This window comes from Podarcis muralis, chromosome 8 (genome assembly GCF_964188315.1).
Source record: "Podarcis muralis chromosome 8, rPodMur119.hap1.1, whole genome shotgun sequence".
Lineage (NCBI taxonomy): Eukaryota > Metazoa > Chordata > Lepidosauria > Squamata > Lacertidae > Podarcis > Podarcis muralis.
The window spans coordinates 37191763-37335941 of NC_135662.1; the positions used below are offsets into that span (position 1 = coordinate 37191763).

At 41.5% G+C, this 144179-nt stretch overlaps 1 protein-coding gene across 4 annotated transcripts; it reads right to left on the minus strand.

Annotated features, from left to right (window-relative positions):
- Nucleotides 1-17873: 17873 nt before the first annotated feature.
- On the minus strand, nucleotides 17874-98464 carry FAM110B (family with sequence similarity 110 member B). 4 transcript variants are annotated; one of them, XM_077932987.1, is made up of 3 exons: nucleotides 97897-98464; nucleotides 72349-72520; nucleotides 17874-21039 (listed from the first exon to the last, which is right to left on the minus strand). In XM_077932987.1, the coding sequence occupies exon 3, from the start codon at nucleotides 20700-20702 to the stop codon at nucleotides 19590-19592; it is 1113 nt and encodes a 370-aa protein (XP_077789113.1). In that variant the 5' UTR covers nucleotides 20703-21039; nucleotides 72349-72520; nucleotides 97897-98464; the 3' UTR covers nucleotides 17874-19589. The 4 variants fall into 4 exon arrangements, 2 of the variants coding, with proteins under 2 accessions (XP_077789113.1, XP_028592727.2); XM_028736894.2 differs by lacking the exon at nucleotides 72349-72520; XR_013393926.1 differs by lacking the exons at nucleotides 72349-72520; nucleotides 97897-98464 and adding an exon at nucleotides 56535-72342 and having other exon boundaries at nucleotides 20701-21039.
- Between the last annotated feature and the right edge of the window lie 45715 nt (nucleotides 98465-144179).

A 144179-nucleotide genomic window follows, 5' to 3' on the forward strand; every position in this document is an offset into this window, starting at 1 on the left:
TCCTGGTCTGACACTAATGAAGCTCTGCTAATGTGAACAGCTGAGAGTGGGGAAAGGCATGAAACCCGACAACTTAACTGTGCTCTAAGGCAGTAATGTGAACACACCCTTACTGTGGCATCTAAACCTGGGCTCGTGGCATAGCTCTTCCACATTTTTTCTCTCTGAGTCAACACTGGTACCATTGGGCAGCATTCAACTAAGTTCTACTCATAGAATCATAGAATCATAGAATCATAGAGTTGGAAGAGACCACAGGGGCCATCGAGTCCAACCCCCTGCCAAGCAGGAAACACCATCAGAGCACTCCTGACATATGGTTGTCAAGCCTCTGCTTAAAGACCTCATAGCAGGGCTATTTAAATTAAGGAACTTAACTATTTAGTATAATTAATTTCACTGTGCAAAACTTGGCTAACTACTGTCCTTTATATGCTAGCCATCTTGTGCTTCCAGACAATTTGGTATCTTAGCTGGTTGCCATAAAGGAGTTTGGTGACCATGCAGAGCAGGATGACGGTCTAGATGAGCCTCTGATATGATCAAACAGGGCTCTTCTTGTGCAGTTTACGGCAGGTCAGCACAGGCTTGAGACTGATCTAACAGTGTAGACCAAACCACATCCTATTAGTTCTAAACATCCCCACTCCAATCCCTTGTGACTGGATACATTATTCTTCTATACCAACTTGCTCCCTCTCTCCTCTTTTCCAAACTTCCCACCCTTCTGCATACACTAAAGGAATAAAAGCCGTGGACAATTTGCCATCTCTTAAGAACTAATGCAAATAAAAAGGAGAGAAACCCAACTCCAGGATGTTGCTCTTACCATTCTTGACACAAGAACCCATTCAGAGTTTCCTTGCACTGGCTGGACCATACTTTCCTTGTGGATATACTACTGCAGTTGTGACTGAGAATCTTTTAACACAGTTCTTTCCCATGAAGTCAGTGCACACTCACTCACTCAGTATAAACAGTCCCTCTTGGCAGTATTGTACTCTGGTCTGTGTTTGTGTAACCCTCATCAAGCTTGCTCCCTGCCTCTCCGTTCCCTAAGGGGGTAAGAATTCAGAGTGAATCAATCTCTCTTTTATCTCCATACATTTCTAGAAAGATCAAAGCTTCATTATCAGTAGAATATAAATGCCACAACAATATAAATCCGGCGCATCAAGATGGAACATGTCATCTTCTCACCATTAAAAAAGTGTTCTTTCTTTCTTTTCTTTTCTTTTTTTAAAAAAGAAGGATGCAGCATTTTGGTAACATTTGAGAGCATGCCTTAAAAATGATCCCACATTTTTCAATCTACCTTCTGCTTCAGTGGCAACACAAACAACTGCCCATTTGGCTTTACCAGTTTTAAAAGTAAGCTTATCCCTCAATCTTCTTCTATTCTTAACCTTCAAACGTTGAAGTTATCTCCCCTGCCACTGCTCCCAATCCATTTCCAGGGGAAAACACGAGGGGTGGGTGTGGCAGCCAAGCCTCTTTCAACATCTTCATAAATTATTATAGTACCAGAGTGGGGTTCAGGGGCCATGGTGAAAATGCAGAGGATGTGGGCCTGTCCGTAAAAAATAAGAAGATAAGATCTGGGTTTTTTTAAAAAAAGGTTAGTCTGTGGGAGCGAGAAAGCAATGTGGTTTTAATTTAAGTCTGGGAATCAGATTTAACTGTGGAGATGACAGCGCTTGAAGCTCTGCAGTCTTTGCAGGAGACCCAAACAGCTGGTTATCTGAGTGCAAGGAGCCAGCACTCAGCTGGCGCATGTTGCTTTCATTCATTTGAAGCCAATGCAGTTAAGCAAATTCAAAAAAGGGGAAAGAGATAGAGAGAAAGAAACCCCGAGTACCTGGCCCAGTATCTTTTCCTGATTCTGGCCCCCTCATCTTGGGACCAGACCAACATTGAGCTTGAATCTATTGCTTCCTTAAGTTTTCCATCTTTAAATGGATTGCATGTCATGTCCCATATGTTGATACCAAAGCTGAGTCCAGGGGACAGCAAGGGGGGGTGGGGGGGTGGGAGAGAAAAACCTGACAGACTCCTCTTTGGAGACAGGAAATTTTAATCATATCTCTAATACCTGGCAAACTCTTTTGGCGTCTGCAATTATCCTCCAAGTCTGCAGTCCATTTGGGAAAGGTTAACTAGATGGGACTTTTACTAGAGACAATTAAGAGACAATTTCAGACACTTCTGCTTGCTGGAGATATCTTATATAGCCTGAGAATAATAATGAATTTAAAACAATGACTTCTGTTTTTAATAAAAGCAAACGTTAGAGGGGGGGGAAGTATACTTCCACTGGGTGGTATTCAACTAAGTTTTATTCAGAGCAGACCTCCTGAAATGAATGGACCTAACTTAGTCATGTAAAACTTAGCTGAATACCATCCCATTATTTTATTAAAATTAATTTATTATTTTAAAAAAGCAAACTTTAAGAAAATTACTTTCTCGGTGTCATTATTTTGGGCAGGATTCAGCTAACTAGTCCTGTCAGCAGAAGCCTATGCAAGGACTTCCACGAGTGCAAGAGGGTTTCTCCTCCCACCATGCACTCTGAAAGTGACTTGGGTAGGTCAGGAGAACCACAAAACAGTGTGTGGGAGAAAAAAGGGGCAGATGTTTCTGCCCAACAAGCTGAAAAGCTTGAGCTGCTAGGATGGTTGCCATAGCATCATGCTGCACTTCTCCCTTTATTTTGTACCCCAATCTTCTTCTAGCACATTCAATGCAAGTTGTCCTATTTAGTCTTACAGCAATGATTCTGTGGCAAAATTAGGTTGACTAATAGGGCCAGCAATAGTTAAGTCATGCCAGTTTTCTTTTTCTTACCTTTTCTTTGGTCAGTCTCTTCTCAGGGAGCCAAACCTCTCTGTTCCCTGTTTGTGAACTACTGAATAATAATAATATAATAATAATAATATTTTTTATTTACACCCCGCCCTCCCCAGCCAAGGCCGGGCTCAGAGCAGCTTACAAGCAATAATAAAAACAAGTTGAATGATTACAACTTAAAAACAAAATTAAAATACAACATTAAAATACTGAAACATTAAAATATTAAAATGTAGTCTCATCGCAGGAGGAGGAAGAAAAGAAAAAAGAAAGGGAGGGAGGGTATCAAATTGGCTCCAAGCCAAAGGCCAGGCGGAACAACTCTGTCTTACAGGCCCTGCGGAAAGAAATCAGATCCTGCAGGGCCCTGGTCTCATGAGGCAGAGCGTTCCACCAGGCCGGAGCCAGAGTTGAAAAGACCCTGGCTCTGGTTGAAGCTAATCTAACTTCCTTAGTGCCCGGGACCACTAGGGTGTTGCTATTTATGGACCTTGAGGCTCTCCGTGGGGCATAACGGGAGAGGCGGTCCCGTAGGTACGAGGGTCCTAGGCCATGAAGGGCTTTAAAGGTCAAAAGCAGCACCTTAAATCTGACCCTGTACTCCACCGGGAGCCAGTGCAGCTTGAAAAGCACTGGGTGAATATGCTCCCATGGCAGAGACCCCGTGAGGAGCCTCGCTGCAGCATTCTGCACCAGCTGGTGTTTCTGGGACAGCTTCAAGGGCAGCCCCGTGTAGAGCGAATTACAGTAGTCAAGCCTGGAGATGACCGTCGCATGGATCACTGTGGCCAGGTCGGGGCGGGAAAGGTAAGGGACCAACTGCTTGATGCGTTGAAGGTGGAAAAATGTCGCCTTGGCTGTTGCTGTAACTTGCGCCTCCATGGATGAATACATAGCGACATTCCAGCTACACTCAAACCATGAACCAGAGATACCCAGAAACTCTGTATTTACTGCAGTTCCTTTCCTACAATGAGAAAGAAAGTGTCTATACATTTTGTTTTGAAATTAGAAGCATTTGTCAGGCCTTATTTCGAAAGGAAAAGAACGTCATTTGTAATGCCCCTGATGCCAGATTTGAGAAACTGAGTTGCTGTTATACTTAACAAACAACTTTTTTTTTTTGTTTACTAACCAACATGTCTATATAAAAAGCTAAAAATAAAAACCTAGGAATGAAAACATCTTGTCCAGACTATATATTTTGTAACACCCTGGGGCGTGGATTCCTTACTGTGCTGTGGCCCTCATAATGAGAAGATAAGTTTTATTATTTATAGCACAGCCAAAATTTTATTCTGCATCTGCTCTGATAAGATTTTTGGAAGCAAAACAAAGAGCTCGGAGTGTCCTATTTTATTTCTGATTTTTAAAAAAGTTTTCCCCCCTCCCAGCAAGAGTTCCCTATTTTCTCCTTGAGCAACCAATTCCTTTCTTTCTCACTGGTGAAAGATAACTGCAAGTCCCATGATTAATGGCTCATGCCCAACCTTTATCTTTTGAAAAACGTTTTTGGTCTGTGTAAGGGAGTGCTAACTGTTATATAGGGATTGTCATACTAAGCAGCTGGAGTAAACCCCTGGCATTTAAAAGAGGCCTGGACTCCTTTGACTCTTCCTTTTCATTCCTGTTGGCAGCGCCAGAAAAAGATGCAGGAAAAAGATCTGTGCATAAGAAAGATGCTGTTGCACCTTGCATTGCAAATCCTGCATTGAGCGGGAGGGCGGGGTGGATTAGATGCTTTCCAAGACACTTTTCAACTCAGCAACTCTATGATTTTAACCTATAAACAGTTGAAAAAGACAGAGCAAGATGAGTTATTTGAGGTAAGGAGTCTGAGACCTGGTTCACACACAGTGTTAAGCCATGCTTTTTTTAGGTCATGGTGCATTTAACCAATTTCAGGTTAACCCCAAGATGTCCCCTGCAGCTGATCAAACAAACTATGGTTTGTTTCTCCAAAGCTTGTTTCATTTTCCAGCTGCTCTTGCCTCAGGCCTTTGTAGCTTGCTGAGAACCTAGGGTGTTGGGTTCATATGGAACACCAAGTAGTAGTTAAAACAAACTGAAGTTCTTAAGCCAACAACAAACCATGGCTTCAGATAATGGTTTATTGGCAGAAAGAAAACAATAGTTAAGGTGCAGGGCTGTGTTCACATATTGTCAGTTTGCATTTCTTAGTGCATAAAGTATTTATATAATGTGTAGATCTTTCCTATTCTAATTAATTCAAGAGGGTTCTGGAAGCTTCTGGAAGCTTCTCTGTGTGAAAGAAACAAGCAGAAGGTTCATGATGTTTTGGTTATTCCTTCAGAGAAGCTGAGTACAATTGGCTTAAATTGGTTCTGTTATCTTTTCTGTCAAGGTCATGCTGACTACAAAAGTAAGGCTGGAAGGTTTCGCTTTCTCTTTCTATCTCTCTTCCTTCTGGTGTGGTGTTCTGTACATAGCATGCTTAGTGTTAAGATTGCAAGTCTAAGTTAAGTCTGCCGCAACTGGATTTCTTATGGACAGTGCCAATCCTGAATGTATTGGATTTGTAACCATTATGCTCATTTGCCTTCAGTAGCAGTAAAGCTCTGCTGGATGAAATACAATTGCCTCTGGTCTATTTTTTTAGAATCCTGCAATGTGTTTAAGTTTTTACTCTGCTAACTATACATTAGAATCTACTCTGGATCAATACTGAGTAGCATTCCATGACACATATAATGCTTGACCATGGTTTCATAAACCATAGTCTCATGACTCATGGTTTGGCATTATGTGTGAGCCAAATCTGACTGTGTGGGCCACAGCCAAGAAGGCTGTGTCCCATGTATCCACCATCTACATTACATCATAAGCTACTGTTGAAATCCGTTGGTGGTATAGCACGTGGGAAAGTTATTCAAGAAATGCCCCTGAAGATACAATATCTATAACATGCCAAGTGTTGGTAGTTAAACCTACTACTGCAGAAGAACAGTGGTACCTCGGGTTAAGAACTTAATTCGTTCTGGACATCCGTTCTTAACCTGAAACTGTTCTTAACCTGAGGTACCACTTTAGCAAATGGGGCCTCCCGCCACTGCCGTGCCGCCGCCGTGCGCTTTCTGTTCTCATTCTGAAGCAAAGTTCTTAACTCGAGGTACTATTTCTGGGTTAGCGGAGTCTGTAACCTGAAGTGTCTGTAACCCGAGGTACCACTGTACACTCCAAGTCCAGTCTTACGAGACCAAAGCAGAGTTGCTATTAATAGACAGGGAATATATTATAACATTGATTACTGCCTGGCTGTTTGCTTCCTGTTCACACTGGCTGCAAACTCTGAATAATGAGGAAACTCATTAAATGTGATTTATATCAACCCATGTAATGTTAGGTGCACCATGGCTTGAAACAACTTAATTTGTTTGTAATAAGGATTGTCTGAAAGACTAGCAATTACTGTGCTGGAACACTTATTGGGAAGAGAGCATCATAAATACAGAAGCAAAAGACTGTGCTAAAGTTTACATGGTACATTAAAAGAAGCCCCAGTGCGGTGTTGCAAACTGGCAACAATTTATCCCATGTCTAATGATGTACAGTACTGCTAGTAACACACAATAAACTTTTAGAGTGATCCTTGTAGTCTCACACAAAGCAGGCCTCTATTGTTCACTAGTTTGCACCCCTCAGATACCAAAAACAGTTATGAAAGTCTCCATTAAAGTCAGTCCTGCATGAAGACTTTCTTAAGCAACTGTATACAGTAGCAAACTTGCGCAAAGCACATATTTGGAAATCTCCCATGCAACCATTTAAAAACTGCATTGAATTGATAAAATATGGGAGACTTCGTTTACATTTGCATACATTTACATTTGCTTACTAAGGTGCATTGTATTTTGATCTCAGCACATTACTTAGTCAAATATATGCCAATATAAGTATTATTTGAAGGTTAATACTGTGGAGTTTTATTTCTGCTATGGGCTTTTGCAGGAGTTGCATTTGCCCTCTTAAGAATATTGCTGCTAGGGAATTTGGCTCCTCTCATTATTTAATTTTCCCAGTCTTTAAGGTCATTTCATCATATTTCCACATCCATTTGTGATTCTGTTAAAAAATGTTAGACGTCCACATAAAATTGCATCTGCATGTTAGTACAAATTTCTCCCTTTATACACATATTTGCAAAGGACTTTACCCTAATATACTGCAGTTGTATGTTATTTGCACTAATATATGCTTTTTTATGCACACTTAAAAATGGAAGCAATCTTCCCTTGCTATTAGGCATCAACTTCTACAGAGGCAAAGGATACAACAGAATGGGGGAAAGGAGATGGGCTGAGAAGCTGGATGTATTAAAAACAAGCACCGGGACCCTTCACAATGGCAAGAATTGATGGTGACACAAAATTCATATACTAAAGTGTCTAGAGAACAGCATTACAAAATTTGGGAAAGTGTGATTTTTGAAAGATGGTTAAGTTTCAGTTCATGTATTGCTTCACAAAGCATGAATTAGGTGGGTTTACCTTTCAATATGAGCTGAATTGAATATAGTGGAACTATATTGCAATATAATTCAAGTTTAATGCTCTTTTTCATATTATTTGCATATGGTTCCCCCCCCCCCCCCCGGAAGCAAATAATATGGGAATGAGTGCAAAACTTTCACTATATTCCACTGTGTTTCCAGAAGTAGCTTTTAAGTCACATGAAAACACAAATATAATTCAGAATTTAAGTTAAGGGAAAGTCGTGAAAACAGAATTGCCATGTGAATACAGCCCAAGTGGGGAAGAGCAAAGTTAAAGGAACAGAGAAGAAATGATTTCAAAAAAAGAAACGAGGATTGTACAGGAGAGGATAACCTGATCAGCAAGCAAATTAAAATAGTGGAGCACTCAAATGCTTTCTTGAAAGAGTATTGTTGATCAACATGGCAGAAAGGAGTGGATTTATCATCAGCACCATTCGCTTGCTGGATCCCAAATGTCTTCCCATTCAAATACTAGCTAGGCATGGCTTCTTAATCTAAGTGGTATGACAAGCTCACAGCCCAGCAGAATAAGTAACCTGACAAATGAGCTTCTGCAACTCAATGAATGAAGCTCTTGCAGAAGATCTGAGTGACTGAGTTAGGATATAAGGATTCAGGCAATCCCAAAGGTACCTAAGTTGTTCTAAGCTTTGCAAATTAATACAAGGACCTTAAACCTGGCTCAGTAGTACATGGGCAGCCAGTGCAGCTGTTTTAACAATGGTGCCATGTGTTCCTGGCCAGATGCCCCCATCAGCAGTCTGGCTGTTGCATTCTGCACCAGCTGGAGCTTCTGAACCAGACCCAAGAGCAGCCCCACATAGGGTGCATTGTACAATTCCCTCTTCATGAAAGGATTATGTGCACATTCTCTAAGAGGCCTGGTGAATGTGCACAATGGCCAGTTATTATGCACATTAACCACTCAAACTACACCCCCCTAAACATATGTTCAAGCTCTCCTCGGTTCTCAAGGGGGAGGGGAAAGCCCTGTTATCTGCCCTCAGCCTTAAATTATGCTCTTACCTGCTTAAGGGGGCAATCTACCCTGGGCAATGGAGAATAGTAAATCACCTTTGTGAGCAGAGAAATTTTCTGACTTACTGGGAACACTTAACATTAGAATATCTAAAGGCCCTAATGTTCTCATTTTATGAAGTTATACTCTACCCGTTTCTGCATATAATAAGCTTGTCATAAATAGTCTCTTTTATAGAAGATGAAAAAAAAAAAGACTACAAGGATCTGGAATATGTTCCTGTAAAAGTCTTAGGCATACAGTTTTCTCAACGTTTGGTCTCCCAAATTGAAGCCTGCAGAGTTTAATGAAGCTGATCCCATTTCATCTGGCCGTGATGGGAACAGGATGCTGGACTAGATGGGCTATTGGCCTGATCCAGCAGGCTCTTCTTATGGCTGAGATGATCACTGTGAAATACTCTGTACTTTTTCTATGAAACAAAAAACCCCAAACCACTAGAGCAATAAAATATTAAAACTTTTGAGATGTGGTGGGGGACCAAATACATTACAGAATAAGTCTCACTCATTAATGGACGTTTTCATGACTAAGTACTGATATATTATATTAGTTCTTCTGGAAACCACTGTAGGCAGAGATCAGTAAGGTGGTTGTCTTGCAGAAATTCAGTTAATTTAGTCAATTAAGGGCTTAGCTGCAAGTCAGACAAACACAACCATTTTATGATTAAGGTGTTCTGTGCCAACCACCTCCAATACCTCCCCGAATTGTAGGCCATCACCCTTTCTATCTTGTCATGAAGACTTATGTTCCACAGAGGATGTGTTGTTCATTAAGCAGGTTTGGTCAGTACTGAACATCATAATGTTCTATTTCCAGAAACACAACAAAAAATAGGGAGACACAGCTCTGTCAGTTTCTACATGTTTATTCTAGATATGGAACATAGGAGATAAATAGAAATGTGTTTTAGGAAAATCCATGACTCTACTTATCAGAGTTGATTGGAGCTTTCTTCTTTGCCTTGCACAGCCATTGCTATTTCCTCTTCAGATTTTTTTTTTTTTGGTATAAACCTTAGCTTCCCATTAGAAGCTGTTATTTGGAAATGATATTCTTTTAGTCTAGGTTAATATACCTTTAGTGCTTTTGACAAACCTCTGCCAAGGTTTGGTGCTTTGATCACAGACATGCTTCTAAGCTATTCCACTAGATCTGATGGAGGAATGGATTTAACCCCCTCTCCCCCAGCAAACTGGGTTCCTTTAAAAAAGAAAAAGAAATGCAAGTAGGAGTTGTGGCTTGCAGTTTCTATGGATTATTTTTATGGATTATCTGGTATTTTCAAAACAGAAAATCAATCACAGACCAGCCCAATAGCAGGATGACTTTATGCCATGAGTTTTTATTAGCAATGCAAAAATTGTATGGCCTTCATTCACCTCACTTGTTTTTGCATCCCAGGATCTGAGATGTGCCTCCCAGACTTTCTCACAATGTGACAGAGGATGCAATATGGCACCTTTCAAGTTCATACACTGTTCACTAGTGTGCCTAATAATACTGCATCCTAAGCCACAACTGTTTCTTGCGCCAGCCTGGGAGCTGGCATGGCAAATATACAAAGCATTTCTCTTCCTCCTCTCCCAGTTCTTCCTCCCTGGCTCTATAATGCAATGCAATGGTGACTCGGCTGCTTTATGTCCTGCTGCTGCCTAAGCAAGTTTACGATTGCAGCTCTAATGTTTCTGCTTTGCTTTATCACAGTTTCAACTTTGGAAGGTTCTCTTTAAAACAAATTTGACTTTTAAAAACAAATTTTCCAAAAGTACCAACTACTTACTATACAATGAGAGGACCTCATTGAACCTCATCAGTCCTCTATAACTCACAGGTGATATCTGTTAACCTAGAATGATCTGGTGAAACAAGTATCTGTGCCTTGTGTATGGCAAAGCCTTTGGTGTTTCATGTTTCCTCATATAGCATATAACAGCCAATCTGGGAAAAAGACCCTTCCAAGTGCCAGGAAATCGGAAAGAGGTTTGGTCAGAATCATAGAGTTGGAAGGGACACCTGAGGGTCACCGAGTCTAACCCCTGGCAGTACAGGAATCTCAACTAAAGGATCCATGACCGATGGCCATCCAATCTCTGCTTAAAAACCTTCAACCACTGTTCCACTGCCGAAGCCCATTCTCAGCATACAGCAGAGGATCTACCTGAGCAAGAATGCTCTAACTAAGGCTGATCTTAGCTGACATCAAAAACAAAGCACCAGATTTTGCCAAAAGTGCATTTTATAATGAAAATTAGAGAGAGTTATTCCAATCTCTTCCCAACACATGAAGGTTATAAACTCATCAGGCTTGCCTGTATAACTCCACTCTGCTTGTATATCACTGCAAGCCAGGAATCTTACAATTTAGATAACAGTGCTTTTTTGTTTTTTTTTTTTTATTTACTTGCTTGCCATATTCTTCAGAATATGCACATGTTAACATACAGGATACAGACAATTCATCTGAATTGCCATTTAGTGTTTAACAGCTGGAGAAAGTGCAAAAAACGAGAACCTTGGGAAACCTAGGAGTGTTATGACTGCTTTCTTTCTTCACAAATGCTTTATACAACAGACACATCAGCAGATGGAAGTCCAAATCCATAAGCTCACAGGAAGGGTTTTCAGGAGAAGTTCATTTTGTGCCAGATAATGGTAAGCTGATCTGCTTGCCGATATGCATAACATGGATAGAGCAAATTAAGCATTTATTGAGATTTAATACTATAATTTTCATGCAGTGAGGCACATTAGCAAAGCACACATTCCCAAGTCATTTGCAGGTCAGAGTTAATGGAGAAGATGTGTGGAAATTGGTCTACACTGAAACACTGCAGATAAAGCAGTGTTATATCCCATAATTTAAAATGGGGGGGGGGGGGAAGGAAAACTCTCTTTTGTACTCTGGAATATTATCTGCAGATGCGAGAGAGAGAGAGAGAGTGGGGGGGGGGGAAACCCTAGCACTATTCAATCGCCTCACAAAAGCAAGATTATAAAATAATAATATGCTTGAAAAGCAGGTCACACATTTTAGCACACTTTTAAAAGCACCAAGCTATTCTCTTCTAACCTATATTTATATAAGCAATTCCTTCCCCCAGCCCGATTTTCCTCCTGTCATGATTCGGAATTACCCAAAATGCCCTCATACAATCTTTTCTGCTCTCATGCCAAAATTTTGTTCATTTTAAGATGCTAGTTATCCTGTTAGCATAAAGCCACTGGGAAGTATCAGGAACTGTCGTTTTTTTCTGCTTCTGAATCTTTTGGAAGCTGTTAACACTTTCTTAATGACTTTACCTGCTCACCGCTGACAGAGTAGATGTGTCAACAGTCAAAACTGGTCTTTCACACACTAGAGGCAATCGGCCATTACTATCTCAATAACAGACCAGAAAATGTACCCACAAGAAGAGTGCCAGCTTCTAATCAGGCTAAATCATTTTTTAAGGCAGCTGAATCCATTTTGTTTTGGTTCACTAGCAGTGCTATCCTAGATATGTATTCTCAAATGTTAGCTTAATGGGTCTTACTCCCAGGTGTGGAACAGGGGTGTGGAACCTGTGCCCCCCCCAAGTTATTGACTACAACTCCCATAATCCCTAATCATTGGCTATTCTGATGAGAATTGTAGTCTAACAGCATCCAGAGAACTACAAGTTATCCACCCTTGGTGTAGTGTAATAACAGCCCTGTAACTCTTCTTATACACCATGGGTAGGCAAACTAAGGCCTGGGGGCCGGATCCAGCCCAATTGCCTCCTAAATCCGGCCCGCGGACGGTCTGGGAATCAGCATGTTTTACATGAGTAGAATGTGTGCTTTTATTTAAAATGCATCTCTGGGTTATTTGTGGGGCATAGGAATTCGTTCACCCCCCCAAAAAAATATACAGTTTGGCCCCCCACAAGGTCTGAGGGACAGTGGACTGGCCCCCTGCTGAAAGTTTGCTGAACCCTGTTATACACCCTGAAAATGGAAGTGCTCAGTTTCAATTCTGTACCTCCTACCTGAGAGGAGGGATTAAGAAGCCTCGTTTTCCAATGTGTTCTGTATTTCTTGCATGCAGCAGTGTTAGTGTTCTGCTGCAGTTCGTCTTCTTCCAAAAATCACATTATTCATCTCACTATCTGTTGAGCTGAAATTGCGTAACTTACACTATTAATTGCATAAATTACATTGCCATTACGTTGTTCCACCACAACCCCACTAATGCAAAGCAAACACAGTTCAAGGGTGTGTGTGTGTGTGTAATCAACTATGTATCATTTGAAATCAACAGCAAATACCGAACATAATTTACTGGATTGTTTTCTGTTTGGACACTGGATGAATAAGTGAACACTGGTAATTTCCACTGTTGTTCCTGTTTTCACTGGAATTCTCCAACATCTCTAACTGAAACTAAGTCGCACTAATATTGATTGGAATCACTCATGTGTAAATGGTTAAGCCACCTTCTCCCCCATGGTCCTGGTATATCTTTCATTTTATTTTTAAGTAGCATTGGTGTTGTTTCATGTGTTTGTGTGTAATGTGTGCTTGGCCTCTTATTTTCCCTCCCTGCTTCATTCTATTTCTTGGCCCGTTTGTGAGATGACCTTCCCTCCCATTGACCTTTCATATTAAATCAGCTCAACTGATTATAGAAGATGCCATGGTCAGGTATGAACTGCTCCTGAAAGGGCTTAAGAGAACTGTTGAGACACCTCTTTACTCACATTCTCTGAGGCGACTTAAGATCTGCAGGCCATGAGGGAAGGCAGAAGAGGGAGAAGCCCAACCAGTGATTGAGACTCTCTAGTTCACCATTTCATTCCTGAGAAGTTGGAATGTTCATGAAAACTCCAAGATGCCTCACTCTCAGTGAATTCATTTCCCCTGAGAAAACCCTCTAATAAACTGCAGTATAGGCTCCTGAGCTGTAATCGTCAAAGCCTCTGTCACCGATCAATTCCATTTATTGAGGCATCATCACCTTTTAATCTCTTTCATGTTGACGTTTATGCTACCTATGAACTTGAAAAAAATAGAAAGAAAATAAATAAGTTATTTTGTCTGAAGCCAAGAATTATAGCATTACATGCAGGCAAGGGAAAAGTCTGCTCCAGCTGCTGATATTTGGCACTTTCCGGGTGATAGACTTCTGCGGGGAGTTTATTCAACTCCCTTTCCCAGAGCTCCATTAAGCACTTTGTTTCTCACTGAATGAGCAGAGAGACTTGAATCAAATATGTGCAGCCTCCATGGATGGATGAAGCTGCAGCAGAAAAAAGAAAGAGAAAGTCAGCAATGCTGATTGGCTGCATTTTCTAAATGTGTCTTTTGACTGCTGAATTCCTGCCAAACACATTATTCCTTCTGTGTTTGCCCTTCAAAAGCCCTTGATCATCAGATGTTAGATTTCTTTTGCAAACAAACACAGCATTCTATAGCACAAGCCTGAAATGCATAATTTCTATCTGAAACTTTTCATCATCATTTGTCCCTATTTTCAAAATATGAAGTAGTAGCAGAACAGCTGCATTTTAACTTTCTCGTGACTCTCCCTTTTGGGCATATGCAGGAAGTTATTAATTCATTGTTCTACATTTTTGAAACAGAGTTGAGAATGACACATACATACCCTTGAAAGTACAATGCTTTATGACAAATCTGAATTCCTGCTAATGGGAGTACACAGGCATGCAACTCCTATTTGTATTAACAACGAAGAAGTAGCAAATGCTTGTACTATAGTTGCTAACATGAGTGTGCAGAGAAAAAGAATTCATTTCGGAACCTGCTTCAGTGCTTCCAATAGGGGACAGCTTTGCTTCAGATAATATTTGCTTTGCTTTGGAGGTAGGCCAAATACATCCAACAAAGTCCACAGGAGTTCAGCCTTGGCAGATACACAATCCAAGTACTGTAGCTAACTCCTTTGGAGAGTTACAATGCCTGCGGTGGGGGTAGAGACCAATACAGGAGCTACATGCTTTATTATAGCTAGGGTACATAAAGGACAGACCACTGCAGGAGCATTTGGCTTTCCAACTCTAAAAATATATTATGACCCATTTAAATTCAAACAACTGATCCATGTTATCGAGAATGAGTCTTCCCTGGGAACTTCTGCTTCATTCGCCATTGTTAAGGGCAGTCCTCTCTTAACCATGATAGAAATACCCAGTATTTTTTTAAGGGCAATGTGGAAATCCTCGGCTAAAATGCTAACATTACATATATTTGTCTTATTCTTGGATCACCCCTGTTTCACAGACACGGGGATATATACCGTATTTTTTGCTTCATAAGACACACCTTTTTCCTCTTAAAAACTAAGGTGAAATGTCTGTGTGTCTTATGGAGTGAATGTGTGGTCCCTGGGGCTGGGGGGGGGGACCCGGGCTTCCCCCGCCAGCCCTGGGAGCAGCAGGCAGGCTGTGCGCAGATGCCCCACGCTCCTGAGCAGCTCTGGGGTAGCCCGCGAAGCCTCCACAGGGCAGCGGGATGAAGACTCCCCACTGCCCTGCGGAGGCTTTACGGGCTACCCCAGAAGCCAGAACAGCTAGAGAGAGCGCTGTGCAGTGCTCCTTCTAGCTGTTCTAGCTTCTGCCTTAGCAGCAGGAAGCATCCGCAGGGCAGCGGGGAGCCTTCATCACGCTGCCCTGCGGAGGCTTCGTGCGGCTATCTCTGGCTTTTGCGGGAGGTGGGGAAAGGGACAGAACGAGGTTCTCTCACTTCCCCCACCTTCCACAAAAGCCCCCAACAGCCGCATGGAGTGTGTGTGTGGCTCTTGGGGGCTTCTCCCTCCTCGGGGAAAAGCCTGCAAGTGCCGCACACACGCTCCACGTGGCTTGTGAAAGGGAGTGCTGAGCAGAGCCTGGGATGCATACAGGCTCTGCTCAGCGCTCCCTTTAAATAATATTTTTTTTCCTGCATTCCCCCTCTAAAAACTAGGTGTGCCTTATGGGCAGGTGCGTCTTATGGAGCAAAGAATACAGTAAGCAATGCATTGGTTGTGGAAAATGCAGGCTGAACAGAATACCAGACTTCTTTGTTAAGGGTAGATGGCAAAGCAAAGCACAACTTGCTGAAAAGCTTCAAGGTATCAGTTTAACTGGCTGCTACACCATCAAATAAGTTCATTTGCATCTAAGCTTCTAAATATTCAGCAGGCAACGCTCTTACAGTTTGAAAAGGCACGTGTTACCTCAGTTCCTGAGCATGTAGTATCCACCATTTGCAATGTATTCATTTTCAGTCTTCTGATAACAATGAAGTTTTAAGAACTATCAGGAATGGATTCAGGAACCTTTATTCTGGAGCTTCACTTGTCATTCATGCAGACCAAAGTGCTCCGCAATGTCCACCTCAGCTTCTGTATGTGTGGTTTCCTTGAAACTCATGCATAGGTGCTATCTTACCCCCAACCATTTTTGCAACATCGATGGAACAATGTCTCTCACATGTGCTGGAGGAGATGCAAGGGAAGGGTGTGTGTGTGAATGATCTGCATGGGGTGGGCTGGTCAAGTGGTTAAGACATTCTGGGAACAGGGTTTAAGGAATATATCAGACATTGTATGTCTAAACATACTGCATTGCCCCAAGTTACCATTTTGCATCTATGTGTGTGCATATGAAGAGCATCAATAACAGCTTCTCCAGAAGGACCTCATCGTATTCTTCCTTATAGCAGCTAGAATGGAGGCAGATATAAGTGGAAATGCTTCTCTAGATATTCAGTTCAGAATTGGTCCAGAATTATGTTTTTGGGCAGTGCCTGAAAGATAACATGTCAAAGTAGACTGGCAAGTGATGCAGCTAAATAAGACTTCTTTGAAATGTGATTTCCCTTCATCACATCAACAAAGGGGTGTCAAGTACTCATCCCCTGCCTAATTCATCCTTTTTGAAAGATTCACTTATTTGACATTATGGTTATCATGTTGTAATCTAACTTATTAGTCCTTTGGGCTATGACTTCATTCATATTCGTTATATGCCCTTATTCACATTTGTGTTTTTCTGTGTGGCAATATATGCACTTGTACTCCAGTAAAATAAAATACAAATAATAATTCTAGCTTTAATAATTCTACCAATTTACCTAGGACAAAGAGTAACTAGCTAATTGTTGTGACTCTCCCTTAGATCCCTTTTTAAGAACTGGTATTGCATTGGCTGTTTTTCAGGATGGATCTTGGTGACAAGTTGCATATTTTTTTTTGTCAAAGGTATAACAGATTTATATCTGCATTATTTAAAAACTATTGAGCACATGCTACTGAGCCCCCGTGATCTGTTAAAATTCTGGTACTAATTGATAAAAGTTACCTTCTTCACCTCCTTTCATCTCCGCTCTTGTGGACACGTACTTATACCTGAACCACTTTTTTTCAGGAGTGGTCTCTAAAGAAGAGACAGTGTGTGAGGAGTTTTAATCCTTCCGCCCAGATGTGGCCCTCATGAAAATCACCCCCTCTTCTTTTAGCCTTAGAAGGCAAGTTTGCATCTCCAGGTGGGGCTGGGAGAGCCACTGCCAGTCAAAATAGACAATGCTGTGGTAGTTGAACCAACAGTCTGACTCTGGTATACACACCTCCCTACATTTGTAACACCTAGCCTTAAGGATATCTAATGGCTGCCTGTTTACTACTGGGCCCAATTTATGATACTGACTTTGGCCTATGGCATCTATATAGCCTAAGCCAAAGTATTTAAAACAATGCCTTCCCTATTACCTGGTATCCCGTGCCTTAAGATTTCCAAGAGAGGCCTTGTTCTTAGTTCTGTTGATATCTCGTGATGTAATGATGTGGATTAGGATCTTTGTTGTAGCATTCTGGTTTCTCTCCTCGAGATCCACCTGTCGCCTACACTGTTTTTAGGTGTCAGATTCAGATGCATTAATTTCTACAGGCCTATTATTATTATTATTATTAATTTTATTAATTTTATTCAAATTTGTATACTGCCCTTCATCTGAAGATCTCAGGATAGTTCGCAACACAAAAATACCAAATAAGAGTACAAAATACATAATTATACAAAAACAAAAGAATATGGTCTGGGCTGATGTAACAGATAGATTGCTGCTGGGTTGTTTGAATTTCTGATTTCTTGATATATTGGTTTGATATTTGCTTTATGACTTTTGTGTTGATTTGTGCATGTTAACACATTGTTATGAACTGTTATGGCCTTTGGCTAGCACAATAAACTTATTGAACTGATGAACAAACGTATTGTTATGCACTGCCCTGGGAACCTTGGGGTTGAAGGCTAAGACAAATTTTAACAAAAACAGCAACCCTGATTATGCCTAGTCTAGCAGTAAAATGGTTGAGGCAGGGGATGGGGACTGTTTCCATTATACATTTAACCAGGAGTTGCTTTCACACTCATTACATTCAATCTTTTTCCTGTGCCCACTTTAGCATAATGAGTACAAACAGAGAAGCTCATGACCAGTAGCTGCACCAAGAGCTATTTATTAGCATAACACTTTTTTTTAAAGATCTCGTAAGAACTGAAATATGTACAAAGTCTTACAGCATTTACACAAGAAAAAGTTTCCTATTAGCTGATGAAGTATCAGAGTGCTGCAAAGTACTTCAAAGCATGAATAATAATAATAATAATAATGATAATAATAATAATAATGAAGCAGACCACTGCACTTTCAACTCTCCGCTATGCACCACAACTGCCACTTTGACATGACAGTTAAACCATTGGGAAGACACAAGATTGTCAAAAGAAAAATGTGTAACAGATTGACGTGCAGCACTAAACATCGTACGGTGCGAGGAGGAAGAGAAGGGTACAAAAAAGAAGCTACATACTGTCATGTTTCTACAGTTTCCTAGAGCTGTAACAAACTTCCACAGCCTTAAGATATAACATATTTAAGACAACATAATCACAATTTCTCAGATATAGTTCAGCTATATTGAGTGTGTTTAAACTTCTGGGTAAGAGGCTCTTATTATACTGATATGGCTGTGTACTTCCATTTTCTGTTCATGAACTGCTCAAACAGGTCTACAAAAAAAGTAGTCAGCAGCAGGAGCTTGTAATCATGATGTGCTTTGTCTAGTTTAAAGGCATTCAAAGATCAGCAAACAGGATCTAACCATTCCTGTCAAAAGTTTAAGACAAGGAAGTTTCCTTTAAAATGCCACCCATCCTTTTCATTTTCCCAGCCTCTTTTCAAAATACCCCTTGATTGGTGAAACCAAACTATTACCGTTCTTGCTACATCAAAAAAATAGTTTGTAGCTTTCCAGACCACTGCTTGTAAAAAGGCTGTATATGGGGGCACCAGGCGTGTGGGTGGGTGTGGAGGGGGGATTCAGTTGGAAGATTACGACAGAAAACCTGTGTATCCTTTCTTTGAAAGGTAAACGACCTTTTTTAAAAAAAAGAAAGAAAGAAAAATAATTGCATTATACAATGTAGTTCATGGACAGGCCAGCCCCCGCCCTCCCCGCAAGCTCAGCCCTATACTACTGCCTTTTACTGCTGTTCACAGATGAAGACATCTGAAGGCAGCCCTGTATAGGGAAGTTTGTAATGTTTGACATTTTATTATATTTTTATATGTGCTGGAAGCTGCTCAGAGTAGCTGGGGAAACCCAGCCAGATGGGCAGGGTATAAATTATTATTATTATTATTATTATTATTATTATTATTATTATTATTATTACAGGTAATCTGACCCATTCATTCCACAGACTACTATGCCGTTCTAATGCACGGTGCTATAACAATCTTAGGTTGGCAATTTCTGTCCTGTGTCTTAACTATACCTGTGCTCAAGACACACACAAAAATGTACAAAACAAAACAAAACCCCAAAACAACCACAAGGGACCTACAGATCTAGAAAAAAGAAGCCATATAACCATTTAATGTAAACAATTTGTTCATAAACAAAGCCCTATTTAGATTCTGGTCTTAAACTTTTGGCAGATAATGTGTGTATGCTTAGCCAGGCTCTGTAGCTAGTTATTGTTCAAGTGGAAGCCAGGTCAGTTCACATGTTGACAGGCATGCAACTTGAAAACATTGCACAACAAGCAACACAAAAAGAGATCTGAGAAGTGTATTAAGACTTCAAGTAGACTTCACAACCCTTCACAATATTCACAAAGATACAGTCCCTCTTTGCCCCCCTGCGGATCCAACTCACACATGGGACACTTTCTGTGACTCTCTAGCTTGCTTGATGCTGTATAACCACTTGATGATTCTGGCATTTCTTTCGATTGCAGAAATGCCATATGGCACGCGGTCATTGGCACTATCATCGTTTCTAAGGTCACTGTTGCTGTCCTGAGACTGTTCACAGTCTGAACTGATCATACTTGCACTGCGAAAATTGAGAGAGATAATATCAGAGTTAGCCCTTGCAAAATTTTCCATCCCAAGATTTTCAAGTTCTTCAGGATCCAGTCCACAGTAGTTAAAGAATCTTTCAACATCTGCATCAACTCGAAAGTATCTGTCACTTAAGTCTGACTTTGATCGCTGTAGAGAAGGTCGTCTACTGACTCCACAGCTGGATTCTACTGTGTCCACCTCTGGCGATTTCAGCGTGGTGATGGCAGCAATTTTGGGTTTGGGAGGGAGAGGTGGAGCTGAACTACTGCACGGTATTGCTTTTAAGGTTTTGCCACTAGATACTTTCCTAATGTCTGATGAGCTATGGGAAACGTGCAAGAATGACTCTGGCGACTGTCCCAATAGCCTTCTACCCACATTGGAGTTGCTTTCTTGAGGACTGCTACGGCCTTGGGTGGGGTAAACCTTTAAGGATTCTGCAAACGAATGCCGGTTAAGGTCTCCTGAATCGGATTTGTGGGGAGGCCAGTTTCGTGAACTATGTTTGTGACCCGAACCTGAACTAGAGCCCTCTGAGCTATTGATTATGTTTTTCAAAATCTCTAGCTTCAGATTCTCCCTTTGGACACCACTCTCAGTCTTTGCATTGTTGCTAAACACTTTCAAGGTAGGGCTGCCCAAAGCCCGCTTGGCTGCAGGACACACTGGCGGCTTGGGAAGCACTGCTGGTTTCACAGGCTCTTGTTTGGCGTTGATGACCTCTTGGCTCTTAACGTATTTTGCCTTGTCAGCTTCCAGCCTCTCCACGGCACTAAGTCTTTTTGGGTTAGGCTCTGCTTGCCTGCGAAAATAGTCAGGTCCTTTGTTTAGAATCCGGAGTGGAACGGCTGAAGTGAAAGTGATGGCGGGGCTGACAGGTTTCACCATGCTACCTGTCTGTAGTGTTTCTGTAGGCATGTTTGGTGGTCTTTCCCCGGCAGCCGTTTTGAATTCCTTTCTGGGATCTTCTAAATGCACAGTGCAGAAACATGTATATTAAGCACAATGAATAGCAGATGAATCTAGGAATTGGGAGGTTAGCAGCAGCAGCAGCAGCAGCAGCGCTTCATTTCACAGCTCATTAAATAAGCACGGTGTTTCTTTCTTCCTTCTTCCCCCACCCTCGAAGGCAGCCTTTGTATAAGAAGACCACCAGAAACAAGCCTGTATTAATCCTGCTCTGCTGGCTTCTTTCTTCTCAATGAAGGACGTGGAAGTCTCTGCGGTTCCTTTGTGCTCCACTACAAGCAGTGATCTGAAACGCAAAATAACCAACCACATGTTAGTAACAGTGTATGATATCACAGCTATAGCAACAGAGATCTCTCTCCACACCCCTTCATTTGTTGGCTGAGCTACAGCTGTGGACTGTTCAAGCTAAAACATTCCATCCTACTTTCGACTAATGGCATGCGCCTTATTAATATGGGATTAACAAACTGGGATCGATGCACTTCTATGTAGGTATATTTATGCATCTTTTAAAGATGTTAGTTATTTGTAATCTAAGCCTGGGGTTCAAATGCTGTTGTTTTTTTAAAAAATAAGTTACAGCGACAAAGCTGCAGGCTTATACGGTAAATCATATTCTTGCTTGGACATTTTATGTGGTCTCTTGAATTTTCAAGGCTGTGCCTATATTTCTGCCTGTCATTTGAAACATGGTAAAGAGGCTGAATGAAAAGGACCAACCGGGAGGGAAAATTTAATAATCCCTCCTGCTATATCTATTGTCACAAAAGAAAACCAGAACTGCAGCTGTTGGCGTTTTGCCTAGATGATCTTAATTCATGTATTTTATACTGAACAGTTTATGCAGAGTTAAAAACAGCAATAGCTCCCTTCTCTCTTAATGTTTGTCTCTGCTGTGAATGTTTAAACGACAAGGAGTTTTGTGGCACCTTTAAAAGACTAACACATTTTGTTGTTGTTGCTGCAACAGACTATCATGGCTCCCCCTCTGGAATGTTTAAGACAAATGCTACAAATGTCTAAGACAAACATCTCCTTCTGATCTTAGGGTTACTTCATCATTGGCTCTGTACTCGCTATACCTTTAAAGCACATTCAGAGCACATTTTTCTTCTTAAAGAATTCTGGGTGCTGCAGTTTGTTCCGGAGTGATGGAATTGAAACCCTGTGAGGGGTAAACTAGAGTGCCCAGAATTCTTGAGGGAAGCAATGTGTTTCAAATGCTGTGTACAGAACCCTTTTGATCTCATATGATCACACGCCAAAATCAGTTACAAAAATAAATCAGTCTTGCAAACCTTACCTCTCAAAGGGGGACTCCTGTCTCCTCTACTTACTCTGCCTACTCAACGCCCCAGTCCTTCCACCCTATTGTTGTTACTCTTGCTCACTCACTACTTCTTTACCTAATACTCTTTCCCTTCAACTATGCTTATTGCCTTTCCTCTGCTGTAGTTACTACTGCTGATGTTATGGTATTTCTTCAAGTAGAAGCACCAGCAACAAAAGGGGAAGGAAACAGAATGTAGTGGCAGCACCTGGTGGGCAGAGAATGAATTAATGTATCTGCCATCAACACAGCTGCTACTTACTGGTGGTGAATGATGAATTGAATGGCTGACAATGCAGGGTGAAAACCATAACGACCTAATTGAATTGCAAGCAAATTAATATACCATCAAAGGGTACTTAGTGCCCACAAGCCATGAAGCACCATTCCTATACCTATACATGTGATTATCTAATGCTGGGGAGCAACAGACCAAGATATGACCATCATGCCTTGCACAAGAATCACACAATAGTATCTGACTGGTCACAGTCAGCAGGCAAAATAATGAGCTAGACAGAAAACTAGTTTAATCCAATATGGCAGCTTGTATGAAAACATCTCATTTTGAAGTGGACATAAATCAAATGACTAGAGGGTAGCTCTGCACCAGGGGTGTGAAAATGCTCCCCACGCCCTTGCACTGGGACTGAGTGGGGGATCCAAAAGCTTTTTTTTATATGTCTTCCTTTTAATAAGCAAATTATGTTACCAGCATGGGCATGAAATAAAAACACAATTTGGTAACATTTTATTAATGCACTCCAAACAGAACGTTATCTTCTTTCTTTTTCAGAGATGTTACATGGGTATAAAAATATTTATTATTATTTCTTGCTATGAAATTATGACACTAGTAATTCACATATATTATTAATTCTTAAGATCTCTTAATCTACTTATTAGTATCCAACTCAATAAAAGTTCTTTAAAGCTTCATAGAGCAGGAAAGGTTTGTCATACTTCCTCAGTAACTGCTGAAATAAACATAGCAATAAAGACAAAATTATACATCATTTAGTGATATTAAGAATACGGCATGAGTTCTTTAATAGGCATTACCAGGGAAACTATGGAACACTAAGGCTACAAAAAAGGCAGCAAATGATGCAACAAAGCTATATTGAATATCCAACCAGAAAGTATATGCAATACTGCAAAACCTAAGATGTTTAAAGAGTGTGGTAAGCAAGTGTTCCAGCCATACAAACACTGGCTGGTAATTAACCTCCATTGCCCCCTCCACTGATGCAAGGTATCCACTTGAGAAAGAGGGGAATTTTTCTCTCTCCCTATTTCTCTGTAGCACCCTGTCCTCCCTATACCGCCCTGTCATACACATATCCCCCAAAAGTCTGAGGTGGTGGTGGAAGGGAAAAGGAAGAACAGCATAGCAAGTAAACTGTTGTTGCATTTATTTACAGCGCAGACAATGCAGGACTATCCTGTGCCCTTTCTGTATCAGAAGTCTAAGCTCAATGTCAATGGATGCCATTTATCGATCAAAGCTCAAGCTCCGCTTTCACAATAGATGTTCCCCTCACAAAACCTGTTAGTTTCATATTTTAAGTTAGATTCCCCCCACCCTTGACTCAAGTTTGTTGTTGTTATTGTTCTTTATAGTTCCATATAATCAGCAGATACTAGTAATAAAATAAGTACTGAGGACTGTCCTGATTCCTGTTACTATATTCTTGACCTTTTTATTGCTTTTGTGACTCCATACTAAATCTGCAGTGAATCCTAAGTTTCTTGCACAAGGTGCTAATCAATTCCTGGAAGTTGCTGCAATTGACAATCACTGTTCTGATACACTGACACCATAAACATATCGGCTATGATATGGCATGCCTTGCATCTCTATATCTCTCTTTATATTGCAGAAGTGCAGTGTTATTTCAGTAAATGAGGATCTAAATTCAGTTTCTAAAATATAAATTCAGTAGCATGTAAAAACAACAACAACTGGGTTAAAACCTGGCACATGTGTAACTCATATGCTCTCAGATGCAAATTATTCTCTTTAAAAGGTTGCCAAACACAAAAGGCCTTGCATCGCCTTGCATCTGGATTATGAATAGACTTACTGGTTTCTCACTAGGTGGAAGTGTCCTTCAAAGGGGTGTTGTAAGTTTTTAAGCAACACTGTGTGCCAAATTTTATCCCTTAGCTATGTCTTGTGGAAAGGGAGATTTGTTTACAGTGGTACCTCAGGTTAAGTACTTAATTCGTTCCGGAGGTCTGTTCTTAACCTGAAACTGTTATTAACCTGAAGCACCACTTTAGCTAATGGGGCCTCCCGCTGCTGCCGCGCCGCCAGAGCACGATTTCTGTTCTCACCCTGAAGCAAAGTTCTTAACCTGAAGCACTATTTCTGGGTTAGCGGAGTCTGAAACCTGAAGCGTATGTAACCTGAAGCGTATGTAACCTAAGGTACCACTGTATTTCAAGGAGACACATGACTCAGAACTTAATTTTAGAAAGCAAACTTAAATCAGACAATTGTTGTGCTGCACACATGCTGGCCATAAAAAAAAGATCTCTTCAACGGCATGTAGATGTTGAATTGAATATCTCTAGAAAATAGAGCTAAAATATGCACTTCAAAATCTGACTTTATATAGTCTCTAATGTTAACAAATCAGTTAAGAGTTCAGAATACCCTGCTGAACCATCATCTTGTTTTCTGGATAGTGATTCATAAAACTTTATAGCACTATACCCTATTACCTTTTGACTGCTACTTAAAAACAGCCTTCTCTGCAATAACGGCACTGTAAAGGTTACTATTTATTGGCTTCCATCCTTCCCCTCTCTTATACATCATTAATAATGGAAACTCTTTGGAACTCTCTATTTAAGCAATCCCTTTGTGTTCTGCTATTAGCCTTTTATCTTAGGGCTACTATGCTAGCTTTCAAAGCACCCTGGAAAAAAACCACGATTACTCTTTGTGATGGGATGATGAGCTGCTTGTGCGTAAAATGCAAGTCCCTCAGAGTTTGATCAGGTTTTCAAACCTCTGCCTGTGACGGAGCCCCTCCAGCATGGCTGCGTCAATCGCTAGCAGAATCCGAAAGTGGTTGCTTTCGGAATCGTTTCCAACATAAAAGCTCCTTAACGGAAACACGTCTCCTGGACTCTCGGCGTGACAGTTTCCGGCGAGGAGTGGGTGTCCCTATAGGAGGTCCTGAGACCTCCCCACTGTTTTCGCTGGAAGCGTCTCTGAGCCATCCCTCCGACTCACTTTCCCTTGGAGTTCCTGATCTCCCCCTACTGGTTCCCTCTTCCGCTGCTACGTCTCTCTCAACCTCAGTGAGCCTTTGCACCTCCTGTCTTTCCGATGGCAGTTCCCTGACATCCACCTCCCCTCCAGGGCCCCCTTCACCCCCTCCCGTCTCCTCCCCTACGGGCTGTGAGGAGGTAAAACCCCTGAAAGAACCTTCCTCATCGTCCGAAGTTTCGAACACTTCCCTCCACTTGTTGCTGTCCCTGGTCTTTCGGTACTCCTCGTCATCGGAGTCCATTCCCTCTTCCAACTCCGACTCCGCGAATCCTTCCAGTTCCTCTTCCTCGTCGGTGGTGCCGAAATACTCCCTCCTAAACCTTGCTACCGGCTGTGGTTTCCTCGGGAATCTTTGGTGGGACGTTTCTGTTAAAACCTCGTCATTGACCTCCCCTGCAGTCACCCAGGTGTTTTCTGACTCCGGTTCCCCTTCCCACGCCACCAAATACTCCACCTGATTTCCCTTCCACCTAGAATCGAGGATTTCCGCTACATGATTGCTGCGTTCCCTTTCTTCCAAGGCTGGTCCCCTGGCGTGCTCCCCTTCACGTCCCCCCCTGTATGGTGACAGTAACGACCTGTGGAACACTGGGTGCAATTTCATGTGGTTGGGTAACCGGAGTTTGAAAGCCACTGGGTTGATCTGCTGAATGACCTCAAAGGGTCCCAATCTTTTGGGTCTTAATTTCTTACAACCCCCTTTGAACGGCAACCCTTGGGTTGACAGCCACACCTGATCCCCCACCCTTATGGTTTCACCTTCCCTTCTGTTCTTGTCTGCCTGCTTCTTATATTGTGCCTTGGCCCTTTCTAAGTTGAGCTGGAGCTGATGATGGATCGCTTCCATCTCTTCTACAAAATGTTCGGCCGCTGGAACGCTCCATCTCTCCCCTCCATCCCCTGGAAATGCCCTGGGGTGACACCCGTAATTAGCCAAAAAGGGGCTCATCCCTGTGGACACATTCTCCGCATTATTGTAGGCAAATTCTGCCAGCGCCAACTTTTCGACCCAATCGTTCTCTCTGTCATTGACATAACACCTCAGATATTGTTGGAGGATGCCATTTGCTCTTTCTGCCTGCCCGTTGGTTTCAGGGTGCCGGGCAGTCGAAAAATTGACTTCCACGTGCAGCAAGCTCATGAGCTTCCTCCAGAACCTGGAAGTAAATTGTTTGCCGCGGTCTGAGATCACCCTCAGGGGGGCTCCGTGCAACCTAAAGATGTGTTCTACAAACAACTTCGCTGTTTCTTCCGCTGTGACCGCATGTGAGCATGCTACAAAGTGGCACATCTTAGTTAACAGGTCTACTACTACCATGATGGCTGTTTTCCCCTTGGACTTCGGCAGATCTGTCATAAAATCTATTGATACCGCTTCCCAAGGCCGTTCTGGTGTGGGTAATGGTTCTAATAACCCTGCCAGCGCCCTTCTTTCCCCTTTGGCTCGCTGACATTGGTCACACCCTCTTACATACTCCTTTACATCTTCCCTCACCTTGGGCCACCAAAATTCCCTGGTAACCAACCACATGGTCTTGTGTTGCCCAAAATGTCCCGCCGTGGGGCTATCGTGCAACTGCTTGAGTACTCTCCCCCTCAATTCACCTTCTGGTATATACAGTGCCCCTTTGTAATACAGTGCCCCATTTCTTTCCTCAAAACCTCCGGGTTTCTCGCCCTCCCCCCGGAGACCTCTGAGCTTATCCTGGGCATATTCATCATTTTCCGTTTCCTCTACCAGTTCTCGTTGCCCCACCAGCGCCGCCCCACACACCCAGCGGTCTTCAGGGATGACATGTCTCTCTTCGATTGCCCCCTCCCCCTCCAAATACTCTGGTTTGCATGAGAGAGCGTCCGCCCTGACGTTTTCTGGGCCTGGCACATAACAAATTTCAAAGTGGAATTTGGAGAATTCCTGTGCCCATCTCACTTGTCGTTGGTTGAGCACTCGAGCTGTTCTCCAATACTCTAAATTCTTGTGGTCGGTGCACACTTGCACCTTGTGTTGTGCCCCAATTAATAAATGTCTCCACCTCCGGAACGCTTCGTGAATGGCGAGTAGTTCCCTGTCATACACCGTGTAGTTCCTCTCGGATTTATTCAGCTTCCTCGAGAAGAAGGCACACGGTCTCCACTCCGACATATTCCTCCCCGGTTGAAGAAGTACCGCCCCGATCGCCCGGTCGGACGCATCGGTTTCCACTCTCATGGGCTTTCGTAAGTCCACATGCAGAAGTTGTTCTTCCGAGGCGAAAGCCCTTTTCAGTTCTTCAAAAGCTCGCTCCGCCTCCGCCGTCCAAACAAATTTCTTCTTGCTGCTGAGGCAGTCGGTGATGGGCGCCGTCAAGTGTGCAAAGTTCTTGATGAACTTCCGATAAAAGTTCCCAAACCCCAGGAATCTTTGCACATCCTTCTTGGTCTTCGGTGTCTTCCATTCCAGTACCGCTTGGACCTTGCCTGGATCCATGGCCAATCCCTTGTCTGACAAGCGGTACCCCAGGAATTCCACCTCCTTGGTATGAAACTGGCACTTCTCCAGTTTCACCCACAGCTGGTTGGCTTGCAGTCTGCCCAACACTTCTCGAACGTCCCTCACATGCTGCTCCTCATTCTCCGAATACACCAACACGTCGTCTAAAAAGGCCACACAATTCTTGTAGAGCAAAGGTCCCAGGACGTGGTTCATAAAAGCTTGAAAGCACGCCGAGCCCGCTTGTAGACCGAAGGGCATAACGAGGTATTCAAAGGCTCCCAGAGGGGTGAACATGGTGGTCTTCCATTCATCCCCCTTCCTTATGCGTATCAGATTGTACGCCCCCCGCAGGTCCAGTTTTGTAAAAATCTTCCCCTTCCTCACCCTGGTCAAAATGTCATCAATTCGGGGCATAGGAAAGGCCAGGGGTTCCGACACTGCATTCAGGGCCCTAAAGTCCACTACAAGTCTCGGCTTATCTGTGTTTTTTTTTGTCCACAAAAAACACTGGGCTGCCCCCCACCGCTCTGGACTCTCTGATGAAACCTCGCTTCAGGTTTTTGTCAATGAACTCCCTCAACTCCTGCATCTCCCTGTCTGACATGGCGTACAGCTTGCCCACTGGGAGTTGGGCCCCAGGGAGTAGGTTGATTTGACAGTCAAAGGGTCTATGCGGCGGCAGTTTGTCTGCTTCCCTTTCGCTGAATACGTTGCTCAGATCTGCGTATTGCGGGGGCACCTTCCCTTTATCCATTACTTCCATCCCGGCTAGGGTGACTCTGGCTCCTCCCGGAACCTTCCCCTGCTTGCAGTGTTCTAGGCAATGCGCTGACCCAAAGGAGACCACCCTCTGATGCCAGCCCACTAGCGGATCGTGTAGCGCCAGCCAGCTCATCCCCAAAATGATGGGAGCTCCTCCCAAGGTGGCCACATTAAACGCTATCCGTTCGGTGTGCCTTGCCACCCTCATTATCATCGGGACAGTCTGTTGGCTAACTTCTCCTCCCAACAGCTCTCTGCCGTCAATCGTGGTCACCTGCAAGGGGTTACTTAAAGGGATGGTCTGTATCTGGTGCTCAGCTGCAAACTCCTTACTCATGAAATTACAGGAGCTGCCTGAATCCAAAAGCGCCTTGATCTGTAGTGGGTGTCCGTTTGGCAGCTCTAGCAACACCTCTATCACTAAAGCAGGTCTGGGAGGTTCTGGCGTGGGCACTTTCACTGCTCTTTGGCCTGGCTGCTGTGCCCCGACGGTGGCAGCCAGGCGTTGGCTTTTACTTGCTTCTTGCTTTCCTCCTCCTTTTCCCCAACAGCTCCTGCCATCCCTTGCCATTCCTTTCTTTGTGGGCAGACTCTGGCAAAGTGCCCTGGCTGTTGGCAGAGATAACATTTCTTGGCGCTCTTTCCCTCCTTCTTCCGCCCTTCACTGGGATTTGAAACTGCGCGCGCCCGCGCTGTTCCAACTTCCATCGGCTCTGCCGGCGGGAAAGGTGGCTCTGGAATGTCTGGAATGCGGAAATCCCTCCAACCTTCTCCTTTCCCTTCCCGCCTTTCCAAAGCCCTCGCTTCCTGGCGCGCTCCTATGGCCAGCGCGGATTTGGTCAGCTGATCCATAGACTCCGCCCTGGGCCCCCGGGAAAGTTCATCTTTAACGGCCGAAGAAAGCCCCTCTTCGAAAAGCATCTGGATGGGTTCCGCCGATAGGTCCCACCCCAATTTATGAATCAACATTGTAAACTCAGTCCAGTACTCACGGACAGATCGGCTCCCCTGTTTGCAAGCCATTAACTGCCTTCGCACCACTCCCTGCTCAATGTCGCTGGAAAACATCAGGTCCATGGCACGAAAAAACTTCCTCGTGTCCTTTAGGATCTCATTATTCACTGCCATCAGGGGTCTAACCCAGTCCTTCGCCCCCGATTTGAGATGGCCAATTACAAAAGCCACTCGCGATTCCTTGTCGGGGAAGTCATCAAACTGCAGGTTGAGAGTGTATTGCATCTCTGTTCTAAAGGCATGATAGTTTCTGGGATCCCCCCCGAATTTCTGCACCAATCCTGGCACCTTTCTGGCGAGCGGGGTGGTTTTCTCCTTTCCCTTCTCTGCATCCTGAGCCCTCCTCTCCTCAAGCCTCGCCGTTTGCATGGCAAGCTGGATTTCCAACGCCCTGTACCTTTCTTCCAGGCTTGGACCCCCTCCAGCTGCTCCTGCTCCTCCGGTTCCGGCTGGGTCGCTCATGATGCCTCTCCCTGCACAAGCTGGCTTTCGGTGACTTTCGGATTGCTGTGATGGGATGATGAGCTGCTTGTGCGTAAAATGCAAGTCCCTCAGAGTTTGATCAGGTTTTCAAACCTCTGCCTGTGACGGAGCCCCTCCAGCATGGCTGCGTCAATCGCTAGCAGAATCCGAAAGTGGTTGCTTTCGGAATCGTTTCCAACATAAAAGCTCCTTAACGGAAACACGTCTTCTGGACTCTCGACGTGACAGTTTCCGGCGAGGAGTGGGTGTCCCTATAGGAGGTCCTGAGACCTCCTCACTGTTTTCGCTGGAAGCGTCTCTGAGCCATCCCTCCGACTCACTTTCCCTTGGAGTTCCTGATCTCCCCCTACTGGTTCCCTCTTCCGCTGCTACGTCTCTCTCAACCTCAGTGAGCCTTTGCACCTCCTGTCTTTCCGATGGCAGTTCCCTGACACTCTTGTTGCAATCTAAGGCAGTGTGCACATTACTGGCTTAAAACACAGCTAGGTCATTCTTTTTCTCAATTCGGATCGAAGCAGGTTTGTGGGGGAAATGGATCAAAATGCAGTATTTCTTAAGAAATCACAGGATAGGTGTAGATTGTGGTTAACCTCTTGTGTACATGGCTTTCCAAACCACCCATGGGAGCACATTGGATAAAGAGCAAAACAGAGAGTGTCCACAGCCTATTTCGATATTACTAGCAAATACCTCAGGTTAAGTACTTAATTCGTTCCGGAGGTCCGTTCTTAACCTGAAACTGTTCTTAACCTGAAGCACCACTTTAGCTAATGGGGCCTCCTGCTGCTGCTGTTCTTATCCTGAAGCAAAGTTCTTAACCTGAAGCACTATTTCTGGGTTAGCGGAGTGTGTAACCTGAAGCGTATGTAACCCGAGGTACCACTGTATGAACAGAGCAAACAAAAACCTAGTGCTACATATAAAATGTGTGCTTAGAAACTAGCTTACTGTTTTCTTCCTTGCCCTTTTGCTCAGGCCTGACAAGGAGAAAATGGCAGATTTTGGATATTTTTAAAAGTCCATAAAACAAGCAGTCTTAGTACTGGATGTGAGAGAGAATCATTCTCTGCGCAACATACATTCAGAGCATATTTCTCCACTCACAAGAAGCCAGGGAACTGTAGTTTGTAAAAGGTGCTGGGAAATGTAGTTCGATGGTGGGGTAAAAGCTACAGTTCCCAGGATTCTTGGTCCGGGTGTGCCTTAAGAGAGCTTTAAATATATGTTGTGTATGCAGCCTCAAATAAAGAAAAGTTGGTGAGATTTAATGACTGTTCTGTGGTGAATACCAGAAATCTTAAGAGATGAGAGTTCAAGAACCATCATGCAGGATTTTTCTTGTCCAAGAAGAAAAGGGATTAGGCAAGCTGGCTACTAGGCATGATGGCTAAGCTCTACCTTCCAAGGTCACCAATATGCCTCTGAATCCCAGTGGCTGGGTTACATGAGTGCCGAGTATACTGATGAACTCATGTCCTGCTTCTGAGCTTCTCAAGTATCTGCCTGGCTATGAAGAACAAAATGTTGGATTAGATGAACCTTTGGTATATGATCCATCAAAGCAAAGACACACTTAAGTCTCTGATAGTCAGGTATTAGTTAAAGGAAGTTATTGCACTTCTTGTGCATCTTAGGGTTTTTATTTTGATTTTAATCTAGCCAGATGAAAGGCAAATTTTCCACTGCCTTAGGAGCTGTGAAACAGAAAAAAATGAAGCAGGTACAGAATGTTGTTTTCTATGGTACAGTTGCACTGGATGTAGGCAAAGGTGGTGGTGGAGAGGTTATCTCTCTGAAAATGAGGCTCCAGTGACCCTAGTTGAAAAGCAATTGGTTAAATAAGAAAGTAAGAAGAGCCGGCTGGATCAGGCCAATGGCCCATCTAGTTCAGCATCCTGTTCTCACAGTGGCCAACCAGATGCCTGTGGGAAACCTGCAAGGAAGACACAAATGCAACAAGACCCCATCACCTGTAATCCCCAGCACGCTGCCTCTGACAGAGGAGCTGCAACATAGCCATCGTGGCTACCCTGTGATCCTACAGGGTGCTGCTGGACTGATTTTGTATTTAACATCCAGTCTTATATCTAAGGTAGAATGCCGAGTAATATTAGTGTGAATTATACGTACAGCGGAAGCAAAGGTGGAAAACTGTGGGCACAGCTTTTTCCTCCTCTGTGTTGGGGAGCATGTCAGTGGGGAAGAATGGCTTCTATGCTAGCATTTGTGAAGTGTGATATGCTGGATGCCAGAAAAGTCAAAGTGAAAGTGTTCTGAGGAAATTGGTCATTTAACTCTTAAGAAGAAAACATCAGATATCTTCCCAAATAGACACCATGGCTCATGCAAAGGGGGTTGGGGATAGAGAGGTCTTTTAGAAGCAGATTAGGGCAGTGAGCCAGATTTCTTGCAAGCTGACTATGGACTCAGATAAAAGATAAAGGTAAAGGACCCCTGACAGTTAAGTCCAGTCGTGAACGACTCTGGGGTTGCGGCGCTCATCTCGTTTTACTGGCCGAGGGAGCCGACATTTGTCCGCAGACAGTTTTTCTGGGTCATCTGGCCAGCATGACTAAGCCACTTCTGGTGAAACCAGAGCAGTGCACGGAAACGCTGTTTACCTTCCCGCTGGAGCGGTACCTATTTATCTACTTGCACTTTAACGTACTTTCAAAGTGCTAGGTTGGCAGGAGCTGGGACTGAGCAATGGGAGCTCACCCCACTGCAGGGATTCGAACCGCCGACCTTCCGATCGGCATAGACCACAGCACCACCCACGTTCCTAATATAGACTCAGCTACACAGCTGCAAATAAAATGTTTTCGATGTGCAATATACAGTTGTGACACTAGATGGCGCCAGTGAGCTATGCTAAATTCAATGTACTTTTCAAAACATTTCTTCAAAAAGCATTTTCACAGAGTTTTTTTAATGTGTGTGTGGATTCCACCTATATGGCTTGGAATTCCAAGTGTTCTTGGAATATTGCAAAAATTTCATGGTCTTTGCAGAGTCTGGAATCAGCTACAGTGCTGAGATGAAGGACAACATCTAAGATAATAAGAGAAATTTAGATAATTTGGATCCAATATTGATCTTTTTAGCGCACTAGATCAAGCAGCTTCGGATATGGAGAAAAACATGCCAGAAAAAACACATTTGTGATCCATGGATATAAAAGTTTGAATAACAGAGGCAACTATGAAATAAAGGAAAACAAATGGGATAGAGGCGTTATGGATTAGTACAGCTTAGGCAGTGTGTGTTAAAGTACTGTGATTTACTTAGATGCATTGATTGATTGATTGATTGCAGGTAGAATCAATGGCATTTTAGGAGAAACCTGAAGATGAGTTTTAGAGTGAGAGTAGGGACTAAAATATAAAGGAAATCCAGTAACAGATTCAGGTACCAAGTTAGGAAGACTAAGCAGGCAAAACAGAGGTATTGAGCAAGATATCAGCATGCTTCAGGGAGCCCCATTTCAAAAGTTTAGGCAAGCCCCAATTGGTATGATGGCTGTGTTCCAGGTTATTGCACAAGTCGGTGGAGAGTGCATAAATCCATTACAACCCTACACCACTCCATCTTCTTCTGGGTCCAAAAATGGCGCATGGTTGCGCATTCTTTGAATGTGCACAAAGCACAGATTGCCTGTACAAACCACCATTTAGGAAAAAATTCAAAGGGAGCAGCTGTGCACCTACCAAACAGTTCAATGATGACCAAGCATTCTCAGTCACCACAATATGGTGAGTATAAATTGGGCATGAGAAAGCTGACTGTGGTGGAAGGGAGTGCCCTGAAAGAAGACATGGCTGGCTGGCACACTGAACAAGAGTACTGCACACAGCAAGATTTTGCTGCAGGTCCATGTTTAACATTTTATTGTCAAATTTGGTATCCCTCCATAACTTCCATCACCCAACTTAGCATAGATGTCTGCTACTGAATTTCAATAAAAGCAAACTTCCCATTCTCTTTCTATTAAGGACATACCTACAAAATTAACACAATACAACCAAGATATATATTCAGGATGTGTTGTTGTTGTTCTTCTTAAGAGCAGAGGCATCTCCAATTCTGTTCTTCCTCCAAATACATGCCCCTGCACTGCCTCTTCCCCATAAGAACCCTCTCTATTGCAGGGGTGGGAAAACTTTTTGGAGATGAGAGCCACATGACCCCTATAATATGTCCTCACTCGCTAGATCATCACCTTGTCGTGGTGAGTGGGCTTGCACGTTCCTATGACCCTTGTGAGCAAAGCCGTCAGGAATCTCGTACGCCCAGCAGGGTCACCCAAGGCGGTATGGTCAAAGGGAAGGAACTAGACAAAGAATGTTCCAAGAAGTCCTCTACGGCAGAACAGGCTGATGATAACAAGCGGTATGTTACAACAGCTGTGAAGGCAGATGAAGGCTGCAGCAGATAAGAATCTACTGGTCGTCGTGACTACTCATGCCATCGGAACAGAGCCTTACTGCGAAGACTGTGTGTTGGTCAGCGTGAACTGATCTACACACATAAAACAAATTCACACACAGGCGTCTTCCAAAAACCCCCTGTGTTTATGGAAGACAATCTTACTCGGCTACGAGTAATCGCCAAAGAAGAAGAAGATAATATGTCAGGGAGCACATTCCAGGAGTAGTGGGTGGGGCGAGACCCCCACACAGTCACACAACCTTCCCTCAATCTGTCTCATGAACATAGCTATTCCCTAAGGAAACAGCAATTCTCAGTAATTCCACTCATTTCACCCACCATTTTCTCTACAAACTTTATTCCCGCTTGTAAACAAACAAACAAACAAAAATGCTCACCAACGTTTATTTGTCTAACTGTGCAAAAAGAACTCAGTAATCACAGCAGGCTACAAATAAGGTGAATGCACAACAGAAAGCCGTGCCTTGCACCTATCTAAAGACTCAAACCTCCAAATGCAATTGCATCCAGGAAAACTGCATGTATGCAACTGCAAAATGCATGGACTACTTTTTACGTATTTGCAATGAACACAAGTCTGGAGAGACATTTTCTCTTCTGCTTTGATTTAAAGTGCTAACTTAAAAAAAGAAACCCACAGCAGGATATATCTGGTGCATGGATCTGTAAAGGTAAAGATAAAGGATCCCTGACAGATAAGTCCAGTTGCAGACAACTCTGGGGTTGCAGCGCTCATCTCGCTTTACAAGCCGAGGGATCTGTACTGCATTTCAAATAGGGACACTTTGAGTTGTGGGAATTCCCTTGATTAACTCTGCAAGGCAAAACAGTTTTTCAAAGTGTCCATGAGAAGAGAAAATCAAGTGTCTCAAGTAACAATAGGGAAGATATGTATCCAACTATTTTCACCACATTTGAAGTCCTGTAGCACAACTCCTGCGGAATAATATATTTTTGCAAAGCAAAGTAGTAACTTCTAAGCACTTATATATTTCAGCATTCAGTCAGTCTTTGAGAGCAAATCTGGCAGAACAGAAGCAAGGGAGTATCAAATTCACTTGCAAAACTCTGAATTTATCAAAATCCATCTGTAGTAGCTCAAGCAGTCATCTTTGGGTTTGTTTGTTTTTTAATTGGTTTCAATAAACTGCTTTCCATGGGGCAATTTGTTTCCTCCCTATGGAGACAAATTCAGTGTTTGGCATGACTCAGATCCAGGCACGTTCCAAGAAAACTGCTTTCATGCACGGCAGTGTTTACAATTTACAGGGAGTGATTCTGAATATAATACAACAGTGATTAAGTGTAAACTAATGTGTAGCTCTTAGTCAAATGCAGATGAAATGCAAATCCTTTCTGCTGAAGGTGAACAAAGAGTTCCACCCTCTCCAGCAATTCTAGCTCACAACGCATTAAGCCTCACATAATCATCAGCACATTAAGTTTTTTCACAGCTGCATGCACTTCACTGATGTCGGGGAATGGGTAGGCGTTTGTGCCTGGACAGGTGTGGGAAAGAGAGGTGGTGGCAAGAGGAGGGGTGCATGCTACCTGAAACAATGGGTTGCAATGGGGCGCTAAAGCCCAGCATAATTGATAAACATGGATATTTGCTTTTTAAAAAGAAAACAAAATGCTATGCACTGTTCAACAAATTTTATCACAGTTATCCTTAAGGAAACTCAAAGTCCAAACCTTGATTTCACTACTGTGAACTTCCAATAGATAAAGTAAAATGACCTCAAGTACAAGTTATCAAAATTTATATTTCGATGTAAACTGATGGAGCAAAGAATTACTCAAGACATCAGGAAAACAATTAAATTTGTAAACTGATATCTAAGTTACAATAATTATGTTTTAAGATGGTGGGTTACAGCATCAAATTCTTTGAAACATCCCCTCATTTTTATTTTTTGCCTTAGATATTCCAAGACAAATTTGCACAAAAATATTTACAAGGCCTATGCAATAAATATATATCAGTAATTGTATTCTGGGAAGAGTATGCTGGGTTTCTATATTTAGATGCTCCATCATGCTTTTATATGGAGAATAACACTCACAATAGCTTGTTCTCCTATCTGAGTAAATTTGGCACAGCACAGCTAGTGATACTAAATGCCCAATCCTCAGCTGAATTGCTCTTTCAAACTTTTATCTCATTCCTTGTGATTGAAAACACTGAGCAAGTAGCAAACTGCATAACCTCTGTCAAATGCAATCATAGTTTATAAGCTCAGTTTTAGAACTAGAGATGTATAGGATACAGAAGCATAGACCAATCAATCAAAATGTAATAGAGCCAATTAGAATACACAGTGCTAACTCACAATTGAATTCAACTGTCTTATCTATACAGCTTGTTTGATAATTGCTGGTATAACCCTTGATACTTCATTTTTTGCAATGAACTGATGCAGGCACTTCTACAGCAGTAGAACAGCCCTGGAACCCTGAGGTTGGGGGCAGAGATCCTTCCCCTGAATTATCTTGGACATCACACACAGAGGCAACCTATCTGCCAGAGATATCTACCAAAGTTGCAGAGAAACTACTCCAAGGCCAACACACTTATTTATTTAACTAGACTTGTACAGTTTATAGAGTACCACCATCTTGTTTTGCTGCTTATGGTAGCCACTCTGTGTTGGCACCCAAGGCAGTTTTATCAAGATATGAGCACTGGCACTTCATTTTTAACACACACAGCCCCCCCCCCCCCGGGTCCTCCCAAAGCACTGCAATTATATCTCAACTTTTCTCCAAGGAGCTCAATTTGATATACAGTACATTGTTTTGTCCTCCCCATTTTGTCTTCCATACAACCTTGTGAGGTAGGTTAGGCTGAGTGATGGTGACTGGCCCAAGGTCACCCAGTGAATCAAAGCTGAATGTTCTCTGAGACCTAGTCCAACAATGTAGCAGCACACTTTAGTAAAACAGATCTGTGAATCATTTCAGAGCCCCAATACAAATAATTCACAATACCAGAGAAACATATATATGACTACCCTAACTCATGCCATTTTGACTAGTGAGATGTCACCCATTTCAGTGACCCACCAAACAGTTTAGACAGAAGAGAGTGCAAAACTTGTCATTGTTCCTCACAAATCCAATCCATTAATACAATTCCTTACTTCCATTCAATTGCTTTCTTTCCAGTTGCCTGGCTGATGTGACAACATTCCTGTTCTTAAGACAAACAGACACTGTTCTTGTTATAAAATCTGTCCAACAATTGTGGGAATACCAATTATCTTGACACCCACCCTCTCTGTGTCCACTTGGCTTACAAACAAAAATGAATTTGAAACCCAGATCATCATCGATGTGCTTGTTGGTTCGATTTATTACAGAAACACTACAAGATCAAAGTAAGTGAGCAGGCTCTGATTAAACTCTTGCAACTAATAGAGATGGGGATAAAATTGGAAGAAAAAATAATAGTTAAGCACAGATGTGGAATACAGAAAGTTGTGTTAAATGATATTCTAGATGCTTAAATGACATATGTGTTAAATAATGGTAAATGATGTGAAGTGTTAGTAAGTTTTGATTAACTATGTGTAATTATTAGAAAATTGGGTAAAAGGATATGGAAATATAAGAGCATTTTGTTTATATAAAGAACAAGAAAAGGGGATGGAGGGAAGTCCAGAGATTCTTGGAATCTCGAAGAAAAGGTTTTGAAAAGATATTGCTACACATAGGGATTGGGTATGTGTGTAAAAATGTTCTTTTTTATTGGTGTTAATGTAGAATTAAATTGTGGAAAATAATAAAAAAATATTTAACAAAAGAAAGAAAGATCAATGTAACTGGAAGTAGCCAATACATTTTTTTAAATAAGGAAGTATGTAATGGTAGAAGGAGGGAGGATTTGTTTTTTTTTTTTAAGAAATAACAAAATTCAATATATATCATTTTTAAAAATCTGGACATTCTGATCAAACTTTAAACTATGCAAACCTTATTTGTAGAATATATGCTGAGCATGCACTAAAATGGACAATGGTTTTCAGACCAAACCTCTCTCTCATTCCATCTTCTCCCTCCAATAATACAGGCCTGAAAACATGACAAGAAAGCTTGGGAATATTGAATATGATATTGTTATAGCTCTCCAAGTGCAGATGTACCCATATGGATAATTTTATGGCTTATGGGTGGAAAGACTGAATATTCCAATAGTCCCAACACAGGCTAAAAGATATACACAGAGAGAAAGCTGTGTGCAATGGTGCTATCTTTGCAATCAAACCCAATTTTCTTCAAAAGGCAGATGAAAAGCTTTATGGCATAAGCAGCAGTAAAGAAAGTTAATGAAAAAATGTTTTAACATTAAAACTTTTTAGATGCAAGTGGAAAATATATGCATGAACCACAAATAATTCAAAGTTATTTTAAAAGGGGCAATGGTATAATTAAAAAATAACAAATACCTGTTAAATGTCAGAAGGTATTTAGGAAGGAACAAGGAAGATATATGGAGAGGAAATCTGTGATTCTCCAGATGTTGTTGGGCACCAATTACAACCAGCCCTAGCCAGCATGGTCAATGGTCAAGGATGATGGGAGTTGTAGTCCAGCAACATCTGGAGGACCACTGAATTCCTACCTATGCTCTAAAGTAGTAAGTTTGGAGAAGGAAAATGGAGTAAAGGCACCAGCCTGTACAGCTCATCTGTAAAACCTCTTAAAGGAAACAGTGATCCCCTCCAACAGTTAGGGTTAAACAGAGTGCTTCTGCAACCAGTCCATATATTTCATCTTCAAGAAACTTGCAGCAGAAAACAATCTGTCAGGAGCGGATTTCCGGAGTAGGTCAGCAATCAATCACATAACGTCAGTGCAGTTAACTTTTTATTCAAGGGGGAAATGTCGGCTCAGGAGGCCAGGCCTCCTGAGCACAGCAACTCATCCTGGTAGATCCTGCTCCTATGAGGCAGTTGTGGGGACTGAAGGACCCCGCCTCCCTACAGTTGTCCTAAGTCTTCCCTTGAGCCCTTCCCAAGCAATCAGAGACTCCATCACCGTGCCTGTCTTTTCTCCTCCATCTTCATATCTCCTCTGCGAGACCAGAGTGGGAGGGGAGCTGGTCACAGCAGGAGGGGAAGACACCCTGGCTTCATCACCAGTTTGACTCATATCCCTGCTTCTTGACCCCCCTCCTCTTTGGCCTCTGCTTCTGGACTGCTCTCTTCCTGCTCACCAAGCCCTGTTACCGCTTCAGCTTCCGACACCTCCTCCTCCCAGTCTTCTCCCTCTGACCACTCATCATCATCATCCCACCACCAATCCTCAGGCCCTGAGTCTTATTCCCTTGGGGGTTCCTCAGCTGGCACCTCCCATCACTCCTTGGCATCCCGCCAGTCTATGGCACAATTTGGAGGGGACAAGACTTATTGTACCTTCAGGGTTTTTGCTTAAAACTGAGAAACAGGCACAATACCACCTTTAACATTCTGCTTTATGTTAGTACATAGAAAGGGACACTTGAAAGTGAATCTTCTATGTATTTCTTCTGCATAGGATCTTTGGGGGACAGTCATCTGTAATGGGAAAGGGTTGGGAAGTTCAATCCTGCTGCTACTACTTGATATCTCAGCAGCTTTTGATACTATTGACAATGGTATTCTTCTAAACTGGCTGTGTAGGGTGGATATCAGAGGCACTGTACTATAGGGGTTCCATTCCTACCTACATCATCAAGTCCAAAGAGTAGCATTGGGGGAGTACTCTTAAGACTACCTGGCACCTGTGCTATGGGGCTCCCTGGGGCACTATTTTCTTTCCAATGCTATTTAACATCTATATGCTATGGCTTTGGCTAATTAAACAATCTATGGCCTTTTAAACAATGTGTGTGTGTGGTTATTGTTTTAGTTTGTTATGCATCTTTGTGTTTTTATATTTTATATTGTAATCCTTGTGATCCTTGGGTGAAGGTGCTGTAGATATTCAATAAATAAATACTATTAATAATAGCAGCAGTAATAATAATAATAATAATAATATATGAAGTTATTGGGAGTTTTGGAACATAGTGGCATCAGAATGCTGGTGACCTGCAGCTATACTTCTCCATTAACATCTGGATCAGGAGAGAGATAAATCAAAGAAAATAAACAAGACGAGAACAAATAAAAATAAATATCACCCCCTAATGTTCATCCTTGCACATCCTCGACTCTATTTATCTCTTTTGTTCAATTTCAATGGAAGCTTAGTCACTAGCTTCAATGCAGTGGAAATTAAACCCAGTTGAAGTACTTCAAATTCTATCATGCAGCCTCTTCCAAAACAAGTTGCTGTTTATATAGCACATTAAAATTAAAAACATTGTTGGGGGAAAAAATCTTGTTTCCAACAAAACATTAGTTCAGTAAATAAGGAACTTACTAAGCTCGTGCTTAAATTAAACCATTTCTATTTCTTCTTCTGCAGCACATTATTTTTGTGTTGCAGAAGTGTAAGTAGTATTTGTTCTTGGCACAGATAACCTAGGATGAAAATTACAAGTCAGTGTTGCAGTAATTTCAGTCCTACCAAAAAAGAAAAGAAAAAAAATACTCTAAGAGAGTAGAAATAAATCAACACATTTTTCAAGTGACTGAATAGTTATCAGACAAGAGACCAGTTATATTCTGTGATTACTCTTGAAGCACAGCATCATTAGCATTCCACAAGCTAAATATGAAAACTCTGAAAAAGTTTAAACTGATATTATGAGGCGCTATCTAACTCTCATTTATCATCACAAGGGCAGCACTAGCACACAACAGTACACATGCGTATCATGAAGGGGGTGGGATTGATATGCACTCTCTGGACTGTACGTTTGATGCAGCTGACGCCTGCTGTAGCTGCATCCTATATTCAGCAAAAAATTTGGTTGGCTTAATGAATCCCCTAATGCAGATTTTGCCATTTTTCTTATGGGCCAGCACGTCTACCTTCAAACAACTACCTAACAATACAATGTATCTCTTGGAATTTACACCTAAAAGATCAAGTAACACAGATTTGAAAGCAACACCGTTGCATATTATCTATGCATTATTATGTAGAAATAATTGCTTCAATATACAGTGGTGCCTCGCAAGACGAAATTAATTCGTTACGCGAGTTTTTTTGTATTGCGATTTTTTTCATCTTGCGAAGCACGGTGTCAGAAAAGTTTTGGAAAAGCTTCAAAAATCACCAAAGTCTTCAAAAACCTCAAAAAAGGCTACCACACTATGAGTTGCTCCTCGAAGTCAAGTCGCAACTGTATTAACGGTTTTAAGAAAAAGGAAACAAACTTCCAAGATGTTTCCGTCTTGCGAAGCAAGCCCATAGGGAAAATCGTCTTTCGAAGCAACTCAAAAAACCAAAAACCCTTTCATCTTGCGAGTTTTCCGTCTTGTGAGGCATTCGTCTTGCGAGGTACCACTGTACCAGCAAACTGTCATGCTAGACTACATTTTTAGTTCTCCTGGAAGGAGATATATGAATTCCAAAAAAAGTTCAGAAGAGCCAAGCCAAGTTACCAAAAAAAAAAAAAAAAAAAAAAAAAAAAAGCAGTCTGAGGTAATAAATCTGTGCCTTGATTTAGTTTTGAGGTGTGAACTTGTAAGAGGGAAGGAAAAGAATATTCCTCCTCCCGGAAAATTAGTAAGTTGGGGGCATGGGAGAAACTTGGCTAGAAAAATGACATTTGATTATGTATTCCTATACATAATTCATTCATGCAAACCATGGCAGTTTGCATTGATACCCAGACACAGGTATACCACCTTATCTGCTGTTTGGGACAATGAGGCTTGAGACTCCAGTCTAAAGAGCTCTTCAAATTCTTTTAGAATAAAACTTTTATGAAGTGCAGAGGGAAGAAGAGCACAGAACAAAGTTAGAATATCAGCTGCTATAAATCCCAAGTGTTGTTTATTCCTTTTGTATGCCATAGACATCATGCTTAAGATGGCCAGGGTTCTATCTTGGGGACACTACAGGGGGTCTACAGAGTTAACTGAATAGGCACATCAAGCAATTCATGTCAGCCATTGGCTATACAAATATTCACATGCATTTTTTTTTGCACAAAAGGTAGCATTTTCAATGGACAAAACTGCCCCCCACCTGTCTACTAATACCTTTCTCAGCTCTTCAAAGGCTTCTAAGTGCCTGATAAGAAACTGCATCCTTTTACAACAATAAGAACATTATCCTAATCACTTGGGCATCATGTAATAAGTGTGATGATGGCATTAAACATTTTAGCCCGAGTAATCTACAAAGTGATATCATGTGACCATTCAATGCAAGCGCCATTGTTTTTGGTGTCTTTGCACAGGCAAACATTTTCAAGCCAGTAACAGACTCCTTCCAAAATTTGCCCTATTCTGGCTGAACCTCACTTATTACAGAGACACAGAACACAAGACACACAGAAATAGTTAAATTTGGGGTGCATCAGTAGAATACCTCCTATGGCATACCATAGCACCACCACCAAACAATTCCTTCACTCCTGGCCTCAAAAGCTCTTGGTGATCATACATAAGTTTCTTTTGGCTAATTTATCTCTGTTTGGGATAGCATTGTTTCTAATAAGCCTTCAGAATCACAATATTTGTTTTAATGTGAGAAAGTGATATAATTGAAAATTTTGAACACAGCATATTGCATATATTGACTGTGCATACTACCTTCAGTGTTAAATAAACTTATGACCTGCAAACACTTTAGTGATTAGATTTTAAGTAAACATAGCATCTGGAGAAGAAAAGAGGTTAAAACAACTCTTTCATTTACACTTCACTTGTTTCAAGAAATGAAAAACTAAGATAGAAATAGCAACAATTCCCTCCTCAGAAAGTCTAATAAAATAGAATCAGCTTATGTAGGTGTTATGTACTGAAGTTCTCACCCTGGGCCAGCAGGGGGATACTGTAGATAGTTATGCAAATGAAGGATCGAAAGTGACGTTCAGTGATTGGATAGTTTGTATGCAAATGAAGGATCGAAAGTGACGTTCAGTGATTGGCTAGTTACAGAAAATGGTTACTGTTGCATTCTAGTGGAGCTCTATATAAGCAGGCTGACAGAGCTCCACAGTTCAGTTCTGTTCCAGCTTTCAAATAAAGAGCTGTTTGGAAGAATTGCTGTGTCGTCTGATATGTTCGCCCACAACTTAACAGTAGGTAAAATGAACAGTGTAGCAACACCTCTAGCAGATTCTTCAGTGGTGATTTGCTTTAGACAAATACCGGTACTTGTCAGCATTTCAAGAACCTGATGAATCTTGGTAGTTGGAAACCCCTTCCCCACCTCCCAAAATTCTAGGAGATCTGTTGATTCTTACCCAGTACCTAAAGGACAATAAAGTTCATGGAACCTATTAATATTTTTCAATATAAGGAAAATTATAAGAATGCTGAACAATATGACCAATTAGGCGTGGAGAACAGGAACACGACTGACCTGGTAAAAGTTTCCAGATGCACATTCCAGGTGCATTCAGACATGGAGATTATTGCTCTAGTTTTTCTGGTCATTATGCTGGTACTTCTGTCTTGATTTCTAATATTCATTTTACACTGCATTAGTTGTTGCATTATGGAATTGTGGCTTTTTGGTTGATATACTGCCATGTCATGCTAAATTTGATTCATGCCAGTGGACATTGTGTAGCACAACACTGGATGTCACTGGACATGTCATCACCCTTTATGTTCATGTGCGCTTCTGTTTCCTCATTATTCACCCATGAAAATGGTGGGAAAGAACTGCCCCACATTTTGTCATGTGAGCAGAGATGGTGTTATCCACGAAAACCACAAGAAAAATTCAGGTTTTCTAATGGGGCTGCAAAGGAGTTCATTTCTTGATGCAATTATCAAGGAAGCCTAGAAGCCTAGAATTGGAGAGTTGGAAGGGACCCCAAGGGTCATCTAGTACAACCTCCTGCAATGCAGGAATCTTGCCCAATGTGGGACTAAGCCCACAACCTTGAGATTAAGAGCCCCATGCTCTGCTGGCTGAGCTATCGCAGGTATGCCTAAGCTTCCAAGCTGATTGTGGTAAATATCCAGAAGTGGCTTTCATATGTGAAAGGTTACATAAAATGTGAAAAATATCAGCTACATAAATGTCAGGATAAAAGGACAAAATTGCTGTCTGACTGTGGCCTTAAAATACATCAGCTGTTGTGATTCGATTTTTTCAAAACCCACAACGGATTGGAGTTTTCTGACACCTCAATGTGGAAAACTGTTGGGATATTTCAAAAGGTACATCTCTTGTGATGTAGGAATATACAGTCATCATGGCAGATCTTGAAACGTTAGTTTAATGGAGAAGAGTTTCTTTTAAAATAAGGACAAATCCTGATGTTGCTATTATCACCATTGGTAGCAAAGTCATATCCGCATCAGCCTACTCTAACAATAAGTCTATTGTATATGCTATGGATATTGCAGCAGGCTGCAGAGTGGTCCATTCCTAAAATATGTTTTTTGAAACTGGAATATAGAGAACCAAAAAAAGAAAAAAAGAAAAAAGTGGATGGTTTCATACTAGGCAGCTACATGATGTTGCAAATAGAAGCATGATGTCAGAATCCCTGAGAAAACAACCTTGAATTATCAGATTTGATTTTTTTTTTTAAAAAGTGGATTTGTCCAAGACTTAAGCAACATGTGTAGGATTTGACCTACAGCATTGAAAAAACAACTATAAGTTAGGCAGTAGACAATAGTTGGAGAAATCAGCATTACAGAATATGAACCTGAGATTATGATCTGATAAGCCTGCTCAATGTCTCTTAATACACTTGATTACTCATTAGCTGGCCTTTAAATTCCCTACTGTCATCAAAAGTTGGTAAGCCCTGCTGTATTCATCCCACACACCAGCTCAAAAACTTGTAGGCTATGTGAAAGAAATATACTAAGAAGAGGTTTAGTCGTATAGGGCAAAGTACAGGTAACTCACAACTTACACACATTTAACTTGCATGGTTTCAGCTTTACATGCTTGTCGGCCAGCCAGCTTAAATCACACAAATTAAATGTGCACGAGGAGGAGAGGTTAAAAGCTCTTTCTGCCTTGGAAAACGCTTTTAAACTCTCCACCTTGCTTAGCAAGCTCTGGGAAGCCCTTGCAAGAACTTGGATGGCTTAAAAGCTCCCCACCTTGCTTGGTGGTGGTTGGGCGACGGCAAAAATGCCTCCTCAATGCACCAGCTTTGGAAAGGTAGGGATGCTCACATGGGGGTGGTTTCAGGGCTGCCTTGACAATACACAATATTGGCTTTACGTGAGTTACCTGTTAGTTGCAGTATATACTGGCTGCCAGGCAGAACCGTAACTAGGTGATCTTGCGCCCCTCGCAGAATTGTTCAGATTGCATCCCCTAGCCACTGACAAATTAGTTCTTCTTTCCACCTCTCCTCCAACCCCCCCCCCCCCATTCAATTCACCCTCTATTTAAAACATTTTATCATGATGCAATAATCAGTACAGTGGTACCTCGGGTTACAGACACTTCAGGTTACAGACGCTTCAGGTTCTGCTAACCCAGAAATAGTACCTCTGGTTAAGAACTTTGCTTTAGGATGATAACAGAAATCGCGGTGCGGCAGCAGCAGGAGGCCCCATTAGCTAAAGTGGTGCTTCAGGTTAAGAACAGTTTCAGGTTAAGAACAGACTTCCAGAACAAATTAAGTTCTTAACCTGAGGTACCACTGTATTTTTATTTATAGACATATTTATGGACATATTTTTAGCCCCCACCCCATGCCTGCACCCCTGACGGGGGCCCACCTCACCACCCCCTAGCTACAGCCCTGCTGCCAGGCTCCACTGCCTTACTTCTTCTACCATCATCAGTCTGCTTATTTGCAAGTCCAGCAAACTGAGCTCCCTGCCCAAGGTCTACTAATCATGTTAAACTTTAGAGCTCAATTCGAGCAACTCTGTCCTAGTGTAATCAAGTTGTCAACAACAAATTTCAGCTTCCCTTATTAGGCAAAACCATTGCTTGTGTTGCTACTCACCCTTTCCTCCCAAAATGCTTGCTGTGTGCAGGGAACTCCGGGAGGAAATGTGCTTGCCCTTAGAAGATATATTTTGCAGCAGGTGCAAGCAGGACTTTGCTGATGTTTTGTCTCCAGCAAAAATTCAAGAGCTTGGAGGATCCCCCAAAATTCACCCCCCCAAAAAGAAAATCCAAAAAGAACCATCCTGTAGCTACTCAAGCACACTTTTTAGCCATAAAGTTTTTATGGTGACTTTGATACTTTGATGTGTACATATTTCTGTAGTCAAACATTTAACAGTTATTTAAGACACTGGATCTATAATATCTTCTTTGTATACATGCATAGCAATAATGTTTGTAAAGAAGCCTGGAGGGTTTCCATGGTAACACATTTGTTAACAAAGAACAATTATTTCACACATTTGCAAAGGAAGCAAACCTAGCAACTTGTAGAAAAAATATATAATTTCTGTATCACTACGATAAAATCAGGTGGGTAACAGTTCTGCAAAAGCAACTGTCATAGGCAGCAGAAGTTCATTTGTGATTTTCACTTGGTTTGAAATTACTGCTATTTGCAGATAGCAAACATTATTTTGAGTGAAAGAGGCATTTTGAAAAAAAATGTTTTTGAATGAAACATTACTGTTGAAATCAGGAGAAAGAGGCACACAGAATGCCATCTTTAACTGAACCAAACTGTTACCACCTCATCTTCTCTTGTCTCAGTTCAATTTAAGCTTTTTCATTATCATCTAGTCTATGCTTGAACTCAGGCAGATCATTCAGGGAAGGCATCACAATAGCACAATGTTATGAAAAGGAGAAATGGGGCAGTGTGCCATCAGCAGACCAGTGAAATTTCACCCTATAAATGATTTGGCACAATGCGTCATGGATAATAACAACACATTTATGTTAATTTTTATTTGATTATTTTATTTGATAATTTTATTTGATAAATTGTTGATTTAACTGGATTAATATATTGCTTAAGCATCAAAAACTCTAAGTGGTTTATGTAAAATACACATGAAAATTACCGGTACAAATAACATCAGATGTTAAAAACATGTTCGCCCAATTTTTTTCATGCAGTTATTGTTGTGACGTGGGGTTTGTGATTTCAGCTCTCTTGACATAATATGCTGGAGTCAGTTCTCTAGTAACACTTCTTTATTAAAGCAAACAAGACTGAGACCTGAGGAGGGAAGAGCTACATTTATAGGGACAGGGAACTAGCTAGAAAGGATACATTTTGGAGTGAACAATATCAGGCAATCACAGTCCTGCCTTTTGGAGGAAACCAATAAGACAGAGGATCCAAATACAGCAGCTTAAATGAACCAATAGTAGCTGTACCCTCTGGAACCAAAAGGCAGTTACTTTACCCTAATGCAAATACAGACAATAATAATAATACAGATATAAAATCCTTTGACTCAATACACAACAGTTATCTCACGTCACAAACTTTGCCAGTGTGCAGACAGAACTAGAAGTTGGATGTCTTGTTATTCACTAAGTATAATATTTCTTATTAGAGTCAGGATTATGCTAGAATAATCCTATATTATTCTAGGATAATATAGAATAATATTATCCTATAGCTTTAATTAGACCACCTGATATAGCTATAGAAAAGGTTTCATTTCTGTCAAGACATATGAAAATGAGTTTTACAGGGCACCTATTTCATTAAAAAGAAAAGAAAAGAAAAAATCCAAATAGCTTGCATTGTTTTTGAAAGATAAAGGTCTTTAAAGGTCTTCCTTTTTAGAATCTGGCTATAGAAATACTACTTCCACAATCAATGAAAAATGCTGCTCCAGTCATCTCTTCCCAACAGAAATCTCTCTTTACAGCACATACCTTCAAAACAAACTTATTCATTGAAAGCCCAGAAGAAAAGAATGTAGGTTATATGCCTTGCTAAGTTACCCATGTCCTCATTATGTTCCTAATTAATGTTAGTAAACTATATCAAAACTATAGCACTTGGAAAACAGACCACTTTCACTTCTTTTCTTTTTACACATCTTCTAAACCTTTCACATTACCATGCCACTATACAACATTTTCCTGCTGTGATAAAAAGGGAGGGGGAAGAACCAGAAACAAAACCTTCAGGATTTCAAAGAAGAGCTTACAAGCAATTTGTTGCCTCTGTAGCTATGTACTATGCACCCAAGTTCAGTATCACCAACTGGCAAAGTCCCAATCAGAGATGCTAAGGAAAAGGAAACAGATTTGAAGCAGAAGGCTGGCACTGGCAGAGGAAAACAGCATGAAAGAGTGTCATGTTCTACTAAATCCGCTATTTCTGTGGATGATGCAGGGGGCTCCGGAATGACTTCCCATTCTCCAGTGGAGCAAGTAAAATCCCACCAGCACTGAACTTGCTTCAAAGAAGATCAGGGCTAGTAGGTCCAAAAAGAGCCAAAGAAAGAATCAGCTGTAGTCTATCCCAGTCCTCTTTACTGTCATTTCACCCCTTTTCCACTGTTTGAAGTAGTGTGCATGCACACAGAAAGGGGACTGAGGAGGTGGTGACATTGGAAAGGGATGCTGGTAGTTAAGACACTGGAGATGTCACTCTAGCCCACCCCACTCCCCAAAAGAAGCGGGGGGGGGGGGGGAGAACCCCACCCATGGACATATCTTTGATGTCAGAGAACTTGGGTTTATGGCAAGCGGACACAGTGTAAACAACTTTGCTTTCAGTGAGAATGACAATATATCAGAACCATTTTAAATGCAAACTTATGTCTTTGAAAGATAACATGTCCCTGCACTTTTATGAGATACTGTTGGCTAGTGTATCATATTTTCATATTGAGAGATAATGATACAAGCACCATTTCAACAACAAAAATTAACGGAGCTGTAACAGGCAGACCAAGATAGTTGGAAAGTAAGAGTTGAGTGCTGCATTTTCTCATATCTGCTGGATTAATAGCTTAATAGGGGGCTTGTCAATTGGTGAAACAGAGCAGAAATCAAGCAGTTTTAGCTATGGGTGAATGTTTTGTCTGCTAAAACAAAGTGTGAGCAAATTATTTCATATCATGCATTCCCTTAAAAATCCAACTTCTTCCTGAGTGAAACTAGCCAAGTGTGGAAGTTTTTACTGTAGCCTCTTTGCAACTGGTTTGATTGCCTGCCTTGAAATATTAAAGTTTTACAGCACATTTTCACTGCCTGTCAGGAGGACATTCTCTTGTCAAAGGCAATATTTATGTATCCAAGGAAAATCAGATTTCTCTGACAAAGTAGGAGTTATGAATTTTTTATGAGAGTGTATTATGAAGTTGAAGTGCAATTCTATCAGCTGGGAAAACTGATGTTTAACCAGGTAAAAGAAAAAAAAATAGTTCTTTATAACTCTTGGTCAAAATATTGTTTCACCTTGCTGTATTTACTTATTTAAAGCATACACACTGCCTTCCCAAGGTGGCTTGCCAAAACATTTTAACATATGTAAACATATATTTTATACCAAGCTACAAGAAGTACAATGTTAAAATTAAAAGCCAGCAGCAGTCAAAATTTCCAAAATTAGTTAAACAGTCTGGAAATAAAAAAAAGATATTCCAAAGTTTATTATTATTATTATTATTATTATTATTATTATTATTATTATTATTATTATTTATTATTATTATTTATACCCCGCTCATCTGGCTGGGCTTCTCCAGCCACTCTGGGCGGCTTCTAACAAAATATAAAAATACAGTAATGCATCAAACATTAAAAGCTTCCCTAAAGAGGGCTGCCTTCAGATGTCTTCTAAAAGTCTGGTAGTTGTTGTTCTCTTTGGCATCTGGTGGGAGGGAGTTCCACAGGGCGGGTGCCACTACCGAGAAGGCCCTCTGCCTGGTTCCTTGTAACTTGGCTTCTCACAGTGAGGGAGCTGCCAGAAGGCCCTCAGCGCTGGACCTCAGTGTCCGGGTAGAACAATGGGGGTGGAGACGCTCCTTCGGATATACTGGACCGAGGCCATTTAGGGCTTTAAAGGTCAGCACCAACACTTTGAATTGTGCTCGGAAACGTACTGGGAGCCAATGTAGGTCTTTCAAGGCTGGTGTTATGTGGTCTTGGCGGCTGTTCCCAAACACCAGTCTAGCTGCCGCATTCTGGATTAGTTGTAGTTTCCGGGTCACCTTCAAAAGTAGCCCCACATAGAGTGCATTGCAGTAGTCCAAGTGAGAGATAACCAGAGCATGCACCACTCTGGCGAGGCAGCCAGGATGGGCAAGGATCAAGGAGACAGGTGGTTGGTTTCACTTGTCCAAGCAGCCTGTCCACATCCTCAGAGGTAACAGATTGGAACACAACTTGACTAGACAGGACTGTAGTACTCTCCCGGCCCGGCCCTGCTCCCATGGTGAAGTCTATCTCTTCCCGAATCTGAGCGAATTTATCTGCAAAAAACTTTGCAAAATCATTGCAGAAGATCATGTGGCCTGTACTGGGCCCCGATACAGCAGGTTGTTCCGCTATATTGTGAACCACCTGAAAGAGTCTCCTGCTGCTGCTTTCCACAGATGCAATACAGGTGGGTGAAGAAGGTCTTCTTCGCCATTGCTATCGCTACTTGGTAGGCTTGACATTGAGCTCTAGCCCATGTCCGGTCAGATTCAGAATGAGTTATCCGCCACCGACGCTCTAGCCGTCTCAGTGATTGTTTCATTGCCCTCGGATCCAAGGAAAACCACGGGGCTGTCCAAGCTCCATGCAATCGGAGAGGGCACTTCAGAGCGAAACAGTCAATAGCCCTGGGTTAACTCCACATTCCAGCGGGCCACCAGGGAATCAGCTGAAAGGCCATCAACATGGGATAAAACATCCCCTACCACTCTCTGGAAACCATTTGGATCCATTAAGTGGTGGGGGCGGACCATCTGAATTGGTCCCACCTCCCTGCAGAGGGGAAGGGTTGCGGAGAAGTGCAGTTGCACCAGGAAGTGATCTGACCGTGGCACTTCTTTAGTTTTGCTTTTACTTAGTGTCAAATCACCAACATCCATAGAGGTGAACACCAGGTCTAAGGCATGTCTGCGGCTATGAGTTGGGCCAGACTTATTCAGGGACAGCCCCATGGAGGCCATGCTTTCCATGAAGTCCCGAGCAGCCCCTTGTAAGGTCGTGTCGGCGTGGGTGTTAAAATCCCCTAAGACAACCAAACTAGGTGTCTCCAGGAGAATAGCAACAGTGACGCCCTTGGGGAGGGATTCCCAAAAAAATGTGGGCCACTACTGAAAAGGCCCTGTCTCTGATGCTTGTCAGCCTAATGGCTCTTATTGCTGGGCCTAACAGGAGGTCCTCCATTTGTAATAACCATAGTTCCTTTTTTTCATTCCAGGAAAGGAGGCCGTCCCATATAGATTGCTGGCAATTGAAGATCTATTTGTACATTGATACAAATGACTGAGGAACATGAGTGGGGGTGGAAATGTTATCTGACTGCTGGATATAGAAAAAGCCCCCAGTACATAATTCACTATGTGTAACATCCTCATGCACAGAGTGGCCATGATTTCTGAACTTTTAAAATACTGTGATAAAGCAGAGAGTCTAGGAGCAAGAGTCCACGTAATCCATGAACACAGCTACATCTGACATTCTCCTAATATGTTATGTGGTTGTTTATTTTTGTAGTAGTGTTGGTTGGCCAGAATCCACAGTTCTTCCTTTTATAAAACCATATTGCTACATTCATCATGAAACTGTTTGTTCTAGTGTATACTGGTGTTTACTGGTATTCTTTTGTTTGGTATTTAACTATTCATCGGTTATCTCACAAGAAGTTTCCGAGGAAGCTGGTTAAGATAGAAATATGCAGTCCCTTAAGAGTGGTCCCAAACATCTGAGGGCAGATTGTTGGCACAATCCATTGGGAGAAAGCATCCCATGGGATCTACAATGAATGCAAACTGGTGGCAGTAGTGTTCTTCTCAACAACTGTTTCCACCCTTGGAAAAGTACTACTGTCACACAGAGGGAGCTTCTGGGAAAAAATGGAAGATGACACAGCATGATAAGAAAAAACAAACAAATCTTGTATCCCCTCTTTCTCTTAGCCCCCTCCCAGGAAATTTTATAGCATTCCCCAACCTGGTATCCTCTGGATGCTGTTAGATTATAGCTCCCACTGTCTCTGACCATTGGCTATATGGCTGTGGCTGATGGGAGTTAGGAGTCCAATAACATCTGGAGGGTAACATATTGGGAAAGGCAGTTTAAGCACATGGTCCTGTTATTCCCTTGCTTTTTTTTAGCCAGACCCTGGTTGAGAACTGTGATATATATAGCCTCTATGTTTTTGTCTGGGAATACTGAAGCAGTTCATCTTGGCAAGCTCTTCATAAAGTCTGACGAGCTGCACAATGGTAGTGCATAAACATTTTTTTAAACAACAGTATGGTACAAAAATGTGCTTTCCAACAGATATGCTGGAACATCCTGGTTTAATATGCAATTTAATGAAATACAGGTGAAACTCAAAAAATTAGAATATTGTGGAAAAGTTCATTTATTTCAGTAATTCAACTTAAAAGGTGAAACTAATATATGAGATAGACTCATGGCATGCAAAGCGAGATATGTCTCAGAGGTCCAATATTGCTCTATTTGCAGTCCTTGTTTTGCTGATTTCATTTAATATTCTAATTTTCTGAGATTGTTAATTTGGGGTTTTCATCAGCTGTACACCATAAACATCACAATTATAACAAATAAAGGCTTGACATATCTTGCTTTGCATGTCATGAGTCTATCTCATATATTAGTTTCACCTTTTAAGTTGAATTACTGAAATAAATGAACTTTTCCACAATATTCTAATTTTTTGAGTTTCACCTGTAATTAGCAAATTCGTTTTACAATAAAATTTAACTAATATATGTGTGTAAAATATTGAACCATGTTTCAGAAGGAAGTATACCTTTACAAAACATAATATAAACCAGCTTATTTGTCAGCAATATCTTAACGTGATGCAATATCACATTCGTTCTTATGTTTACAAGGTCTCTTAACATGAAAAGCAGGACAGATACCATATGCATTACTAGACTGCCTTTGACATTGCTTTTCCTCACTTGCATTAAAAATAAATAAATTATGTGCAAGCTGTTAGGAAACAAATCAGGCACAAATGTTTGGAAGTTGGTCAGAAAAACTCTGAAATGTGTATTTGTCAGATAAACACCAGGAAGAACTTTCTGACAAGAGCTGTACGACAGTGGAATGGATTCTCCAGGAGGGTGGTGGAATCTCCTTGTAGGTTTTTAAGCACAGGTTGGATGGCCATCTGTCCTGTAAGATTTAGTTGAGAACAATGCATAGCAGGGGTTGGATTAGACGACCCTCAGGGTACCTTCAAACTCTACAATTCTATTATCAAAACAAAATGAGGATGTATTGTAGGAACACCTTCTTCCTTCCATTGTTTAACACTGTTAGAAACCACCAAGCTTTCATGTCATCTTGCTTGCACAGTACTGATAAGGGACTAGATCAGGTTTTCGCCAACGTGATGTCTTCCAGATATTGTTGTATTACACAGCCCATCATTTTATGACCATTTCCCATACTGGCTGAAACCGATGGGAAGTGTAGTCCAATAATATCTTCTGGAGGGCACCAGGTTGGGAAAGGCTGACAGGGTTACTGTGTCAGAAACAGCTTTCAGTATGGAAGATACCACATGCATGAAATGGTTATTAAGAGATGCATATAAAACCTGCCACAAATTAAGGAGTTACATCCATGTTTTCAGAAAACTAGAGCTTGTCCTATATACCGGTAGTTGCTGGCACAGAAAAGACAGGTACTTCTCATTTTGAATTAAAACTGTCTAGAACTGTCACATGAGCTGCTGTCAACATCTGCAAGGCACTGGCAGCATCAAGTGCCATGCCATAAAAAGACTGCAACATTTTATTTTCCACCCACATAGATAATTATAAGAGGCAGTAGGTCTCTTTTGAAAAAGAAAACACAGGACAATTATAATTGGCAATATAGCACAGAGAGGGGCTAGCAGACAGTAACACACAGGTTGTATGTGCACACCCACTCTCTCTATTCATCATTGTCCTAGAGACTTAACTGTTGCTATGCAAAAAGGCTATTCTATAATTTCTGGGAATACAGAGTTCAGAAAACACTGGTACTGAAGTTTCTTTAAGGCAATAGACAAGTAAATTAAATAAAAATAAAAATCCACAGTTCCACCCCCACATTCATGTTCAAAGTTCTTTGCATATATTATCAATTTAATCCTGTAATATGATGAGTATTGTTAATATTTTAAAGCTGGGAGAGGAAGGTTGAGGTTGAGAGGGTTGCCAAAAGCCACCAACCAGTTCATAGCTGGGCTCAGATTCAAAAGTGTGATGAACCAAATTTGGGATGTCAGTCATAACCACTAGTTTAACTCTTGTTCTACAAATAGAACAAAACAAACTATCAACATTATGCACCATATTAAAACAATCTAGGCTGAAGGTTAAAATCAGTAAAATATTTAATGAACGACTACTTTCTTGTGTTTGCTTTCCATCCTCTCTGTGTTCAAATGTAAAACGCACAAAGCTGACAACAAATGACAAAAAAAATCTGCTTTTATGGGCAAAAGACCGATAGCTATGACTCACCTAGTTTTGCTTTGCAATGCAGTGCAAAACTTCACTGGGGGGGAGGGGGGAGGGAGCCAGAGATTAGTGGGAGAGATAAGAAGTGAAAGCAAAGTAGTGAAAGTCCATAGCTTGTGCTCACTTGAGGCAAATCTCCTGTTACCCAGACGCATGGTGGCGAAGTGCCAGCTGGACAACTGGTGACCTAATGCACATTCATGGGCTATCAGCAGTCAAAACAAACCAAGGGAACATCCTCAAAGAACCTCTCCTGCAGAAACCCACTGAAACCATCGTCATCATGTGCAAGGTCCCATGCATTTGAGTGGGATTTGAACACTGTAAATCTCACAGTGCACTCTGAGACTACATCGAGATAGAGCTCTCTTTGGCTGCTCTTTTAATAAACCTTCGCAATCAGCATAGTTTTGAATAAGTTTGGATTGGTCACCACACAAATCCCAAATGAAAAAACAGGACGATACAGGATGAATCAAATTTCGGAAATGGTTTTTTCCTGAACAGCTCCCCCGCCCCACCAAAAAAACAAAAAACCCACCCAAGCTTGTCAGATATATCACTGCAGCAATATATACCTCTTTCACTACATTCAGGGCAAGGTCCTTAAAAACACACACACACACACACACACACACACACACACACACAAAAACACACTTGATCTCACTGTTTGGCCTTTGGGAACAATGAGTGTGCAGAGATGGATTCACTGCACTATAGTGGATGTTTTCGAAAGGCTACTTAAAAAATTCAAAGGATCCAACAAAGAATTCACCCAAACAATGTAAGGTGACAGACTGACAATGGAGCATATTAATCTGAGTTCCTTTCCCTATGCATAAATCGGCAGGCAGTTATTGCACCGATCACATTAAAGCATACATCCTGACATTATTCCTTGTTATCTGTTCATTACTTAGAAATATCTCCGTCTCCATGAAAGGCAAAAGTCATATATGCTCTAATTCAAATATTCAGCCACCCCCTTCAAATAAACACCAACACTGCTCTTAGAAAAACAAAAAAGGTACATGCCACGCTCCAGATTTCATATGAGAGCTATTTCTTCATGCAGTACACATTATACTTCTCTGCTAAATTCTTAGTATAATGATGTGTTTTATAATGTGATGACCATCTCGCTGGAGTACACACAATATTAATGAAAGCAAGATCAAATTAAACAGATGACATGATTAACTGTATTCATTTCATGCATGGATGTGTTTTATGGGGGGGAGATAAAGACCTGAAAGTAATTACCATTAACTGAAACTCCTTCACTGACCTCTGCTTGCAGCCAGCAGTTGTTAAATGCTGATGGGTTTATAACAAAGAGCAATGCCTCTATCGTCTGTAGGCTTTTCTTTTATTCTACACAGAAGAGGCAGACTTCCTCCACCGTTGCATGAACACTGTACCTCTGTATCTATGTCTCTAATGCAGCATAAAGATTACTGTGGAAACCTATCAAATTGGCAAGCAGCAAACGCCAGCAGCCAATCGGAGAAAGGCGCATGCAGAATCTAGCACATGCTCTCTGAGACTTGGATACTGTCACTGCTGTTTAGCAGGCTGTTAATCTAATTATAGCAGTTTGCTAGCACAGTACTATGAAAAACGGCACATGATCAAGAAAATAACACCCCCCCAAGGGCAGGTATTCTAGGAATGTCTAATTGTATGTGTATGAGTGTGTGTGTACATGTGCTATTTCTTTAAATGCAAAAAATCAAATCCACACATTCAGCTTATTTCAATACTCCCTCATGAGATCTGAAACCACGAAGCAGCATTCATCAATTTCAAAGCCAGTTTCCTTCATAAGTTATGCTACAATATAGTGTTTCATTTTTTATATGCAAAATCGTTGCATTTGCATGAAATACGATCATCTTCCTTGACATATCACAGACTGGCAGTAGAGAAGGATGAGTAATTCCAATTCTGGTTTATTGTGCTAGTGTAATGAGGATGCATATAAACGTTTGGCACATGGCTTCTCAAAGCAAAGTTATAGTGGAGCTGCTGCAACTTGTAAAGAATATGCTTGAGTATTTTGCTGAATTGTGACTCTATATCTGTGTTTCCAAAAACAATTCAGGGGTCTACATACCCTCACTAGTTCCCCAGAAGCAAATGTTCCTCTCTATCAGTGAGCATCCCTACCCAGTACAAAGATTCCTTTCCATGCATAATCTGCACTTGGCAGGGACCTCTGGAAGAAAGAAGCATTCTGTGTTGGGCACAACAGACCAGCTCTGTCCTCTTCCAAGTTTTTTGTTGCATGCAAAGAACCTTATTTTGTGTGCAGTAGGTACGTACAGGATACTAGGATCGGCAGAGGATGCCCATTGATCATTTTCTTGATGGCATATTGAGAGGAACAAGTGTAAGATGTGCAACAATATCAAGTCTCAGCAGCCAGGAGAACCAGGAAAGTTGGCAGTGGATCTGTGCCACTGCTCCTCTTGTTCCTCCACACCAGGCCTGTTAACCACTTACATTCAGGTGGTGTCATGTAGTGAGAAAGGAGTGGGGTAGTTAGCCTGGCAGGCAGGTATGTGGCTGGGGTTTAGGTTACTTGATTTGGGGAGCATGACAAGTCACACCCCATTACAATAATGTGAAATGACATGAATTATCTGCCCCATCCTCTACAGTAATTGCATACGCCAAGCAACCTATAGAGTAAAGTGGGCAGTAGCTATGATGGCGAGCACAAATAATGACTAGCCAAGATAAAATTTATAGAATCCTGATTTAGGGTGGTCAAATAGCTAAAGCAGGGCAAAATAATAATGCTTATTTCAACGACCTACAATTAAGGGAAAGCCAGCAAAACAAATCAATGCTAGAGGCAGGGCTTGAAGCTAGCCTCACAGTTCTCATTTTCTTTTCCTCTCTTGACCCAATCTGGTTGGTAGTGAAAATTACCATCTGAATTATGAATACACTAATTCAACCCAGGAAGAAAAACTTTAAACTGTTTACAGCTATATATTATATATTGCGAAGTATTTTTAAACTTTGCTAAAAATGCATGTGCTGAAACTCTCTGAATGAAACATAGACATCAACCGTATCTGTCCCAATTTACTCCAGTAGTACTTAAGCACACTTAAAAAAACCAACAACAACCATATTGAACTTGTTAGGTCCATAACTGTATTTTATTTGACACCCACATTCTCTAATGATTCTCAAATTATGAAGATGCTAGCATAGAGCATCTATGCTATTTAGGCTAGTCCTTCCTTCTGTAAATGAAACACAAGCCCTTCCCAACAAATCTTTTTGTATACATAATCAGTGGAAACCACCAGTAATTGTTAGGGTGAAAGCAGACCTTTGTGGACTTTTGTTTTTACACAAAAACATTTCTGAATTCCTTGAATATGGCAATAAATGTGAAGTTAAATTACCGGTCGTTCACTGACAAGCCACTATTTGACAAACTCTAGTATCCTGCCATCAACATGTACATCCATCGTTGCACATTATATGAATTGAGGAAAGGCCCTTTATCCCGCTCTGAAGATTTAGCATAATGGCCCAGATTTATTTAATAAGTACAGTGGTACCTCGGGTTACATACACTTCAGGTTACATACGCTTCAGGTTACAGACTCTGCTAACCCAGAAATAGTGCTTCAGGTTAAGAACTTTGCTTCAGGATAAGAACAGAAATCGTGCTCTGGCAGCGCGGCGGCAGCAGGAGGCCCCATTAGCTAAAGTGGTGCTTCAGGTTAAGAACAGTTTCAGGTTAAGAACAGACCTCCTGAATGAATTAAGTACTTAACCCGAGGTACCACTGTAGCCATGAATTTAACATCCAGATGTTATGTGTGCTAAATTCATGTCAACCTGAAATTCATGTCAACCTATGGACACTTACTGTGGGAGTAAATTCCACTGAACTCAAATGAGTATACTTGTCAAAAGACATTTGTGGGACTGTACTGCATATTTTTTCTGATTTCTTATTATTAATAATGCAAGTTATGAGATACTTTCCTTCTGTATAGGATTATGACTTTTATCTTTCTGTTGCATCAGACATACCATGGCAGCATAAATTAAGCTTGCAATTCCTGTGCAATAACCAACATAATTAAAGCTTTTCCAACATTAATCCAAATTAGTTGATAAAAAGTGTTATTGATATATCTGCAAATTATTTTACTGAACTGGTGAAGAAGAAAATTTAACATGCAAGGCTTACATGCTGCTCAAACATTCAAATTCAATAAACAAATCTCCCAAACTGAGCATGCCTAGGAATTTAATTGGAATGTAAAAAGATGGAATGTCTCACTGCCCACGTTCACATTTTGCAGAAAACTTTAACAAGTTTAAAATGAAAGGAGAGCAAAAATGTGCATCTTGATTGCCTTGAGAAAATGCCAGTAATGAAAACACTGCCAACATATCTAGTCTCCATTCATAAATTTATTCCCCATTCTATAAATTAATGAAAACTCTTATTGTATTTTTCTAGAGTAAAAAATGGCTTGTAATACCTTAAAACTAAGGTGCTGCAAGCTTTTGTTGCTTTTTCTAGCACAGATTAATACAATTACTCTTCCAGAATTTAAGATTCCCAGACTGTTCCTACAAAGATTTACTCAGAGGTAAGAGCCAATAAGTTCAGCAAAGCTGACTCCCAACTAAGCATCCATAGGATTGCAGCCTAAGAGAGTTTCACTTCCTAAAAAAAAACTGAGAAGAGCATTTGCAGTCCCCTTCTATCTCTGAGGCAAGCAGGAAGCTGCATAAGAAACGTGGACAAGATATTAAGGGCTTGCTTGCAAACAAAAAATAAACAAGTGGGATTAACTGCTGAAGTTATATTATGTGCTGTGGTGGCGGCTGTTCATTGGGACTGCTAGGCTGGAAGGCAGGGAGGAAAGGAGCAGGCGGAGCCAGAGACAATGATATGCAGAGCCACCCACAATTGCTTGGAAGATTGCAGACTGACTGAAAATGACAGAGGTTGGTCATCCTCAGTAAGTGCCCCAGTTACCCAAGGAACCAGCCTCTCCTGCTTTATTTAGAATATCAGTGTTGCACAACTAGAACAGTAAGCATTAAGCTCTTCTGGATTTCAGAATGCTACTTTGCATTAAGAGAGAAGTACTACTTATGGATTTTATCCCTTATGTTAAATAGCACCCTGCACCCCTTTCTAAGATATCTAAACATATGCCACAAGGGCATTTTGGAATCTTGTTAGCGCTCTCTTCAGCAACTTTTGCAATTTCTACCTCAGGCAAATCTTTGGATTGCTATGCCATAGGAAGTCAAGCTAGGATGAGTATTCCTAGTGCAGAATGAGCTCTTGGTTCTGACACACCTACATCACAATAAACAGAAGGGTGAAAGCTTCCAGGAAGTAGAAGCAAGAGCAGCACTCCCATAAGCCTGTAGTGAAGGCAAGGGAACAGAATGCCATTTTCAAAAGCACAAATAATCTCCTTCCTTTCTCATTAGACACTCATATACACTGTTAGAATATACTTGTTAGAAGGCCATGGAATTCACTTGGTAGAATCTTTTGTGTATAAAAGGAAAAAAGTTGCATGTTTTGTCTCTTTTGCCACACACTACAAAGAAACACAACCTGGTAGAGCTACACAGACAAGGGTTCCCTTTGGGTCTCTCTGGGATTATGCCAATGGAACAAAACCAGCCTCCCCTGCCGCAGTAGTTGTGGCTAACAGTAATAGGCATGTGACAGATTTATTTCCCAGCTGCAGTCCACCGACTGAGTTAATCTCCCCATACCCAAACCCTTAATTCTACTTCATTTTACCTTTTTTCTTCATGTTTAACAAGTTTCCCTTTTTGAAAGTGTGTTGGACTATGAAAGACTTTTGGGGCAATGTTACGCTCATATGCATGCTGAATTTCACCGCAGAGTGGCAATTGTTCCAGACTATCATACAAGTTCCTGGGCAATATGGAGGATAGTCATATTCTGCTACCTGCAATAGTTTAAAACATGCTCCATCCATTCTTGCAAATCAGTACAATCACAGCATGGTACCTTTACATATGTGAGTTGTCTGAAACTATTTGGAGGAACATGCAGCAGGCTAGCAATCTGGAGCTACCTGAATACAAACTGGGACTGAGCAAACAAAATGTACTGGTTTAAGTATTTTATTATAAGCAGTAAACATCTCAGTTCATCCTATTTCCCTTAAATCCAATTAGCCCATTTAAACAATGTAACCTATTTAGTTCTTTTCAAACTCATGCACATAATAATAACATCACCATCATGATTGAAATGCACTCCATACAACTCTGGAAAGCAGCCCTTATGTGCCTTTCAGTCAAGTCTTCAATCATCTGGAAATCGAAGTAGCTGAAACCTGGAGCATTTTTCTTGCTATTTAAATTTATGATAAATACGGTCATATGCATGTTAAGGTATTTGCTCTCATACTTTAGAATGCCAGCCTAACAAAGATGCAAAATGGGAAGATAATTGGCCTTCTGATTTATTTCATAAGGAATAAAACCTTATTAGTTCAAGTTACATATTTATTAGAAAGTCACTATGAGAAATTCCAAGGAACCCTAGCTATGACTGTTTTCAAATATATAAATCGATCCATTTCCCAAAATGGAGTTGGTGGTAGTTTGTAACTGCCAACTGTACCTCTAGCAATGTAGATAGGTTTTATGGTTAAGTACATTTAATTTACATAGTCTTCAAGGCAGTCAGATGGAAAAAGAGCATTGATTTCTTGACTGAACCCTTTGCAGCCTGTGGCTACATTTCCCAATGAGCTGCTTTAAAAACAAAACAAAACAAAACAAAACAAACAAAAAACACCCCACTCATAAGTGCATTCACTCATAACTGCAACAAAGGCATAGTAATCTAGGTCACAAATACTAAGCTTGTTATTTTCACATCAGAAAAAATTCTGCAAATCTTTCAGCATTACATAAAATTGCCCATGATGCTGCTTCCTCCCCAAAACCAGCAAACTGCTGGGCATTTCTCTACTTTAAAACTGCATTGTTGTTTTTCTTTAAAAGAAGAGCGAGAAAGCAACAGAATACCAGGCCCTAAATGTAGATGGTGGTTGGTACTGAATTCAGATTTCATTTTTATAAAGTTTTTTCTCCTTTAATACCATATGTTTAAATCAGATTTTAAGCTTTTAAATTATGTGATCTGATTCTGAAGCAATTATATCCAGCTTGTTGTTCCAAACAGAATATTATGACTTGATGTGGCCAGTTCCTTGTTTATTATGTACCCAAATCCAGCTTTTAATGGGCTGGATCCAAAGAGCCCATTCTTCCATGAGAGGAAGACTCCTTCTTTTGGGAGGAACAGAACCTTCGGCTACAACCCAACATTTTATAAGTTTTAAATCGAAACAGAATATTGATTTTAACAGCAGTCCATGACATGGTATGTCAGTGTTTGTAAAAAGCAAAAAAAGAAGGAAAGGGTTCTGACCTCCCTTTGTCTCTCCAGCCTGGTCCTTGGACCCTTGTTGGCATAAAAGAGTCCACGAGAAAAGTCCTTGCAGAGTTTTATTCTTAAAAGTCTTTGTGCAAAAGCAACTGAACAACTATACACACCAACACTAACTAACTAACCAACCAACCAACCAACCCAAACACCAGCAACCAAACTAACATTTCTCACTTATATATACAACTTGGTGCAGACCGCTGAGTCATGCTGACCCAGCTTTATTCGCATTAAAGAAACAGCGGCCATTTTAGCCGTGACACCCCTTCTGTTTCTTAAATGCGAAAAACCCCAACAGAAACAATACATACATACATTATATACATAAACCCAGTTTTGTCATCAATTCATTATGACATGTTGCTGGCAAAGGCTTGGTAAACAAATCAGCAATATTATCTTGTGATTGACAATACTCCAGTTTGATTACCCCATTCTGTACACAATCTCTCACATTCGCATGACGGATAGCAATATGTTTTGATGCAGATTTCATTATTTCCGAGCCTGCTAATGCAATGCACGATTGGCTATCTTCATACACTTCGATAGGCAAATCAACTTTACGATCTAGATCTTTTAGTATCTGTATAAACCATATGATTTCATTGCATGCTAGCAACAGGCTCCCATATTCTGCCTCACAGGATGAGGTCGCAACAAATCCTTGTTTCTTTGACCTCCTTCCAATTATGGGATTGGCAAACATCATAACCATTCCACTTGTAGATTTTCTGGTAGCTACACAGCTTCCCCAGTCCGCATCAACAAATACTTCTAGTTTTTCATCTTGTGTACTAGATATCTTCAAACATACATTTAATGTCCCCTTTAGATATCTGATAAGCCTTTTCAAAGCACACCAATCAGCAGTACTGGGTTTAGATACACGTTGGCTCAGAACATTTGTAGCACATGCAATGTCTGGCCTTGACCACTGGCTTAAATACAACAATGATCCTATTTTTGAGTGATACAACTCAGGCTGATCAAATTCATCATCACACACTGTCTTTGGGAAATCTGGTGTCATGGGAGTCTGAACTGGCTTGCAGTTTTCCATGCCAAACTGCTCTATCAAATGAAGAATTTTCTCTTTCTGGCACAATAGGAAGCTTCCATCTGCTTCCTGCCTTACTTCTACTCCCAAGTAATTGCTTACAGGCCCTAAGGCTTTAAGCTTAAACCTCTTTTCCAGTTGACTTGTGAGCTTCTGGATCTCATCTGTGGAACTCCCTGCCACAAGCAAATCATCAACAAAGACTAAGAGCATTAGATATTTGTTGCCTGTCCCCTTGGTGTACAGGCATGGATCGGCCATACTCCTTTTAAAAATAAGTTTTACAAGGGCTTCATTTAAACACTGGTTCCAACACCTTCCACTTTGTTTGAGACCATAAACAGCCTTTTTCAAATGCCAGACTGCACCATTCTCCTCTTCAAACCCAGGGGGTTGTCTCATTAACACTTCATGGTCTAAATTTGCATGCAGATATGCAGCATTAACATCAAAATTGTGCACTGCTAGTTGTCTTACAGCAGCAATGGAAAGCATTAAACGAAAAGTTTCACTCTTTACAGTGGGAGAAAACACTTCATCATAACTCTCCCCTTTAATCTGAGTGAACCCTCTGGCTACTAATCTGGCTCGAAAACGTGGTTCCCCAGATGCAAGGGTTTTTCTTTTGTAAACCCACTTGCATGACACCACTCTGCCACCAGGTGGCGGTATTATAACCTCAAACACTTTGTTATGTTTAAAAGAGTCCATTTCTTCTTTCATAGCTTGTTCCCACAAAGCACGTTCTCCAGGGGGTAAGTCTAAGACTTCATTATAACTTTGTGGTTCCACACAACTCACATTGCATACTCTCACTCCTCCTAGGGTCAAACGCTGAGGAGGTACACCCTTGTTTGAATGCTGGGAGCGCCTAGGCACAACTACTTCTTCTTCCCCCCTTATCTCTGGCGCTTCTTCCTCTTTCTCTAGAGAAGTATTATCTTTTGCCACATCCTTTGGGGAAATCTGTGCCTCCTCCTCATCCTGCTCCTGCATTGCCAATGGGTGAGAAGAAGCCTCTTCTCTTACTTGCAGGGGCAGTAGGCAATCTGGGTTGGCATGGATCGCAGTCCATCTGTCCTGGTCAGCAAAGTCTGCACTTCGTGACAGAACCACGCGTCCTGGGCGTAAATTGAAACACCACCCTTTGCCATAGGACTGATATCCCACAAACCGCAGTTTCTGCGCTCTAGCGCCCCCTTTCTGGTGCTGAGCTTTGGGGATATTTACATGTGCCCAAGCACCCCAGTTATGGAGCATTGTCCACTCTGGTTCTTTCCCAAACAACACACGATAAGGAATATCTTTCATAGAGCTAGACCAGGTTCTATTAATCAAAAAGTTTGCTGTCAGAAAAGCCTCGCCCCACAGCCTATGGTTGTGACCCAATCCTGCATCCACTAGCAGGCAGTCCTTTACTGACTGTATTACAGCCCCACGTCTTTCACACAGACCATTTTCAGCAGGGCTATAAGGGTTAGTCAAGCGATGAGTGATCCCCTTACGTCGCAACCATGTCCCAAATTGTTTGTTCAGAAATTCTCCACCCCTATATGTTTGCAACTGTACAACAGGGCGAGCGAAGAGCTTTTCAGCTTGGGCAACCCATTCTCTGACTGTGGGGAAACACTCAGATTTCTGCTTTAACCAAAACAACCAACTAAAGCGTGATTTATCATCTATTACCAGAAAAGCATATCTGGCACCCCCTTCAGTCTTCTGTGGGAAAGGGCCTATCACGTCACAATGGACAAGTTCTAAAACCTCTTTAGATACTCTGTCGCTTTTAGAAGCCACAGGCTTCCTCTTAGATTTGGCCATTTTACATACATTGCAATCTAGGAAACAGTTACAGCTATTTACTTTTAGGTTCTTGCACACCTTTTGCATCTCTGAAAGCACACGGAAATTGGCATGACCCAGTTTTCTGTGCAGTTCATGTACACACCCCTTATGGCAAATTATCCTGAACCACCTGGGTTGCTTTAACAGGCTTGTCCTGCATTACATATAACCCATTTTCCAACTTTGCATGGCCACATACCTGAGTTCCATTCTTTATCAGACAGCCATCCGGTGTGAAGTTAACACTATACCCTGCATTAATCAAACAGCTTACTGTCGTAAACAATAGTCCAAACTGCTGACAAACAGAGTCTCTAGTAGAGTAGTGTTCTAGTACTGCAGGAAACATGTTCTCTGGCCATCAATCTTGCTTCTACGACCATCAGCAAGATAGATTGAGTCTTTTCCATCAGCTGGCTTCTCCAGGGTCTTAAAGTCCTCCCGACGGTTGCAGATAATCCTGCTGCTCCCAGAGTCCAGCAGCCATGTTCCTCGAGGTATCTTTCTCTCCTCCCGAGAAAATGCAGACACAAACTGAGCAGAACGCGTGTTCTTCTTCCCTGAAGAGAACCCCTTCTGCTTACGTTTCTGCGTCAATTGCTGTCTCTGCTCCACGTCGTCTCCTGGAAGTCTTGCCCTGCACTGATGTTGGAGATGCCCGGGTTGGTTGCATCTATAGCACCTCCTCACCGTCATGGCCAAGTCCAAACCTTGGCGTTGCTCCATTGGCAGATTCTGCTGCTGGCCCCCTCGGCTGTAACTCCTCCGTTCTTGGAGTTCAGCCTGTCTATCTGACCTTCTTTCTGCTTCTTCGGTCAATCTTCCAACCACATACTCAAGGGTCAGATCTCGGGGACGCATACTCTCCATGCTGTTAATTACGGGCAACCAGCTTTCAGGCAAACTTGAAAGGATAATGTATCTTTGGTCAGTCTCATGATAACGCTTACCTCTCTGCTGTAGTTGAAGAAACAGAGATTTCAGCATTTGAAGATGAGTTGCCAAACTCTCACCTTCCTTCATAACAGTCTGAACAGCCTTCTGGTCAGAGAAATGATAGTTCCAGCAGTTTCTTTGACATGCATTGCCCTTAATAAATTCCAGCACTCAAACGCTGTGCTGGCATTTGCTACATGCAATAACTGAGAGTTGCTCAAACACAGCATAATTTGGGCACGAGCCCTTTCATCTAGCCGTTTTTTCTCAGCAGAGTCAGTTCTCAAAACCTCAGTTTCAACACAGTCCCATAGTCCATCTCTCCTTAACAACTGTTGCATTTTAATTGACCAACTCAGCCAGTTGCTCTCTGAGAGAAGTTCAAAAGGGATGCCTCCCCCAATATTTACAACTTGGGAAGACTGGAAATCTGCCATCTCTGCTGGTGCTTGCTGAGCCCCTTCTGTGGGGTCTCCAGCAAGCTCTCCTGACTCTCTCTTTAGAGTCCAACTGGATGGTCCTGGCTGGCACTCACTGGCGTCTAGCGGCTGCCTCTGTTGACCCTCAAGTCCCGCCTGGCTCTGCAACTGGTGTAGCTGCTCTGTGAGTCGCCTACTGTGGTCCTCTAGCAGTTCAAACTGTTCAAGTAGCCAACGCTGAGTGCTTTCCTGATCCTCAGATCCTAGCTGCTCCAGCGTTGCTGCAGACAGTTACAGCTTGCCACCAACTGCTCCAACGCACAGCCACTGGCTCCATACACCACCAGGACTCACCAGCTCCCTGCTGAGATGCTGTCAGTCGTTTTGCACTCTGCACATGCTCAGAAACACTGGGCCCATAACCTGTCAGTGTTTGTAAAAAGCAAAAAAAGGAAAGGGTTCTGACCTCCCTTTGTCTCCTCAGCCTGGTCCTTGGACCCTTGTTGGCATAAAAGAGTCCACGAGAAAAGTCCTTGCAGAGTTTTATTCTTAAAAGTCTTTGTGCAAAAGCAACTGAACAACTATACACACCAACACTAACCAACCAACCAACCCAAACACCAGCAACCAAACTAACATTTCTCACTCTATATATACAACTTGGTGCAGGCTGCTGAGTCATGCTGACCCAGCTTTATTCGCATTAAAGAAACAGCGGCCATTTTAGCCGTGACATGGTATACTTCTATATTCCATTCAAATAGGGAAAAAGCAGGCTTGCCAAGTTGTGAGAAACATTGTTTTCAAAAGAAGATTTGCTTCAGGTTATTGTTGTACTTTTTGGTATACTAAAGCTGATGCACTCTCTTATGTCATGAATGCTTTCCCAGGCCTGTACAAATTCTGTTCCAGCTCTTCAGTTTTCTCAGGGATAGCTAACATGGTGCTCTCCAGATGTTACTGAACTCCAAATACCAACAAACCCATACTGGCTGGAGCTGATGGGAGTTGTAGTCCAACAATAGCTGACTAAACCTGTCTTAAGACAACATTTCTTGGATGGCTCTTTCTATGACTGGCTTTGGAGCATCTGTGAAATGAGGAGAGAAGGTGGCTGCTGCTGGGTATCCCTTTAAGTCTAGATGAAATTTGTATCTTATCTGTGGTGTAAACATCACCATTGTTGCTGTTAATAATAGCAACCATAACAATATATTTGATTTATTATATGTTCTTTACCCTAAGGTCCCAGGGTGGGTCACATCAATTTAAAACAAAAGAAAAATAGTTTCAAACAAATTATGGTCACAAAAATAGGACAAGCCCTAAAAGGACTCATTCCAAGTGTCAGAGGTCAGAGTAAAAAGGTATTTCTTCAGCATATGATGAAGGTGCCAAGTGCAACTCAGGGAAGACAATTCCCTCTTCCAAATCATCACCATCACCCTGAGCTTCTGAAGGCAATGGTACTATCAATTATATTTTAATAATTGAAAGATCGCAGTATTGCGACAAATATGATTTGAAAAATCCAGTTTCCAGCAGCATAAAATAGAACTTGCTGATGACATCAGCAAACATGTCCCTGATGTACTCAGTATGAAGAAGGCTGATCCCTACAATCAGTATGAAGAAATTGCTTTATCTGAGCCCTTGCTTACAGGCCAAGCAGCTACAAAGCTTATAAAACTAGAGAGAGAAGTGGTTCCATCTCTTGCAGTATACAAATGCTACCTTGTCCCACAACACATTTCCAGGTCCTTACAAACCACAAAACACACAAGGGCAAGTAAGAATAGCAATGGCTTTTAGAACATCACATCAACTTGCTGAATTTGCTATAGCAAAGTTTCAATAACTTCCTAATGGAAACAAAGCAGTCAATTAAAGCTTACACCATAATGTCTCAGAGCTAAAGTGCTGACTAAAAAACAAAAACCAAGAGTCATTACTTTGGGTTTGCCGTACAGAAGTTTATATTTGAACACAGCTGCATCTCAGTCAGCCAGTTCCCATGACAGCCCCTCCAAGCTGTATTGATTTCCAGAGGAAAAGGCACCATAAATCTACTTCAGCTGAATTGCATCATTTTCGAGGTTGGCTTTAGAAGGCAAATTAAATGTCTTCCGCTAGAAACAGCAAAACAGATACACAGAGCTCTGTTTTCATTTCTTTTGGAGTCTCCCCTTACAAAATACTATGTGGCAAACCCCTCATGTTTAATATCCGTAAAGACAGCAAATCCAGACTTGTGAGGAAACATCTCTTCTAGGTCTGTGATTTTTTTTGGAGGGGGGAGGAAAGGGGGGCAGGCAGATGTTTGTTTCAATACTAATGTTGATTTCTGAACGTTTTATTTAAATCATGGAGGGAATTGAAGCAAAAGCCAGCACTCACACTGGGGAATGAAACATCACAAACATCTAAGAAGCTCTGTGCCATAATAAAGAGTGAAGCACAGCTCTGAGCAGCAAGTGAGCAGAATATTACTTTGGGTAACGAGTGAGGTATCCTTGTTCAATTATTCATACAATCTGCAACAGTTAAACTTGCTTCAGTGAGGAGAAATAAAGTAGGACAAACATCACCTTGACAACTTTAAAGAGAACCTTCCATTTTCCTTGAACATATTGCAACGGTAGTATTTCAAATATTTCCTATTAGTACCTTCACTCCACCCACATTTTAGGGGAGGGAGAAGCAACACACCAATGTACTGCAAAGAAGAAGCGTGTCCAAGACAAGTGCTCCATCCTGTATCTCCTACTATCCCCCCCCCACATTTATATTGTTTTTCAGCCCTGCAAACCAATATATCTAGAAAAACAAAACCTAACTTCCAAAATGTGTTGACTAGCACTGAGATTTATGGGACGCGGGTGGCGCTGTGGGTTAAACCACAGAGCCTAGGACTTGCCAATCGGAAGGTCGGCGGTTCGAATCCCCGCGACGGGGTGAGCTCCCGTTGTTCGGTCCCAGCTCCTGTCAACCTAGCAGTTTGAAAGCACCTCACAGTGCAAGTAGATAAATAGGGACCGCTCTCCAGCGGGAAGGTAAACGGCGTTTCCGTGTGCTGCACTGGTTCGCCAGGAGCGGCTTAGTCACGCTGGCCACGTGACCTGGAAGCTGTCTGCGGACAAGCGCCGGCTCCCGGCCTCTTGAGTGAGATGAGTGCGCAACCCTAGAGTCGGTCACGACTGGACCTTGATGGTCAGGGGTACCTTTACCTTTAGCACTGAGATTTAGTTTTAATTTTTGCTACTTAATCAACAAAAAATAAAGCTAAATCTTCAATCATGTATTAAGAACCAAAGAGAAAAAGTATATATTCACTGCCTCCCTAAATACAATCATGGACACGGCTTGTCTCATCACTTCCTAGCAGGGAATTCCACAACATGGGTGCTGCTACAGAAAAGGCTCTGGCTCACATTGAGCTGCCATTAAATTTTCTACTTTCATAGCAGCCTAAAGCACCATCTTAAGTACATTGACTAAAGAGTTTAGTTCACTGAAATCAATGGAATTAATTTCTGAGTTGAGATGTAAATTGTGTTGGATATTAAATAATTTTAATTTTTCATAAGGAAAATGTACTTTCCATTTTCTACCAAGTTTGACAAAATCATTCCATTCTTATTTTATTTTAGGTTCTATTTAGATATCAGTACAATTAAAAAGAGAATCTAAGGTAACATTCCTCCAGCTTCCTGGTGCCAGAGGAAACTTACTTAGTGTAATCATGTATTGTGGACATTGTTTCTGCTATGCCCTTCCAGTGATGCAGTTATTAAAATAGCTCCACCAATCTGTTGATGGTTCACACCTTTTCTTGTGCCCTGTTCAAGAGTGTTTAGCAGAAACCAACAAAACCTCAATGCAAACTTCTAAAGACGGCTGGCAGGGTAAAAACTAAACAACACCGGGAAAAGATGATGAAGGGCTTCATCACACTTCCAAAGCTGCTGTTTATTCTTTTGATCAAGAGAAGTGTCTAATATTACTTGCATTTCTCAGTATAAGACATCTAGTCCTGATTACCTACTGCCTGAATGATAAACACCCCACAGTTTTAAGAACAGCTAAGCACAAAGCTGCCTTTCGCTATTCAAAGGATATTTTTAATTGATGACGCTTCTTTTGAAAGAGCTCCATTCAGAAGAGTGAAACTTATTTATTCAATTATTCATTTTCTAAGTGCTAAGTTGGCAACAGCCTTTTAAAATAGCCTGCATTTAACTTTGATGAACTGTGTTACTGTGGGTCACTCCAATTGTTCCTAGTGCCAGTCAAATAAATGTGTCAGGCTGCAAGCCAAAGTGTTACAAAATTGGCTTTGATACAAGCGCTTCCTCTCTGTATGTTGTTGGTAGACCAAGTCAGTCAGTGGACCAATATGTAGCTGAATGAACTGAACAGCTGTTTGAGACTCTTCTATCACCAAGAGCTCCCAGTTAGGTTCCACCAGAGTGAATGACTCCACGACAAAGGATGAGTTGAGCATTAGAAGCCGTGAAAGCAGACAGGTAGACAGGTTCCCATTCATGTTTCCACTTCCTCAAGACAAAGCAGAAATGATACACAAATGCATGGAGCAGTTGCTTTTACTGCCTATTTCACTACAGTGGTACCTTGCGTTACAAACACCTCGGGTTACAAACACTTCGGGTTACAGACTCCGCTAACCTGGAAGTAGTACCTCGGGTTAAGAACTTTACCACGGGATGAGAACTGAAATAGCGCCGGTGGCGCAGTGGCAGCGGGAGACCCCATTAGCTAAAGTGGTACCTCAGGTTAAGAACAGTTTCAGGTTAAGAACGGATCTCTGGAATGAATGACGGTAAGTTTGTAACCAGAAGTACCACTGTATTTCAGAGAACTATAAAGCCAGCTTGAAGCCTTTGGTTGTAATAAACTTTAAGGCAACGAGAATCAACTTTTGCAGTAGCTTTCTATTCTTGGGGACAATTAATAAGCTTCAGGAAACCCCAACGTGAAAACCACTACTTCAAGGGAATGATGAACTTCGCTCCCCCCATATAATTACTAAAGTCTGGGAGGAGGAGCAGAAAAGTAATTGCACAAAACCAATCCTGTTCCTTCCACCCTTCACCCTTCAACTGGTCCTATGAGCTGAATGCAGTTTAATCAGCCAAGATTCTCCACATATTTTGAAAGTCCTTCCAAGGTAAATAAACTCATACCATATTAGGATGAAAAATTAAGATAGCTGAAGCAAGCAAAGAGATGGTACACAGAAATTCCATACCAGGGGAAGAACTGAATGCTGCACTCTACCAATCATTTTGTCAGAATAAATGTATAAAAAGTATCTCACCAGCTAGTGTGTTTTCAGAATTTTTGTTATGCTCGTCTGGACCACAGATAGTTTTTTGATGTAAGGTGGTGTTTCAGATTTGAATTTTTTTTTTTTGTGGTGGTGGGGGTTGTTAGTAGCTCTCCAAGGCCAAAGTTCTCTACAAGCACTTTCAGGATATTTTTTGCAGCGCCTAGAGCAAGTAACAGAGGAAGATAGTCAGGTTGGTGGGTCCACAGTCTCGGAAGCCACATTTTTGTAAAGGCATAACATTTATCCAAGCACTTGTCAAAGTAGCTGTCAAAACAACTTGCATTGACAAGAAAATATATGTTAAACGCCCTACAAATTAATGAGTACAACTTGAGGTGTTAGGAAATTCTTTGGACTGATTTTCAATAGTAAATATTACCTCTGAGTGGAAGACTAAGGACAATGATGCTGATTATTTAATTTACCGTAGTTTCTAAGAATTCACAACTCACTATGAATAGGTTTTTTTTTTAAAGTGGGCTGAATAAACATATATTGATTCATTTTTATAGTATCATACAAATATCAGACACAAAGACCTAGTTTATCAGTGTAACTGGGTTATCATTTTCAAAAGAAGGAGGGATGGACGGGACTACAATGCAAAATAAATAAATAAATAAAAATCCAGAAGAGTGATACCTATTCAATAGGAAGAACAACCTACCCAGTATTATATCCCTTTAAGTCCAACTGATTAAATGGAAGTGTAAAGCAGATGCATCAACAACAGTCTTGTATACAAGCACATAATATTTAGCTAAAAATGCAATCAAGTTGTTTGTCTCAAGAACTACTAAAGTGTTACAGAATCTCTTTTCACAAGCAAGGGAACAAGTGCTGAATAAGCTATTGACAACTTCCTACAGCCTTGTGCCAAGAGAAAGGAGCTATTGATGGATATGTGCCTTTACCACAAAATGCAGAATGCAGCTGCTGCGTGAGGGAAGTTACTAAGATACATGAACCACAGCAATTTCAAGCTAGAATAGCTTTTTTCCAAAATTGTGGTTTGGTAATATTTGCAGTCAAAACTAAGCTCTCTTTTAAATAAACAGCTCTAGCCCTAAGGATTGCACCTCTACAGACTGTCAGAAAACCAAGTCACATTCACAGTGATAAGTGTTTACAGGCCATATTCTGTTCAGCTAAAACAGAATAAGCAACAGCATCTCACCACTTACATAAAGATAAATGGCATTAGAAACTTCTCTGCACACTTGAAAGAGAGCATGCACCTTACTTCAGTATTCACAGCCCACCTGCAAACATGCTTGGAAGAAGTGGATTATCTAAACCCATTTCAATCTGATTTCAGGCCCAGATATGGAACCAAAACTACTTTGGCCACTCTGGTTGATGACCATTGTCAGTAGAGAGGGCATAAATCAGAGTTTCTCAAACTTGGGTCTCCAGCTGTTTTTAGATGACAACTTTCATCATCCCTAGCCAGCAGGACCAGTGGTCACGGATGATTGGGACTGTAGCCCAAAAACAGCTTTTAAAATGCCCATTTTAAACAAAGTCATTCACAGAATATGGAGTTGCTTATAGTGAAGAATTTGAACTTTCCTTGTGAAGTAATTTCAAGAATCAATGTTTACTGGGTCATCTCTTAACCCAACCTATTCTTAACCTAATCTACTCTCAACATAGTTGTGGGGATTAAATGAGGAGGGGGAAGAACTATATATGCCACCCTGAGCTCCTTGGAGGAAAGGTACAATATAAATGTACAAGTGAAAGTAAGCAGAGTAATTCACTTGTCCTCTTACTCCCATATAACCTCTGAAGTTATTTGCAGAAAAAGTGTTTAAACTCGTAAGAGTTAGTGTTAACTGTGGTTCGCAAACCACTTTGAACTCTGTCTAAAGCTGAAGATGGTTAGCGTTATTCTCAATACTGGTATTTTAGAACTTCAGCAAACAAAATGACAAAATGTACTGCACTATGTACAGTGATGTGAGAACTGGCAGATCTGTCACATCCAGGGCACGTTGTGTGTCCCTTTGGGTTGCAGATTAGGCTCACTGCTCCCCCCCAAAAAGTGTGGGTAAGCCACATACTACCACAAACGAACACTCCCCAAACATACTATGTGTGTCACTATCCTGGGAATCTATGCAGCACAGGGCAGACTAAAGCCTGTTTGGCCATGCCAGGTAAACTGCAATCCTGGGCTCAGAATATACATGGACCTTTTCTATCTGAGATTATCAGGGCGTGATCTTCCACACATACAAACATACATATTTTTTCAGCAAGAATGTGTAAATCCATACTTTTAGGTTGAATTTTAGCAGTTCTTATTTTTATCTGTATGCCACCTTGAGTCCTGCCAGAGATAAATCAAATTGATACCACAGAACTCTGCAAGATCCTCTTTACATGCCTATTAAATGTAACAGTCTCTTCTTTTTAGCTTCTAACACAAAAACTCCGATTTATTCTGAGTAGGCTAATCTGCCCCATGTTTCAGTCTGGAAATTCAATAATCCACAACTGTTGAGCCTATTGCCCTAATCTTGTCATTTTAGGATATCAGTTCTGTTTATATTAGATACCGTTTGCTCATCTGACATCGCCTGACCTCTCTTTACTCTTGTTGATTACATTCCAGTGCCTGTGAAAGTATACAGTACTATGTTCTCAAAACAAGCCAAGGTTAGTTTGGGACAAATTTATGAAGCTGGTTGACTAACATTCCCTGAAGAGCCACTACATGTATTCAAATCTACGAAAGGATGTTTTAATCCATTGCTCAGTCTTAAAGATGATAAGCAATGCCAATTTTGATACTTAACAGGAACATACAGAAGCTGCTGATATAGCACTTTATAATCAGAATTAACATACTAATGAAAGAGAAAGAATTATGCCAATTTTTACCGACTAGACAGCTACAGGGTTCTGTAACTATTCAGTTGAAGCATGACAGTCTCTTCCAAGAGAGCACCTTCTGCTCTGCAACTGAACTAGGAAAGATAGTTCTATTCTTGGAACAAGAGAAGTGATTTGACAAAACAGAAAAGGTGTGGGAGATCCTGGCCTTGCATCTAATTGGAAACAGAAGATCTTTGCCAGTGGACATTATGACAAAGAGAATCAGTCTGTAAAAAGCATACTCTCAATTCAAGGAGACAAGCAGGCTGAGTCACTATTTTTAAACACACAGACACACACACACACAGACACACACACGCACTTTACAGGAATAACAGAAGCCCAAATGAGGTTGCAACAGGAAACCTTAAAAAGTTATCGCACTCCATATAATCTGAGAAGTGCATTTCTGTTTAAGGAACTAAATAGAATCAAACAAGTTCCACAGTGGCATTAAGACACCAAATAAACACTTTTGCCACTCCCACATCAAGCCACCTGCATAAAATCAATGCTAACATTCGGAAATGAAAAATGCAGAAGACAAACTATGCAACATGTTCTACAGTGACTCAAGTCGCCCATACTACATAAAATGAATTATGTATCACATCTGTTTATAGTTTGTCCATAACATGTGCCTTAATAGACCTCTTCAGCACAGTGCTGGGGAACCTGTGGGCCCCTAAACATTGCTGGACTACAACGAGGGCCAGGCTAAGCTATGTCAAACTTTAAAAGGCCCCACAGCATTAACAAAAATGTGTATCACTTTAACAGAAAGGACAAATAAAATTGAAATAATCATACATAGGCAAGGATTCAGCTAAAAAACAATCATTTAACCAAAGGACGCATCTTGCAATAAGCCTATTTGCATATGAAATATTTTAAAATTAAAATACCTTATGACATCTTATATAAAAACTTTTAATGTACACCAACACAAGAGTCATTAATCGTACAGTTTATTTCAAGTACAGTGGTACTTCGGGTTACATACGCTTCAGGTTACAGACACTTCAGGTTACAGACTCTGCTAACCCAGAAATAGTACCTCGGGTTAAGAACTTTGCTTCAGGATGAGAACAGAAATCGTGCTCCGGCGGCACGGCAGCAGTGGGAGGCCCCATTAGCCTAAAGTGCTACCTCAGATTAAGAACAGTTTCAGGTTAAGAACGGACCTCCAGAACGAATTAAATTCTTAACCCGAGGTACCACTGTACCTCGGTTTTCGAGCATCTCGGAAGCCGAACATTTTAGAACCTAAACGCCAAAAACCCAGAAGTAATTGCTTCCATTTTCAAACGTTCCTCAGAAGTCGAACGGCTTCTGCTGTGTTTTCTTCAACCCCCCTCTGTGCCTTGGTTGTCGAATGTTTTGGAAGTCGAACTGTCTTCCGGAACAGATTACATTCGACAACCGAGGTACCACTGTGTTTCTTTACCACTTAATATTCAACTGCTACTTATTTACGAGATCTGATTGCAAAGACAGAGCCTAAGGGCAGAGAATTTGCATAGGCGTGCAATACAAATATTTTTCTGATATCACACTGAATACATGTAGGGCAGGTATGGAGTCAGCACACACAATCTTGCTCCCCTCTCCCTACACACTTTCAAATAAATGTCTGAACATGAACCAACCTTACACTAATGAGAAATCTATGTTTATGTATGGTGCAGACCCTGGACAATATCCAACTGTTTCTGCTAGCACAATGATTTTTGCTTGTGTAGTGCAACTTCCCTTCTCCTCTCTGTATGCATGCCCTGCACTCTCCTCAAATCTGCTCTGGGGAGTCAGGGGAAAACCCAGAGCATGTTTCAGGAGTACACATGGGGGAAGTGGTGAAGTTCTGTTGTGCAAGTGAAAGTCCTTTGTCATTCAACATCTCATAGTTTCCATGAATCTATGTGCCTGCAATATTTTTCGTGTCTGCATGTATGAGCAGGATTGAATAGATGCTCACTAAAGCAAGCAAAATATATACTCAGAGTTAGAACAAGCATCTCCTAGAATATCCGATGCCCAATCCTTCCCCCCCACCCCAAAGTGGAAACCACAACACCATGGCCTCTCCATGCTGACTGCCATATCCTCATTCTGGAAGCCAAGAAGTTGTGACAAACCCCAAAACGAAAATGGGCTGCAGTACAGTGGGATTTAATTATTGGTACCTTGCCCTCTGCCTTCATTATTCAGCACTATTATTCCCCTAATGCAACAGAAATCCTGGTGGGCACCTAGCTTTTTGAGTTCACCTTTCTGTAGCTTTCTGCTGAAAAGAAATTCTGTGTCAAAATGTTCACTCAAGCATTTCCAAGGGACAAAGTGGGCTTTCAAGAGATGCAGAAAGAAAGAAAAAACAACCCTCTTGGAAAAGTTTATTTTTTAGTGCAAGTTGTAGTCCTCAATTACTGCTGCTTCAACACCATTTTAGGGCTCACTTGGAGAGGAAGGAATGTGTTCATGTTGATGAGGCTCAGTTTCATTGCATGGCAGCATGGTGTAGCAAGGCATTTGCCCTGAGAAAGCTCTAGTTTCACTTAGTTAAGAGTGACAAATTGCAGAACATGAATGGGGGAATGCACATTCCAATGCACATCCCATTTAAAGCAATATACTATGCATGGACAACCATACAGCCAAATAAATATGTCGATCCACCACCCCATACTGTATTACTGAATGAAAGCACATCCCTATCCATGTTATGTTGAAACTAATCAGCTACAAGTTGTTATATCAGCACACAAGAATATCAGCCCAATTGCTTTGGCATTTCAGCTCACCACTATCACCCTTCAGTAGCCTTCTGACAACCTTGAAATATTAGAACAGAAGGAAATGACATGTATACAAAAGAAGTACACATCACATGTTTAGTCACCTTGTAGCCATTATTCTATGTTTAGTATTTTTGTACCTCTTACTTATGAGAGTGCATTTGACATCCAGCCCTCTTGGAAAGCTTGTGTCTTCTACAGTTTCATTTAATAGGAAACAGATTTTATACGAGAAGTTCTGAAACAGCAGATGGAGAAAGTTTTCCCATCATTCTTCCATATAACACAGAAACTCCAAGGAAGCTATTTGGTGCTACTATACAAATGTGGCAAAGAGAAGAATTGAGAAAGTAGAGGGGCGATGTGTGAACACACAGTGCTCATGTGGTGCACACTATTAACCAGTACAAATGAAAGAGTTCCATCATAAGCAAAGGAAGGGAGGGTATTCATAGCAGAAGCTGTGAATGAAAATAAAGAACACAAGTTCCCTTATAGACCTAGGCTCCAGTGAAACTCACCACTCTGATTACTTTTAATGAAAATATTATTATTAACTATTTAATAACATTTTACACGTCTTTAGAGAGGCGTCTAACACCAAAGCCTTTAATTTCTCCTTCCCTGGCCATAAATGGACTATCATGGTAAGTAACTGGTGATGTTCTATTTCCAGTGCAAATATTTGTTGTTCTGATGGTGACTGAAATTTATGACCTGTTCTATCCAATTTATTTTCTTGTCTGAGAGGGAAGAGTTGGCTGTTGGATGTGCAAAGTCTTGGGTGGTATTCAACTAACCTTTACTCAGAGTAGACCCATTGAAATTACTAGGCCTAAATAAGTCATAGACATTAATCTCAATGGGTCTACTCTGAGTAAAAATTAACTGACTAAAACCCTTTAGTACAGAGTAAAATGGACGAAGGATTGCAGTGGGGGTGAACATTCAAATGCAAATCCCCATCCCAAACCAGCTAAGATGAATACATCTCGCCTGCCACTATAAATGTGCATCAGTTTGTGCAACTGCTCTTTCAGAGGGTGGGGAGAACACTGGAAGAATTGCTTGGAAAAGCAAGGAGATCCAAGACACTCTGTAGACTTCCCATGGATATCTGAGACCATGGCGAGACATAGTGCAAAACTCCATGAAAATCCCCAAATGTAACAAAATAGAACTGAATTAAGACAGCAATGTATGACCATACAAACACACAGAAATACAACTGAGAACTCTGGAAAGAAATGTATGCAATATGAGAATTCAAACAGTATGCCAAATGAGGGAGGGAGTAGAAACCAAAGTTTTGAAACCTATGAAGTCATCCAAAAATGTTTTAAATAGAACACAGTCCTAGGCAAGGAGACAGTTTTCTCAACTTTTTAAAGGCTTGCTGCAACTAGCTGCTAATTAAAGTAATATTTTAAACAAAAGGGTTTCTTCATTTTCCTCCCTGCCCACATCTATGTTCTACAGTACTGCAAAAAATATGCAGTTGGATAAAAGACAGAGATATTAGTTCTTTTTGTGTGGGTTAGAGAAGGACACACAATGCAATATTCATGAGTAAGTTAGATTTTAAGTTTCTTGGTGCCCTAATTTTCCCTTTTGATCCCAGTGCTTTCCATCCTTTATGCGGAAGATGTGGTGAAATCAGAAGCTAGAATAAACAGAATGACAGAAAATGTATTTATTTTTTGTTTTATGGTAATGCCTCTGATATGCTAGTGACTTTAAGGACGTTCAAGATATTCAGCTTATGCCCAGGGAAATGCATAATTTAAAGGACACTCATGCAAGCAAAAATGATGTCCATGGAAAAGAATTCTGTTATTTCAGATACATCTAAATATGTTCTGTAGGCAACAAGCAAAGGTGTTTTTTAAACAAACAAACAAACAAACAAATGGGGGTGGAGTGGCATTTGATACCAATGCTAGGGACCTGTCACACTGGCAAACACTAGTTTATTAGCGATAGATGAGACTACTGGTGGAATGTGGAGTTTTTTGCAGTTTCCAATACAAACTGAATTATTCTGCATCTCCTAGATTAATGCACAGGTTGGAATGCAGCCATCCACTCGATTTCACACTGTGACATAGTGATTTGCTGGGGGGGGGGGGGTCAGAATCAAACTACACATTCTAAAATCCTTATTTTGATAGAAAATGCGTTTAGAAATGCCTATTTAAAAACATATTTAAATGGAAATTTTAATCCCGCTTGGTTTTCAAAATTCACTGATTAATACAGAAAAGGGATAGAACACACTTGAAAGTGGATGGAAACAGAAATAGTCCATAACTTCCTGCAGTAAGGTAGAAATTTACAGGTGCAAGCAGGGGAGCTGGGGGAAAAAGTCAATCCAACATACAGAAAGAGACAGAATTTGGGTGACTAGGTCAGATTATATTCAGGTCATACTGATGCACCATGTCTGCACTATTACCACTAACAAATAAAATAAAATCTAAAAAGCTACATAATTCAGGGGAAGGGGCTTGTTGTGCAGTACAGTGCCATCCATCTTAGTGACTGTGCTATGAAGTTACCGTATTTTTCACTCCATAAGATGCACTTTTTTCTCCTAAATAGTAAGGGGAAATGTCTGTGCGTCTTATGAAGTGAATGCTGCGCGGAGGAAGGACGGAATGGAGCCATGGTTCCTGTCCATCCCTCCTCCGTGGCTTGCTTTAAAGCAGCAAAGCAGGAAATGAGCCACTTACACAGGTGTAAAGCAAGCATAGCAGGAGCCATGTAATTCCTCTGCCCCCATGCTCGGCCGCCCCATTGGGATGGGTGGGCGCGCTCGTGCAACCCTCTTGGGACGATGCTTGCATGGGTGGAGGGATTCTACATACAAGACTAGCATATAAGATTCCTTTTAAACTAGAGGTTGTAATATATGCTAAGGAGCATGGAAATAGAGCAGTGGAGAGACATTTTGGGCCACCTCCAACTGAAAAAATGGTAGGAGAGTGGAGGAAACAGGAGGATCAGCTGCAAAAAGCAGATAAAAGCACACTTTTCATGGAAATGCTGCAAAGTGGCCACAGTTGGACATGGCCATGAAAGAATGGATCACAAATCACTGGAATAATGGCTTCTCAGTCTCTACAAAAATGATAACATAGGAAGCCAAACGCATTACTGTAGAGAAAGGCATTCACGATTTTACTGGATCACCATTGTGGTGCTACAGATTTATGAGGCAATGTGGCCTTGCTATGCACACCAAAACTAGAATTGCACAAAAAATGCCAGAAGAATATGAATCTAAGATTCTGTCTTTTCATAAATTTGTAAGTGATGCTAGGAAGAGAAATGGGTTTGAAATTGGCCAGATTGGGAATATGGATGAAGTCCCGCTAACCTTTGATGTGCCATCTAATAGGACTGTTGATCTGAAAGGTGCCAAAACTATCGTCGTGAAAACCTTCGGACATGAGAAAACCCGTTACACGGTTGTGTTGTCTTGCTGTGGTATCTTGTATGAAGATAGCGAAAGATGGTATCTTGTATGAAGATAGCGAAGAAAGTGATGTCAGTGATTGTGAGCAACTGAGCTTCATAAATTCTGACTGTAGCAATGATGAGCTCTTGGGGTTCACAGAAGACTAGAAGAGTACTCGAACCTTAAAGTCTCTCTTCATTTGTTAATGACAGTGATGATCGTTCTTAATGCCACTGTTGACTGCTGTTCACTTTACATGGTTGAAATATTATTCTGATATACCGGTAGTTTATTAAATAGTTTAGTACAACATTTGATTCAGAATATTTTTTTACTTGTTTCCCCCCTCTAAAAACTAGGTGCGTCTTATGGACACTTACTTTCCTGGACCAGAGTCCACGAAAGCTTATGACATAATAAATGTGTTAACCTTGAAAGTTAACAACCCTACAGTACTGGGGGAGAGGGCCCCCATCCCAGGGGCCATTGGATGTGTCAAATCTCCCTCTCTGGTGGCAGAGAGAAAAGGCCACCACTGCAGAGAAATATACAATGTTGCAAGTCCCTTCTGTAAGGATGTGGGAAAGTCCATTATAGGTAAAACCTCAGTGCCTAGGACTTGCCGATCGCATGGTCGGCGGTTCGAATCCCCGCAGCGGGGTGAGCTCCCGTCTTCGGTCCCAGCTCCTGCCCACCTAGCAGTTCGAAAGCACCCCTAAGTGCAAGTAGATAAATAGGTACCGCTTACCTAGCGGGAAGGTAAACGGCGTTTCCGTGCGCTGCACTGGTGCTGGCTCGCCAGAGCAGCTGCGTCACACTGGCCACGTGACCCGGAAGTGTCTCCGGACAGCGCTGGCCCCCGGCCTCTTAAGTGAGATGGGTGCACAACCGTATGGGCAGGGGTACCTTTACCTAGGGAAACTAAGGCCCAGGATCTGGCCCAATCGCCTTCTAAATCCGGCCCGCAGACGGTTCATGAATCAGCGTGTTTTTAAATGAGTAGAATGTGTCCTTTTATTTAAAATGCATCCCTGGGTTATTTGTGGGGCATAGGAATTTGTTCATACCCCCCCCAAAGAACATAGTCCGCCCCCCCCCCCACAAGGTCTGAGGGGACAGTGGATCGGCCCCCTGCTGAAAACGTTTGCTGACCCCTGGATTAGGCCGTCCATCCACCTTTGTTTCTTCCCTCCCTGTTAGATTGCACCCTTAGATGTTTTAACATGCAAACACGATTTAGAAAGTGCATGTCCTGCCTCTGCTTATTAACCTGCATTCCCTCAAAATTCACACACCTCTTTTAAGTTTGACTCTATCACAAAATGCAACAAATGTTTTATTTTTGGAAATGATTTATTAACAAGGTGTGGGCTCAGCTGTTCTAGTAAACAAAATACTGAATGTTATAACAGTGCACCAATTCTTTGTACTTAGCACCTCCAAACTGATTATTTATTTAGCAACTTAAAAGAACATCACATTAAAGCCTGCAGTCCAACTAGTCACTATGACAGAGTTTGCAACTCAACAAGGCAATGCTACAAATCAAAACCAGAAAAAGACATTAATACAAGGAGGCCTCATTTCAAAGGGGGGTGAATTTTGGGGCCAAATTAACTGCAGTAGTTCACACAGTGGGCCAAATACCGGTATCATTTCTTAATTTAGTATTGTCTATGCTGTTTGATGTGGGTGGGCCCTTTTTACATTTCAATGTAATTTTAGGTTTCTGGTGTATAAAATGAATTGTGTTTGACATTGTTTTATTATTTAGTGTGGTTTGACTTTCAGTATGAATTTTTTTCAGTTACATTTTAAAGCTGTTTTCATTTAACTTATTGCACATAATCTAAATCTAATAAATGTTGATATGCGAGTTTTGCATTTAACTCCTTATATGGTCATCTACTTGTAGAAGCAAGAAGCCATATTGGCTTGTGAGTGAAATGCACCTCTTGCCCCAGATACAATCACAGAAGACCGCTTTCTTAGACCTGGAAAACAGGCCTTCCCCTATGATGATGGCCCTCCTGTGGAGAACCTTCTATTACTGTCTGGGTACCAACAATTGATGCTGCAGGTGAGCCACCTAGTAAGATTTTGGTTCACCTTGGAAGTAGTTGTGCTGGGAGTAATTCCTCTAGATGAACTTCTTCCTTTCACATCTTAGGCTCATGCAAACTCAAGCATTTACATCATGAAAAGATGCAACTTTTTTGTGTAGCCAAATTCTGCAAATGCCCCCCAGCCTCTTACAAAACATTAGTTAAATGTATAAGGATTTCTCTCCATCTAAGATGTAGTGATGGGCTTTCATGTGTTTTCTCTAAAACCTTCCCCTCATCCAGCAATAATCTCAACATATTAACTCTCATCATTGCAGAAAAATATTGACCAAAAACAATAGCTAAAGTATACTTCCCAACAAGAAGTTCAGGGTTCCAATCCTAGGCATTATTACTGGGAAATATAGTACCCTTCAAACACATGCCTCCTATTCTGAACTAGCAGCTAATTTGGAAAGCTACAGCTGTAAGGACATATATAGAGTGAGAACATGAGAACAATTTATTTAATATATATTTTATACCAGCCTTCATACAAATCCCAAAGTAGTCTACAACAGTAAAATACAACTTAATAACACAATACAGGAAAACAAAGTAAAATCACAATAAACAAACACACTAAATTCATCATTACCAGTCAACGCCTTTCACCAGTGATCCATAAAAGGATATGGCCCGTTCGGTTGTTCACAACCGAGATACAAAAGTAGATAGCACACCAAATGAAGCTGTAAAAAATGTTCCTAGCCAGGCACTTGGGGCTCCAGTGTTAAAGGTGAGTTCCCCCAGGGCACACACCTGCTCCCTAATAGGGAGAGCCACCTCAGTCCAAAACAGGGAGACTAACTCCCAGAACTGGGGACCACCACTCACAGCCAGGGCCTCAGCTTTGTCAGCATTCAGCTTCAGCTTGAGGCCCTCATGCAGACCACCAATGAATCCAGGTACTGGGCTCAGAACTTGCACATCTGCACATTATTCAGTTGTGACAGAGCTGTGTGTCACTTGCATCTTGATGATACAGTACGCCAAATCCCCTAAGCACTGTTAAACTGCTTCAGAGACAGAATGGTACCCCGTGGCACCCCACAGTGGAACAGTCACAGTGCCAACATATAGTAATGTGCATGTGAAGTAGACCTTATTCTCACTTAAATCAGAAGGACTTGCTTCTGAGTAAAATATGTTTAGCCACTGAGTCATGCTAGCAAATATTTCTGCTGGAGGAACAGCAATGTAAATGCAGAAACAAAAGCTGAAAAAAATCCAAAGAAATCAATCATAAACACACACAGTCACACAACCTTTGGCTGTATGAAACTTAGAAGGCTGTGGAGGAGGAAAAGGTCAGAAGCAAGGGTCTCAGAACAATGGATATGGAACAGAGAAGCTAGGAAGCCGCTGAAGATAATTTCTGTTGAACAGAGCCCTAAGTTATTAATAAGACAGCATCTCTTTGACCTAGATTTTTTTTCCTAGCTACAAGAAGGAAAGAGACTGCATTTTAAAAAGAAGAAGAAGCAACATATTATACCACATACTGAATTATATTAGACAGATATGAACAAGTAAAACTAAAATAATATCTACAGTCTGCTGCTGGATTGCATATAATTGAAAGAGTGCTTGTACTTTGGGTCAAAATCCGGTTTATTTGGACTAAGGTTAAAGATTTATTTTCAAACTTATTTGATTTCTTCTTTCTCTTACTGTTTAATTAAATGTTTACATGTAGGCATCCCCAGCACAGTAGTATATAACTTCCAACAGTAGTATTTAACTTCCAACAGAGATGCTTGTTGGATTTTTGTTTTATTTATAACAGCTTTGATATTAATATATATTATCTGTGCAACAGATTAAACGTTGGGCTATCAAAAATAGTTTGCATTCTCATAATCTCATTTATTTTTATAATGATTTTTTTAAAAACCAGAAACAAAGCTAACACAAAAATTCGGGGCTTTTTTAAAAAAAACCACCCCAAAGTAATAGAATCTAAATTGAAAAGGCCTTCTAACGGAGATGTTGAACCTGTGGCTCTCCCTCAAAAAACCTTAAATGATCATATAATAAATCTCCTATTGTGTTATTCTGAAATATATTTTAAAAGCCAAATTCATCAGCATCAGAGAAACAGATCTATACTGGAATGCACTTTTGAATTAACAGTGTATCCAAAGTTCCTAATTTCCTTTTTTAGTATACAAAACCATATACATTTGGCTGTATGATTAATCAACAACAATTTCCTCCTGAACTTATTATGTGGATTGGAACCTAAAGTGAGACGCTGTGCACACATAGTCAGCCAACCAGGTGGTGAAAGTGAGCTGCTTTTTTGGGAGAAATGGGCATTGATTCTTCATATGTTAACTCCTTATTATCAAGTGAACTCTCACAGATTGCAACAAAACTATATTCAATAACTAAATTCAATAAATAAATAAATAAGCATGTAAAATTGCAAGGCAATGTTGTGCTGCATGGCCACAGCTGGAGAGATTCTGAACAGCTGTTGCAACTGAGATTCTGTTGCAGCATCTGTACTCTCCATAATAACAATAATACTTGGGAGTATCAACCCAAACTACACTTCAGTGTGATAGAAATATGTATTAGGCACCATCAGTATGCATGGAATAACACTACAAGCCAGGAAGAACTGTCCAACAAAAAAGTTTTCTCCTAAAGCTTGCTGAGAACACTCCAATACATCAAGCTACTTCAAAATTGACCTGAAGGCAGCTTGTTCTCTAGATGCTGTAACCAATAATTTGTTGTTACTATGACCACACTACCTTAACCCCTTACCTCATGATACACCTCTGAAACACAACATGAAAACTCACGTTCTACCTAATGCAGACTCTGAGCTAGGAGTCCTTACTCCAGGGGACGTAGAACACACCAGGCAAGTGTAGGACCAAAACAAATCCCAAGCTTCAGTGGAAATTTGAGGTTGGGGAGGCAACAGGCTTTATTCTTTCACCTCTGCGGCTCCAAGTTTCAGAGAAAGCTTTGAGCATACTCAGCCCCTGGGGTGAGCAACATTGTTGAACCCTGAGCATCACTATTTAGAATTATGGTTTTAAAAATACAACTCACAAGAGAGTGCAAACATTAATGTGACACACACACTGTATACTTAAGAGGGGAGCACACTATTAAAAGTATTTCACTAGTATCATAGAATTATAGAGTTGGAAAGGACCCTGGGGATCATCTAGTCCAACCTTCTGTAATGCAGCTGTCCCATATGGGGATTGAACCTGAAACCTTGGTGTCATCAGCACCATGCTCTAGGCCAGTGTTTCCCAACCTTGGGCCTCCAGCTGTTTTTGGACTACAACTCCCATCATCCCTAGCTAGCAAGACCAGTGGTCAGGGATGATGGGAATTGTAGTTCAAAAACAGCTGGAGGCCCAAGGTTGGGAAACACTGCTCTAGGCAACTGAGCTATCTAGGCACACAATCTAAGGCTCCAAAACTGAAAATCAGCTTCAGCCCTCCCAACTCTGTCTCTGTTCCCTTTGCCAGTTGAACAATACTACAGCTGGACCAACACTTCCTAGACCTCCAAGTAAAGCAAAGGTGGGGAAGCTGTTTCCAAGCCCCCCATATGCAAGTGGTGGGGAAAGTGGCTGGAACAAGGGAAGAAACATTTACTGACAGTAGGCTAATTTCTACACACATCCACCTCTATTTTCCATCCAGATAAGAAAGAGTTGTTATTGCAGTTCTAGGACACATTCCAACCAGACAAGAGCACTCAACAAGGGTGGGAAGCAGAGTTGGTGAGGAGGTGTGGCCTTAGGAGAGCTCCAAGGCTAGACAGAAAGGCCCATTTGGCCTCTGGACCCAAGGTTCCCGACCCTAGCAGTGAAGATACAGTATCTTAACACAAGAACACGATATAGCAGTTTGGAGTGCTATCCTGTCATAGTTACTATAAGAGACTTTCATAGAATCATAGAGTTGGAATAGACCACAAGGGCCATCGAGTCCAACCCCCTGCCAAGCAGGAAACACCATCAGAGCACTCCTGACATATGGTTGTCAAGCCTCTGCTTAAAGACCTCCAAAGAAGGAGACTCCACAACAGATCTTACTGTCAGGAAGTTCTTCCTAATGTTTAGGTGGAATCTTCTTTCTTGTAGTTTGGATCCATTGCTCCATGTCCGCTTCTCTGGAGCAGCAGAAAACAACCTTTCTCCCTACTCTATATGACATCCTTTTATATATTTGAACATGGCTATCATATCACCCCTTAACCTCCTCTTCTCCAGGCTAAACATGCCCAGCTCCCTTAGCCGTTCCTCATAAGGCATCGTTTCCAGGCCTTTGACCATTTTGGTTGCCCAAATGCTTCTCATCTCTGTTGTCCACTTTCCTCACTGACACTTCACGAATACAAAATTTCATCAGCATTTGCCTTTTCCCACACTAGCTGCTCTTCCCGATTTCCCAGGAACTGACCAAAAACAGGCACAGAGCGGATGAACCTGGCTAAATCCCAAGCCTGAGAAAGAAAGAGCCTATTGGTAAGCACATCTGGAACGAGTTATGTCAATGCGGTTCCTTTTCCCCTTATGAGGATTACATTTTAATTGAACTGGTTTGATAACTTTAATGTTTAAAGCTGGAAAAGTGAGTCCATGGCAAAATATTCACCCAGTTGCTCAGCCATGAGAACCCAAGCTGCCACCCACCTCACTTCTTATGGAAACCCACTGGTAGAAAGTTTGTACCGGAGTTATCAGATTATTGGAAAAGAGAATGGGGTTAAATGAAAAGAGCAAACACACAACACACAGCACCTTGAGCAGCAGCAAAACTACAGAAATATAGTTGATACTTTACTTTAGCATGTCCTCACATACTTGCGTTCTTATATGCCCCCCCTTTTTTTCCTTTTTGCAATTACCTCCCATAGTTTAGGAAGCTGCCTTAGGCTAAGTGACATTACTGGTATATTTAGCTCAGCATGTACATGGACTTGGAAGCAAGGACTACCTGGAGATTTTTAGATGATGGGACTCAACCTGGGACTTTCTGCTTTGCATGTGCTCTACCACTACAACTACAGCTTGCTTGTGCGGGGCCCTGGGGTGCAGAGAACAGTAATGTTCAGAGACTGTCACTTAAGATTTAGGCAGGTATATATGATATATTGATGCATTGTAAGATGTTTCTAAGGTTCATTTGATAGAGCAAGCTCTTTTCCCACAAAAGCATGTTAAAATTAATAGATATTAACCAGCAAGTCTTTCTCTGCACAGTTAGCAAATTTTGCTATTCCAGTCACTAAGTATTATAAAAGAATTACTGTAGTTCATGGATGATTTGCAATAAATTGCATGTCAAAGGGATTCTGTGGGAAGGCTCCATGAGCCCTGAGGGTGTGGCAGGTAAGGCTCATTGTCCTTGGGAATCCATAGATCTCCCAAACTAAAGTAGTTTTTACTCTAAAGAAGTCACATATTAGCTTCATAATGACATAAAACTGAAAACATCCTAATCAGAGCTACCAAAGGACTAGTAAGAGTACACTAAATTCCAAGAGATAAAAAACAAACAAACACAGATGCATTTCCATAGCAGAAAAATATTTAGCTAGCACAGCAATTGATTCTATGCAACTTACTCAAAAGTAAACCCACTAGTTTATTTAGTTATTAAGTTTATACCCTGTTCTTCCTCCCAAAGGAGCCCAAGGAAGCAAACAAACAATAAAACAATGAAAATATCTTAAAAACTAGTTCAATTATATAACTCACAATGTGTTTGTAGGACTGCAGCCTTAAACACCAGTCCCATATATTAAGGATTTAGATTCATTGGTTTCTCAATGAAAAATAAAAGAAGTCAGAATTAGACAATCTTTTTTTTTGGAGGGGGGTGAGAAGAGAGTAAGGAACATTCATTGGCTCCAGACAAATAAATATCCTATCTGGACTTGTAAATTATCATATCATATTAGTGATAGGAAATCCTTTATGATTCATCAAACAAGTCTCTTTCCTGAAAACACATGCCAAAAACACGGACATCAAAGGGATGAAGGAACCACACTAAATTCATGGCACATTTTTTTTTATCACTACAAATATACATACATGAACATTCTTCTCAGTATACTAAGAACTCAGTGCCCAGTGATATTTAACAAGCAGCTGCAAACACATCTGTACACAATGTTACTCCTCACATGACTGCCCCTCCCCATATTGGCAGCAGCTTGTCATCAGTTCAAGCAGTGAGTATCATGGTAGGAGGTGGCCAGTAAAAAAAAAAAAAATCAGCAGGATTTCTTGCAAGTGGAAGAAGGTGCAGGGTTGCAACCCAATGGCATGCCCACGTTTAAAATTTGCTCAATATACTGTACTTTTCTGTGTATAAGACAAAGGTTTTTTACACAAAAATAAAGTTAAAAATGGGGGGGCTCTTATACATGGGTAGTGCAGAGGGGGGACGGGCGATTGGTGAATGGAGTCTGCTGCAAGGGCTGCTTTGGATTGGCTGCTGCTTTGTCACATGGGTGGGTTATTAGCGGATGCGGCAAGGGCTGCTTTGGTTTTGCTTTGGCAATTTGGTGGGTGTCACGATTGTTAGCGTTCGTCAGTTGGGCGAGTGATTTTTGGCAATCTTCCCCCATTTTCTTTAATTTTAGTCCCCCAAAACAGGGAGCGTCTTATACATGGGGGCATATTATACACAGAAAAGTACAGTAAGTGCAAGGCATGGATCAAATGGATTTCTTTACTATTTGCACTTGCAAGGCTGCAACCAGGCATGTATAAATAACATTTCCATTATGTAGCGCCAAACCACATTACGGTGAGGGAAAATGTAAAAAGCTGTCAAGCTAGCAGTTCAGCTATACTTCTAAACTCAAAGGGGTAACTCCTTAAACGTAAGCCTTTTATCTTCTCCAATTTCATGCTAAATTTTACATTGATTAAAAGTGAGGAGGGGGAGCTTTGTTTTATCTCGTTTCTACAAAGCTTATGTTTTAATTCATGGAACTTGAGAGTGGGGTGTATTTTATTTTACTAACAGTGAGACTACAGAGTTAGCAAATGCTGTGTCACCAGTTCTTAATTTTGTCACTTTTGACCTAAACGGAACAGTCTCTTCCTGAAAGGAAGGATTGCTCTTGGAGTTACACAATTTCATAGATTCATAAAAACAAAGACAGTTTTGTTGCAGTAGTATAGGTTGAGTTTTGCTGTGGGCAGGAAGAGAAAGAAATGGTATCTACTTGTCTTATAATTAAATTAAATAAAAAGGAGGCAACAATAGATTTGCAGTCTTATGACTATAAACAGCCATGAATAGACATTAAAAGACTACCTTAAATCAGTATTACTTTGAGGCTTTTGCAAATGCTTAATTTTGCTGCAATACAAATCTTTAATATCTCACACAGTTGATTTGATAGTAAGCAAACAAGAGGTAAGACTGTTTAGGATCAAAATGTCATGTGGCATCAACAGTAAACACAAACAGAAGAAAGGAAAGTGTGTCTATACAGATGAATGTATGCAATTGGTGTCACCTGGAATACCAATGGCAATATAATATGAATATTGATAAGTGCGGGGCATTATTTGTAACTACACAGATTTCTCAACATTCACTATAGTTCTGGGGATCATGCCTAAAGCCAAAATTGCATATGGTCATGGGTTCAATGGCAGGTGGGATTGCCAAAGTCTCTTCCCCCCCCCCCAGACACTGACCCCTTTCCACCCCTTATTTGTTTTTTGCCAAGCACATAAAGCGGAATGTGCACAAGTTAAATGTGCATACGTTGTGTGCTTATTATATTTCCTTCTAACTGAATGTACATTATTTCCGTTGACAGAACAGACCACAAAGCTGCATAGATGTCCACATGGAAAATCCTTTCTACATAATGGGCTGTAGCCAAAAGAAATCAGGCAGGCTTTAGTTGGCTCCTGCAGAGCAGTGGTTCCCAAACTTCCTTTCGCCATGAACCACTTGAAAAGTGCTAAGGTTCCTGGCAGAACCTTGTTTTCTGCCTGTTGTAGCAACTGTAATGCACTTTGCTACATGCTGCATGATCTTTAATTGTATTTTTATTGATTCTTATTTTCTTATACAGTGGTACCTCGGTTTACGAACTTAATCTGTTCCGAAAGTCCATTCTTAAACTGAAACTGTTCTTAAACCAAGACGTGCGTTCCCTAATGAGGCCTCCTGCCGCCGGTGCCCTTGCACTGTTCAGCTTCTGTTTTTAGACTGAGGTAAAGTACACAAAGGGACGCGGGTGGCGCTGTGGGTAAAAGCCTCAGCGCCTAGGGCTTGCCGATCGAAAGGTCGGCGGTTCGAATCCCCGCAGCAGGGTGCGCTCCCATCGTTCGGTCCCAGCGCCTGCCAACCTAGCAGTTCGAAAGCACCCCAAGGTGCAAGTAGATAAATAGGGACTGCTTACCAGCGGGAAGGTAAACGGCGTTCTGTGTGCTGCGCTGGCTCACCAGATGCAGCTTGTCACGCTGGCCACGTGACCCGGAAGTGTCTGCGGACAGCGCTGGCTCCCGGCCTATAGAGTGAAATGAGCGCACAACCCTAGAGTCTGTCAAGACTGGCCCGTACGGGCAGGGGTACCTTTACCTTTACTTTTAAAGTACACAAACCAGGATACTATTTCCAGTTTTGCGGCGTTCTTAAACCGGAATAGTTCATAAACAGGGCTGTTGTTAAACTGAGGTACCACTGTAATGCATTTTATTGTAACAGAATTTGAATGCCATCAAATTTTATGGAATTCAAATTGTAACTGTTCTTCACAGATATGCTGTGGACCACCTGAATGAAGCTCGTGGACAACTACAGTGGTACCTCGGGTTACAGACGCTTCAGGTTACAGATGCTTCAGGTTACAGACGCTTCAGGTTACAGACTCCACTAACCCAGAAATAATACCTTCAGTTAAGCACTTTGCTTCAGGATGAGAACAGAAATTGTGTGGCAGCCGCAGCAGGAGGCCCCATTAGCTAAAGTGGTACCTCAGGTTAAAAACAGTTTCAGGTTAAGAACAGACCTCCAGAACGAATTAAGTTCTTAACCAGGGGTACCACTGTAGTTGCCTGTGGAACACAGTTTGGGAGTTGCTACTCTAGAGAGTAAAACTAGCCCAGAAAACAACAAGAAGATATCTGTGTAACAAAGAAACCAACAGAAACTAATGCAAAAATGTTTAGCCTGAATTTGCCCGTCCAGCTGAGTTGCAAATAGGGGTTTTGAAGGTTAGATTCAAAGCAATAACCATGGTCATTAATTTTCACATCAAGTATTTCCATAGAGTCCTAATCTCATGTTCCACTCATCTATGCAAAGCTTACTTACTTCTGAATCTGCATGGAAGTACAAAAGCCAGCATTCAGATATGAGAGTGAAAATCAACCTTGTTCCACGAAAGTCATCCTAAAGGTTTTACATGATTTTTTGAAGTTTGAGGATTCAAGACTAAAGAAAATCCTTTGCTGCCATGATCTTGGAGTACTGACACTGCATGGCAAACACCTCAGCACAGACTTTCTTAATCTGGGATCTTGAATACATCACAATGCTCTAAAAACATAAATGGATATATATATGACTGCAACTTGTTGTCTTGCAATCTATACATTTATTTATTTTACTGCACTTTTCTCCTGCCTTTTTGTCAAAGAAGCTTAAGCGGGGTGGCTTCTCAATGTCCCATTACCACATAAAAAACATTGTGTAGTGAACAGGATACAGTTTTCTCTGTGGTGGCAGCCCAACTATGGAATGCTCTCCAAGCATCAACAGTTCACTTTTCCGTGTCAGCTGAAATACATCTCTCTTTCGATAGGCTTTTACAGATATTTGATTCCATTTGACCAGCTACAAAATAACAGGTTACCTGTCTGCTCTGGTAATAATACAGTTTGCACTTGAAATGAAATTTTAATGGATGTATCTTATAATCAACCACTATGGTTTATCAATTACTTCTCCACCTCAACATAGGGCAAATTATTATCATGCTTCTGAGAACATAACATTATCAAATGAAATACAAGATTTCAGGCAACTCATTGATAAAGGAATATTGCTCAATTGACCAGTCAAATATTATCAAAGAGTAGACAAGTATTTAAATAATCAACTTAATAGAAGTGTGCATGAGACACTGACATCACTTAAAAAACAGAACCAAGTCCATCAACTGTTATTATGACATGATGAAATAAAATAGTTAACTATTTTAAGGGAAATTACCAATAACATTCTGTAAATACAAAGGTACATAATACTGAAGAGAATAAAGAGTTCTTAGTTTTCATCATGGATCCCCAGGAAGAGCCCAAAGAGTTATTTTAAAAAATGAAGTTAAACAAATAAAATACAGAGTGCATATGAAACACACATGTTGAATGCACAGCAAAAGCCAGATTTTAAATGTGGTGAAGGTTACACTAAGCAGACGTCAGGCCAACACAAGCATTTTTGCTTCATATTATCCAACTCAGATGCTTCATTGTCATCACCTTTCTCATCAGTATCCCCCACCCTCCTCTTGTATACTCCTGCTCACTGACACAAGTCTTAATCAGGCATTCTTCACAAATTAAAACCGAGATATGCGGATAGCAGTCTTACGACAATGGAAGGCTTGAAACTGATTTCTGGCTCTTGGAAAGTTGATTCTGCAAGCTGACCAATTCCATTCCACACTAGCAGCAACACAATAATTTCTGCCACTATGGCTGATCCATAAGGAAGTCTCCACCCTTTCCACTATCATGAAGGAGCAAGCTGCCTTGATTGATCTGCTGGAATTTCATGTCACAACCAAGAGATCCCCCCGCCCCCATTTCATTATTTGCTACCTCCATCACAACTGTCTGATCATTTTACAAATGGTTAAGACTTAGGACCCTGGCATTCCTGAAGCTGACGGTGGCAGGGTGCAGGGTGCAGCAAGGAGCTCTCGTTCTTGCATTTCCTATCAGGAGACATCATAATTCAAATAAAAAAGGTACATCGCCATTTCCATAAAAAGGATACATGACATATATTTGACTACTGTGAAACCAGTGCTCAGTTGACTGACATCCTACCAGTAACAAAACAACCTCTAAAGAGCTAGAGAATATATAAGGAAGTATAGTCTCTATGTACCTTTTTAGCATTTTGGCCCCACTAGGTTCACCTCTCTGAAAAGAAAGAGCATCGCTTTGAAATCTGACCAGTTACCAACCTTTTATTTAAAAAGTTAGCCTCATAGGAGCCTAATTTCATGTAGTGTTGTGACAGATGTGTACCAGATTTGGAACAGGACAGAAGTCTGGGTTAGAGGAAGGAACCTTGTGTTTATTCATTCATCATAAAAGAATTAAAGCACATTGGACAACCCCAAAATCAAGTCATAAATATGTAATCTTTCTAGGCCAGTGTTGTTATAGTTTTAAATTTTATTAACAGCTTTTCAATGGTCCTGTAAGGAGCAGCTTACTCAGGACCATTTAAGTGAAGCAAAATTGCTCAATGAATTAAATAAAAATAGTATTTCAGACATACAACAGGCCCAAGACAAATTCTTGATGTAAGGAAGAACTAACCTGGATTTATATTTGCACTGGCTCAATAGTTTTTCCACTGAGTTTGCTGCTCATAACATATCCTGAAGTCAAATGCTTATTAATGCAATTTTTCTTGATACCAGTGAGATTTTTTTAAAAATGCAAAACATTTTTGCTTCCATGTTCACAAAGCTACTAAAAGGTCCATTCAAATGTTGCAGCCCACATGTGGATAGCAGCGAAAAATGGTTTTGCAGAGGGCAAGAGATGCTCTACAAACAAGGCAGCACGTGGAATGGGCATGGAGAGTCTCTTATACCAGTGGTTTTAGAACTCTCTGCCTTCAGGAAACCTCTTCTGCATCAACTTATCTGCTGGGAATACATACAACTACATACTTGCTACAGAACATTAGCACATGACCAAAAAGTCCTTGTATACTTGCAAGGTTGGGGAACCTGTGACCCTCCAAATACTGCTGACCTAAAACTCCCATCAATTCCAGTCAGTTATGACCAATGGTCAGGAATAATGGGAGTTGTAGTTCAGCAATACTTGGACGGACACAGGTCCACATCTCTGTTGTAGGAGATCATGCGCTGTAATCATCAGGCACTGGCCACAAATTTTGAGTTCCACTGTTATCTTATGTGAACCCATAAGCGTGCCTTAAATGCACCCAACATCTTCTGGCAAAACTGTTCAGGAAAAAAAGATCAATAATGGAGGACTAAATGTAATGAACTTTGTCTAGCATTACAGGTCTTCTCACTAAAGAATGCACTGATAAGTTCTCCAAAAACACCAGGATTCCCTAGAAGGGTTTTAAAACCATGACTGGGCAGGGGGCATGGAGTAAATAGCTTTAAGCCTACTATATAGAATGCCACCACAAGCAAGAATTTTACATACCCTCTTCATGAGGCCCATTCATATCTAAGCAGTTCTAGTATATAACCTGTTGCCTAACTGATTGAATATTTCATGTTTTCTTAAAAGTTACTATAACAGCCCTATGCAGTAGGCCATTACTGTATTCTTATCCTCACACTACAAATGGGCTCAGTTAGCTCAGGTGGTTAGAGAATGGTGTTGATAATGCCAAGGTCATGAGTTTGAGCCCCATACGGGCCACCTGCCTATGAACTAGGTGACCCTCAGAGTCCCTTCCAACTCTACAATTATATGATTCTAAAAGGGGAGGGAGAAAGTCCCCCCCACCATAAATTAGATGAGATTTTAAGTAGAAACTTCCCACATCACAACTTATACTCCTAACCACTATATTGCATCTATGGATGAGACTGAGATCATAATGCTGCCATTACAAGGACCTGCACTAAGATGAAACGACATTGATGAAAGAAGTTTGGTAGGCATGTATCATGGATGTTTTAGGTAAGGAAAGCCTGTGTGAAAAGTCCTCCTCTGGATCCGTGCCATTACTAGAAGTCTAGGATACTGCCTTAACACAATTTAGTTATTGCAACTGTAACTCCAGTTCCCACCTAACAGGTGCACCTCAACTGTGAAAACACAGTTGTCCTCCAATAATGCAACCCTATGGATGTTTACTTGGAAGCAAGTCCCACTGTGCTCAGTTCCACTTACTCCCCAAGTAAATGTTCCTAGGACTGCAACCAAAAACACTGCTGAACTATTATAAAGAGAGAGAGAGAGAGAATGACATTAAAGCTGAAACCCTAAAAATACTTACTAGGGAGTAAACTCCAATGAGTATGGCTTCTGAGTAAACATGTACAGGACTGCCACGCACAATGCCAAAAGCGAACTATTCACAACATACATATTCCCAGGAGCCATACAGCCTATTCCTGTGCATGCTTACTCAAAAATAATATCACCTAAGGTGAAGAGAGACTGATCATCACAAGTGTGGTGCTGGTGCTCTCAAGCAAACTGTAGCAATTATTTGGGGCGGGGGGGGGGCGGGGAGGATGTTCGTTCAAAGCAGCTCCCCCCAACTTTGGCTGTCTTCAGTCCAAATTCAGGCATCCCCGAGTAAGTATGCACGTGATCCCAGCCTCGGGATGCAACGGTGATACTAGCAAGACTTTGGAATCAGACCTGCTGCACCTGGATCTCAGCAACCAACAGCTCTTCCGCTTCCCAGGCAGAGCCAACAGAATCCTCTTGGCAGCTCTGGGTATCCAACCTTTTGCTATTCTCCTGGAATTACTTCCATCTCTGGAGATCTGCAAGGAAACAAGCCTCCCTCCCTCTACGCACACGCAGATAACCCACCCTCCTCTCTGCAGTACAAACCCCGTTTACACGAGCAACCTCCCCCCAAAACCTGCCCCCACTTCCTGCTCCTAACCCAAATATCTCCGAGGGACTGGAAGAACCGACCAAACAATGCCCTTTTGGAGAGGGGGTGGGGAGGGCTCAGTCCAGGTGGCTGGCGCATGCACAAAGCAAGCGCCCCCCCCCCACCTTTCCCAAAGGACTCAGCTGCTGCTATTTCAACGGGCAGCACCGTTGCTTGCTGGCTTGCTTGCCTGTGCTTATGGCCATTGCAACAAAACAAGGCACAGGCGCTCCAGTCAGAGCAGCCGAGATGTGAGGGGGTTGGGGAGGGCAGACGAGACGGAGCTGTAGCTGCGCCAGACAACGAGCGCGACAGACAGCCAGCCACCCTTCTCCACACACCCCTCCGGGATTCTTCCGCCGCCGCCACCGGTCCCGAGGCGCCCGGCTTCCCTCTCCGTTTCTCTCAGAAGCACCCTTACCTGCCGCGCCTCTCCTCAGAGATACCAAGCCCCGCGCCAGGCGACGCCAGCTCCCGCGGAAAGGGGAGACGAGGCGGCGAACCGCTGAGGGGGCGCGGGAGCAGCGCAGCCCGCTAAGCCGTCCCGCCGGCGCGCGCGGGGCTCCCTCCACGCGCTGAATGAAACTCTCCCACGACCAAGCTGCTGCTGCTGCTGCTGCCACAGCTAGAGTCGCTGGCTGCGGCGGCGGCGCCGAGCTCCGTCCTTCCCACTGCCTCGCCAACGCGGAGGGGGAGTCGAGGGAAAGAAGCTGCCTTGCTCCGGGGCTGCCTTTTCTCCATGGGCGGCCTCGCAGGGTCTAGCCAAAAAGCAGCCAGAAGCCCCGGTTCGAGCTCCGGCCTTGAGCTCTCGGGAGAGCGCGGCTGGGCCAATGGGCTGGCATACTCCTTTCCCCGCTGCCTCTCGGGGCCCCCTCGACTTCGGGATGGTTTGGTCCAGGCTGAAATGGGGAAGGGGGCGGGGCGGGGGATGCTGCTGCCCGCACACAATAGGCTTGAATCGGCCCCCTCCGTGTAACGGAGCAGACGCTGCCGAGAAAGCGGCGCTCTCGCCTTCCCCTCCCTTTTCTTTCTTTTTAAAGGCAATGCTCTGGGTTTGGACCAAGACGTGTGAGGGGAGGAAGAGAGAGAAGGCAGCCAGCCAATGCAGGCGTCCAAATAAATGAATAGTAAGCCAGGGAAAGGTCCCCCCCCCCCTTTCCCTTTAAACCAGTCATAATTTGGATTGCGAGAACTGTGACGATCTATTCTTCCGCATTCGGCTTTGTTGTTTTAGCAGCATGTGCGAAGCTGCGCAAAGTGATTTGCGCGCAAGCCCTCGCCCTCCCCTGAGAACTAGAAAACTAAAAGCCTCTGCGCTTTTCCTCCGAAGTAACATCGGTTCAGTTGAAGTTTACTCTCAGGTTAAAAAAAAAAAAAGAGTATAGGATTAAAGCTTGAGAAAGAGGGTGTTTTCTCACACTGGTTTTGTGTGGCCTGAACCAGTTCTTGGTTTGGCCTGGTGTTGCTTTAACCTCCCCCCCCCCCCCCCGCTATGATGCCAATTTGAAACTCATTGCAGTACTGTATACAGTCAGTTTAAAGCTGGCCCTAGGAAACGGAATTCTTCACACTCTCTATGGATGGTTGGTATCCGTGATTTGTAAATAATGAGCCAATGGCCAAGGCATATGTCATTGGGGTCAGATATACTTACAGTGTACATAGACTGCAGTCTATGTCTACTTGGAAACAGACACTATTGAATTTAGTAGGACTTACTCCCTGGTGAATGGAAGTAGGATTGCAACCTAAGTCCCATTAAAATTACAGTGGTACCTCGGGTTACAGACACTTCAGGTTACAGACGCTTCAGGTTACAGACTCTGCTAATTCAGAAACAGTACCTCAGGTTAGGAACTTTGCTTCAGGATGAGAACAGAAATTGTGCTCTGGCAGCGCAGCAGCAGCGAGATGCCCCATTAGCTAAAGTGGTGCTTCAGGTTAAGAACAGTTTCAGGTTAAGAACGGACCTCCAGAACGAATTAAGTTCTTAACCCGAGGTACCACTGTATATACTGACTTGTTACTACCATGCTTAATTTTGGTTCCGCCCCCCTCCTTATAAAAAAAATGTATGAAAAGGCCCTGCCAATGCAATTCCAGTAAAAATGCAATCTCTTAGCCTGCTATTTCAGGATGGGAGACCATGGTTGAAGATGTCATTTATGACAGTCCTGTAGTGTAGTCAGTATTTCAAGTCATTGGTGGGGCTTTGGATGGAAGGGGATACAAAGCAGCCTATCATGCTGCAGCAAAGGTCAATCTACCTAAATTGTCTTTGATTTTCCACTATGTTGTATAGAATATTAATGTGTTACATTATTCCCATCCTTTCTATGTATAGCACATAGTTCTCTCTCTATATATGTACATTTTTTAAATGTGAATTGCTGGGAGACCCTTTGGGTGACAAGTGACAATTAGGTTTGATAATAAAAATATAGTTCCTTGGAAGTCTTCGCAGCTCAAATGAAAACCTTAGCTGAATGCAGCAGTCTTAAGGAATATGTTTAAAGCTTATATTGATTAAAATATAGCAAGGGCAGCTTGCACCAAACGAAGCAGAAGTGCAGGAAAGTATAACCTGTGCCTGCTGCTAAAGGCCAAACCACCTCAGAACAACTCCCTCATGCAAGTTATCCTGTAGGAAGCCAAACCATCTTCCCATAAAGGGAGGCCATGACCATCCCACCCTATGCTGTTCAGCGTTCCACAGGTGGCACCTATAGATATGTTTGTAGTGAAGGAGCTCTGTATGGAGTAGGGACACTCTGTTCATTTTCTAGTCTGCTTCTATGGCTCTCTAGACTTTTCCCAGAATGGAAGTATGCTGGGGACTAGAATGACGAAGTTCCCACTGCAGCGGTTAGAATGCAGAAGTGTCTTAATAAGACATATTTAAGCATATGAGTGTTCTAATTCAACTTGCACTTTTTGAGAACATCATGTTTCATTTTGAAATAAATAAATAAATTGTCCAGTAGCACCTTAGAGACCAACTAAGTTTGTTCTGGGTATAAGCTTTTGTGTGCATGCACACTTATTCAGCTACTTACCTGAATCATGTTTCATTGTGTATGTTGCACCACAGAATTTTTTTTTGGGTTCAAATCCCTTTCACCCATGGACTTTCTAGTTGCCTAGACTGGACTTTCCCAACCTTGGGTCCCCTCTCCAGATGTTGTTGGACTATAACTCCCATCATCCCTAGCCTGCAGAACCAGTAGGGGAGGGGGAAAGCCGGTCTAGACAAGTCACTGGCTAAGCCTCATTTTCCTGTCCATAAAATGAGACCATTAATTATCTAATTAGGGATGTTGTGGGTATAAAGCATTAGGTTGGGAGTCTTATAGAAGTGATAATTGCTTTCTTTATGTGTATTTATTTGTATTTCATCTACAGCATACTGCACAGATGTCTCGCAAAGCTGCTGTTAATATGACTGATTTTGAAGAACATGGCAAAGCTTTATTGCTAATCCTCCTAACTCTATGATAAATCTTCACTGTTTTGTTCAAATACACACAATGACACAATGTGGCTGTGCTTCTTGCCACATCTTATCATGTTTCATTTTGCAAATCTCAGGACCTCTAGATTAGGATAAACACTATAAAATTTAAATGCTGTGGCTTAGCCTTACTATATATATAAACTTTTACTCCATTTTTAATGTATGATTTATCTTGCAGGATTTAGTTGCAGGATTTCTGTATTATAATAGATTTACAAGCTTTGGGAACCAAACAGTTTTGGAATCTATAGGTGGATTCAAGAGGCAATGATGAATCCATAACCTGCTTTGGTACCAAAACCATGCTTCCAGCAGAAAAAACAAATCTAGTGAATTGCTTCCAGATTTGGGTGGTGGGATTGGGTACCACTCCTCCACGTGTCCCTTTGAGATGAATGAGGGGCTGACTATGGAAGATAGTCTAATGGCATGCTTGTTGCTGTGTGTTGATTTTATTGCTCTTTCCATTTCTGGTCCTAACTTGGCTTCTCCCAAGTTGTGTTTGCTGACACAGGTAGGACAGCTTGCTGTCGTTTAGTCATGTCCGACTCTTCGTGACCCCATAGACCAGAGCACGCCAGGCACTCCTGTCTTCCACCGGCTAGGGATTCATCCAGCCCAGCCTTTCGCATGATGAATTCTGCATATAAGTTAAATAAGCAGGGAGACAATATACAGCCTTGTCGTACTCCTTTCCCAATTTTGAACCAATCAGTTGTTCCATATCCAGTTCTAACTGTAGCTTCTTGTCCCACATAGAGATTTCTCAGGAGACGGATGAGGTGATCAGGCACTCCCATTTCTTTAAGAACTTGCCATAGTTTGCTGTGGTCAACACAGTCAAAGGCTTTTGCATAGTCAATGAAGCAGAAATAGATGTCTTTCTGGAACTCTCTAGCTTTCTCCATAATCCAGCGCATGTTTGCAATTTGGTCTCTGGTTCCTCTGCCTCTTCTAAATCCAGCTTGCACCTCTGGGAGTTCTCGGTCCACATACTGCTTGAGCCTGCCTTGTAGAATTTTAAGCATGACCTTGCTAGCGTGTGAAATGAGTGCAATTGTGCAATTGTGGGACAGCTAGAACAGGTCAAAAGCACAGTGCCCTACTGATGGCCAGCAGAGGCTCACCCAACTGGGTTGTGACTTGGATGACAAAGTGAGAGGAGCTGGAGGAAAAGGGATTGACCCAAGGCCCCTATCCCAAGAAGGATAGAGATCCAAAAGGATAGAGACTCATGAAAATTGAGGTTATCCTCTATACAGCACAGGGCATGTATTAGCTAGGTCTCTGTCTCTTTCCAGAAGAAAACACTAAATAGGTACTGTCTACCTGTGAAAGTATAATGGGGAGTTTAGATATTTAGTAAATTATTGTGTAAGGAATCTCCTGCACATTACTTCCTGCTGAGCCATGAAACTCCAACTCTGCCCATTTTAAAAAATGCAAGCTCCACATTATACACTTTTTACCGGGGGACAGTATCTATTGAGTTAGTGTTTTCTTCTGGAAGGAGACGGAGAAGGGGGACTTGGACATGTCTTGTTCTTGTTACTACATTCCCTCAGAGGTAAAAGCTGTCCATTTCTGCACTGTAGTGCAAATGGGATCCATTCACAAGAAAGTTGGCTATAAGTAGTTATGCTTTTAGCCATCATAACCTTTATATCCAAACATCAGTTCCCTTGGTATATTCTAGCAACACTTTTGCCATCTGGTAATCTTGACAGTTCACTGGTTTTCATATTTCAAACTATTTCATAGCACAGGTTGAAGAAAAGCCTTCATATTAGAACCCCTAACTTCAGGCACTACTTGAAATGTAAGCTGCTAATAAGCCAATGATACAATCTTGGTGGCAATTCACTGTACTTCTGAGATCACTTTTTAAAATCTGCAAAACAGAAATCTCTTTAATTGATAATATATTCATCAGTGAAAGTTCCTGATTAGATGAATATATTTTAGCAGCATGAATTTTAATATTTGTATTTTCCCTTTGTTATTAAATCTCACTTGATGGAACAGAATTTGCTCATTTTAGTGTAATGAAACTACCTAAAACTAGTAAGCTTTTGTCAACTTCAAATAAGAGAAGACTTAACAATCAAAGGATGTTTAGATCTGACATCTCTTCTATAGAGGAATGTCTCCTGTTGTAACCATAGGAAAATTGGGAAGCAGGCTCACTCCATCAGCTCTGGTGAAAGGCCAGCTCCATCCCTCAACTTTTCCCACTCTTGCTATTATAAGAGCTTTTACCTTTAATAATTGGTGCCTCCATTTGTTTGCTCTCCTCTTCACTCACTATATTTTCTTCCTTTTGTTTTGTATCTGCCCGCAGGCAGAGACTGTTTTTGTTTCTATGGAGCTTATATGTAAGCTCCTCCAAGAGTCTCTTTAGCTTAACAGTGCAGGTAAAAATGCTCTGAATGAATAAATAATGCATTCTAAAGAAAATGGCTAAGATTAGCTTGTCTTAATGCAAGCCTTGAAGATTTTTTTTTAGAATATTGCTCTCTCATTTTTTAAAAAAAGAATTCCTTCTGCATCACACTGACATATCCTTGCCTGGAAGAGCCTATAGCAAACCTTTCAGCAAAGCACCAGCGTGCATGGGATTGTGGCTTTTGTCATTATTAAAAGCTGCTGACCTCATAGGACACCTTTGCAAGACAGCCATAGAAATGAAGACTTGGAATCACTGCCATAAGTTGAGTAAGCAATTGTCTGAAAAGCTCCTCAAACAAAAGGAACAAGCACATGTACATCAGAGTGGAAAGAAGAAATCCAGGTGTATTTGAGGATGCTATTCCATGTGTTTTGCAATGACCTGATTGAAGGGGATGATACAGAGTTTTAAGGTTATCATTACAGTAGCAAGTCCTGCCTCTAAGAAGCCCTTTGCTTCTTATTCAGGCACAGGCAGAGATCTGTTACTGTTGGGAGCTACATTGAAACATAGGTTGTATTATGAGTCCCAATGATACATCTTGGAGGGCCTGATCAAGATGAGGGATGGGAGGAGTTGGAGGAGTTGCTGCTCAACAATCTCAGGGAGGATCCCAGTGATGTGTTACCCCGACACGCTGCTCTGCCCATCCTCCTGTCACTCAGGGACTCCATGCCAGCATCACTGCTAGTTCCAGCACTGCCTTCCATGTTGCCAGAAAGCTTGCCTCTGTCCTTACTTTACAGATGAGGTGACCAAAGATGTACCTAGTGACACCTCCATTGCCTAGGACTCGGAGATACCAGCACTGAAAGGGTTCTTGTTTACTTGTACAGTCCAAAGAAACATCCCATTTGCTGCAGTAAAACCATGCCTGCCCCTCTGAGGTCCAGATCTGAGGGCCTTCTGGCAGTTCCCTCACTGTGAGAAGTGAAGTCACAGGAAATCAGAGAAAGGGCCTTCTTGGCAGTGGCACCCTCCCTATGGAATGCCCTCCATCAGCTGTAAAGGAAGTAAATAACTACACAACTTTTAGAAGACATCTGAAGGCAGCACTGTATGGGGAAGTTTTTAATGTTTGCCCGCGTGGCTGGGGCAACCCAGTCAGATGGGTGGGGTACAAAATATAAATGTTGTTGTTATAAATAATAATATAACAGCAAGCCAGGGGGCATGTCAACTGTTGGATCAACAGAACAGCCTGTGTAGCCATGCCTTGAACCTGCTGCACCTTTGAACTTTGCCTTGCTTATGTACCACCATACTGACTGGTGGTACATAACATTTTTGGCAGAAAATGTAATCGTCCTTTGTCCAGCATGAGCCAGGACAGGTTGTGAGCCTCTTCTGGATCCCCAGTGCAGCCCTTTGCTGTTAGATAGTTCAGAAATGAACCTATAATGAACCGTGCTGACAGTAGGTCATTTGATTTGTGTATTTTCTGGTGCAAAGATGCTAAATAATGGCAAGTTCAACTAGCACTGATACCGTGAAGGCACTTAAAGCAATGTTTATGAGCTTGATACAGGAAAACACTAGGACACATGTTTCATTTTGGGCATAAAGTCTGCTTCACTAAAACACGAACAAGGTGGAATTACACATTTACCTGGAAATAAGACCCAATGAACACAGTGGGGGTTATTTTTGCATAGACATCATGCTGCACAGCATAGATATAAATATCATCTAGCTTTCTAATTTGTGGGAAATGCTTAGTACATTTAGAACATTAAAAGAAAATTAAAACATGTTGAATTTTTCATGATGCCAAATGTAATAGCCCTTTGTTTCCACAAAAGCTCTCAGGCAATCAAGATTGTTATTACCAATAAACTTTCCCTAGTGAATGTGTCCTTATTTGCAGAAAAATATATATTTAATTCTTAACTGGTGCTATTTTCAACTGATCTTTTTCAAAAAAATTATTTTATGCCATCATCTTACACTTCTCCTAGTAAATAAATAATGGACAAACCTTTCATTCACAAAAAGTGTGCATATTCTTTTAAAGCAATGCATAACCCATTCAATTGTTTGTTTCCTTGAATGCAAGACCCACTGAGTTAACTGAGATGTATTTGAGTAAGGATACATAACATTGAAACAAGTGCTTCCAAGTAATAATATAATAATAAATTTTATTTATATCCCGCCCTCCCCAGCCTTAGCCGGGCTCAGGGCGGCTAACAACAATAAAACAGTACAAAAGTACAGCATAAACAACACTCTAAAACCATTCATTCTAAAATTAATTTACATACATTGTATACATACATTGTCATATAATTCAGGAACTCATCAACCATTTAACTGCATAGATACACCAGCTGGAAATTATTAGGGTAAAAAAAATCAAATCAACCTGACCTCTCTTCATTTACCATTTTGTAAGCATTTTATAATGTTTTACCCCAGAACCACCACCACTCCAACTTCCAAAACGGAAATGTATATGAATGCAGCAAATATTTATGCATTCAGTATTTTAAAATGGTAGATGAAGGATTCTGTTTCCTTACAGTTCATAATGTACTTATTTCTACTGTGGGGTTCACGGCTTAATTCAAAACTAAAGAGAGATTGTACTGATTAGTGTTAAAGTGAGCATATAAAGAGCCACTGTCTGTGCAAATTCTAAATCACACAGTTTTGATAGGGTCTCATGTGGGCTTCCTTTGTGCTGCAGCAAAAGAAGCAAACCCTGGTAAAGGGGAGACTGCATTGCTTAATTTAAGCATGGTCTCTTTCCTGGGAAGACTTGTGACTAGGTTTACATGCTAACTCTGAGTAATCCCCCAAATAATGTGGTGTGGTCATAAGGTCAGCAGGGTTTGGACGAGATTGTTAAATTCATCCTCTCTACTGAGCTGTAATGCACATACCAAACACCAAACACAAATGCACATACTCCTCAACCCTGAAGTAAATGAAGAAACTCTTGTTTGCACAAAGTTCTGTGTGTCCATTAGTGCCTCTGCAAATGCCCCTTGAGCAATGGCTATGGGAAACTGACTGCTTGATTGTGATTATGGTTTAATGACACAGTTAAGCATGTGGATGGGTTGATCAGGATATAAGAAGAACCCTGCTGGATCGAACCAAAAGTTTTTCCTTGACTATTCTAGTTCCCTCAGTGGCTATACAGATGCTCTAGGAAGTCTATGTGCAGTGCATGTGGGCAATAGCCTTCTCTAGCTGTTGCCCCACAAGGCTGTTACATGCTGATGCTGGAGCTTCCTGAACGGCACCTCCTGAGCAGCATTGTGAGAATGTGTCAGTTGTGCATTTGCAATAATAAGCCCAGTTAGAACTCTATAAAATGTCCTTTAAAAAGCAAAACACCCATTCACAGATGCCACTCATTGTTCCTGGCCCATTTATGATTTGCATCAAGAAAGCTTTGCCCCATCTTGACAGGTTCTGTGGGAAAGTGCTGAAACACACAACTGTCAGTCACATTTATAGTCCACAACACTTCACAGTGTGCCCCCCCCAGTATTTCATTCCATACAATGAAAAAGCTGAAAAGTAGAATAAAGTCAATATATTTTTCATAATGAAAAAATTAAGCTAGATTAGGGCAAAATTAAAACCAGTAACAACTCTGGAAAAGCTGCTTGTGCATCTTTATAGCTTGGAACATAAATTTGCAACAGATCAGTATTTACAATAGTTTTGTAAAGTTCTGTTTCCATGACCAGGAAGGCCATATAACACTTTCTGGGAACCACTTAGAACCATACAGTCATAGAATGGTAGAGCTAGAAGGGTCCCGGCGGTCATCTAGTCCAACCCCCTGCCATGCAGGAATCTTTTGCCCAACATGGGGCTCGAACCCATGACCCTAAGTTTAAGAGTCTCGTGCTTTGCCGACTGAGCTAGCCTCAGTGGGTACATCAGCCAGGCTATTCTGTCTCTCTAAAAATCACACAAGAGTAACACATAGGCCCCTGCCCTATACCGAGGAAGACCTAGCTCACTATTGCCATGCACTGACTGGAAGTAGCTCTCCAGGATTTCAGACAGAAACAATTCCAAGCCTTACCTGGAGATGCTGGAGACTGAGCCAATAACCTTCTGCATGCAAAGTACTGTAGAAGTTATTTTTCTGCTGAGCTACAGCCCTTCCCCAAATGCATGCAATTTGCATATGGAATGCCATTAAAACCAGCTTCCAAAGCAGATGTGGGGAGAACATTTAAGTGAATTAGTATAAATGCTTTCCTATATTCTGGAAGACATAGCCTCAACAGGAATTCCATTATTTTTATTATAAACTTTGAAGTGAATTAGTGTAAATGCTTTCCACTATTTGGGGAGAAATAATGATCTCAACAGGAAATTCATTACGTGTATTGCTAAATCATTAACTGGCTACTTAAAAGTAACATTTTGCAGTGTGTGTGTTTATAGAATGGATTGAAATAATTGGCTTAATTACTGAAAGAAGGTAAATCACTGAAAGAATTTTTTTATTCCATTTGCAAGAAAGTATTGATCTACCTTGTGACAGGTGAAGGCAGCCCTGAATTTGGGCTCTGTGTAAGATCTAAACCAGCATAACCTGGATGAAGCCAGTTGAAGTCTTGGACAAAGAAGTTCCTATCTGTTCATAAGATAGGTATGGACTGCAGAGAGTCAGTACCGTGTAGTGGCTGCAGTGTTACACTAAGCCTGGGAGATCAGAGTTAAAATCCCAGTGTAGCCCTGAAACTCACTGGATGCCATGAAACCCACCCAGAGATAGTCACAGTTTCTCTCAGCCTAACCTACAGGATTGTTGTGAATAATTGGAGGGAGTGTCCTTGTATAGCAGCTTGAGCTCCTTGGCAGAAAGGTGGGATATACTGAGGTCCTCCTCCTCTGAAGGTCTTCTGCTGGTTCACTCACTGAAAGAAGTGAACTCACAGGGAACCAGGCAGAGGGCCTTCTCAGTAGTGGCGCCCTCCCTGTGGAACATACTCCCTTCAGTTGTCAAGGAGATAAAGAATTACACAACTTTTAGAAGACATCTGAAGGTAGCCTTGTATCAGGAGGTTTTCCCCTCATGTTCCAATGCCTAAATTAATACCCACCTACAAAAGCAGAAATGCAAATGGAAGAAATTGACACAAAACCAAATGCTAGATGCAGACATGGCCAAACCTGGTTTTGTTTGGCCATAGGCAGCCCTGTGTAGGGCACATGCCACTTGTGGATGGGTTCAGAGGCTAAAGTGAGTGGAACAATGAATCTAAATTTTACTTTTTACAATTGTCCCTAACACACATTCACCGCCCCCTTTATCCTCTATTCAGGCAACTGTGAAGTATTATCAGAGGTCAAGGATACATTCCAGCCAGAAAAAAACAAAACATTCCAAGATAGTATGAAGCACAGCTGGTCAGAGGTGTGGCCTGAGGGGAGAAGGTATGGCCTGAGGAGGTGGTGTGGCCTGGAGAAAGTCCCAAGGGCCAGAAAGGCCTGGAAGGACACATTTGGCCTGCAGGCCTGAGGTTCCCCACCCCTGCACTAAGGGCTGCATGTCTGTGGTGAGTATGGCAAAATTGCATACTCTGCAACATTTCTCTAATGAAAATAGGGACGTTCTATTTCATCACCATCATCATTTTTTTATTCATACCCCGCCCATCTAACTGGGTTGCCCCAGCCACTATGGGTGGCTTTCAACATATATAAAAAACATCATGAAACATGAAACATTTTAAAAAAGCCTCCCTATACAGGGCTGTCTTTAGATGTTTTCTAAAGCTAGTATAGTAACTTATCTACTTGGCTTGGGGGTCGCATAACTCTGTACCCTCCACCATTTATCTGATGAAAATAGGGATGTCCTAAGGAAAAACAGGACATTTCAGGATCAAATCAAAACCTGGGACAATCTTGATCAAATCAAAATCCAGAACTTAGGGACACTTAAGAGGGTCTGAAATTGGCCAGTACAAACACCCTCTGTTTTATACACACACACACACACACACACACACACACACACACTGCTAATTCAGAGAGAGAATGTCCATGCACATTCAGACAAACATGTCCATGGACACACACACACACACACACACACACACACACACACACACACTCAGTAACTAGAGCCTTTGCCCCTGAGCTCCTTTTTCCAGAAGGCTAGTTTGTGTAGGGATGGAAAGTAGGTCCCATTCCACAAAGAGAATTAATAGATAGCCACCTTGCCACAGCCAGTGTTCCTACATATTCTTCTTAATTCTGAATGGGCCACTGGGAACCATGCCCCCAAGGAAGCCACATTTGACTCTGGCCTTCCTAAGCCTTAAAATTGTCCTCCTCATACATTAACACTTAATATAAACCTTTGTCACACAATGAAGGTTTGCAACCTTCACTTCCTTTGTGATCTGTGGCCACAACCATTCTAAATATAATGCAGCTTTTCATAATTTAAATGATGTAACATAACATGTAATTTCATCAGAAATTGGAGTTAATACAGTGTGAATTAATAGGCTACATCTATTTCCTGTTTATTTAAGACGTTCTAGGAGAGAACCACAGCGGACCCATTTGAACGAAAGCTCTGTGGCATTGGTTTACACAGTTATACGCAAAGCGGCAATAGAAAATTAGATTACATAGCACAGCCTTGATAAAATGTTTAGTTAAAGCATGTTTAATTTGACCTGTTGGTTTGAGGCCAAATTTTGCAGTCAGCCATGAAGCAGTTGGGCAGCATGTGTGAAATTGAGGTTAGAACTGCTGCTGCTATACTTAAGTCTGCTGCAAGCTCATTAAATCGCTGCTCTGTCCAAAACCCAAAAAAGGTCAATTAAAAGAAGAGGGGGGAAGTGCCACTTTTGGTGCACCCACCGGATTTAGCAGGACCAGTGCTATGTTGTGACTTGTTTCCTTTTTTAGATTTTATAGTCACTATTTATGTATGTATGTATGTATGTATGTATGTATGTATGTATGTATTTAAAAAAGGCTTGTCGTGTGGCACAAGGAGAAGCTGTTTGAGACACATGAGACCAAATTCCCCTAGGGCATGGCTTATCTAGTTGCACAGTTTTGGTTTTGGTTTGTTTTTTACTCCAAGCTGTTATATTTATCTGGCCTGCTTATTTTTGCTCCAGATTTGGACTTTAAACATAGCAACGTGGCACAATGCTATATTACTTAGAATTCAGTCCCACTGAATTTAAGGAGACTCGTGTATAGATAAGTGGGCATAATATTGCAGTCTTGTGTGATAAGCAGGAAATTTACGCTCACTTGCCATAAACTAAGTCCCCTTGAACACAATGGGATTCATTTGTGAGAACAACTACATTACACATTCAGTAGGGATGGGCAAATTCGTCAATTGCAGTTTCTCATTTTTCAAGTCTTCAGTTATCCACATTGCAACATCAGTTTGCTTTAACTTATGAAAACTCACCAGCATTTTAGTGCAAAATTTCCCAATGTTTCTGTATGCAATTTTACCTAATACACACATTTTTCAAAGCAATTTTGCATAGTATAATGCATTTTTATATCTTATTTTCACTATTATATGCATTTGATGCAAATTTTATCCTAGCATATGCATTCTGTACACATAGGGTTTAACATGCAGCATGGTAGCTGCCAACAAATGGACCTCAGTCAGCAACACTGCACTATATGGAAACCTGCCTGCATGAAGCAGCTCCTGCTGGCATCTTCCAACTGCTCCCAACTTTCTCCTCATTCAAAATTTTCCCAGGATTGTACAGGTCAAAATTACTTGGTCTTGTTTCTGAAGTAGAACTGATGAATTTGAATCCATCATGATTTGATTTTTATTTTTCAGTTTTGCTCAGAGCACTGTGAATGCACAGCTATCGATTCCTTCAATTCATTTGTGACTCTTCTCCACCCCACTCTGTATTACCAAATGTGTGTGTGTTTTTCTAAAGCACTGCCAAAAAGCTGCACTCTCAGTGCGATTATTATATAAAATCATAGAGTTGGAATAGACCACAAGGGCCATCAAGTCCAAAAATATGATTGCATCCAGATTTTTGTTAATGTGCGAGTGCATATGTGTATATTAATAAAAAGCTGCACAAAAGTTGTTGTTGTTGTTGTTGTTGTTGTTGTTGTTGTTGTTGTTGTTGTTGTTGTTGTTGTAATATTTTATTACCCACCCTTCAGCCTAAGATTCCATACTCATATTATTATCACACCAAGGCTTCACTTATTTTGGCAGTGTGCTAGCTGTACACACATGCACATTTGATTATGTACAGATTTTAAAATATGGAAATTTTCTGAAGGAACTGAACTCCATGGCAAACTAGACAAGTTCCTATTCCATAAATAGTTTCAAAAATTGTCCTATTTTAGCAGCTAGAGAGACATGTTATTTATTGGCCTGTCAGTTACAATTTAATCCATATGCTCACATTAAATTAACCATATGGGGTAATGCAGATCTGAAGACAGAGAAGTAGTCTTGGGAGAAATGGTTAGAATGTGGAATATATACATTATACCAGCTGAGAGGCTCAGATTGAGATTTGCCAATCGGAATGTGGGCAGTTCGAATCCCCGCAACGGGGTGAGCTCCCGTTGTTCAGTCCCAGCTTCTGCCAACCTAGCAGTTCAAAAGCACGTGAAGTGCAAGTAGATAAATAGGTACCGCTCCGGCGGGAAGGTACGGTAAATAATGTTTCTGTGCACTGTTCTGGTTCGCCAGAAGCGGCTTAGTCATGTTGGCCACATGACCCGGAAGCTGTCTGCAGACAACCCCGGCTCCCTCAGCCTATAGAGCGAGATGAGCGCACAACCCCAGAGTTGTCCACGACTGGACCTAATGGTCAGGGGTACCTTTACCTTTAAACTGTTTGGTACTTACAGAAAACTAAACCCATATTTAACCCATGTTAAATGGATTTTGGTAAGGTAGAAGTTTAGAAATTTAGAGAAGTCTAGAGCAGGGAATTAGAAGGTATTATACAATGTAAACAATTGAAAATTGGTATAGAGTCTATACAAAATGTTTCTTTAGACCTCAAATTGAGATTGGTGCAGCAAAAGGCAATCTTTTGAGCATACTACAACATTTGCATAGGAAAGCATTTATAATACAGATGTGGAAGATGTAATGCTGAGAATGCCTCTTATGACGTCAGCTTCTCCAGTGATATCTACCCTTTGGTCTTAAGTTGTTACAGCACTTTTGTATTGGTGAAATCCTTGATATTTACAGATTTTCATGTACTGTTAAACTATATTCCTGTAGTATGGGGATTAATGGATGGACAGTGAAAGTTGAGTTTTTGCTTCCTTATGGTGGCTAAGATACTTATACTTCAAGCCTGGAAAGAAAAATACCCAATGGTATTTATAGTGGTCTTAGGATGTCACTGCCCTAGCTACTTTTCATATAGGCATCCATTTCATATGCATGTTGTCTGTTAAATTAATATACTTTCTGATTTGCTGAGAGTAGGGTTGGAAGGATCTGCCAATTTAGGTTCTCTCTTGTTTCTCATTTTTACAAATAAATTAAGTTCTCCACATCTTGCAGCAATTTGCAACAAAAATCCTCATTAAAATCCATTACCATTTTAGTGCAAATTTTTCCTAGTAAACACACTTTATATGCAGTTTTCACTAATGTGTGTAAGTTCCCCTAATATAATGCATTTTTGTATGTTCCTTTCATGAATATGATTGTTTTTATGCACACTTCCCCACAATATATGCATCTTTGTAAACATTGTTTGGTTGGAGAACTGCGTCACAATGTGTATTCCGGTTCATATGTTGTTTTGGAAAGTGTGGGTTCAACAGTGTTAAATGAATCAAATTTCTCCTCCATTCCCTAGTTACAGTGGTACCTCGGGTTAAGTACTTAATTCGTTCCGGAGGTGCGTACTTAACCTGAAGCTGTTCTTAACCTGAAGCACCACTTTAGCTAATGGGACCTCCTGCTGCTGCCGCGCCGCCGGAGCACGATTTCTGTTCTCAACCTGAAGCAAAGTTCTTAACCTGAAGCACTATTTCTGGGTTAGTGGAGTCTGTAACCTGAAGCGTATGTAACCTGAAGCGTATGTAACCTGAGGTCCCACTGTAGTGGAAAGGTTAGATAATGTTGTATCCAAGCAAGTGTTGCCCACCCTTTCCAGTGCAGTTCCCTGTCACTTTCCTTGTTGCCAAACGTTCGATGCTTTGAAGAAGTGGGTTTGTTGCACAGGACCTTCCAATCAAGTATAATTGTGCAACGTGCTGGTTTGTGATTGACTCTCACTTGTAAATAGCAACAGTCTAGAAGCATCCCATGTCCATATTCTCTAAACTATATATAACTTTAGACACTTCGATCATGTCACCACTTAATATATGGCACCATGATTGTGTATTTTGTCATTGGCACATTATAAGCTGCAGCTTCAGATATCTGGAAGAAGGCAGGTTATCTAACCAGAAAAAAAGAATAGCAAAAGATAACTCTCCTTCACTTTTATAATTAACAGTGAATAATTTTTTTTTGCACAAATGTGTAGCCATCTTTTGTGACCTAGCGCCGCTTGAAGAGAATGGGAAAGAGATCAGTTTAAAAGAGCCATTGGAGTCTGCCCTTGGGACAGACAACAGGAATGAATAAACAACTTGGATCAGATATAATAACAGTAATGGAAACTTGCCGTCATAGAAATGAAATGCCATTCTGCATACAAGCAGGACTCGGCTTTTTGAATCCATCACACTGATTCAGGCAAATATTCACAAGGCTATGAATGTGATTGAAAAGAGGGATGCCAAGGTTACCCTCTGCCTACGCAGTGTGATAAATACACTGACACATCTCCTGAAGTGACAAACTTGCATGTGAAAATGGAACTTAACTCATTGGCATAGGATGATGGGGATGATGCAGCCACAGGGGTTGGGTGACGGATGGAGCTGACATTTGGAGGTTATTCTGAGTATGAGCTCTCGCCTGAGCATTTCATAGAGCTAAATGTGTGGCAAAATGAGGTTCTGATGTGCTATACTAGTATTCTATGAGACGTGTTTCCTCAAGATTCCATGCTAGTTATCAACAGATGTGTTAAATCTTCCTGTACGGCATTCCAGGATGATTTGCAAAGGGAGGGGATTGCTACGTTATGGGAACCTAATATAACAATATTTAAACAGGACAAGGTCTGCCACTTTGGTTGCTAACATGGTGACCTCCAGATGTCGTTGGACTACAACTCATTATTTAGGATTAGATTTTATTTGGCTACCCTTAACTTACTTAGTATAGATTATAAGAAGATGTACACCTGGAGCAGAGCCATCATGACCACGAGAGTCTTAGGAAGATAAGAATTCTGACTAGAATTCAGTGCTTCACTGGGGTAGGAGTTTGGGAATGGCAGATAAGCTGTTAAATACATCTGCCTGCCCAGTCCTTAGCTACCCTGCTAACCTGGGCTCTTTCTTTGTCTTGGTTGATCTTGGAGGGAGAGAACTGAAACCAGCTGTGGGTAACGTGAAAGACCTGGCCCATAGACTTATTTAAAGGGTGCTGCTGTTTGAAGGGTCATAGATCAGTGGCAGAGTGTCTGCCTTGCAAGCAGAAGTTTCCTGGTTCAATCCCTAACATCTCCAGTTAGGGTTGGGAGAGACTCCTCCTTGAAATCCTGGTGAGCTGCCGACACTCTGTGTTGACAATACTGAGCTAGTTGGACTAATGGTCTGACCTGGTATAAGGCTGCTTCCTAAGTTCCTAACTCTCAGTAGTAGATTATTATTATTTTTAAACTTCTCTTTCTCTTTCCTTCCCCTTTCTATTTTGGGTTCCCACCCTTTCTTCTTCCTTTCTTCTCTTCTTCCCTGCTCAGTTTTCTGTTTGTTTTGGAAGGTACGAAGGTTATAGTAGTTGGTCTGATGGGTGGTTGGGAGTGGGAGTTCATAGCTCAGGGAAAGAGCCTGAGCAGCTGGAATATTGGTGAGATAAAGTTGCTCATTGATGTTTGGAGCAAGAATTTTATCGACACAGAGCTGCCTTTGGGGATGAGGCAAGGAGACGACATTATTGATTTATCTTTACTTTAATTCCAAGGCTGTATGAGTTGTTATCTGGTCAGCTGTCTTTGCTTGACAAAGTGATTAGGATTTTCCAAGCATTACTGGTTTAAAAGTGGTTTATTTGATTATTCATATTTCGTACTCTTTGATTTTTCTTTTGTATTCTGTTTTGAGATGTATTTATTTATTGTCTTTGAGTTCTGCTTGGTATATTGTTTGATTTTTTGGTACTGTATTTTGACCTACACTTTGCATGCAGTTTTCAGATTCTTTTATACATACTACATTTGATTTTCATATTCTGCATCAACTTGAGCTTTTGTTTATTCCATATTTTATCTATATTTTGTCCATGGCTTTGAGGTTCTTTCATATACTACAAGATCTCTACTTTGTATTATGCTTTGAAACACTGGTTTATTGTATTTGATTTTGATTTTCTGTACATCACTTTGAGATTCTAAAGCAATTGGGACATTTTCTAAATACCTAGATAGAGCTATCCTATAAGGGGGTCATAACTGTTGGACAACGAGGCCACACAAGAATATTGATATACAATTTCTTTATTGTCATTGTCCCATACAGAACAATGAAATTGAAAATCTACATAAAACATTCAAAAACCCCTAACAACTCTGAAACCCCATTTTAAAATATAATATACTATAGAGACTCCTTATGCTGCATTTAGAACCAGAATTGCATTTGCGGAATATCACCAACTTTGTTGGTTGTTTTATATTGCTACTGTTTGTGGGGCCTGGAAGATGATTCATTTCAGTGAGAGTGAAGTCCCAGAGGAAGAGGTGTAGAGTTTATCCCAGTCTCTAGATGAGAGCTTGAGTTTAAGGGACAGCAGCTTGCCTGGGAGTAGGGCTGCTGCCCACGCCCACACATCTATATGATTTGGATGCTTGTTACACTACAGATCTCTTTGTAGGCATTTCTGTTGGATCATAGTCCTCTTGTATGCTGGCCATGTATTTTTATGAAGTGAGTGGAGAGAATAATTATTGGACTATTCTTGGTGGTAGTGGTGAGTATAATAATGCTTAGCTCACTTTTTAGATGCTGTATTTTTAAAATAGGTTAGAATTATTTATAGTTGTCTTATTAATGACCTGCTAATTATATAAGCTGTGCTGTAACTATGGTGTTTTTTGCTTTGTTGTTGTTGTTTATTGCTTGCAGGCCCCTTCGGCTTATTTTGAATGGAAAGTGGCATAGAAATGCAATTAATCAAATCAATAAGCAAGAGGTTCAAATCAGGGAAAGCAGAATATCCAATTATGAAGACTGAATCCTGGCAGCAGAAGTGGCATGCAATAGGGAGAAATGTGCCAACACTGACAGTTCAAAAGGTGCATGAAGAAACAGAGGAATGAGATATGCAAATAATGCAGCGGCCCAACTCTGTATTAAAGGGACGTTCTCCCCAACACTGTTCTGATACTGGAAGCAACCCAGGCTGGGGAGGAGGTGAAATGCATGAAACAAGGAGGGAGGAGAGTAAAAATGGGGGTGGCTTCAGCTCATTTTGGGAATGCATCCATTTGCAAATTGTTGTTGTTTAGTCGTGTCCAACTCTTCGTGACCCCATGGACCAGAGCACGCCAGGCACTCCTGTCTTCCAAATATTATTTATTTAATAATATTAGTTTTATAGGTGCAGAACAAAAGGAAAAACAAATCCCCAACTCTTCCTCCTAGGCCTCTCCTTGGTTGCACCAGTGAGCATTATGTAATCCATCCCATCCCCAAATGCTTTTCCACATGTGTCTATGCATACCTGGTGGATGCAATCCATGATCTTTTGCTGTCATAAAACTTGAAAGAGCTTGGTATAGAACTTGTCAGTTGAATGTTCATTTCTCATGAGTCAAGTTTCCCATTAATGCCCAGGTCCATATTTAGATAGTTTATTCCAACAAGTCTCCGACCACAGTTCTCCAGTGCTTAGCAATTGTTAGACCAGTTGCTATAATAAGATACTGTATATCACTAAGTCTTTACAGAACAATGTTTCAAAGACGGGATCAAAAAGAGAATGGAGAGTGGACTTAGGGTCAGGCAAAATTTTCTTCTTAATTATGTGTTTGATTTCCTGAAACCCTTTTCAGCAAAAATAAAACAACTTTAGGGTAAGATCACCACATGAAGTAAAAGGAGTTGGAGGCCCCTGCGCCCTCTTTGGTTCCTAGTATATTGATTCTAATCACCCAACGTCCACAGAGTGGTTTACATAAAAAAAGAAGATAAACCACATCATTACAACTAACAGAACACAATTAAAACATGTCCTTTAAGCGCTCTTCATGTGTTCTCTAAATGTATTAACTAAGCATACAGGGGGGTTAGTAGAGATGAGTGTGACACCCACTGTTATCATTTTCCCTGGCAAAGTTCTAAAAAGTGCTGGTTAGCTACATAAGTTCAGGGGTCTCCCGACTTCAGACTGTGGCCCTCCAACTTGTGAATAATGATGTGGGGCTGGAGCTAGTATGCTCCTCCCAACTACCCCCCTTGAATGTTCAGTTAACACATTTAGATGATGCCTGGAGAGGGCTACATATGCATCTGGAACCAGAGTAGGAGCCTAACTTCTGCGGGAAAGCGTGTGGTGTCCTTGCCATTTTGAAAACTCATAAATCACAATTTGCATAGAGTTTGCTACTCCCTAAATGCTGGTGATTGAGTTATAAAAAATTCTGTTGGACAAGGCAGTAGTGAGCGCATTAGAAAGATCTGTAATGACTGCATTGCTGCAAAAGAAGTGTTAGAGATAATCCACTGCCATCTGTCTTTATTTTGCAAAGCCACTCAACTGGAGACCATATTTACAAAGGAAAAACAACAACACTTATTACAAGAAAGAGCTGGAAGACTAGTGCAAAATTATCTTCACAGATACAGCTGCATTCCAAATAGGACTATGTTCATTCAGTTACCCAATTTTAATTTGAAGCCTCACAAGCAAAGCTTTTATTAAAAAACAAATAAATGTAAAAATGCAGATTTTTGTGTAATCAGAATACACAGGATACATAGGTGTGCACTGAGTGTTACTTCTGGGCATAATTTTCTTTTCTGTTCAGTGTGTCGTGTAGCGGTAAATTAATCACACAGAGTCTTCTTCATAAACAGAATAAAACTTTACTGAAGAAAATACACTTGTTCATAAACAGGCTAGTTAAAGAGCATACACAGAGTGCTCATAGCTGCTATCTGACTCTTCACAGAGGCATAGTCTTAGTTAGTGATTTACTAGAGTCCTGGAGCCACCAGACAGCCTAGCTTTACATAGCAACACCACCACCACCATTCCACAGACTACTGCATAGAGCTCTCTGACTGAGGCCCATAGCGAGACTGGCTACTTTTATAGGGAGAATAAGTCACAAGTCACAGTGACTTAGCAGTTTGCTGTTAAAAGTTAGCAGGCTTAGGCTTGAATGATTTTGTAGGCCTTACTGCTTCTTCTGCTCTCAAGAACCTTTGTCTCATGACACAGTGGCCACAACATTATCACACAGGGTTGCTTTACTAAATATGAAATATGAACAGCATACAATCAAAAAGAAAAATTGTTGAACATCCTACAAGGTGGAGCTAGATTGCCTAATGTGCAGAAATATAGTATATAATTTGCAAGAAAGGAAAAGGACTAACAGTGCTGAGAGTGCCATTCTAAATGCACCTACAAGCCCCATAATTCCAAGTATAGGATTACCATTGCAAATGAGTGACTTGTGGGGAAAACTGGCAGCGAGCATTTTAGACGCATCCAGTTGACACATGATTGGCAACACGTGGGTGCTTTTGGACCTGGTAGAAGGCAGAATGGGGGGCTGCAGGGAATAGAACGGGGCTATTAAACGGTAAAGGTACCCCTGCCCGTACGGGCCAGTCTTGCCAGACTCTAGGGTTGTGCGCCCATCTCACTCAAGAGGCCGGGGGCCAGCGCTGTCCGGAGACACTTCCGGGTCACGTGGCCAGCGTGACATCGCTGCTCTGGCGAGCCAGAGCCGCACACGGAAACGCCGTTTACCTTCCCGCTAGTAAGCGGTCCCTATTTATCTACTTGCACCCAGGGGTGCTTTCGAACTGCTAGGTTGGCAGGCGCTGGGACCAAGCAACGGGAGCGCACCCCACCACGGGGATTCGAACCGCCGACCTTTCGATCGGCAAGCCCTAGGCGCTGAGACTGCTTGGAGTACAATGTTTACTTTTTCTTTGGTTTTGATCTGAAACAGCAATATTGACATTTTGTTGTGTTTTGTTTACTTCTTAATACATAAATTTAATATCAGTGTAGAATAGGTGATTATGCCTATTTGGCAAGACAGGTGAGATGTTATGATTTGTTTATTCGTTCATGGAAGATCCTTATATCCCACCATTCCTCCCATCTGGAGCATAGAGCATCTAACATCCAATAGATAAACAATTATACAAAATAACACATAGCTGAAACCACAAAATTGCACTCTGCCTCAAGTGACAGCTGAGATTTCAGTGTGTAGCACTTAATAATCCAACAGCAATTCAACTAATAAGTGAGGCAATAAAAATATAACCATCAGCTAATAGTGGAACAGTAAAATAAATCCCAAATAATCAACTAATAACAGAAATAAAAGCACACATTATAATTTACCCTCTGCCTTTCCCTTCCTCAGTAGCAACATCATTTTACACACACACACACACACACACACACACACACACACACAGAGAGAGAGAGAGAGAGAGAGAGAAAGAGAGAGAGAGAGGGGGGGGGGGCTTGTACAGGATTTAGCAGCTCAACCACTAGCATTTCCACAATTGATTTCAGTACTGGTGACTACAATCTTCTACCCAGTATCACATTTTTTCTCTTCCACTGACGTCAGGGGTTCTTCTCCCTACCTCCCCACTGGAAGCAGTCTACACCCCAATCTCCTATCCTGGGGTGCCTTTTCTTGGCTCTCACTCAATGATCCCTTCAACCCATCAGTCATTTTTAGAGGGGTGCTCCATCCTTGTTGCTTCTGAAGCAGTCACTTTCCTACTTCCCAAAAGCAGTTCATGGGATGCAGCAGAGTCGCTACACCAGCTTCACAGCAGGTGAGTCACTGCTGCTTACCAGGAGACACGAGGCAGCACAACACAAACACATCAACAGAGCCAATCTGCACCTCTGCCAATGTGTCTGCACCACACTGACCTCCCTGTCCCCTCCCACTCTCCCTCCTCTTCTCTCTGTCTCCTGGAGACAAATGGAAACATCCATCCTCACATTCTAATGTAGCCGTGATGTGCTATTTTGCTTCCGTTAGAACAGATTAGAATTTTATTGTGCATTCCCTCTGTCCACACCTCATACTAAATATGCCTTCAGTCTCACACTGGTGCAGGCGCAGTAGCAGATACAGTCATAAACATTCTGTCAACGTATCAATGCTAGCATAGTAAGCAAATTATTCTTTTCATGCCCAGAGATGGCGTCATCCATTTAAAATGACTAAAACCCTTCTGCATTTGCCAGCTGTGCAGCATATGGTACTTATTCTTTGACCTGAAGCTTTGAGCATCTCGAGAGAAATTCTGCCAGGTACTATTAACACTGATCTCTTGTGCTGACTCCCCAAGCCATACCTTCATCCTTACACAAGGTTTATACCTAGAGCTATAATCGCATAATGAGCATAACCTACTAATTGGAGTGAAGAAGAGAGGAGAGAGAGGGAATAAATTTCCATATTTCTTTATGTAACTTTGTTGGGATAAACTACGCAATTTTTATAACTTCTTCTTTTGAATTTTTGAACTCATTTGTTCACCCAGGGTTTCCCCGATGGATAAGCCAGCTATGTTGAATGTCCTAAGCTGATCTACTGATTTGTGACAAATTTTGTTGATTTTATGCTGTTTTATGCACTTTGGTATTTTTGCTTAATACTGATGCCATGGAAAAATCTGCAAATAAATAAATTATAGGTAACCCCCTCTCTACAGATACTGAGTTCCCAGTGCTAGGCCTAGCTATGCTAGGATTCGCATGTGCACTTTGTTACCTTATGCCCAAATTCCTGTGTCAAAACAGCAACAGCCATTAACCAGTCTCCATAGATGAGGCCCTGCTTCCAGCTTAGAAGTAAGCTTTGCAGAGGTGTGGGCTAAGATACTTTGATCTACATTTTTGGGGTGCCTTCTGAAAGAAGTTCACCTGGCAGTACTCCTTTATGAGTTAAGGAGAATGAGAAAGCCACACTTTTGCTGCCGGGTGTTTTGCCAGTAATTGGTAGCTGGAGCTGGTTGGATCTGTAATCTTTTTGGATATAATTAGTAGCAGCTGCTTTAAACTTTTTTAAAAAAAAAACACTATGTCAGCTGTGATTATGGGTGTTGCAAGCATTTGATCAGAGTGCTTGTAAATGCAAGCACCCCTGACTGAAAACTTGAGAGTCAGGGCCAGTCATACTATTAGGCAGAGTGAGGGAACAGATACTGGAGAGCAGCAGCTGTACTTCCTGAGCCCTGGGAGCTCTCCTTTGCTTTTTCCTGTAAGACCTATTGCAGTCGTTAAGAGTCGTCAACAGGCTCATCACAGCTATCTGCCAATCACCCATTCCCACCACCCTTCTGAGTAATACCCCTCCCCACCTTCTCACTATATAGAAGGATCTGGCAACTTCTGTTTCAGTGTATCTGAAGAAGTGTGCATGCACACGAAAGCTCATACCAAGAACTAACTTAGTTGGTCTTTAAGGTGCTACTGGAAGGAATTTTTTTTGTTTTGCCTATGGCAGACCAACACGGCTACCTATCTGTTCCTGAGCCCCAGTTCATTCCCTTCTGTTGACACACAGACTATTATGCCCCACAATCTGGCCCACTGCTTTAGATTTGGTGTGGGATCCGATCCCATCACCATGGTCAAGGTAAGATATAATTGCCAGGCCAGTCGGCTTCTGTACATGGGATAGGGAAGGGGTGCCACCCCAGAGGGTGGAAAGATAATTTAAAAAAGGAAATAGTTCTAGTACAACATGTCCAAACTAATTCCAGTTCACATTTGACCACTTACAAAACAAATTAATTTGGGTCACATTCAAATCAGAGTTCCAGTTCATCCAGATGATCCTCAGCAAACATTTTTTAAAATTACGGTAAGTATTTTAACAGTATTTTAGTATTTTTCTTAGAATGAAAAGTGAATATTGCCTCCTTTTTATTTATTTCCTCTTCAGCCAAGCAACTTCTTGCTATATATTCCAAGGAAAAAACATGTTACTTCCTATCACTCATGCAACTACTTTCAAGAAGGAATAAATGCCACATGCCAATTATTTATTATTACTATTATTACTACAACTATTTATTATTTAGTTTAAAATAAAGCTCTTCAGCAAGCAATATGTCTATCATATTTTGGAATAATGTGGAAGGGAAAGCGGCATTTTGATTCTATAAGTATTGCACTGATTTCCAATTTGATTTTATTCATGAGGATAATGGGTTTTGATGGTTCAGCTTTTTAAATACAACTGAAGGTTTCACAGAATGAAGAATGGATCTATTGTGTGCTCTGACACTACTAGTCAAAATACATAACAAAACAAAAAAAACTTTTAGTAAGGAGAAGCAATACTTTCAGTCTGTGTTCCTTTTTTTAAATGCACTCCTTCCTTTATGAATGATTATTATTTGAACTTACTAGTTATTTTCTACACAGCAAAGGTCTCCAAATGACTTACAAAAATACAGCAATGAAAACATCAATAAAATAGTGATTTTATGTTGTGGTTTTTCCTACTTGAGGAAGGGGCTGAAATGAAACAATAATCTATACCAATCATGAAAGTAGTTAAGATGTGTGTGCTAATTCTAAAGTGATGTTCTTAAATGAAGAATTTGAAATTGTGCATCCTGTGTGGTTAGAAAATTTCAATGATCTGTCTATAAAGCTAGTTCAAATGAGCTTTATTTATTCCCCCCCCCCCTCATTTTTAATGGACCAATTGTGCATTGGCTTCATGCCTACAAACACAACTGCCATGAGCAATCTAAGGTGCAATTCATCTTTAAGATGGAGAATCCATATTGCAGGCTGACAGTGTTGAATTATGAAAGGCCAGGATGGTATTTGTTCTAGATGTCACAGTTCCCCTGGTGTTTGAGGTACCAATGAGTTATTCCTTCCACTTTTTCCTGAATGGCCTGGGAAGTAGGGATGAGTCCAAAGAAAAATTGGCATGCGGGAATATCCTAGGGAAAATATATGCAGTCAAGCCCAAGATGTCTACTTTGAAGACAGTACAATTAACCTGTATCCGTTCAGGAGAGGCAGTTGAGGTGCTATCCTGGTTCTTGGAGGTGGTAATGGCTGGTTGTGTGCCAATAAACTGAATCCTAAAAAAAAAAAAGGCATTATGTGTTCCAAATTCTCCAGTTTGAGAGGTGGGGAAGACATTTGTTATGGGTGTCATTTGGGCCTTGTCCTTGAAAGCTACTGATATTTCAATATGATTGTACCAGAGAAAGAAAATATAGTAAATTGCTTTGGTTCTGCAGATATTGATTGAAGGTTCTGAACTTCTGAGTACTACTGTTTATGCCTGAAGCAACAATATGCAGTGGTGGACTTTCAAATTTCAGCAGCACCCTGTGTAATGCCCAAATTCAGAGTCCCCCACCTCTCACCTTCTGTTCTACATCATTGTTGTGGTGCCCCTCAGCACCCAGTATGGGCAAACTGGTTGCACTCCCCATAATCTACCTCTGCAGTCACAGAGAGAAAATTTACTTAATGTTGCCACGCTGTGCAGAGTAAATGGGAAGCCATGTTACCTGATGGGTTTTTCCAGCTCATATTGCAATGGTAAGAAAATTTTGGTACCTACTGATGCGTCAAGTGTTTACATATGCGTTTTGCTGTATTATCCATAGTGCCATACCTTTTCTGGTGATCTTTGGGAGCTCTCCTTTATCTAGTTTGTGAGAGTGTATCATTGCGTGTTTGATAAAACTGGCTGATGTGCATGTTATTGTAATTTACATGATGCAGAGCGCTGCACATTCTATATTTGAGGGTTCAGTTAACCCCTTAGCACAGCAGAATTCTCTCAGTACAGCAAGGGATTTGATAATTGGACAAATGAAGCATGAAGGAATAAGGCGAAAGTGCAGGAGCCAGATATTCTCATTTAAATCAACCAATCCCAGCACATTTTTTTTTAAAACTTTAGGCCTAGGCTATGTATTGGTGGAGAGGGAGGTCTTCCTTGCCACCAGTACATTCTTCAAGGTTGCATTCTTAAAATAACAATCACCCCACAGAGCAGAAACTAGTAATGTAGCTACACAATGTTGAAAATATTAATGTGTCATGTACATATAATTTTAAATAATATATTCCTACCTAAATCTGTTCAAATTCAACATGAAACTTGCTAAAATCTTATAAACTTTTTTTAAAAGTAAGAAGTATTGATTCATTAAGTGCTATGTGCTGAATTAAATCAGAATGCAGAAATTGTCATAGCCCATGATCTGGAGACTAGCATGTGGTGGACTCTAAAGGGGATGCTTAAATATAGTGCCACCATCTCACAGCACATCAGTTACATGAATGTCTACAAATTACCCCAGATTATCTAGTGGGGGACTACGTAATGATTTGGAGTCTCAGGTAGGATTTGATCAAATAAACAAGAAAGATTGTATTAAACAAAGGACACTTCAGGTTATAATGTTATTTCAGGTAACTGTTCACCTAATAATATTTATACTAAATCTAACTGTTGTTATGGACTTCTAATCAAGCACAGCTTCTTTTAAACTTCAGTTGCTTATGTTCAGTTACTTAGCTTCAGGTAGATGTTACAGCTTTTTAGACGAAAGGGTAAATGCTCAGCTTATTTCCAGTTATTTCACTTCAGCTCTTTCTCAGTTGTTGCACAGCTGTTGCCGCTTAACACTTTGGTTCTTAACATGGTGGTATTTTCTGACAGTTACATACCCCTTTGACAACCCCTACTCCTGAGGTACTCCAAGTAACAGACCCAAGGGATCACCATGTCCCTCTTAACTGGTTTGGGAGTCTTACCTTTTTGTAGCAGAATCTCTCCTCTCCTGACTGAAATGAGACCTAAGTAGACTGTATCTTTCCAGCTTCTACTTCTCCTGGCTCAGCCTCAGTCTCCCAGTTAATTCCTGGCCTATTACTCTCACTGGACACCACACACTGTCCTTCACACTAAGCTCAGAGACTCCTTTCTGTAGCTTTTGTTACACTCCTCAGAGTGGATGTTTCTACGCAGAACCAACTCTCGCTCCTCTCCCAACATGTCTCCCAACCTCTCCTTTTCAACTCCCTCTCCTGGAACCCCAGCCAATCAGAAGCTGAATTTCATTAACCGTTTGCTGGCAGGGAAAAAGAAAAAGAAAACACTTGGTGACCCAACCCACCCAGCACACCCCGTCACACCCCCTGGCCTGAAAACAGCCTTCCACTATCCTCTGACCCATAGGATAATATCCCCACTATATCCCCAGCCATGCAGAAGCTCCAGATTGCAAAATAAGGTGAGGGCTTTTTAGCCTCTTAGCCAGTTCCTCCGGAGAGGTGGAGCATCCTACACTGCAGGTCTAGACAGTTTCAGATGGCTCTAGGTCCCTGCAGAGATAACATCTTCTGTAGCTGTCTTAGGGGGGAAGAAAGTTTCTGAGCAGAGACCCTCTTAGAGCTGTCCAAGGTGCTGTTCTCTTCTGACTTAATTCTTTCTTAAAATTTCTTTTTCAATTTAATGAAAAACATACAACGGACAATCGCCATCTCACTCCCACCCCACAAGAATCTTTCCATGCATATACAAAGTAAATGATACAGTCATGCAGGTTTGATTATAGCAGTTAAAGTTCTTCTACACTTTCTTCTTAACAGATTGTCCCAGAGTGAGCCATGGGTAGCTGGTGGTAAGGGGACAACATTGCCATTGCAGATGTACTGAATAAACACGGTTAATACATTTTCAAAATATACTTTGGTCTTTGTGTTTGTCTGACTTCTTAACTGGACTCTGCCTCCTTTCTCTGTGAGCTTCAAGTCCAATGGAAATGAACAGAAAGATGAGAAAATACCCCCTCCACATTGGACTTTTGAAGACTAACTTTATTTAATGGCATGAAAGATATCATGTGTGCTCTATTTGTGTTCTGTTTGTCCACATACTCACCATACTGGGTTGAATAGGTGGAACATGTCTAGCTAAAACACCCCTTCCCCTGGTCAAACCTGGCCTTCCTAGTTACTCATTTACACCACCCATCCCCTTCTAATGAGAGGGTAACATGTGCTCAGGTCCCCTTTGGTCCCCTATAAACCTATTTGTTAACCCCTGTCCTTGACACTAGAAATAGCATCAAGTCTGGAATCATATTAGTGATAGCCTTGCCCTCAGTGGAAAGGGCAGGCTCCTGTATTTTCTTCTGTTATCCTTATTTCTATTCAGCCCATGTCTACAGTGGCTCCGTGGCAATAAGAAAAAATAGTCAAGATAACTGATTTAAACCAAGCCCAAACCACAACAGACAGATTCACGAACCATCAACTCTAGGAGATCACCATCAACAAAATAAAAATACATCTACCGAGTTAGGCTTCATGATAGACAAGATAGTATCAGTATAAGAGAATTATAAAACAAATCAATAAATCTGCCAGAAAATAGAAACATTCCTTCCCATAATACAAAGTAAGAAGCTAAGCCAATGAGGGCATGGATCCATAAGGATGTGTGTGTCTTGAACTGGGATTCCTGGCAATCAGGGTCTAATGACTAAAACTCTACTACCTCCACATATAAGGGTGCCATCTAACCTACAGTACCTCTGCAAGCTGGTGGTGCAAGGGTGTCATCTAGGCTGTGCTGGACTAGATGAGCCTTTGGTCTGATCAAGCAGGCTCTTTTTAATGTTCTTATTTTTGCAGTACTGCTAGCAGATGCTATGTTCTAAATGAACACTTTTAGAGGTGTTCCTGGACACTCCAGGGTGTTTTTTCTTTCTGTAACATAAAAGACTGCTCTGACTGCAAACTCTCAAACATGAAAGATACCCAGGAAAGCTAGTCTCTGACGATCTTAGTTTCTAGTAATGGGATTTGAGAAGTTTCTGAAAGCAGACTTTCTTTCATTTATCACCAATGGGCCAAGAGGGGAAAAGAAACTGAGTTTTTATGAAATGTCTTGTGAATTACTGACCTAGAAAGACAGTCCTGAAAATCTTTTCTGTGAAAAACATGTCCAGAAAGTGATTGCATTCATCTCCTTCCATCTCTCTGCTGGATTATTGGATTGGACAAGAAAGGCAGTGTCCAATTAAAGAACAGGGCATTCAAAGAAAGACTCCACATTGCAAGGACTAAACCCAGAATACTTTGCAGAAGACACAATAAAAAAGAGAAAACAAATTCACATGGAAAAATTGTCTATTAATATTACTGAGCTCTAAATTCCTGTTCAAGAAGAAAATATGTTATTATTTATTTTATTTTATCTATTTTGTATTGAACAAGTAACCAGTTCAATAAAGACAAAAATCAGTTAAAACTATAAAATTAGAATTCAATGCCTGCTGGAAAGGAAAAGTCCTCAGTAGGTGCCACACATTCAGCAGGAAGGGGGCCTATCTAACCTCAACTGGAAGGGATTTCCATAAAATGGGGCTCATAGTACTAGATGCTGGTGGATACAAACCATGCATCTAAGCCAAAGGAGATTATAAACAGTGATTCCCCGAAAGACCTCAGTTATCTTGGGCAGGGAATTGAGGAATCATGTGGTCCTTGAGGAATCCTGGACCCAAGTTCTTAAGGACCTTGTAAATTAACACAATAACCTCGAACCTCACCTGCTAGCATATGGTTGAAACAAATGACTGATCTGGATGTTAGGAATAAAATAATTACATCTGAAAACTTAGTTCTTTGAATCTTTATCAGTGTGTGTAGATCTGGTTATTCTGGAGCCATTGTTTAGTATACTGTTTGAAGTAACTAACAGAATTTACTGAATTTGAGTGAATTGTGTTCTCTTTAGAACTAGGGATGTTGGAGGAATTCATTCTTTGTGTATTCTGATATTGGTCTTGCGGGCACTTCCCACCAGTACCTGGTTGTCTGATGCTGCCAGAGGTGGTTGGCTCCAGCTGACTGTCCCCTCCTCCAGCTGCACTGAAGATGGTGGCCTCCCCGGACCCACCACAGTCACGGCAAAGACTGCCCACCCAGAGCTCCAGGTGAGTGGATATTCTCTTTGTATTCTGATATGAACCAACATTTATTTATTTATTTTTTAATGAATACTGATACAATCAAAGTGGTTTACAACAATTGTACATTCCTGAATGTTCCAAGACCTTTCTTGGGTCAAAAACATATACAGTGGTACCTCGGGTTAAGAACTTAATTCGTTAGATCTGTTCTTAACCTGAAACTGTTCTTAACCTGAGGTACCACTTTAGCTAATTGGGCCTCCTCCTCCTCCTCCTGCTGCTGCACTGCTGCCCAATTTCTGTTCTCATCCTGAAGCAAAGTTCTTAACCCAAGGTACTATTTCTGGGTTAGCAGAGTCTGTAACCTGAAGCATCTGTAATCTGAAGCGTCTGTAACCCAAGGTACCACTCTACAAATGTCTTTTAAGATGTGTATTTTGAGGCGGGGGGATGTATTTTAAATGCAGAAATGGGGTGGATTGGACTTAAGAATGAAAAATGTGAAAATGCTGTACCCTGGTCATCCATGCCTTTGTAATAGTAACAAAGGAAGCTGGTTTATACCTGGTCAAACTATGTGCATCTAGTCAAGTTGTGTCTCCTCTGCCTGACAGCACCTCTCCAGCCCTGAAGGGAAGAGGAACAGATGGAGTTAAGTGGCAGTGAGGCCAAGCAAGGCCTGTCAGGCCTCATAGCAGCCCTACTGTCTCCACCTGAGCCCGAGCTCAGAGACAGAGATGGAATCCCCACCCTGCCCATTGGGCCAGTCACTATATCTCAATGTAACCTTCCTCACAAGGTTGCTGTGAGGATAAGCTAGGGAAGAACCACGTCTACCTCCTTGAGCTCCTTGGAGGAAAGACAGGATATTTACATGTGTGTGGGAGGACCCCAATTAATTTCAGCATCACTAAAAATATTCTCAAAAAGCATTATAATTATGGTATAACACCCCACAACAATGTTTCAGCAATGATATGTTAGAAACAGTGCATTATCCTATCTCCCCATATTTCTTTTTAATTAGGGTGCGGAGGGTGGTGGGATCACTTTGCAATTCTTTGCCACTTAAAAAAAATAAATAGTGACATGTATGAAATGGGCAGCTCAATTTCAAACTATCCAACCTTCCTTGCATGCACTAAAAAACTTTTATAAAAGCTTTTAAAATGGCATGACATCACACAGTTTTCAAACAATTAAGACTGCAATCCTATCCCCATTTACCCAGGAGAAAAATTCAGAGGAACTTCAAAATAAACAAGCATCGCATTACACTATATGTCTCAGTGAACACTGTGGAACACTTCTGGGTAAACAAGCATAGGGTTGTACTAGACAGTCTAAAAACAAAACAAAAAAACCCATAATTTAAAATGGATTAAAAATAGATCAGTATGCTTGAGCTACTAATGTAATATTGTTGAAGGGGAGAGATTCTGTCACTGGACACTAATTACAGAATAGGTGACATTCAGGCAACCGCATTCCATACTGCAATGGCAGTGGGTACACAATGTGAAGGAAGTATTGTGCTTTTCTAGGTAAAATATGCTTTGACTGCCTGGAAAATGCATTGACCTTGAGACCGAAATATCTATAGATTCTTTGAAGCCCATGGGGATCTCTTGATTTGGGATTTGCAGGCTCATGGGGAGTGCAATCCTCAGGCCCATCCCCTTTGTCAGGACAGCTTCTAGCTCAAAGCTTGTTTTCATTGTGGTTTGACTGTTATCAACTGCTGTTGTGCCAGGGTCGGATGTTTTTTAATCATTGTCAACCCCCTTAGAGGCTCTTATTGGGGCTGAAAGGCACTATATAGCTGTTTCTACAAATACATCAAGGGACAGTGGAGCTGAGCTATTCCCCATGTTGCCTATGTCTTGGAAGAAGATCTGCTTCCTTGGTCTGGGGTTTGGAAAGCAGACAAACTGAATGACTCAACTCCCCCATACAAGCTTTTACAATGTGACAGCATTAAGACTCAACATATCCTATTTGCCCTTTCCTCAAGAGTTCTCTTAGGATTACTTGAAGTAGACTTGCATTTGGGAATAAGCAGCAGGGCTGTTGTATCATCAGCCCCCACACACTTTGGGAGACCCTGCCTTTATCCCAGCCACACACACACACACACACACACACACACACACACACACACGAAACAGGAAGCCAGATTCACACTGTATATATTATACACACAGAGAGAGACTGTGCAAAAGTCCAATAACCATTTCCTGTTCTTTTGTTGTGTAGAATTACTGTGTAATTCTAGATTAAAAATAAATAAATTCTGCCACCGGCAAGGCAGATATGATGAATGCTGTGTTTTATGAACATCTAGCTTGCTGCTCAAAGTATTAAGGTCACATTCCATACATTCTGGAAATAGCCTGATTCCACAAAACTTAAGTGAGATTCCAAAGCAGAAGGGAACTGGGACAAGGTATGTGCTGACAGTGACCTAGAGATTTTTATTAGAATGAAATTGGCTTTCAGGGCAAACATACCTGTGATCCATCCTTGGCTCCCAGAATCTTTGGCCTCCATGAAAGACAATTGCCTGGGACTTTGTTTTCAGTAATGTGAAGTCTGTCCTGTGCTAGCAATAGGGTCAAAGACGTGCAGTTTGCAAGAGTTTCCATCTAAGATATACCAGCTTTGCTTTCAAGTGGATCAGGAAAAGATGGCTATATGAGGAGCAACAACGTTTTGTACAAAGCAACAGTGGTTGAGGTATACCTAGGTAAGTAGTATGCCTACCTATAGCTTGACTTGCAGTAAGTATGGTATATCTGAAATGTCTTATTTATTGGCCTGCTCATTGTGGGCAAATAATCTTAAATTTAGATGGATGAATTTCATCTCTTCTATGTGTATATTGAAAATAGAGACAGATTCACTTTCCCACTTCTGGATCTACGAAGATGCTTGTCATGATTAGAAGTATTTCCACTATAATGTGTCAAATTGGCAAAGCAAAAAGAATGCCCCATAGTGACAGAAACAGGAGCAAAAATTGCCTGTGTTGGTTTCTTCATCCATGACCAGAACAGAATATGGCTGGCATCCACTGTTTTTGTTGCTTTCAGCCTTCAAACCGTGCATAATTGATCATACTCCTCCATGAGGTAGAATAACACAATGACAGCATAATTTATGTAATTAATTACATAAATGACACAAGTTGCATAATTTTGCCACAGAGGACAGTGAGGTGAATAAAGTCAGTTTTGGCGGAAGGCAAACTGCAGCAGAACAGAAATGCCAATAAAAATAAACAGACACTTATTTTCCCTTCAAATCTCCCTTGTAATTTTGAAGGCTTTCTGAAAACAAACAAACAGCAACACTGTGCCAAAATTCTTGAGTCATTCTGTGTGATGGGCCCATAATCCCTGCACCACCAGCAGGGTGAGAGCTTCCTGTAAGTACATTTCATAACACTTAGGAAGCGTGCAGTAGCATTTGAAGAAGTGAACTCTTACTTAAAGAGCTTACTATTGCTCATGCAGAGTTTGGAAATCTGAAACACGTCATGGAAGCTGCAGAATCATTGTCCCTGCCAGATATGCAGAGGGAGTATCAAGGTTGTTATTTCTCTAGGGTCCATTCAGCAGAGGCCTGTTAATTTATTTGGGAGTTAATCCGAAAAACCTCAGAGACAGGGTGGAACAAAGGAGGATTGATTTCCAAAAACCAAAAACAGACAGAGCAGTCATTTTCTTACTGAAGCGGCCTGAATTAAAGAATAGTAATGGGTTATTCCAACAAGCCTTGCTTTATTGTTTTACCAATAACAGGATTTCTCTTGTCATTTCAAAGGGGAGGCATGCCAAGGGTTCAGCGAAGTTTCTTGCCCTGTAGAGATAGCTTTCACTATGTTCCTCCAGGCAAGAGTGGGCTGCTGACTAGTTAGAGAAGCATAATCCTGCTGCATGGGCTCTTTCATTGTGAGTCAGATGTTTTCTTTCCCTTTTGTTTAGGAAAGGAAAATACGTTGTGGGCAGGGAATTATTACTTTTTCCTGACGACATACACAATTATGCCTCATGACTGTTCAGAAGAACGTCAAGATGAGGAATCAGTTCGTTCCTGTGCGTCAGCTCTTCTGAAAACAACCAGCCATCTCAGAGTCGAGAAATGCTTTCTCTTCAGAGCAGGAGTGGGTGGGCAGATGTCAGGCTTGCGAGATCTGCTATGTTTTCTGCTAGGACCCCCAAGATCCACCAACCGCAGCCTGGCACAAAAGGTATGGACATAGAATTAAAGAATTCTTAGTCCAGGAATTTGTTTTGAGTTCCAGAATGAACAGAGGTCATTGTCTTTCCATAGAAAAAACCCACTGCTGGTTATCCCACTTTAATTCTAGCAGTATACCTTAGGCTAAAACATTCAATGACATACATTCAATACCAGGGAAGCAGTCATTTTGTTGCTGCTTTTATTTAACAACTGGGAATCAGAAATACTTGCAAATCAACCTTCTGCTCATTTGAGATTAAGAGCACAATGCAACAAGAAACTACCCTGCACACCTTCCATTGACATGAATGGGAGAAGTGCAAGGGGTCAGAATGTGAGTTCTTGGACAGCCTCCCTTCATTTTACTGGTGCAGGTGTGTTGCCTATAGAGACTTCTAAAAAGAAATAACCTGGAAGATTGTGTTTACCACTGTTATCTTACAGAAGAAGACAGCTGCCACCAAAGGAAGTAATTCTTGAGTTATCCTTTGGGCAGTCCTAGTCAGAATCTCAGAAACTGCTGGAGAAAGCAGGAGGAGAAAAAGAGAAGTCATGTTGGTAGTGTCTTGTTATTTCTGTTGTTTTCATTACAAGCTGCTTTTGATAGAATTATTTTGATAGAAAAGTGGGTTTAAATATTAACTTCTAATCTAGTAGGCAACATGATGGTGCAGTGCATTGGACTCATAGCATTTAAACATTTTGTAAGCTTTCTAAGTCTGACAATTCATCATCCAAAAAAAGTAGCCCAAGCAACATTAGAACAATTTCTTACGTTTCCGAGCACAATTCAAAGTGTTGGTGCTGACCATTAAAGCCCTAAACAGCCTGAAGGAGTGTCTCCACCCTCATCATTCAGCCCAGTCACTGCGGTCCAGCGCCGAGGGCCTTCTGGTGGTTCCTTCACTGCGAGATGTGAAGTTACAGGGAACCAGGCAGAGGGCCTTCTCGGTTGTGGTGCCCACCCTGTGGAAGGCCCTCCCATCAGATGTCAAGGAAATAAACAACTGACTTTTAGAAGACAGCTGAAGGCAGCTCTGTTTAGGGAAATTTTTAATGTTTTATGTTTTATCGTGCTTTTAATAGTCTGTTGGAAGCTGCCCAGAGTGGCTGGGGAAATCTAGCCAGATGGGTGGGGTATAAATAATAAATTATTGCTATTGCTATTGCTATTGCTGTTATCTCTGGACTACTCTTTAGCTGCCTGACTATTCTGTGTTGAGAACAAGGATCATAGTATTTTAACAAAGTCCTGCCTCTTACAGTGTTGTTAGCTGGGCTGGATTGGAAGAAGGACTTTAGTTTCTATAAGCCATAAAAATGAAGCAAATGAGGCCAATAACTTCACAAGGGTAGGGCAATGCTCATCATCTTGCATTTAGGTTTCAAAGGACTCAAGTTATGATTGTTTCTCTCACAATACATGCCACAGAACTGTCAGGCACAGGAGGGGCGCTAGTGCAAGGCCCAAGCTCCACTTAAGGAAGGTCAGCAGTCCTTGATGTTGTGGCTGCATCAGTACACTGCAGTGATCAGGTGAGTCATAGAATCATAGAAATGGAAGGGACAGGAAACTTTTGAAGGCCTCATGCAGAAACACTGTTGTATTTTTTCATGGTGAGGTGTTTTGAGAAAAGGTTTCAAGTATTTTTCTTTGGTGTGGTATCCCCCCCCCCCACACACATGGAGGCTATTCTCAAGAATACCTCACCATGTGAAAATAATGTGGTAAGTCATTGCATGAAGGTTTTGCTATGTCAACAAATAATGTGGGAACTGAGCTTCATTGCTTAGAGAGTTTAAAAAGAACTATCAGGGAAACCTGGCTGAAGGCTATGCACAAACACTCTTTCTCTTTATACATCCCTTCTGAATCTCACTGCAGCTGGAAAGTATCATAGCACAGATGTGTTCTCAGGAAGCTATTCATTAAAATTCAAGAGTGGTATAAATCAAAATGCATTTTTCACGTTTTTGAAAAGAAAAACAAAACTGTCTGCATAAATTCCTCTTGTTTTCCTTCCTCAGGTTTCTCTTCCGTCCCCACAACTCAGGGATGAGATAAAATAAACAAAAGAACATCTGAAGATCACCTTGTAAAATTAATTTCACTTACAGTTATTACAGGTGATTCATTCTCACACATATTAAAAGTGGGAGGCAAGGCTGACAAATCAATGTGACTTCTAGAGGAATCCGGACCATTTTCTTAAGATCTTTCTATGTTCACTTTTGACCTTGCTCCGACTACTTCCATCACCAGTCTTAATAATTCTTACATTAATAGCCTGCCACCATCTATTCTAGAAGACAATTAGAAGATCATCAGATTCACTGTGGCAACAAACATCCGGAGTCTCTTAAATGTTGTGCTGCCTGGAAAGAGAACAAATGCCTGGGTCGCTCATAACCTTTTCAAATGTTTGTTCCATGTTCAGTAGTGAAAGTGGACAGGGACAGGAAGGGGCAGGGATAGAGTTGAAGCAAAACATTGCCGATCTTCTGCTGGCACAGTCGTGCTGTCATTGCTTCCTACACTGGTGTCTTGTTTCTTTTAAGAAAATGATACTCGCTGTTCTCAGAGTACCTGGGTTAGAAGAGTGAATCAGAGACTGATTCTCTGCATCTTCACCTCACAGTCAACTAATGGAAGAAGAAGAAGAAGAGGAGGAGGAGGAGGAGGAAGAGGAAGAAGAAGAAGAAATATAAAGTTTAGAGCTGTGTAGAAATGGCCTCTCAAAATTCTCCAGCATATTTGTTGGCAAAGAAATTTGGGGAATTTCCATAGGAAGCGTAGAAATTCTTTAACTGTTTCGGGGGTGTGTGTGTCCATTACTAGCAGTGACATTACCTTAGCTTCCTTCTTTTAAATTCCTTCCTTTCTTCCTTTGAGCCAATGGGGGGACACATGATGGGGAAGAAGAGGGAGGAACACTCCCCTCAAAGTGAAAGTCCTTACATGGGCTTCTGCTAGCAGGAACAGTTTGTTGAATCTGGCTCTAAGCTTCCAGTTATCCATTCTCCTCTGGGTGGCAGATAAAATGCTCTCATCCTCTGCTCGTGCAAGACCCTCTGCCAACATTGGATAATTCCTCATCCTCGCTGAAGCCCTGTAAGGCACATCCCACAATGCCCCCTAGGTCCCCTCAACTCTCTAGAGAGATTTTTTAGGGAATAGATGGGGTTGCAGGGAAGAGGAGGGGAAGGGAAATATTTGTTGGCTCAGTGGCACTCTTCTTGCATAGTATTGCGTGCAACCCATACACCATAGTGGACCTAGAAGGAATATTAAACCAGAAATGATAGCAGAGGAGGAGGAGTTTTCTTGGCTCTGATAGAAGGAGAAGGCAATGCAATGATAACATGGTTCCTGACTACACTAAAGACATGAGGCTCTGTCTACCCATTGGATTGGTTCAACTCAGAGTAGACACATTCAAATTCAAGTGGCTTAACTTATTCATTTTGCAACTAGTGTACACTGAATTTATACAATTCTGGAAGTGTTACTGCATGGTGACCTTTTCTTGTTTCTGCTTCATGGTGCATTTTTCTTTTCCCTCACCATCAATCAGATTTATATAAAACTAACGTCAGAAAAGCTAAAAATTTCTTTGGTCTTAGGACATAGTTATATATAAATTTGACTGCCTCACAGGAGTGCATTATTCATAAGAAAACATCATCAAAGAAGACCATTTTAAAATCTCAGTAACTTTCTATGATCTTTTATGACAGGATAACTTTCAGTGGGTACAACCAGACATTTGTATAAAGTTCACAAAATATTTGGCAGCACCAGTTTAAAAGTTTTGCTACTTGTGCTTCAAAATCCTTTGGATAGCCTACAGTGCTAAAGGTCTCATAATTTTGCTTTTATAATTTACTTTTGATATGTGTGCATATGAACATGTTGATCTTTTGGGAATCAGACATTTTCCTTCTGAAAACTGAGGACAAATAACCCCTTTGATTTGGTTCAGAATTTATTTGCAGACTGCTTGTGTTTATTGAGTTTTCAAAAACAACAACGTACAAGCAAGACAATAGAAAAGAACCGTGCCGATCACATTATTGCAGTTAGAATAAAATATGCAGAAGGCTTATTTTTTGCAGACGTTCAAGTATCATATGAGGTCAAGTGATTTTGTTCTCAGAGTACCTAGCAGGCTTGTAGCAGGCCTTGGATGATTCTAACACCCCATTACCTGGGGCAGGGGACAGCACCTTCTTTATCACACAAAAGAGCTCTGCTGAGTAGCTTCTTAAGCATGTAATGGAGGCAGCAATACCAATATTTTTTCCTGCCTTTATTGCCATATGATAGAAACAATTATACGCTCTGATATTCAGTCAGCTTCACACTGGATCTTGCACCACTTCTGCTATATAACCTTTAGAAGACTTTTCTGTCTGGATTTTCACTGTTTGAAATATGGCAACCCTATGTATAGAAAAGCTTTTTAATGTGTAATGTTTTATTATGCTTTTATATACATTGGAAGGCACAAAGAGTGGCTGGGGCAACCCAGTCAGATGGTGGGGTATTTCTTCTCCTCCTCCTCCCCCCCAAAACTCCACAGTTACAGTTTCCAGTTCACAATTTGGAACAAATTACTCTTAGTTTGTCAATTTAATTTATTAAAAAAGTTTACACTCCAACCTTCTTTAGTTGAACTTAAGGTGACCAACAAGGGTAACTTAAAACAATTATAACAATTATAAAATAAGAGTAAATCACTTGAAAGCAGCAATAGGAAAATTGCCTCAATATGGAGAATGGTTTCTTGGAGGCTTTTGCATTAATATTTATTTATGAAGAGAGTTTTCTGTCACCTTTTGATCTCTAATAGGATCTACTTACTGATATTTTTAAGGGAATTCAGAATTCAGTTTGATTTCAGCTGAACTCAACAGACAGGCAAGAATGCTGAGGAATGAGACCAGGGGAAAACGAAAGCTCATATCACTCACCAGAGAAATTTTAAAATGCCTTTGCCTATGGTGGTAGCAATGTGTGCTTTGGGACCACAGTGTTGTGTGTCATGAACTTCAAGCTTGTTTTAATGTCAGCCAACGAGCCACCATTTCATCTCTAGGTAAGTGTTCAGATGGTGCCCAGCTGTAATTCAATCTGATCACAATCTGTCCAGGATTTCTTATTTGTACAACTAACCATATGAAGGCAAGCCAAGCTGAGCTGGGGGTGTAGCTGGCATAGACATTTTAGAGCACTGAAGGCAAAGGGAGAAGTTGGCCATTGGGTCATGTTTCCTTCCTGTCTTTTAGGGAAAGAAGAATGTTTTTTGTAAGGAATTAATTTTGCTTTTCTACCTCAGTATCCCTCTTTCAGGGCATTGAATGGCTTGCGATTTGGCACCAGCTGAGGCCAGAGAAGTCCATTTGACAACCTGACGTTTATTGTGCTGTAATCCATTTTGAAGGAACAGTGAAGGAAAATGGACATAACCAGACAACGGGGCCTATTAAACAAAATGAAAGGTAGAGCAGGCTGCCAAGCTGGCTGGAGAGTTGCCTTTATCCAGTGCTGTGATGTTTACACAATAGATGTGATGTAATGTTCAGCTGCATTTTACAAGGATGCTGACACTTAGAGAGGGTCCTGAACTTCTACAATTACTTTTCCTGTCCTTTGAAGACCACCTGGTTTTGTTTAACAGATTTTAAAAGGGCACTAGTAGGATTTGGCTGAAATAAACCACGTCTCATGTTTATGAGAGCCAAATGGAAGGGTAGTACTGTGGACAAACAGTGCACTTAGAGATATTTTCCCAAGATTGGTGCAAATGCTCTTTTGTTTTTCTTGGTGGAAGTATGTAAAAAGGGCTTATGGCAAGTTGGGGGAGGGGTAGTCCCTCTGGTGAAGGACACATCATGCTCCTTCTGGGGTAATTTGTACACCTTTGGTCCCCACCCTGCACTCACCTATCACCTGTGGCTCCTAGAAGCTGTCACTATGTGACAGCAGGCACAGCTCAGGAATGGCTTGGACTGGCTGGCTAAACCAGATGACAGTGGCTGATGAGTCTCAAACCCTTGGTGAGTTAGGGATTTCTCCTGCATGCAGGCTCCGGTGGATTGAGCGGATGAAACCAATAGTGGGTCCAACAATCAAGAAGGTGGTTTCTGAACGTGCTATAGAGGGAAGTGAAGGGCAGATGGGGCTCATCAACCTGGAAAGGAGAAGAAAAGCTCTTATCCTAAACTACCACTGCCTTGTGCGATAACTTCGAGAGAAGAAACAGTTGATGAGGAAACCCTATACAAATCTGGAGTGGAGTTCCTAAGACAATTGGATGGCACCTTGCAGCCAAGCTGGTGCCAAATGTATTGCTATGCTTTCCTTTGGACCACATCAGCAAGGCTCTTGTTGTCTGGGCACCCCAGAATCTCTATACTGCCCAGGCTTGCACCCTGGGGAGGTCTCTTTGGTGCTGTTAATGCAGTGGTTTGATTTCACTCCCAGAGGTGCACTGCATTGTCTCTTGAGATGGATGGTTGCCAACAACAACTTGCTGGAAGTGATCAACCAGCATTACAAATTACATCACAGAACCTTGGTACAACCATGAACAAACGAAACTGGAGGGCTAAAGTTGGAATTATTGTAAAAGGTAATTGAGAATAATAATAGTAATAATAAAGATTTTTGCTCCTGTGATGTAAAAGATACACCAGTATCCAATTGTTATTTTAATTCTACCATATTTATTTTAATTCTACCATATATATTTACTTATATTTAAACTTGTTTCCTGAGCGAATCTTCGTTATAGACACTTTCCTAGGCTGCTCTATTTTTTTTGTAAATTTTCTAAGTTTGCCTTCTGTGTGTATTTCAAGAAAAAATTGCACACGAACAAATGCAGTTCTGCTATATGAAAATATGAACCTTTTTTCGCCTCCTATGGGAATCAAAGCATTTGTAATATTCAAAAATGTGTTTATCTCATTTCTTCCCCACCTTTTCTTCAAGGAGCTCATGGGGCAGAATCTATGGGCTTTATTCTTTCAACATTTTAGCCTTTCAACAACTCTCTGCAGTGGAGAAAGAGTGACTTGCCAAAGGATATCCAGTGCACTTAGTGGCTGAGTTGGAAACTGAATCAAGATCTCTGTGGTCCAAATCCAACATTCTGACCACTATGCAGTAGTGGCTGAACTCTGTTTTGGCAGGACAATGATCCACTGAGTGGGATTTCCCCCCACAAAAATCAGTTGCCTTTAAATTTTATTGTGGGCAAGGTCAGGCTCCCAAACAGCCAGAACAGCCAACCATTTTGTTTCATTGTTGTTGTTGTTGTTTAGTCGTTTAGTCGTGTCTGACTCTTCGTGACCCCATGGACCAGAACATGCCAGGCACTCCTGTCTTCCACAGCCTCCCGCAGTTTGGTCAAACTCATGTTAGTAGCTTCGAGAACACTGTCCAACCATCTCGTCCTCTGTCGTCCCCTTCTCATTGTACCCTGAATCTTTCCCAACATCAGGGTTTTTTCCAGGGAGTCTTCTCTTCTCATGAGGTGGCCATTGGAGCCTCAGCTTCAGTATTGGAGCCTCAGCTTCAGGATCTGTCCTTCCAGTGAGCACTCAGGGCTGATTTCATTAAGAATGGATAGGTTTGATCTTCTTGCAGTCCATGGGACTCTCAAGAGTCTCCTCCAGCACCATAATTCAAAAGCATAAATTCTTTGGCAATCAGCCTTCTTTATGGTCCAGCTCTCACTTCCATACATCACTACTGGGAAAACCATAATAATAATAATAATAATAATTTATTATTTGTACCCCGCCCATCTGGCTGGGTTTCCCCAGCCACTCTGGGCGGCTTCCAACAAAGATAAAAAAATACACTAAAATGTCACATATTAAAAACTTCCCTGAACAGGGCTGCCTTCAGATGTCTTCTGAATGTCAGGTAGTTGTTTATCGCTTTGACATCTGATGGGAGGGCGTTCCACAGGGCGGGTGCCACTACCGAAAAGGCCCTCTGCCTGGTTCCCTGTAACTTGACCTCTCGTAGTGAGGGAACCGCCAGAAGGCCCTCGGAGCTGGACCTCAGTGTCCGGGCAGAACGATGGGGGTGGAGACGCTCCTTCAGATATACTGGACCAAGGCCGTTTAGGGCTTTAAAGGTCAGCACCAACACTTTGAATTGTGCTCGGAAACTTACTGGGAGCCAATGTAGGTCTTTCAAGACCGGTGTTATATGGTCTCGGCGGCCGCACCCAGTCACCAGTCTAGCTGCCGCATTCTGGATTAGTTGTAGTTTCCGGGTCACCTTCAAAGGTAGCCCCACGTAGAGCGCATTGCAGTAGTCCAAGCGGGAGATAACCAGAGCATGTACCACTCTGGCGAGACAGTCCGCAGGCAGATAGGGTCTCAGCCTACGTACCAGATGGAGCTGGTAAACAGCTGCCCTGGATACAGATTTGACCTGTGCCTCCATGGACAGCTGTGAGTCCAAAATGACTCCCAGGCTGCGCACCTGGTCCTTCAGGGGCACAGTTACCCCATTCAGGACCAGGGAATCCTCCACACCTGCCCGCCTCCTGTCCCCCAAAAACAGTACTTCTGTCTTGTCGGGATTCAACCTCAATCTGTTAGCCGCCATCCATCCTCCAACCGCCTCCAGGCACTCACACAGGACCTTCACCGCCTTCACTGGTTCTGATTTAAAAGAGAGGTAGAGCTGGGTATCATCCGCATACTGATGAACACCCAGCCCAAACCTCCTGATGATCTCTCCCAGTGGCTGCATGTAAATGTTGAAAAGCATGGGGGAGAGGACAGAGCCCTGAGGCACCCCACAAGTGAGGGCCCAGGGGTCTGAACACTCATCCCCCACCACCACTTTCTGAACACGGCCCAGGAGGAAGGAGCGGAACCACTGTATGACAGTGCCCCCAGCTCCCAGCCCCTCAAGACGGTCCAGAAGGATGTTATGGTCGATGGTATCAAACGCCGCTGAGAGATCCAGCAGAACTAGGAAACAGCTCTCACCTTTGTCCCTAGCCCGCCGGAGATCATCAACCAGTGCGACCAAGGCAGTTTCAGTCCCATGATGAGGCCTGAATCCCGACTGGAAGGGATCCAAATGGTCCGCTTCTTCCAGGCGTGCCTGGAGTTGTTCAGCAACCACTCGCTCAATCACCTTGCCCAAGAATGGAAGATTTGAGACTGGGCGATAATTGGCCATCGTGGCCGCATCTAAAGATGGTTTTTTAAGAAGCGGTTTAATAACCGCCTCTTTCAGCGGGTCTGGGAAGGCTCCCTCACGGAGGGAAGCATTCACCACCCCACGAAGCCCATCGCCCAGTCCTTCCCGGCTAGCTTTTATAAGCCAGGATGGGCAAGGATCCAGGAGACAGGTGGTTGGCTTCACTCGTCCAAGCAGCCTGTCCACATCCTCGGAGGTAACAGGTTGGAATTGATCCCACACAACTACTATACGGTAGCTTTTACTATACGGACCTTTGTTGGCAAGGTGATGTCTCTGCTTTTTAAGATGCTGTCTAGGTTTGTCATCGCTTTTCTCCCAAGAAGCAGGTGTCTTTTAATTTTGTGGCTGCTGTCACCATCTGCAGTGATCATGGAACCCAAGAAATGCCCTTCTATTTGCCAGGAGGTGATGGGACCAGTGGAAAATACAGTGGAAAAAATTGAAATTAAAAACCCTTCCTAATTGTCCTTGTTTCATTCTTTCCCTCTGTCTTTTCTGTATTAATCTTTTCTTCCATGATCTATCCATTTTTGCAGAGTATATTTTCAATTATAAATAGCCCTTCTTATAACAACACACTGAACTGAAGCTTCTGCAATTTCTAAACACATGTTCTTCTAACTAAGGGAGAATTCTTTATCTCCAAATGTACAGGAAATTGGTTCATCTGGTATTTATTTGAGTTCGGGAAGATGAAACAACATCCTCTTTCACAGTTTTTACACGATATGATTTTTATCTGCACTATACAAGTGTAAGTCTAGAGAACCAAATAAACTACCTCTTTTGGGTTATGGAGAAACTGAGAGGAGACAGGGTGGGGAAAACCCTGATAGTCTTGGGGAAATCAGTTAAATGTCAAAGGACACATTTATTTTGTATTTATTTGTTAAAACTATTAGAATTTTTGGTCTAAAAAGCCATGGATGTGGCCATGGATGTGAACTAACAGGGATGATGAGAGTTGCAGTCCAAAACCACATGGAAAGCCACAGATCCCTGATCCCTGTACTAAGCTGTGTATTCTTCTGAGTTTGTTTTTACACTGAGAACCTGTTGCAGTGATGCAGGAATGAAGAACCTGTGCATCCCCAGCTGTTGCTGTCCTCCAATTTCCATGGCTCTGCTGGCTGGGACTGATTGGAGTAGGAGTCTAACAACATTCAGAGGAGCACAGGTTCCCCATTCAAGCAGCAATGGGTGGTCAGCACAACCGCAGAGTGCTACCTTTCCAAAAAGGCCATGCTCCATGGTCTGAAATAGTAGCATGACACAAGCTTCTTGCCCTCTCCCATTCTTCCTCAGTAAACACAAGCAGCAAACCAGATGCTCCTTAAAAGGTTCAACTCCATGGGTATTTAGATACAGATTGCAATAATACAAAAAGAAAGAAATTAATCCTGTCCATATGAAATGGTAAATTACTACTTTCTTTTTAAACTGTAAGAAATAAATTAAACCTAAATACCAGCTGTCAGAATTAGGACTTCTCTTCAAAAGAATGCCTATTGTTAGAAAATGCTAAAACTGTTTCTACTGATGTAGTTGCTGCTTGAAAGCTAGATGGTTTTTGCCGACTTCTGAAGTGGTGGTGAGCAGTGCTGGCAGTTCCGTAACTTTCTTGACAATGTGATTGTTCGTTTGCCTCTGCAGCATATGGGTCATTTCCTCTAAGCATGGAGATGTCACCAGGCGCCCAGCTGCTGCTGCGGTGCTGAACACCCTTCCTGCTATCTCCTGGCCAAGCCTCTTCTGCTTTCAGTCAAATGCTGCCACGCTTCAGCTCTGGCCCAGGTCTTTTAATGAGGTCAGCCAGGTGGATCATGTACAGTGGTTGCTAAGCAACGTTCATTTTGACTGAAAGCTACAAAATTTAAGACGCAGCTCTTTTTCTTTTTAACCTAAGAGATTTGTATCTTATTCATTATTAAAGTTGTTAGGTGCTCTGGTTTCTTC

Excerpts from the sequence above, each read along its gene's own strand:
- FAM110B (XM_028736894.2), bottom strand. The coding sequence starts at position 20,702 with ATGCCTACAGAAACACTACAGACAGGTAGCATGGTGAAACCTGTCAGC.